A 128,461-nucleotide genomic window follows, 5' to 3' on the forward strand; every position below is an offset into this window, starting at 1 on the left:
GCAAAGGGTGTATACGGCCCGTGATATGCGCCAATAATTGATAGCCAGATTTCCAGATTGAAGCTGGCGCAAAACTTCTAGCAATGCACATGTATGAAAAGGTTCGGAGCGAGAGATACTAGCAAAGTGGGTACAAAGAGCTTGAGCAGGGTGGTTGAGAAACATAGTGTATCAAAATATTACTAAGAATTCCTGCAAATAATATTTCTGGAGGGTGAATTTGCTGCGTTGCAACTTCAAAGTGACTCTTCTACACTAGATGGGCTGGGTCCCATACATGGACACACGCACTAAAAGCGAAGCATAACAGTCCAAAGAAGGCGCGACCCACGTAAACTAGGAATTATGGTTATGATAGCATTTAAAATACACAGGCGTATTAGGAATCGGCCTATACCAGTTAAAAACCTGAGTTGTTTCGTCCTGAATCTAAGTCTTGTTCCAAAAAATCACTGGAATGTATCAATCGTAGTGATTACTCCAGGCGTAAAACATCGACTTCACAGCCTATCGTCCGAAACCTCATTAAACCATATAAACTGGTCTGGTGATCACACAATTTGGACGACACATTGCTTATTCATTGTTGAGGTTCCGTGTACTCTTGGTTCTTGTTGAGCCTGTCGCTTGAACTGAGAACTTTTACTAGAGTACGACGTAACTCATGCGTGATATTACTTGTAATAATATGAGGCTGCCCTGTTCATGCTGTGAAAAGGTACTGTGCATCCACATGCATCTTTGTGCGGGCTAATTGCTCGAATCCCCGACAGTACAATCGAAGGGCAGATGTTTAGTGCGTCGTGCTAACGCTCCACGAACTACAGCATTTAAAGTAGTCCTCAATCTTTTGAGTTCGTGATTCTCGTCCCGACGCACTTGCTTGGCAGGAGCCCTGCTCTGTTTCCGATCTTACGCTTAGGCCTCTCCCTATTCCTATATAATGCTCGATTCTCGGCAGGTCACTGCTGATACTGTTCTCATCCCTTCTGTGCCTGGTTGATTCACTGTTGATTGAGAAAAACAAAAGTTCGAACATGGCAAAGAATCCCAAGCATCCTCAGGATGACGCAGACCTCAGGTCTGACGGCGTACGGCGGCGTGCTGCACCGTCTTATTCCCTTCGTTCTACTGGTCCTGAGACCAAGGATAGACGAAAGTCACGCAAACCCGAGACGAAATCACACAGAGATTCGGTACGCCAATGCTCACCTGTTTGGATCGTACTACGCTATGGCCAGAACAGCCTCGGCGGCATCCCTTTTATTTCAATGTACTCTTTACTGACCATGCTAGACATCCTCCATTACGAAGAAGCCCAAAAGGGAAAACGACAAAGCGACGCATAGAAAGTGTCTCAGGGTGATGAGCAATATTGAGGAGGAATTTCAAGAGGTGCTTGAGGAGAGAGATGGAGAGAACCACGATCTTTCTCAGTTGCTGGACCAGCTCAAGGCTGAGAAAGCGCAGAAGAGTTCGGAATTGCAAATCGCAGTTACGGCGAGGGATACCGCATTAGCCGAGCAGCAGAAGCTCCAGCGTGAGATTTGCCAATTGCAGCAGCAGGTGGAATCCACGAACACCGCTTTGCAAGATCAGGTCCCGTGGAATGATATACAGCTAGTGTTGGATCAGGCACACGCGGAGCTGGTTTCCGCGACCACTCGATTCTGGAGTGCAATCGACGCCTTTCAGAACAGACGATTGGCATCCTATTTGCCAGGCTCCGAAATGATCCAGGCGGAATGGCCCGATCAGGACTACGCGGGTACGCTTGGCCACGATATGCTCCCCAGCATCTCCCAATCGAACAATGACAATGTCCCGCTTGGTACGCAACATGATCTACCTACCACCAACTGAGATGAGCCCTTCGTCTCACAATTGGGGTGCGTTGATCGGGCTAGATCATACTGATGCAGTCATCTAGCTTCTATGTATGGAAAGGGCCGAAACTCTTACTAGTCATGTCTTTCCTGCAAACGACTGGCTTTTTAATGTAGCTGACGCGCAGATAGTTTATGAAGAAGCATTTGGCGACATTCTTATTATACATGTACCATGCCAAACTGCGTGTATTCTCAATTCTGTTAATTGCCTGAAGGGGAGGGTTATGTGCTTTCGTCTAATAGATCCGAACACGGGCAGCTCGAGGCGGTATTCGGTGCAGGTTAGTGGTAGAGTCCACCGCAATCTCCATGGTCGATTTAATATGCCATAGATAATTGTAAGGGTAGATTGGACTCATACTTATGGCGAGAGAGCGGTAGAGTATTCGACACCACACCGCTCCAGGCCGAGACACCCGGATACGCTCTAAATGAGAGAAAAGGCCCTGCCACGCTGGCCTGTGGATTTGTTACGCACGTGGGCTCCCATGCCGTAAAGGAAACGCATTTTCAATGGTCCGATCGAAATGTTGCTAATATCTGTGCTATGGGTTTCGTGGAGAAGCCCGCGCTTCTCTTGCCCATTATGATCATTATTTCTTCTCAGCGTTCAGCCAAACCTTGCCGTAGTATCCTGGTCCAATACAATCACAAATAGCAGTTTCTCATTGAGTGAGACATCGCAAGTCAATAGATGTGGCACTAATATGGGAGTATCAAATGCCAAGGATCGTACTTCAATAGCCACAACCAATCTTTAATCATTTATTACATGTCTGAGTCTTGAGCACTACTGTAGTTTTAGCTTTCTTGAAAATTTCCTCACTTATACAGACGGAGTACAAGCATAGTGGGCCAGTCAATACAAACCAGCTGCAACGACGGAACTAATCAAATATTTAATCTACTCGGCAACATATAGTGGCTAGCGACTATAGCCCGTCGGTTCAGGAGAGCCATCTCGGCACAGTTCATATACCATACCAGTCATAGTTTTCCATCTGCACAGCTAAGGGAAGCATAGATAAAACACGAAGACCCCAATGCAACAAGAAAAGATACATCGCGCGCCATGGCATCAGCTTGGCATCGAGTCAATCGAGCTTGTCCAGTGACCGTCCAATCCGGCGTCAATGATGAGCGTGTTCATATTCTGTCGGTTGAGCTGCTGGTCACATTGCAAGACGAATACAGAGTGATATATTACTCTGATATACATGATGTGATACCCAAGTAAATCAAGCTTGAATCGCATCACTGCTGCCGACGCAAGGATGGGCCGATCTTCTGGCCCTCTGTAGCTTTGTTTGAACCCTGCCTGGTCCCATTCTGGATCTCACTTTCAACGATTGCCAATCGACCAAAAATGTCCGCCAGATCGTTGCGAATGGTTTCATTCCAGGTGGCCTGGTCATGCGACAAGCCCTCAATAGACCTGCTGAGACAGTTAGCGCTTTAAATTCTCACTCGGGATGGACAACAGCTGATGTTGGTATCACCAGCTAGGTACTGTGTACACAGTTAAGTGGACAGTGGTTATACTTCCAAAGCAAAAGTCAATTTTTGATTCGTGTAAAAAAAATAGATGATCCTTCTAGGTCAAGGCCCAGTACCCCTGAATCCATACGGCGGGAGCCGTTGCTTAGCAAGATTACGTACAACCTGTCTTTGCTTATTCTGACGGAAGTATATGTCGCGACACGGACTGTATGGTTCAGCCGTGCAGGTCAGAATATAAGCAAGATTTCAGCCAGAGCAAAATTGGGGACACAGCAATTTCGGAAAGTTTACATCACTTCTCCCCACTCTTTCCACTCCGACAAAATGTTATCCCAGAATATAAGACGTGAGGTCTTTTATGGACCATTGCCCTATCAAGCAGGATACCGAACCGGAAGAGCCACTGGGGCCACGGGAAGTAAAAAAGAAACGGCTGAGAATAACGAACGCGTGGAAGGTATTTACCACCATTCGGAACAGCGGAGGTTTATCAAGGCCTATACACCGAGTCATTTACAACGCGAAATCCTGAACATCGCCTACTCCGCCTCCGATACTGGCGTTCTTTCTCGTCCGCGCTTTCCTTTTCCTTTTGTTGTCCCTGGCATTCCTCTTGCAGCCATTTCAACACCATTGGTCGGCGCTTCTTTCGCATCTCTTCAGTTTCTGTTCACACACATTGATCGCTTTGAGATCTACATTGCGGCTGTGTTTCAACACTTAACAGCTTGCTTAAGCGCTAGGAAAACTTTGGGAGGTGAAAAGTCAGGATCGACTGTGTATGGCTGCAATTCCCAGTGCACCCCCACGCAAGATGCTAGGCACGATTTTCCTGATAGCCCAACAAGGAATTGGAATGATACGACACTTGATAAATCAGCAGGTATCTCGACTGTGGTCACACAGGGTTCCACCTATAATAAACAGGATGCTGTGCGTCATGATCCATTCCACTCCATACAACCTCCAGAATGACATTCTCTATCGTTGAGGAAGAATTCGGGTCGTTGCCCACCACACCTTGGCGAGCAGCGATCCATCTGAGTTCTCTTCAAAGCCCCTTGTTCGCCAATTGGCGAATTATGTCCAGACATCCCACCAGGTAAACCTGGCCAGAGGGAATGCGCGGTCGTCGTAGCGCCTTCAGCGCCGCTTGGCTACTGCGAATATGACCAAGCTGTGCTTTGCCCGTGTGAGACACAGCTTATTACCGTTGAGAACTAATTCCAGAGCCATCTTTATGGCCCGTAGCTCCGCAGAATACAAGTTAAACGAGTCATCATCGCCCATTTGACTTAGAGCGATGTGTTCCCCCGTCTCATCTCCTGCTGCTGCGCCTACTTGACTCCCGATACCGCTTCCGTCCGTGTACATGATCAGGGGTCTCTCTTTTGTAGCTTTCCCAAGGATCTGGTTATGACGTTGCACAGCAGCGTCTCGGTCCTCGATCGTCACATTGGTGGTGCTTGCCACGTGCCAGGCCAAATGCTTTTCGACTCTCGCAGTCTCTCGTCCACGGCCGATCATTTGTACTTGAAATATCATAGGTAAACATCAACCTTGGAAGCCGTGACTATTTAATAGGAAAAAAAAATAATCTAGGAATGTGAGTGGTTAAACCATGCACAATTCTGGAGTAGAGGGAAGGGGTTGGTTAATGTGATCTAATTTTTCAATTGTATTTCATAAAGGGCATTACTAAAAGGACCCCCATTTTGACCGTTCAGACCCTACCTACGTTCACTAAACCCGATTAGGTCTCATACAGTAATTGCATTTCCAATGCATTAAACGGTAAAAATGCATCAATTTCTTGGCAATGCTAATGCCTCCAAGAATTGGCGGTCATAGATCCGAGGTACTTCGATTTACTATGCAGCCCTTCAGTTAGTGAGTGCCTCCTACAAAGCTATCAGCTGACTCTGTAATTCTGGAAAAGGTATCTCCTAACGGCGTCTGGGCGCAGTTTCACCGATAATAATCTTCGCGTTGCGAAATACCCCTTCGATAGTAGAATGTACAGCTAATCATCTCGGATCAAAAGAGGGTTTCATGCTAGTATCTGTCACGGTTAAAATTGCCTTAAGTGAGACTATAGCATGATAAGTAATACTTTCTTTTCTCCCCTCTTATTTCTTTTTGTGGACTTAAGTGATACGCTAGTAGAAGTCCCTAGAGAGGCATGTTTCCTTTGTTTGGCACGTTTGGGTTTCATGCTGCATTTGCATCCCTTCCCTTCTTGTACGCATGCGGGTGGTAGAAACTGGAGGCCCGATTTCTGAGGCTCGGTATGTGGAGGAAACTAGATCGGGTCAAAGATATTGATTGATTGATTGACCTTTTAGTTAAGTTTTCTAGGAAACTACTAGACCAGCCCACTAGCCTTAAGATAAGACATACAATGGTATGTACGAAATAAGCAGGATAAACTTAAATAGAAATTGTCTCATTACATCTCAATGCTCTACTCACTCTCACGACATGGAAAATCTAATATAAACAAACTGAACTTAAAGGCCCCGTTCCTAAGCAGAGCTTCATTTGATATGTAACAGGTCTTATGCGTTCCTGGATGCTACAGTTAGGGCTGTAACTAAACCTTGATAAAAATAAACTTCAAATTCTCCGAGAATCCGCCAGGTTGGACTCCCTGTGAACGCTCCACCACCGCTCCACGTGGCAAACAAAATAAAAAGTGGGGATAAGGGGGTGAATCCCGAGATTTGAAACTGTTTTTCGCTTATCGCTCGATCAAGAAGTCTTAACTAACCACAGAAGTTTTGTTGGTGGCTTGAGTCAAAACCTTATTTCTCCATCTTCCCCACACACACGGCTCGGAAATCCGAGAACTCTAATTAGTCCAGTCATTTGCTTCAAGCAATGTGGTCAATAATGCCGTACTCCTACCACTTCTATCAGCACTAGGGAAAGGTCACTTTCACTAGCGAATATATTCAGTCTACCCGGAATGGTTTGGTTTTCACTTGTGTCGTGATTTCTTTGTTTGTACTAGGGATTCTCGACACTCCGAGAATCGGGAACTTTCAACCCCCCTTTCTCTGCTCATGTTAGCAAGGACACCTTAGCGTGTCCTCGTATCTTCTGCTCTTTTCATCTTTTCAAAAATTACCGAAAGTTACATTTATAATTGTTCTAAATATATATATCTTAGCCACCAAGTTGTAAAAATCCCCCAGACTTCCTAAAAAGCATATTTTAACAATTAATAATCCCGATAGGCCATGGTTGTTGAGATACGAAGCTGTAATTTATCTCATTTACTATGTGTTTTGGGGTGCGCAGCTCGCATGTGAATTACGTTACAAATGCAATACTGTATCAGCTTGCTGTGACATACTCCCTTCTTTCGGAAACTGCTGCCCTCACTACCATCACCATGAAGCTAACAACGTATCGTAAATGGTTCCTCGGGTTGGCGATGCCAGCCGTCACCAGCGCCTTGACGACAACCATCAGTTCCACGACGAATTGGGGCACCTGGGAGGGGTTCGGCGTGTCGCTTGCTTGGTGGGCCAAGGCGTTTGGCACACGGAGTGACTTGGCCGACATATTCTTCTCCGCCCAGTCGACAACCTACAATGGACATAGCATTCCCGGGCTGGGGCTCACCATTGCACGGTACAACGCCGGCGCCTGCAGCACCATCAACGGCTCCGCGATGGTGGTGTCTCCCGACATGATCCCCTCGCGACAGATGGAAAGTTACTGGGCTGACTGGTCCAGCTCTTCGCCGTCGTCATCGAGCTGGAGCTGGAGTGTCGACGCCAACCAGCGCAACATGCTGTCGATGGCCAAAGCCCGCGGCGCAAACATTTTCGAGCTCTTTTCGAACTCGCCCACGTGGTGGATGTGTCTCAACCATAACCCTTCCGGGTCCAGCGACGGCTCCAGCGACAACTTGGAATCGTGGAACTATGACCAACATGCGGTCTATCTGGCTACCATTGCGGAATACGCTGCGAGTTACTGGGGTGTGTCCTTCCAGTCTGTGGAAGCCTTCAACGAACCGTCCTCGGACTGGTGGAACGGCCAGACTGGAACTCAGGAAGGCTGCCACTTTAACGTGGACACCCAAGCGACCGTGATTGGGAACCTGCGCACTGAATTGAACAACCGAGGGCTCAGCTCGATCTTGATTGCAGCCTCGGACGAAAACTCCTACGACTTGGCGATTACCACGTGGAACAATCTCGGAAGTACGGCGACGAGCAAAGTAGGCCGCATTAATGTCCACGGATACCAATACACCGGTGGACGGCGGGACACGCTGTACAGCCTGGCCTCCAGCTCCGGGAAGCGGCTCTGGAACAGTGAGTACAGCGAGAGCGACGTGACGGGCCAGCAACTCGTCACCAACCTGCTTCTCGACTTCCGCTGGCTCCACCCGACGGCCTGGGTATACTGGCAAGCAATCGACAGTGGTGGATGGGGCCTGATCGATGGGGACAATGACAACTTGACGCTCGGCGCCGTCAGCCAGAAGTACTTTGCGCTGGCGCAATTCGCCCGCCACATCCGGCCTGGGATGCGCATCCTGGACGGCGGGAGCGATTACACTGTAGCCGCATACGACTCCACGGCACAGAAGCTGGTCATCATTGCTGCAAACTGGGGTGCGGGCCAGTATCTCAACTTTGATCTCTCCAGCTTCAGCAAGCCTGGGGTCAGTGGCGCCCTGGTCCCACGCTGGATGACTCAAGTCGGAACCGGCGACCAATACGCCAGCTACAGCGATACCTATATCAGCGGGACGAAGTTTTGGTCGTACTTCCCCACTGGAGCGGTGCAGACGTTCGAGGTGTCGAATGTGACGTTGTAAAGAGACGGACGAAGAGCATCGACCTGACTTTTTACTTTTTGAGTTTGCCTATTGTAAACCCCGTCTTATATGCAACGTATATATGTGGTGTCAGTAGAACCCGCGTGGCCTCGGGCCGCCACGGCAACTCTCGCATGCGTGCTCCGTGTAGATAGCCAGTTGACACTATTTAACCTTGTATGCAAAGGAAGTTATACCAGGACTATGAATTTTGTTGAGATAAGGGATAGGATAACATAGGCAGCTGAGGTTCTGCCGGGATCAAAGCCGTATCTAAGTTACCAAGAGACTCTCCCAAAGGGCTGTAATACCAATACATAAGTTTATAAAGGCTGTAAGGCTACAATAAACGATGGTGTGAAAAAAAGCCCTTTTTCTTACGAACCAATCATTAAATTGCAAGGTAATTTCAAAGCTATACCTAATAAAGCTATTAGATAGAGAAATTGTTAAAATAGCGGCGTATAGCGGTGAAGCTTTAACTAAGAGATAGAGGTCGAACCCGCAGATAAAGCCCCAATTATAGATAAGGTATTACGAATATCCTAAAAGTGATAGTGATTGACTGGTCAGTTTTAGCATAAATATAGAGAGAATCCCTAGCAAAAATGGATCATCATTCACATTCTCCATCTATCTTCTCTCTTATGAGTAAGGCCACTACTTTATGATGTGTCGAAGAAGTGTTAAGAAGAGAGTTACTTTTAACAGATTCAATTCTAAAATTGCGCCGATCAACAGCGACAATGAAGTCTTGTCTCTAGTAAAAAAAATAAGTATAAATAGAATAGAATGCCTCAAGTCCCCACCGACTCATTCCAACAAGAAGAGATAATTAAAACTATCTCAAGGGCAGCCGCTGGAAGGGTAGTTGCAGCTGCTGGTCTCACCTCCTCCGGTAATGGAGACATCAGTGAAGATGAAGTCAGAGCAGCTGTCCGAGCCACAAAGGATGTAGTAGTCGTAGGCATCGTCGGTCGCTGTGCCCTTCACGTTGTCGAAAGTGACGCCGCTGATGGTGACGCCATTGGTTGGCTCGCCAGTAGCGCCACCATTGAGGTAGTCTTGCTGTACGTCGATACCGTAGTCAGTGATGCCAGAGACAGTAATGTTCTGGTAGACAATGTTGCTGATCTGTTTGTCATGTTAGTGCCCTGGTTGCGGAGCAAAGTGTAAGAATGTCATGTCATCAACTTACGCTGCCAGTCGTATCGGCATTGCTCTTGATGCGACAGCCGTTCTGGCTGTTGACAACCTGCGAGTTCTTGAAAGTAATTCCATCAACAATGTTGTTGCTCTTTCCACCGACGGATCCGATGCTGAGACCGTGGCCACCGGAGCAGTACACATTGTCAACAACAATCTGAGTTCCACTGGTAACCGCAACACAGTCATCCTGGTTGTACACTTCGATATCCTCCAAGGTAATGTAGTCACTGGAGGAAACGTCGAATCCATCGCTGTTGTGGGCTGCCGCCTTGCTGCCGCTAGCAGAGTTAGGCTCATCTCCTGCCGTATTGTTCAGAACAAGACCGGAGATGACGACGTTCTGGCTTCCAGTAATATCAAAGCAGTGGACGGGCCAATTCATAATGTTCAGATTGGTGATCTTGGAGTTGTAGGTCTTCGTGACGACGAAGAAGTGGTCGGGCCTGGATATAGTTGTTAGCGATGAAATGAGATGTGTGTGACATTCGAGACTGACTTGTCCTGGCCGCCGTTGGAACCTTCTCCGTCCCAGTAGGCAGCACCATTGCCGTCGATAACGTGGCCCTCGGCACCAGTTATGGTGATACCGTGGCCAGAGACGACAATAGGATCGAAATTATCGTCGTATGTATCTCCGAAAGTCTTTGAAAGATCAGTGACATGCCCAAGTAGTATCTATAGTATTTTGACTCACAGTAGTGCCCGCAAAGGTCACAACGGCACCAGTCTGGAGACTCTGCAGATCAATGGTGCTCGAGGGAGGGGCATAAAAATCAGACAGCACGATGTTGGTGCAAGACTTGACAGCAGAAGAGAGAGAGGCGTATTCGGACACAACACAAGTAGTGCCGGATCCAGTCGAGTCCGCAGCAACGGTTGTCACGGCCTGAGTAGTCGTCGGCGCCACAGTGGTGGCCGGCACATCAACCAAAGAAGTAGTGGAGAAGGCCGGGCGGGTGGCGTTGACGAGAGTAGTCGAGCTAGTAGACGAACCGATTGAAGCAGCAGTGGTGGTAGTAACTGCGCTGGTTGCAACAGCTGTGGTCTGTGCCGATCCGGACTGGTACATGTTAGGGGTTGTAGCTGTAAGTTCGACCATAGAAAAACTTACTCCTGATACTTCAGTAGTCCAGACAGTATCGAGGCAGCTACAGGCACTCGATAGATGCTTGGTGTTGAATTCACAGGCAGAAGCAAAGCTTGGAAGGCGGGTAGTAGCGGTCACTATGCTAGCAGTGAAGGTCGCGCAGAACTCTGCGGCAGCAGAGCGGGATGCAGTATAAGCCGAAGGACAGGCATAGCTTTGTGGGTTATTACATCCCAGAGCAATTGGGACAAGAGAAAGGAAGAGCGCACAGCGCATTTTGAAAGGAATGAATGAATAAAGAATGAATAAGTGAATGACAAATAGAGAAAAGAACGATGGGAGAGAAAGAACAAAACTTTCCTAAGTCCTGATGGGGCTGAAGAAGTCTTATACTCATCTTTGTCGGCTCGGTGGTAACGAATTGGCTCGACCTGACTAAAGCTTGGTCGCTATTTTCAACACGTCAAGCCCACATCAGGGAACTAGCCCGAATATTTCTGATTATTTGGCTTAATTTGACCTGAAAATCCACCAATAAAATCTTCGGACCCCTGACGGAAAGTACATAATATCTCCGTCGAACAGACCTAATGGTGTCAATGACATGGCTTGGCCCTACAAGAACCGCGGAAAGTGCTGAGGCCCACTTAGTCCACGTGGCAAACAAAAAAAGAAGTGGGGATAAGGGGGCGAATCCCAAGGTTTGGATTTATCTTTCGCTTATCGCTTAATTAACCAGGGAAAGACACTTTTACTAGCAAAAGCTTCTATCAACACTAGGGAAAGACACTTCCACTAGCGAATATATTCAGTCTACCCCGCATCTCTTCAAATCTTTCATTAAATGATTCACGTGTAAAATAAAATATACATATAAATACGTATATAAATAAAGTATAGGACTTGGCCAGAGTTGTGAAAACTTGAGCAAATAAAGACGTACTCATGTCAGACAGCCATTCAACAAATGAGGATAATTCCGAGAACGCATTCCATATCCTTTGGTGAGGCTGGCATTGGAAGCAAATAAGATACAGTAAGGTCCGAGTACTCGAGTTGGTGCCTGTCGATCCCTGGGCGGTTTTCTGCGACACACCAAGTTTCATCCTGACGGTGACTACACATCTTCGGCAATACTCGGTCACAAATACGGAGTAGTGGTTTCATACTAAGGTTCTCACGAACCCGCTAAGGTCTAGTTGTGCATAGTGAAACACCAGAATTGAACTAGGAGCGGCCGAGACCGTCCATGGTGATTTCATACGGAGTGCTTAGTATTCGTTAAGCTCGCTTAGCAAGTGAGCGGACGCGTCGTCAGCATCATTCGGGGGGTTTAATGATAAGCAGATATCAAAAAGTTCTCCTCGTACATGGGACTGTTTCAAAGGTTCGGACACTAGTTAGTCCACAGTATCTAAAGCTTTTAGAAACAGGGTCTCCAATAGCTCACAAGCAGCAGTGGGATCAGGTCACTCTACGGTTCTGAGCTATGTGCCTGTTTTTGGTCTAATGCATTAAATAGCAGGAAAAAGATTGTAGCACCTATATGTTGAGGAAGCTGGATTGGGTCAAAGATATTGATTGATTGATTAACCTTTTAGTTAAGCTTACTAAGAAACTACTAGACCACCCGCCCACTAGCCTTAAGATAAGACATACAATGGTACGTACGAAGTAAGCAGGATAAACTTAAGTAGAAATTGTCTCATTACATCTCAATGCTCTGCTCACTCTCACGACATGGAAATTTAATATAAACAAACTGAACTTAAAGGCCCCGTTCCTAAGCAGAGCTTCATTTGATATGTAACAGGTCTTATGCGTTCCTGGATGCTACAGTTAGGGCTGTAACTAAACCTTGATAAAAATAAACTTCAAATTCTCCGAGAATCCGCCAGGTTGGACTCCCTGTGAACGCTCCACCACCGCTCCACGTGGCAAACAAAATAAAAAGTGGGGATAAGGGGGTGAATCCCGAGATTTGAAACTGTTTTTCGCTTATCGCTAGATCAAGAAGTCTTAACTAACCACAGAAGTTTTGTTGGTGGCTTGAGTCAAAACCTTATTTCTCCATCTTCCCCACACACACACGGCTCGGAAATCCGAGAACTCGAATTAGTCCAGTCATTTGCTTCAAGCAATGTGGTCAATAATGCCGTGCGGTAGGTACAGGTCCGGGTAACAGGCATATTAGGAGTTGGGGTAGCGAGGGTCCGGAAAGATTGGTGAATTTTGTAGGGGCCGGTTATCCGTTCGGCCGTGTTATTCTTTCCGTCGTGGATTTCGTTACCAAGTTGTACCATGTCCGTAAACGGCGCGGAAGCGATATGAGGTTGTAACAGGAATGGCCTCTATAGCTATGGAAATACACTGGATGCCAATCAGAGCAACTGAATCAAACAAAGGGAAACAGCAATGAGACCTGGAAAGAGTGTTGATTCCGGTGGAGATCTACTGAAGGCCGACGGGTTGAAATACCCTCGAGAATAAGGTGTCTCGAAAGTTACCTGTCCGAGGTGGCAGAAGGTCACAAAAAGGACGCGTATACCAAATGAGACGGTATTGGATGATCACGGATCTCGGCTAGTCACAGTTGTACCTAATGGAGCAATACATGCCTATCTCCATTTTCCTGACAGGTTGTAACTTTCCACCTACAGGAATTGACAAGTTATCTGCATCCTGTGTGGCGCCATATCAGAGATAAGGCTCATTTCCCGAAGTAAACAATCTTCCGATGAATTGATACAAACGAATACAGCTGGACATGTCCCCGTGCAGGTATAAAGAGTAGTATCCTCGAACAGTGCTTCTCCATACTACCGAACATTTTTACCAAGGCTACTCTCTGCTTTCAGCTCAACTCAACTGCATCCATAATGATAAGTATATTTATTCTACTGCATTTGGGTGTTCGCATCGCACATGGCTATCCTAGCACTGCACACCAGCGAAGTGCGGAAACCGTACCGTCGCTATTCCTCAAGACTCTCAGTGAAAGCAATGAAACCGTCTTTATTCCTTATAAATCCCTTGATTATGGACAGTGGAAACCTGACAGCACTGTCTATGACGGTGTTCCTATGGTTGAGAAGCATGCCGTTGTTGATGGCAAAAACTTGACATACCAGGACTTTGATATACCTGCACTCACAACAGAGCAGGTTAGGAAATATCTGATGTCGACCCCAGAGTTTTTCAATAGCCATGGGAAACTATCTTACACACTTGAAGACGTTGAGAAATACAGGTAAACGCATACCGCGCTTACATTTATGGACCTTGAACTCACTACGATTTTAATCTAGGCATTCCTTAATCTCAGGGGACCATAATATGACTATTGCTGTACCCAGTCGTTATGCCAAAAGAATTTTACCTCACACGACGGATGTTGAGTGTGAGTTTGGCAGCAGTTCATTCTGTATACCAGAATGCAGGAGAAGCTCGTCTAGAGCTGTTATTCAGTCGACAAACCCGAACGTCTATGGGGACTATCATTACGAAAGCGGCGCTTTGTGTGGCACAGGCTCTATAACAAAGAGCGTCTCCGTTACTTCCGCGTCAGGGGTCAACATTGGCGGCAGTGACAATATTCCCGGGGTCAGTTTTGTGTACTTGCTGCCTTTTAAAACTGCGTATGCCTAACTGTAGCAACAGTTGGGGAAAGGGTGGACGGGCGCACTAACAAAATTCCTAAGCACCTTCGGACTATCAACTTCTCACAATTCAGACACGTGAGTTAAATTACTAACCCAATCCCCAATATGCAGAATTTAGGGAGTACTGATAACCCGTCTTATTAGCGTTACAACCAGTATTTCCTATTCCGGCACTTGTGGGCCACATAATGTCTGCTTTCTCTGGGAGAGACCACATTTCACCGTTGAACAAGGAGTCATTACTGTGAGTAATGAGCAACTATTCTGGTCACTTCTAGCTGTGTAAGCATACTGATTAAAGTAGACTCAGGAGTTTGATATCGCTACCAATAAGGCTTGCGGCTCTCCATCTGTGACGCCATTTGAGGCCCATATAATGCATGAGGATAGCGATGCTGGAGGCGCTGGTATGTACCTCTCCATCTCATCAGTTCTTAGGTTCTGTTTCACCTGCTTTGTCTTCCCTGCTCTGCTACGTCATTGAAACAAATGAGAAAAATGAAGGCTTGCTAACTGGATAGCTGACTATGGTGCTTGCTATTCTATGACGTACCATGGGTGTCCAGGCCCGGTAGAAGCTTCATCTACTCTTCCCCGCTGTCCAGATGGCTATTGAGCACTGTACCCGACTCGGACGGATGTCTCTGTTAGATCTTTCCGTGGTAGGCATTGGTCGTCCTTGAAAGCTTCAAGGTGGCAACACATGGCTATTGTGACGATGGGGACGTGAATAGGAGGATGGGAGGACCGAGTTTGCATGATGGTTTAGTATGGGGATTTGACGATGTGAATAAACACAGCCGAATGGGGTGATAAGGGGAAGCACCGCTTACTCCGTCAGGCATTCCAGAGCAACCGAATTGCTATCTCCGGAAAGCTTAGTCTGCCCGCGTGGTTCCAAGTCCGTTTGGTGTCCAAACGCAGTCTTCCGCTGTCGTACAACTTCTTGCTCACTCTCATCGGCCGAGGTGCTATTGTCCTGGTCGACAGAGTCGTGTTCATCCTGACAGAATGAATCGTCCTCTGTGGTATCGCCTGTAGCGGATCTGGATGGACTACCAGTATCCTAAGGCTCAGAAGACGACAAAGACAATGCACGTTGCAATCGGCTTCGAAAGTTCTGTCGTCGAGGAGTGTGCGAGACTTTCCGAATTCCGCCCATACTTGGGTCTGACTTACGCTGGGGTGAGGAGTGGTCCTAGTTATGGTTTTCTGTGATATGAGGCGCTCGGGTTTTATAGCATGTTGTATCGCGGGATCAGGATTGACTGTTTGCTTGCTCGCAATTGAGGAGGGGATCGCAAGTGCGCCCATTTTTCATTCCTACTTTCTACCCGTAGATATCTATTTCTAAATCTGCACATTTTTTAACAATAACTCACTAAGAGGCGGATCAGACAACAGAATTCAACAATTGGTGAAACAATGGGGAATTGTCAATACGAACGGGCTCTTGTGGCCGCGTTCAACGTTGTTGATTCTCAACGAAGCAGAGTGCATTAAAAAGTGAGGGATTTTTGGTCTTCAGAACTTTGAACTGGTACGAGTACTGAGAGTCTGGTACTGGCTCTCTAGGCTAGGCCAAAGCTCATAACACACTATAACCTTTTAAACTCAACAACCTTACACATTCCAAATCACTTTCTGCTGTTTTGTTCACCCGTTTTCGGCTACTTTCGCAACTTGCCCGAGCATCACCATGTCCCAACGTAGCGCACATGGCTGGCCAGAATGGGAAGAGAAAAGTCTTCTCCCATGGTTGGATGCCCATCCGGAGCTGTCGTGGAAAGCCCTCTCCGACGCATATTATGAAGACTATCAGGTGCATCGAAGCGTTGAATCTTGACGAGGGAAAAAGTACCATATTCTGCGGAAGCAGAGTCGCACTGGTGCCAAATCTCCCCCAAATCCAGGCAAATCAAAACGAGCCGTTGCCGTACGACGCTCCGTGGTCGACAGCGCTTCACAGTCGAGTCTTTCAGCCAAAACCCCTGTCCAAAGGAACATCGACAAATGGTTCCAAACGATTCTAGCGGCCGACCCTAACCAGCCCGATGACAGCAAAAGGCCAACTCAGACGAATCCTATTTCAGGTACGAAACACTTAATCGTCTCATATTACATACTGACCCTTTGCCACAGACCGCTTGACGCCAGCACCGCTTCCGTGCCGGCCTAAAAGAACACGGTCGTCATCCTGGAGGTGGGACTATGTGTATCGTGTCTGTGCTGCTAGGAAGCTGAGATACCGGCGAACAGAGCGTGCACTTTAGCAGCATTCATCAGCTGGATCGCTACATAGCGATGTCCAAGGAACAGTGGCCAACTACCCCTATACACTTGTCCAAGTAAATGTTACTTCATCAAAGGCTGTGATCAGCAATGAAGCCTCAGCATGAGGAATATAAGCGTAGTTGTATATCGTTCCATGTATTCCGTAGAGGAAGTAGCAATCGCCCTTCTTAGGAATGACAACAATATAGAGGATGTCCCAAAGTCAAAGTTAAGGAATCGAGCACGACGGTGGTGCCCTTGGAACAGACCTGCCTACACATTTTCATTCTTGCCATGCAAACCAGGAGGATTTCATCGGAGTGTTATATGGCCCAGTAAGTACTGCGGACAGCGTATATGGATTCACGATACTATGAGTGGTCCCGTAGGGGGGTAGGATATGGTAGCAAGGGGGCTCTAGGAAAATGGAAATACGGCATTCTTGTCGGCTCAAGGTAATACATCGGCTTGGACTTGATTGGATTGATGGTCGAAAGCAGGGTAATCTTGGGGTGAAGCGTACGATTTGTTTTGACCTACGCCCAAGTCAGGAGGAAATTAGTTTGACAGAGACCGTGGAATCACGAGGGCAGCTGACGATCATTAGCGGAACCGCAAATCATTCGACCGCAAAGTTTGGACGACCCATGGAATCGCCTGCTCGGTGAGAAAATGCGGTGGTCATGTAGGATTCAAAGCCCGGGCTTCTGCCCCACATGCTTTCTAGGTTGCTCGTGATTCAGCCCTACAGTTCAAAAGAGAAGTCCAGAGAATTGGGGCAGAACCACCACAGTCTCGACCTGCTCATGCAGGGCTTTTGGAATATACCAGCAGTGTACTAGAAAGATCTCTCTCGCTACAGTCGTAATCAAGATGAGGAGGGTGATTGAGATAAAGTTTGGGGGCCGCAGGAGGGCCGGCCCACAACCTCAATCCATTTTCGGCAGCCAATCGGTTCCTCGGTTTTAGTGCAAAAACCGGAGATATTTTTACATAAGCTCATGTGGTGTGTCCATGATTGGCATAGTCTACTGTACAAGCTGTCTGCTAGACATACCGAACTGGTAATTGAGTTCGGCTGATGATGGGGTTGTGTCGGATTCAAAGAGAGTATAATATCTAGGAAAGCTTTATGCAGGACAGAAGTCAAAACTTCTAGAACGTTCGACAGACCTGATAGACAAGGAGCAACTTGCCACTTGACAGGAGAATTATTCTCCTGTGACAGAAACCAGGAAAGTATAACCACGGATCGGGATTTAGCCTACCATTCTGTTGCCAGAATTCCGCATGATATTCCAAATACCTCACCTGCCTGGACCGTACCTCGGCCGTACCTCCTAAGCAACAAAGTCCTTTTCCATCGGTCACTGACGGCCGTCAAGTTTGGGCTTGTGGATCGGTCTGGACCTTTGCAAATCCTTCACTTCTTCTCCGGGCCATAAATAGAACCTCCTTGAACTAGTGTCCCGTGGGTCGTCGCTGGGATCTGGATCGCAGTACCGTACCTGCGTCTGTCTAAATTCGCGCATTGTGTTTGATTGGTCCGTCGGGCGCTATTTGTATCCAGAGTCTCATCAATGTGATAGTAGCGTTGCAATCTTGCGAGGGGGTGGCGATCACGCGAACCTAGCTCGTGGGCCTGGTTGCACATTTCACATGGTTGTCCTAGGCTCAGTTTCCTATGGAAACTTTCCAATAAGCTCTGGGCTTTGTTTATGCCCTCCAAAGAAGGACAATCCTCATCCTGAGCTTGAGTATGTCAATATCTGTGCGGTAAGGGAGTAGAGATTCTAGTAAAAGCAACATTAGCTGGCTGCGAGTAGACAAGGAAGAAACAACATTCAGCGGCGCGGGGCCAAGGATGAACAGGACTGATTCGAGCGAGACCAAAGGATCCTCCAGCCAACCGCAGGCACAGTCCAGCGTTTCTGTCAGCCAGAAATTTTTCAACCTATTATTTTGGCATCTGTTGAAGCACATCAACCCTCATAAAAGAGACGGTGACCGTGGCTAAACGGGCAGATGTAGGGTGCCACCGCTTGAGCGATTTAATTGCAAACTCAACAATATGTAGGAATCACATTTTTGCGGCGTTGCTTTCTTTCAACAGTTGATGAAAGCGGTTCACCATACTTAACGCAAGATTTGAGAGAAATGGTCCCAGGTCGAAACATGAATCTGCGGGCCACAAGGTGTCCAGACACCGTTTCAACGTCGTTCGACTTGCTTCAACGCCAACCAAAGGACAGTGATCTCTCTACCCTCGGCGCAATGGTTCCATGGTAGAGACTTGACCGAAAAGTTATAAAAGGGGCCGGATTCCCAGCCCAAAAAACTCAGGACTTCGGTCCTCACACTTTGATCCTCACACTTTGATGCATCGTAGTGTCCCTCTCTTGCCTGCGGGCTTGAGAGTTTCCGTGACCACGGCTGTCGCTGCCACGAGCCCAGCGATGTAAGATGTGCTCCCTCGCTGCCATGAGCCCCGCGAGCGTAAAATGGTGCTTCGCAGGATAGGTCTGCGTGAACAACAATCCTCGCAGGGGGGTGCTGCGAAAACAAGACTACCCCGCAGGATAGGTCTGCGTCAACAATAATCCTCGCAGGGAGGTGCTGCGAAAACAAGACTACCTCGCAGGGGGCGCTGCGAAAACAAGACTACCTCGCAGGGGGGCGCTGTGATGACAAGTGAGACCCGCAGGAGACCGCTGCGTTAACAAGTTCTCTGCAGGAGACCGCTGCATTACCAAGTTCTCCGCAGGCTAGGTCCTGCGTCAACAAAGCGCCTCGCAGGGACATCTGCGACACCAAGAGTCTCCGCAGGATGGGCTCTGCGTGACCAAGTGTGCCTCGCAGGATGGGCTCTGCGTCATCAAGTGTGCTTCGCAGGATGGGCTCTGCGTCATCAAGTGTGCTTCGCAGGATGGGCTCTGCGTCAACAAGTGTGCTTCGCAGGATGGGCTCTGCGTGACCAAGTGTGCCTCGCAGGATGGGCTCTGCGAAACCAAGTACTCCAGACCTTCCGTGACCACGGCTGTCGCTGCCACGAGCCCAGCGATGTAAGATTTGCGCTCCCTCACAGCCAATGAACCCTGTGACTGTAAAAATGTGCTCCCTCACAGCCAATGAGCCCTGTGACTGTAAAAATGTGCTCCCTCACAGCCAATGAGCCCTGTGTATGTAAAAATGTGCTCCCTCGCTGCCCTGAGCCCCGCGAGTGTAAGAGTGTGCTCCCTCGCTGCCCTGAGCCCCGCGAGTGTAAGAATGTGCTCCCTCACAGCCAATGAGCCCTGTGTATGTAAAAATGTGCTCCCTCGCTGCCCTGAGCCCCGCGAGTGTAAGAGTGTGCTCCCTCGCTGCCCTGAGCCCCGCGAGTGTAAGAATGTGCTCCCTCACAGCCAATGAGCCCTGTGTATGTAAAAATGTGCTCCCTCGCTGCCCTGAGCCCCGCGAGTGTAAGAGTGTGCTCCCTCGCTGCCCTGAGCCCCGCGAGTGTAAGAATGTGCTCCCTCACAGCCAATGAGCCCTGTGTATGTAAAAATGTGCTCCCTCGCTGCCCTGAGCCCCGCGAGTGTAAGAGTGTGCTCCCTCGCTGCCCTGAGCCCCGCGAGTGTAAAAATGTGCTCCCTCGCTGCCCTGAGCCCCGCGAGTGTAAGAGTGTGCTCCCTCGCTGCCCTGAGCCCCGCGAGTGTAAAAGTGTGCTCCCTCGTTGCCCTGAGCCCCGCGAGTGTAAAAATGTGCTCCCTCGCTGCCCTGAGCCCCGCGAGTGTAAAAGTGTGCTCCCTCGTTGCCCTGAGCCCCGCGAGTGTAAAAATGTGCTCCCTCGCTGCCCTGAGCCCCGCGAGTGTAAAAGGTGCTTCGCAGGACGAGCTCTGCGTTAACAAACGTGCTTTGCAGGGGATTGCTGCGTTAACAAGCCCTCTAGCAATGTGCAGGCACCTCTTCGTGGTGTTAGAGACCAGTATTCGATATTCAACAGTATTCGAAGAAGCAAAGACCTGCCCAACCTCCTCCTCATAGTCTGTTTCTTTTTCCGAAGGATCATCATTGGATAGATAGAATGAGCCCTAGATAGATCGTCCCAAATTCAATGGCCAAAATTATACGATAATAACGAAACTGTCATTTTTATCAAAGGGGAGGTTCCCAAATGTTCTGCGCTGATAGTTTGCGGTCCGATAGTCCTTTCGTGTAGTGAAATTGACACCCTTCATTCAGGCGTAGAGCAAACATGTTGGTGAGAATTAGTGAGAGTGTTGATGTGTTGACGTGTCGATGCGTTGATGCGTTGATGTGTTGATGTGTTGATGTTGATGTCTGATGTTGATGTTTGATGTTGATGTTCGATGTTGATGTTGATGTTGATGTTTGATGTTGATGTTTGATGTTGATGTTTGATGTTGATGTGGTGAATGGTCGGGCGGTGAAGGGGGTGGCCACCGTCTCACAGAGGCAACGCGGTCTCTTGCCATGTCCCCCACATCATAGAAACTGTAATTTTTTTTTTTTTTTTTTGATCCTGCAAAGCAATTTCGATCCCTGTTGGTCACGCCTTGACTACGGCTAGGGCTGTTCCCGATATCGGTTTTTACCGATAATTCCGATACAAACCTGTACCGATATTATCGGCCGTTAATTATCGGTATAGGTTTTTAGTAGCCGATAAAAAAACCGATAACTTTGAGAAGTTGTTAGTAGTAGCCGATAATTTATCGGTTTTTTATCGGCTACTAAAAACCTGCGCCGATAATATCGGTAGACCTGTAAACTAGCCTAATTAGGCTTGTTTATAACTAGTTACTGCATGCATACATGTATATATATATTGTAAGTTAGTGGTGGAACCGGTGACAGTAGAAAGATGGACGGACTATTAGTCACGTGGCCAGTCAGATAGCATTCCTCCATGTTGGGATTCCAGCAGAGGACTGGGCTAGCATCATACAATTCACTCTTTTCGTTTCCAGCCCTTTTATTATGAAGAAGTCTCAGGGTATACGCTCCGCTGTCTACTAGTGCTGTCTAGGGAGTGTTGGTTGCTTGATCCTTCATCCATGATATCGACCTGTCTGCTATGCCGGACTGCCATTGAGCCATCCCCATTTCAATATATATATATCATCCATGCATGTATTGCCTCTCTTGAATAGTCCAACAATCTTAGATTCTTAATCCTACTCTGCTCCTAGCTACTGCAATAACCAACTGTAGCTAATCAATTAATAAATTCATTCAACGAACTAACCAAACTAAGCAATAAATTCAACTAGTTAACTAAACAATATCTTTCATCAGCATCAACATCCTCATAGTATCTGCCCCTAAACTATGCCTTCGAACTCCCAAAAGATCTCTCCCTCCACTAAATAATCTCTCAACTGATACCTCTGAAGCTGGGATCGCAAGAAATTCCCTTGCAGCCTCTGCCATTTGAGGGTATTCGCCCTTATGGGTACGCCACCAATTGCAGAGCCAGTCTGGATCCTCTGCACCTGTGATAGTAACCCGAGGACTATCAAAGTACTGATCAATATCAGAAACAAATTGATATTCCTGAGGCTGTAGCTTTTTCAGCATCCATAACCGCATTGTTTTGCGATTGAGAGAATCTTCCTGAGTCAAGTCTAAATTTGTCTGTGGAAGCGAGGATGGAATTGATTGTGGAAGTGGTGGATATCTCTTATGGAGCATCCGACGAGTCTCCCGTATAATCAATTGGGCAGCCTCTTGATCTACCATCTCATGAAGTATGAGATCACCTTTGAGCTGAGGATCAAGCATTAATGCCGTATAATAAGCTTCAGAGTTATCCATGAAGTCATAGTACTTTTGGTACTTCCTCATGCCTGCCCTTATTGCATTAGCAATATCATCATCATATCCCACTAAGGCATCATCCCGTAAAAGATCATGAAGCTTATAGTAAATTGGGACAGTGAGACTGATTTGTGGCGGCCTTGATATAGATACCAAGTGCGTCAAGTCATTAAAGGTTTTGAGAGCTTTATGAATCTGACTAAGTCGTTCCCATTCTGCATTGGTAAAGGGAGGAATTTCACCCTGTACAGCACAGAATCGATTAATCTGAGGTCGAGCTTGTATCCCATCATTAAGCATTCGAAAGGTAGAATTCCACCGTGTTTCTACATCATACTCGATGAATTTATCATCGAGCTTCATCTCATCACAGATTGACTTCCAGTCTTGCCTCCGTTGAGGACTGCGAGAAATCCAAATAGCAAGAATCCGGAGTTTAGCTAATGCTGATTGAGATGAGATTGATGGAGAGGTTGATGATGAGCTCGATTGGGAATTCCTGGATTGTAGATTATCACAGATCGAATTGGCCTCTGAAACACTTCCAGCTTTCAAGGAACGAAGAATATCTTTCACAATGAGGTTCAAGATATGAGCCAGACAGCGAACATAGCTATTAGGTCCAGAAAATCGAATTGGTTGTAAAGAATTCTGATTCTGTTCCAAAAGATACCATAACTCAGAAACCATCTCTTGAACATTTGAGGCATTATCCCCAGTAATTGTCGTCAACTTTGACGTGAGATCCAATTCCACTAAGGCCTTGTGAACCACAGTAGCAATATTCGCCCCTGTATGAGGTCCAAAGATTTCACAGAACTCTAGAGTCTCTTCACGATAGTGAAAATCCTCTGTAAGCCAGTGGCCAATGATACCAAGGATAGGATAGTGATTCTGACTTGTCCATATATCAAGAGATAATGCAATTGTTTTGCATGTAGTAGCTAAGTCCTCCTTCAACATTGATCGTTGGGTTTTGAATTGCTCTTGTAATCGCCGACTCACAGTTGATCGAGATGTGAATGGTAGAGTGATTCCTGGAATATCTTCAAACATTTGCTGAAAAGCCTGAGATTCAATGACTAGAAAAGCTTGCTTGTCTTGAATAACCCATCGAAGGATGTTGCGTTCAAGATGCTCTTGGATTGAGAGGTTCCCTTGTTTTTTGAAGACTTGGCGGATATCTTGGATTTTTTGCTTTGAATTTGAACTTTGAGGTGGAAGAACTGAGTGTTTTCTCTCAAGATGACGCTGCATATTCGAGGTTGATGACTGCCTTTGTGATTCCGAGGTTTTCCAACTACATTGTAGGCCAGTTTTTTCATCGATGACTGTACATTGGATATCCATGTCGACAGTCCTTGGTTTCCCTGTACGGAGGACTTTCCACTCACGGGATACCTCAGTTGTAGAGAAGTAATCCCAAATCCAATCGGTAGTCGGTGCTGGGCGAGGTTTCTTGATCTTCCGGGTAAAGGTTTGTGAGGCAGATTCATGAGGTGAAATCTCTGAGAAGGCTAGAGATTCTTGATCGGTAGAGGGAGAATTGAATTGCCATGGCGATTGTGAAAAAAACTGAGATATATCAGACTCAGTGATTTGGTCTGATGGTAGAAGTCCTTCAGGGGAATCAGGGCCACCATTAAGCAATTCATAGTCAACTCGTGCCTGCCTTCGTGTAGTCATTTGCAGGTCCTCATTGCCTTTGTATGCCATAATGATGAGAGTAATCAGGATGCTTGGAAGTTGGAAGTTGGAAGTAGGGGGTAGGGGGTGTGTAGTTGGAACCTAGGCAGCTGGATTTTAGAAAAATTTTCATGGTAGTACCTATTAATTATACAAGTAATATCGGTATACTACCGATAATATCGGCTGAAAACCGATATTATCGGCCGTTAATTATCGGTAGACAATTTTGTGAGCCGATACGATAACCGATAATTTTTTGAAGCTATTTGTAGTAGCCGATACGATACCCGATATGGAGAAATCCTGCCGATATCGTATCGGGAACACCCCTATGTATAAGAGTTCAAACGCTTTTTCCTTTCTCTGTAGGCTAGTCAGAACAAAATCAGTGGTTTCTCTGCTTCTTGAACGATTAACTCCGTACTTCGTACAGAGTCTAATATTATTAATCTACGTTGTAAAATCAAAAGGCCCTGCTTTCGTTGTCCTTCCTTCTGTCCTAATATAACACTGCCTATACGCGACCGCTAGCCGCCTCTTCTTTATAGCCTCCACTCCTCGTGTTCAGTCCCTTCTACGTTTCTTATATCCTCTACCGTGCTTAGATTAGATTTATGCGTCTGGCTAGACCCTTGTGTGCTGTCTAATTTCGATACAGTAGCCCGCCTCACCATACAATACTTATCCCCTCCTTAGACTAGCCTTGTACGTATTAGCTAAGATACGAGCTGAGCTAACTCTGAGCGCCCTTTTCACTAGCTCGGGTTTCTACCAACAGCTTTGGTAAATCCCGCATATATGGATGCAGCTTTTCGGCCTAAGAGGATTTTGCTCGAGATTCCACTTGTGATCAATTGACTTATAGAACAGCGCGTACTGGGCCGGGGTTATGAGAAGTGAGTGATTGGCACCATTATCAAAATGAACTCTACAGTATGCGATCGCTTCCTAAGTGTACACGCTTCTGTAGCAACATGCGTTCAATTGTCGGCAGATAACAACGGCCGTCGTATGGTTTAGTAAATCCAATCGATGGCAACTGCCCTTGTGCAAGATATCAATATCCTCGAGATTTTCCCGCAAGCTATGAAGAAGAAGAAGATAGGTCGAAAAAGATCTGATAGAGATCTATTTTGGCATTTTCCCTGATACTTTGACCGTTGACCGACTTGGGTGCCAATTTATTTACTACGCAGAAATATCGACGAGTCCGAATGTTGTTTATGATCAAAATATACTTGCTCAAGGAATGGTGCGATAGATCGACGTTTAGTGATGAAATATGGACAACTTCACGACTATCATGGGAATCAGATATGTAAAAGATCGATCGGTACTGTACCCGCAAATTTTGAGAGGTGCCAAACTGAACAGCGAGCATGGTCTTAAAAATGCGGGGACTGAGCTTGTGCCTTACTCATTCTTTGATAACTCAACTAATGCTAACACTCATTCTTTGATAACTCAACTAATGCTAACACTGCGTGCAGTATTCCGAGCCAAAAGAATTTTCATTTCACTTTTGTACAGTTTCCCGGGCTTTTCGAAGGCGCCTTGTCTTTTTATTGCTTACTGTGCGGTATTTCCCCTACTTTCTTTTTACATGGAAATCTACTTCGGCATCTACAATCGCCAGTACCTCATTGGCTAAGATAGTGAGATAAATCATAACGAGTTGTCCTTTATATTATCTTCCCCGTGAGATGCCGACATAGTCAAGGCTGCAGGCATCTATCATGATGGTGCCACTGAAGTCAAGCCTTGAGCGCCCTCTGCTCAGGCTAAGTCCAGATCATATGAACATATACCACTTCTTTTGTCAAAAGACCTTTGAAGTCATTCATCCACGATAGAATGGCACTTTGTCTTTCATCGGTTACCAAGGAATAGATGATGTCTTTTTATCATTCTGGAAGTGTTTAACCACTTACAGGAATTTTCTTTCTTGAAAGCAACCCAGTATGCAGTGGAGATATATATTTTCAATGCGCTATTCTCTACAATCTACTCTGCTACAGTCAACTCTCGCTTATACCACAGCATACTATCCAAGCCAAATTACGTGGTATAATTGAGTTGTGTTTTGGTGAGAGGATGACATAATATTTGACAAGCTAACTCTAAGCCCTAATACCTATTTAGTCTTCCATCCCATCATCTGATCCAAAGTCACCTGACGTTTCTCATCAATCTGAATCCTGCCAAAGTCGCTGATTAAGCTCTCAATTTGTCTAATATGGTCCGAGGTACCCTTTTCTTTGCTACAAACCCATAGTAGGATATCCTGGAGGCTGTCCAATATAGCAGAATTAGACAGAAGCTCAGGTGGGGGCCCATCAATGTCAATATCCTGAATTTCTGAGGTTGTTGGGGCAATATATATATCTTGCTCATTGGTCTCATCTCGCCCTTCAGTCCCATCTTCTAACATGTCTTCGTCCGAAGGGTTCAAAAACTCGTCAAATGGCACAATATCTTTATCACCAAGCTTATCAATTGCTTGATTATATAGACTTTCAATCTCATCACTCAATCCGGGCTCGGAAAATAGTGCAGACTCAGGTGCGGACTCGGGCGCGGACTCAGGCATAGGTATAGACTTTGGACTAATCAAAGTACTTTGTTTAAAGCAATTGATAATCGTTTGGTCTGATACACTTGTTCTCCAAACTTGCGTTACCCAGGTAACAGTATAATAAATGCTCATTCTTTGTTTTGGGTCTATCCCACGATCAAGAAAAGCAATCATATAGCGCATCCATTTCTTCCGATAATGGTGCTTCAAGTTTTGGATAATACCTTGGTCCAAGGGTTGATAAATTGAAGTTGCGTTTGCTGGCAAAAAAACAACCGTAATCCGGGGTGGTGGTGGCGCTCGCTGGAGTCCAATAACATGTGGTGAAGCATTGTCTAAAAGGAGCAAAGCTTTCTTATCTAAGGGAATACGCCCATAGAAAGATCGCAACCAGTCCTCCATAATGTCATGACGCATCCATGCTGCCTTGTTGTGACGCCAAACACATCCCAGAGCTCGGAAATTAACCCCCCGGAGTGCGCGAGGGGTTTTTGCTGTGCCAATCAACCATAAAGGGACTCGATCGGAACCATCCGCATTTGATGCAACAACAATAGTGATTCGTGTTTTATCAAGCTTTTTGCCAGCAATTTTTCCCTTTGAAAGACCACCATTTGGCATACGTCGCCAAAATAGGCCAGTTTCATCCATATTGTAGATTTCGGACGGTTTGAATTGATTGCAAATCGATTTGGTGCTTTTGATCTGATCATGTACCGAGGATGGGACTGAGGCAGCTTCTCCGTGGAAAGTATGATATTGAAGAGAGTGGCGTTGTTTGAAGCGAGTTAACCAACCCTCAGAGAATTGAGGTTTGGTCCGATCTTTGTATTCCGGTATTTGTCTCCAAAGCTCAGCTGCTTTAGTTTGGATCAAAGGGCCATTTATTGGTATTCCATTGCCAATATGGTTATCTGCCCAGTCATATAGCTTTTGGTCCAATAATGGCCAATGAGAGGATGAAGATCGTTTGTTTGCCCCTGCAGGGCCCGTATCAAGATAATTGTATTTGGATGAAAGGATCCTTGATATGGTTGACCGGTCAATCACTTGTTTGAATTGGTCCTCAAACCACTTAGCACATGCAGTCTGCGTGGGCTTTGGGCTAGTATTAGACCAAAATGCCCGTAGTGCCTGTTTCTGCGCGTCTGATATACCCAATTTGGTACGCTTTGGTCCCATTCTGACGCGCTTGGGTGGGGTCGGGAGGGTAGGAGAGCTTGTAGATTGAGGCATTCTGATTGGTTGATTGCGCTGACTAAGCAGATTTGAGAGGAAGAAAGTGTTACCTCAGTTACCTCAGCCGCCCCCAAAAAGGCGGTGAATTTGGCCATCCACCGCCTGCTGTTTCCAGCGATGCTGACACACCTTTTTTGGGGAACGTCTGAGCTGGGAATTTGGTGGTACCATACAAGTTTCCGGGGTTTTTGCCCGTGTTTATATGGCGAAGTTTCCAGGCGCGTCTTTCAATATTTCCAAGTTTCTCGCGCACCCACGCGAATATTAAGAATCGGGCGACGATGTCTTCTGCATCTTTCTGAGCTGAACCCATTGACACCAAAATTGTATGTATAACTGGAAAGGTGGGTGAGAAATATGTCCTTAAAATACCCGAAGGAACCCTTTCTTAAGCTGTCAAAGCCATTATATGCCCCAAGTATTCCGCCAAAACCTCCATGAAGCATATATTGACATATTTTAATGTATAGTGGCTACATCTGATCCACAATATTAACTCTATCGCGTGAGAATTGACTCCAAACCCGCCTCACGATGCCAGATCGACGCCCATCACGACGGAAGCCTCCTCGGAAATATAACGCGAAACTGAACGACCCCGGAAATGGACAGACACAGTTGGATAACTGGTTGGCCTCTGAGAATAATCGACCTTCTTCAAAGGCTGGAGAGCCTATTGAATTGGGAGTGGAGTACGAGAATGAGGGCGCAACTGTCTTGCTGGAGAAACAACAAGTTGAGAAGAATTCAGTTCTTCAAGCGCAGAAACTGATTCGCGATGCGTCTGAGAAGCGTAAGGATGAACAGGACCAAGCCATCAGACAAGCAATTCGAGAGCTGTATCCCTATTATCCACGTGCGGGTCAGTTGCAAGCATTGAGACAATTGATCTACCTGAGAAAGGACCTTATCCTGATTGCGAAGACGTCATTTGGGAAGAGTATGATATTGCAAGCAGTGTCACTCTTGCTTGATAAGTCTATCACCCTTGTTGTGCTTCCATTGAATCAAATTGGCGTTGAGCAGACCAATTACATCGAGAACATTGGAGGGCGACCTTGTTTCCTAAACAGGGAAACATTCTCATCCGAACTTCTTGACAGGGTACAAGCGGGCAAGTTCACACATGTCCTCGTGAGTCCAGAGCTTGCAATCAGTGACAAGTTCCGTTCAACTGCTATGCATCCAGGTTTCCGAGACCGGCTGGCTCTGGTTGTTGTAGACGAAGCTCATCTTGTGGCTCAATGGGGCAAAGATTTTCGAACGGACTATGCGCGATTGCATCAATTGCGAAGTCTATTCGGCAGTGGCGTCCCCTGGTTTGCATGCTCTGCTACGCTTGATATGAATACATTGCGCGTTGTTATTGAGGGACTTGGGTTTCCAAAGGATGTTGAAATCTTGCGGACATCCGTCAATCGTCCAGAGTTGCTCATTCAAACAGCTTGGATCCCACAAGGCGCGCATAAGAAGGCAACGGCCTTGCGTTTCCTGTTTGACAATGGTCCTTGTCAGCCCATTTTACGACCGTCACGAATCCCAAAGACATTGGTATTCTTTGACTCGAAGAATGATGCATATACTGCCATGGAAAATTGTCGGTATTGGCTGCAGCATAACAAGCAACCAGATGGGGCAAGTGTTCAACATTGCAACTATACCCTCAAAGAGGCAATGGATACGGTGAAGGTCTACCATAGCGACACCGCAAAGGGAGACAAGGAAGCAATGATCAAAGAGCTTCAGAAACCCGGACCGCAATCCAAGCTTCGTGTCCTCATGACCACCGAGGCACTAGCGCTCGGAGTGGACCTCCAGGATATTGATCAAGTTGTCATGTATCGGTTCCCCAAAAACCTACAACCAGCAACGCTCTGGCAACGCGGTGGTCGGGCATCTCGCCTTGGACAGGATGGAAAGATCGTTATTCTCGTTGATCAGTGGATACAGGGGCGTATCAAGAAACGTGCCGTGAAACGCAAGATTCATACAGAAAATGATGATCTAGCGGAAGACAACCCACTGGCCGATTCAGATGATGAAGTCAAAGAAGCAAACCCTGAGAGACCACAGAAAGGTGGACGCTTAAGTCATGAAGAGCGACGTGCTGTGTTGCCTGAATTTTGGTATCTCCTTGCCAATGAGCCTACAGAATGCCTCCGGAAACGGTTCCTGGACTACTTCAATGAACCTGAAGAGTTCAGATGTAATCCTCGGCGTGACCGGTGCTGCAGCAACTGCAATCCTGAGTATCAGCTCAATGATCCAACTCGTTATCTGTATACTGAGCACGGTCCGAGGTCAGGACAGATGGACGAGATAATCATCAACCAGTTAAAATATTGGTCCAAGGAGGTCCTTTCAAGCGCTTTGAACGGAGTGAAGTTCATACCTGATTGCTCAAGCATACTGGCAGAAGAACAATATGTCCATCTTGCGATATATATTGAAAATGCCACCTATTCGGAGCGGGAATATTTCCAGGCAAAGGATCTTCAGACAATATTGGGAATATGGGCTTTGTCGAATCAGCTTGCTGAGGGTCTTGTGGATGTCTTGAAGAATGCATATCAAGCAGCCTTTATGGCCACTATTCAAACCCCTGCAAAGAGGAAGCGTGTGTCGAATGACTCTAGTCAAATGAGTGAATGCAGCAACCTCACATGGTCTTCTGCAGTCACGCCAGAAAGCACCAGTCAACCAACTCCATCTCGGAATATCTCTCCGTGGGTTGATATTAACACGCCATCCCAAGCTTTTATGGACATGCCTCCTCCTTCGGCAACTCCAGTTCCCAAACGCAAGGCCCTCGGTGTGGTATCAGGAAATGGGCGTCGCGTGATGAAGGGTGGAGAAGACCTAGGTTCTAAGGTCTGGTAGAGAATGATGAACAATCCATCTGATGCATTCCATCAATGTGTGTCAGTCACCTTATAATATAGCGTGGGAGTATTATCAATGGAATGAAGAGAAGTATAGCTAAAGCTGTCCCGGCAGCAACCTGCTATTCAGTGTCATGTGTCATTCTCTTCAATCTCATCTAGAACAGCAATAGGAGTCGATGTCATCTTGCTAAAATCAACTTCTTGTGCCCACTGTCCGTTGACGACGAGGCTATTGAAGTTCTGTACGGCTTTGAAGAGCTTTTCGCCAATTGTTTCTGTGAGTATATCACATGGTTGAAAGCCTCTTGTCCGACCATTTGGTTGCTTTTGGATGCACTTCGAGATCTGATAAGCTAGATGACGAACATCCTGGCTAGCATCCTTATTTTGGTGTCGCCCATTGCTATATTCTCCAAAGGTAGCCTCCAGAAGCTCCTTTAGATCAGTACAGTAGCTGGCTGTGAGAGCAGTTCGACGGAACATGGTAGTGATGTCCAGATTTGAGGTCCGTCGAGTCGACATGAGTGTCTTCATATGAAGATTGAAGAACTCATTCAGTCGATCAATTTCGAACCAACCGTCCTCCGCACCCCGTAGATTCACAAGTCCGTTGGCAAGAATGGCAGTCTGCAGCTCGGGATCAGCTGCTTTGGTTTGAGTGAGCCATGTCATATACAAGGAGAGGAAAGAATATCGGGTTTTCTTTGTGCCAGGGAAGAGGAGACAACATTGTGCAAAGATCCGCTGGATAATTCCAATGTCACCAAGTTTGATGGCAAGCTTCAAGGACTTGTAAGTCTCCATCTGCTGAAGGAATTTCGCATGTGCTGAGAACTCATAGTCGACTGGTTCTCCTTCTCGTTCACGAACCTTAGACTGCTGCTCTTTAAAATGGAACAGAGACTGGCGTATCTGATCCACAACGTCCAGGAATTGACCCCTTCCGAGGCTTTGAATCCAATCATCCACATCTTTAGCATCCGCGAAATTGACTGTTAATGGGACAAACTGATAGAACATGGCCGTGACGCGAGCGTCAAATGAGCGAGTAGCCACCTCTTCTTTATGGTGGAATGGACTTTTGTGTCCCTGTACGCAACCGAGACAGACCTTATTATGATGGATCGTCGATTCAACGGTAGGGTGGTCTGTCCCAGCATAGAGCTCAAAGATCATATCCAAGTAGTTCATACGCCAGTGGAACAGTCCGGGGATTGGCAATATCCAGCTGAAACGATCGAAAAGACGAGAAGCCTCCGCACGTTCTTTTTTGACGGCACGAAGGAGTGACACTGTTTTCTGATCTCCATAAACCAGTTGTAAAAGCCCATCAAGGTCTGTATCATCATCATCCCCCAGTTGCTCCAGAAAGACATTCTGAATGACCTTGTATGTCCCCTCTGTCGTGCCTTCGTTGTATAACATTGGCCCAAGGCTGTAGTGAATTGTCTTCTGCGCTTGCAGTCGTTTAACTGCTGGGAATTCAGGCCAGTCAATAAGATGGGCTCGCGGTTTCATCTGGCCTGGTTTGACGCACGCTTCCGCAGTAAATAGTTTCTCTACTGCCTCCCGATGAGTATAGCGAATGGCCTCTGCAATCCAATGGCGCTGACATTGATGGAAGATCTCATCATCCTGATTGCCTGGTGCCATGTAGATATCATGAGGACTCAGTGTAACCTCTGGATGGAACATAGATCGGAGAAGCCCTCCTGCAGGGATGGACTGACCGATACAAAGCTTGCCAGTGGTGGCGGAGATATGCTCTGATGGATCACGAATAGTTTGATGTCGAACAGTCTGGCTGTAGTCAAAGTTATCCCATGCCACAATGAGATTCCTGCGAGAAGCCTGGGCATTCTGTTTCAATTGTTTCTGTACACATCTTGGGGTAAGAAGTCAGCCAGAACATGTTATTCTCCGGTAAATGCGGTTATAGTACCTGTCCTAGTTCTGCAAGTTCCTTCCGTCTGTCCATGATAGTCTGGTATGCTGAGTTTATCCCCAGGCCAGCCAGAAAGCTAATCACACGTCGCTTGACACCCATTGCATGTAAATACAAGCCGATCAACATCGGGAAGTTGTTGCTTTTCCGTGGTGCAAAAGCGCAAGCCAGAATTGAACAGACCATCACAATGCTGCCCTGGTGGATCTTGGGTGTATCGCGATGGTTTCCTGGAGGTGTCATGATGCTAACGAGCAGTCCACAGAGCTCTGGAGCTTTCCTCTGCATCTGCGTAGCCAAGCTAGAGATGTCCATATCTTTAGGGTCCACATTGGACTGGAACTCGCCGAGTATATCTCCGTTAATCAGCCCTCGAATCTCGGTCTGTATCCGAGACACGAGATCGGATGCACCAGTGGCATATATGTCTTTTGAGACACTACCTAGCCGCTCAATAATTTCAGGTTGCCCATATATAGCGTCAGACAATTTCTGTGCTCGATACGATGTCGAATATCCATTTTTTTTGACTGGTTGTGCATGCACCATGTGGTAAAGAAGATCCTTGATTGTCCACCGGTGCTTATCATTAAGCTCAGCCAGTACCATATCGACACGTTCGCGTGGCTGCAATCCTGAGATATAACGAGATCGCTGAGTAGACGCAGGTGGTTCTTGTAATGGTGAACTGGAAGAAGGCCACTCGAGGGAGGATTGTCGAGCACGCTTTCGCGATCTAGAGATCATATTGGGCAAATCCGGTGATGCCATTCTTTCTAACAATGTCAGAAATACTCTCAGAGAGCTTGAGAAAACACACCTTGACCAAATGGTGGGGTTGCTGGCGAGAACCGGAAACTTGTATGTACGGAAGGGGTTCCCGGCTCAGACCACGGGCTGATGAAGCAACCCAATCGGGTTAGCGTGGCAGAATCGGCAGAATTCTGTCTCATCATTGGCTGTGGTCTGAGGGAACTGAGGTAAAGAAAGTGTGGTAAAACAAAATGTGTTATATTCTGTCAATTTATATGGAAAAAACTGGAATGAAGGGGCCATCCAAGCAAGGGATGTGTTATTATCAAGAATGTGCAATATCCCACCGTGGTATAAGCGAGAGTTGACTGTATATGGTTTATTATAGATCTAACTTTTATAGTTTATTATTAGTTGAATATCCTATATTAATGACCAATATCAAATTGTAAAATTTCACTAATTGCTGTTTCATGAGATAGCAGAAATAGCATACATGGATGAAAATGCTTCTATTGATTCCGATCGCTATCGCTATAGTCGAGTAACATTGTAACGTGTTTAATTGTGTGCATGAGTTTCCACGGGTTCGAATCTGCGTATGATCCCATTGAGCTTTACTAAATTTACTAAATGACCTCCATTTCACTAGTCGACCCTCTGCTGGAGCTGTTATTCGGCATATACTTTTTACTATACGCATTTACACTATTTCTGACCAGGTACGGCGTGTAAGTTCTGAGTAAATATTGGGCTTTTGCTCCCTGTGACCATCTATCACAACTTGGCGATATGGTGTACCAAGATTCTTCATCGGACAACCGAAAGGGCGTGAACATGATGATCTGTTCTCGATCTCGCTGTTCTGTACCCTTGATGGTGCCTGTCGGTCCTCCCTCGAATCTACCCGCTATCAGCGTCTTCTCGGAGATGCCGACCTCTCTAAGAGAAGACGCCAGTGAGCGCCGCAGCCATCAAAACCAAGTCCAACAACAAAAATAATTCGGCTAGTAACATTGTTAATGCACCTGCAAAAAGACTCACAAATTCATTACTGGGAGTGAGCGCCGAAGCTAATGCAAAATCCTGGAGAGCAAAAATAAGCAAAACGGCAAGGAATGTCTGTTGTCTGTACTGCAGAGCATTGAGCCATAAGAAATGCTACTACCTCAGGGCTGATTTGAGGTATAAGGAATGCGCTCCAATGCGTGACCTCTGGTTCTTCAAATTTGGCACCGCAGAAGGTACGAAATCGGCGTTTGCTGAGGGTAAGGGAGATCAACATAGCGGTGCCCCAACGCCCCAGACAGTTGCGCAAAATTCCTATGCGAGAGCCAGCTTTCTCAATGGGTTTTAACGAGTTCAATGGGAGATATTTGACACTGGGGCCATTTGAATTGACATCCAACTAGACTGGAAAAGAGCCATTTCAATGGCCAAAGAAGACCAGGAACCCGCATGAGCGTAGATGTCAGAGAGGCCCCCATGGCCTTACCGCCCATCTTGTTGCAAAGAGCTCAACGCGTGGTGAGGCCACAGTTAATTAGCCTGTAGAGACCGCCCTGGGGAGTTCGCGTGGGCTTTGCGACACCCCAATGGGGCGGTCTCGACGCACTGTTTCCGATAGCAGATGTAAAGACCACTCGATGCTCCGGGCCGAGGGAATCTCGCAGGCCCCGGCCCAAGCCGCTCCAATGATGTTGTGGGGCGAGTTGGGGCCTGCCATGGACGAGGAGCGGCGGAAGGCCATATGCTTGGCAGGTGAGTTGATCATCCCCCACCCCCAACACCTGAGAAGGGCTGAACAGCCCACCGTAGGACAGCGGGGCTCTCTCGCTGAGATGGCTTCTCCTGCGGAGAATTCAGTCAGGCCAACAGACTCTTGATTCCCCACAGCGGGCATGCAATTGATACCTCACCGAGGGAGAGAATGCCGCCTGAGAAGGGGAGATGAGGAGAGAAAGAAGATGAGGAAGAAGAGGTCCATGAAATGAGGGTTTATACTCCACCAGTCAGGGCTGAGAGAGACCTCGTCCGAAGTGCGGAGAGTGAGAAAGCCAATTGAGCGCTTCAGTGCAATTAAATGAGATAAGAAAGATAAGCAAGTTGGAAAGCTGGCTATGCAATCCGCATTTCTAGTAGAATGGAGTGGATTGGCACGGGACTCAATTCAATTGACGGACCGCCGGAATGCTATGCAATGGTAGCAACTCATCAAGTTGTGAAAACATGGACCGTCAACATCCCGAGAAATTACACCTCCAGTCTTGTCGCCGATGCCGCAGCCCATAAGACTGTTCCCAAGCGCTGTGTAGGTGCTTCTGACGGCTACAGGGCTTGTAATCGCCATACCGTCGCTCCGCCTCTCTCTCCTGTGTCTGCATGATCTCAAAACCGGACGAGTCCCATGGGTGGACTGAGACGACGCCTAGGATGCGGCTGGGCCCTTTATCGAGCCTTTGGATGCCCCGGCATACGTGGCTCTCAGATACGGAGGAGCGGATCGATAGTGGGGGGGGGGGGGGGGGTGCTTCCCGAGGGCTGTAGAGATGCCACTGTTGTTGCAAATCGGGGAGAGTGAGCGGCCGGCTTTCCTCAATAGCTTGCTGAATGAAGTACATCAAGGAGGTTCTTAGTTTGAGCATCAAATGAGCAGGTCCGTTGCAAGATATCACTATCTCTCCGACGTGGAACAAGCGACTCACATAGTAGCGTAAAAAGGTGGTGCTCGTCGGCGATCTGTTTCTTTTTCGTTGTAGGAAGCAGTTCACCAAAGAGAAGCTTGCTGTACGTGAGGCAAGACTGACAGTCGGTTCACATCCCTCCGTGCCGAAAAGGAGGGATGAGGCCAGCGAGCCATTTGTGGGGATGCGCGGGCCTTGACCGCCCGAACCTAGACGCATCTTCCTGTCGAAGTGGACACCAAGCCACCGTAGAGGCTGGCTGATAGCCTGCCCTCTCTGCTGTGGTGATCGGGTGAATGGTAAGGACGTCGTGGACCACCACAGGTCCGTGGATCTCGCCCCGTCGGGTGACGTGCATCACCTCGATCGTCTCCGGGGCCCTGCAGTAGTAGTTCGGCTATATAGAGGAGGGCAGAAGCGGGGATAGGGACGATTCCTGGGTGGTACCACAAGTGACCGGGCCGTACCGTGACCCTATGGGTGCCAAGGCCACCGCGATGGTGCAGGCCTCGGCCACCATGGAGACGGTCTGACCCCATGGTAGATGTCCAGTACCTAAGAACCGTGACAGGGGTCATACTACAATCATAGGTCGCGTTATATCTACCTGGGACCGCAGAGTGGAGGGCTTCAGCTTTCTCCATGCTTCTCTCAATAGGGATTTCGTCAACAAGCAGGGGAGGAGCCAGAGACGTGGGGCGAGCTTACGCCAGGTGATAATCTTGCAAAGCTCAAGGAAATATTTCACCGCATCAATGGCCGATCTCAACGATGATTCTCCGGGACATGCGCTCGGCAGTGCGCACTTCGGTGAGGAACGACCTCCGGGCCGCCTCCGTAGAAGCCCCTCGCTTATGGCAGCGTACCTTGACGTATTCTTTGGGCGAGGTTTGGCAATGGGGCGGGGCCATCAAGGTGGTGCATTCTTTCGCTTCTGTCTGACCTTCCAGCGGCTTCAATACGCGGCGGAAAACGCTTTCGAGCTTTTCCGCGAGGCATCGATCTGCTCCCCGTCCCGCTTCAAGGCCCCAGGTGTCCGGCAGCGAGGTAATTTCGTGATGAAAGAGGGCTGAAAAATGCGGAAGGGACTCCTCGGGGACTCGGTGGTGAAACTGGTGGAGGGGGTTATCGCCTCGGTCTCCGACGCTGTCCAAATGCGAACCTTCGCGACCTAGACCGCCTGGCGAGCTGCACACCTTCGCTTATACAACCTCATTGGCTGCGTCATGCTGAGCAGTACTGGCATTTCCTGTCTAGAAACCAGCCGAAGATCTAGGGCGAATTCCTGGGGTACATCGCCCAAATTGTCTCACACGGAAAAGAGAAAAAGAAAGGAAAAGCGCATAGGTAGTAAAACAAATAAAGGGAGGAAATATCCGACCAGACGCTACTTATCCACGGGACATTAGCCCTATTTGCACAAAAGAAGTTGTACCTGAAGTACGGACCGTAGACGCGGCGATTTCATCCATATAGGTAGGTAGGGAGAGAAGCGTGGCAGAACCACCGTATTTCAAATCGGCTCCACCCCGCACCCACCTCCGAGGACACGTATAGAATACGTGCCTACCCAGAAAAAGTAGTCTCCCTAAGTTAGTTCTCGTCTAGCATCATATCGAAGAGCTTCGGGGACTCCGATGCCTATGCCACTTGACCATTCTAGAGGTGTCGAGTCGGCAGGAGAATTCCTCTTGCGTATTATCTCTGGAACCTTGTGCGTGGGAAAATTGAGACGTGGCCACTGGTTAGATCGAAGTCCGACCGGCAGAACAACCACCAAAATACCAAAATATAGCTAGGTACCTGAGTCGAACCATTGGCGGAGATAAAGCAGAGAGAGGTAGGCTTCAGGAAGTGGACCACACTACATGGAAATATATGCATGCACCATGGAGAAGCACTGCGCAGTCGCAGTTCCAATCAAGCCAGTTCATTTTGATCGCAGGCGTATTGGCTAATTTTCTAAACAATGTTATGTGCGTACGTGTCCGTGTAAGAAGCCCGTTTGGGAAACGGAGGCCACGATCGGTATCCGGTGTCACGACCTGAGATGTATTCGTCCAATTGGAGATATCATTGCAACACCCCTTTTTCCTGCTATTTAATTACATTTCCGGGTTCCGGCCCTACTGTATTTCCGATGCTTGGCGAGAAGCATCGGATCATCTATAGACCCGGTTTCATGCAGTATTCGTAAGCACAATGCTTGACATCCAGAGTTGGTCTTAGTTAAATTCGATCTTTGCCTACATCAGTTGGCGCTACCATATCTTTCTGCACATAGATACGCCTAGCACTTCAAATGCGGTCATCTCCGGTAGCTAGATACATGCAGCAGATAAAGGCGCACTTGTAGAAAGTATTCATAGCACGTGGTTGGAGCGTGAACGACAGCTCTGAGGTATTCCAAAATTGCGACCTAAGGATCTGGGGTCGCCGCTTGGACAGAAAGCGCCTATGGTAACCTGCATTGGCCCCTTCATTCCCTTTGTCCTGCTCTAGATCACAACCCCACTTTAGGACTACGCCATCACCACACTTCGCCGAACAGATAGTCATGTATTTCGCGTGGATATTTCCTTTCTATATGTCTTCAAACGGCAATTTTTTTTATGAAGTACCCGTTGGCCTTTGTTTTATCTAGAAGCACATATGTAGGCCATTGTTTCCACATAGGTCCCCTACTTCATCCTTGTTCCCCCGGTCGAAATCTGTTTTCTTTTCTTTCGAAAAGAAAAAATATAAAATGGATGTAAGTCTAGTTTTCATCGCATTTGTCTATAGATTGTGGATCTTTTATTTCATATTGAAAGACAAAAGGGGCTTCCAACATTAATGCTCTAATGGGAGGCACTCTCAGACTCTTCTCTTTTAGTCGCTGGGTTGCCGAAGAGCGCCGCTACAGTACCGAAGCCCTAAAAGAATTTGAAATACCAAATCCTTCTCCCGAATGCTACGCTTCACGCGTATGCGGTACATATTCACAGTGAAGAAGGTGCTCTTTGCAGATAAACACCGTAGAATGTCGCACAAGCTGGACTTAACTCGTAAATATATTGCCAAAGGCTCAGGAACGCGTTATTGTAATATAGGAGGTTCATGGTACCAATACCTAAGGCATCTGATTACTTCACTTGATATACGTTCCCACTATGTTGAAATTACACGATGAATGACGCTACGGAAGCATGTATGTCAAGGCCAACGAGGTGGTTTAGGTCTGATCTCTCTCTCATGAGAGAGGGATCCTATTTAATGAGAAGCATTTCTCCTGAACTATACTCTACATGGTAGGTCAATGCTGATCATGAGCTTCATGCTTGGCGAAGTAGGCATTTCATGCCTGGAGATGCCTGGAGATGCCATGAATCTCAACACACTATATATAGCTGCAAAAGTACTTCCTTCTTAGGAGTAGAGACATAAATCATCTCGTTTAGAGACCCTCTGTTTACATGTTCATTTCTCTCTCTCTCTTAAAGTAACGAGTCGACGGACTTCGGGACCGGCTTCGTCTCTATAAGCCGGGCATAGCTTCATTTTACAACCAATTTTCATCTGTCTCACAATTAGCACCCCGACAAGATGTTATGACAGACGCACCGCTCGATACCACCGACCAAAAGCCGAAGCGAGAACCGTGGGGAGAAATCCACCGCCGGGCCCTTCATCACAATCAATGTGACAAATAAAATGAGACGCTCTGAATTCACATCTGAGCATAAGGCATACCTAGCAATCAATCAGGTATAGCTTATATATACCCAGCCATCCATTTCTTCCTTCTTCGTCACCGCTCCCTTCTCTATTCCCCCACAGAGCCTCTAGCCTCACGGAGGCGACTAGGGTGCCAATATCACCGCCGTGCCTCGTTAACAGGCACCATGGTACCTCCGACTTCACCGGCAAGAAAATACACTCGGTCGAAGATCAAGCACGAGCCATTACCCTCATGTGACATTTGCATCTATGCTGTCAGGAGGAGCTACGTTTAATAGTAGAAACTACTGAATTTTTGAAGATGTTTATTCGTGGATATTTGTTAGTCTACGTGTATGCCTCCATAGACCTGTTACCACTTGAGGTAAAAAGTAAGCCTCAATTGACATAAAACAGAGTGAAAGTCGAACCCAACGTGGTAGTACTGTACAAGCACAAGGATACGCGAAGCCATCCGAAGCTCTTGCTATATATATGGCTGATGATGCAACCATGGAGAGAAATATATCCGCCAACATGCCAGCTCGTATACTCGAAGCCTGTATGTCTATGCATAGTTATGCGGTTCAACTCTAAATTCTTTCCACGGGACAGTAGAGGGAAGAGATAACTAAAGCTACGAACAACATCCAAGAATTCTTATAAAAATCTTCCTATTCGCATGTGTTTTCCAAGATCCTTTCTTCTCTTGTGTCTTCTTACTTCTTTTGAAGCTCAATTGTAGAGCTATTTATCCTTGCAATGGCCTCCCATGTCAACGCATCTGTATATCCTCGCAAGAAGCCAAGGACTGATTTCCTTGCGAATGCTCCAGGGTTAACCATTCTGGTCGTTCTGAAAAGAAGGCCTTCCAGGCCTATCACATTCCGCAGTAATCGAACCCCGTTGTGTTATTGATGTAATCCTCGTAATTCCAAGATTACAACCTCAATGTCAGTGCAAGCGCATAGTCCAGCCCATGGGAACATTTCCGAGGCCTCAATAATCCACAGGCAGACGCAAGGTGGCAGTATACAGTAGGGAATCCTTGCATCATAGATCCAAGGCTAAAGAGGGAAAGACATTCACTCCTTGGAGGATGTAGAAGCCTCAAGTGGGGAGTCCATGGAAAAATGGTCCAGGTGATGGGCTTTGTCCAAGAGGAATCTGATATCTGATATCTGTCGTGTAGTCGTGGCCGACTCATGAAGATTCCTGCCTAGTAACGAAAAATGAACAAAACAAAAAAAAGAGAAAACAAAGTAAGTCCATTCTCGGACATGTGTACGGAAGCGGCCTAAGGGAAGGATTTGCGTTCAAGGTGGTTTCTTGAACACTGATCCAAACAGGGGAAAGAAAACACCAGGGTTCCACCAGCCAATCATCCCCACCAAGTGCATGTTCCATGCCACACACGCTCACACACCTAGGGGAACTCGAAAAAAAGCCGGGTGGCTACCCTGGCCACATTTCAAACTCCCTTCATCTCCTGATCGACGAGCGAGGGACAAGATGCTAAATATTTCAACCGAGGTGATCAGTAGATTGAGAAATTGGTGCAAATTCGTGTGCGAGTCTGGTAGACGTGAACCGTCGAGTCTGGTCGTATGTCATCCAGCGAGAGAACTAGATATTAAGATATGGTTAGCGAAGAGTGCACTTTAAACAATCTCAAGCCAAGACAGACAGTTGCAATCCGCACTCCAAGCCACAAGCATCTGTGTCTCCTAGGGAGCATTGTTGATGGCTCCTCAATCAATGATCTGTCATCCTCTACAGCCGTCTCATCGAAGAATTTCGCAGGGTAATAAAGCCGGCTCCAAGTTTGTCCTCTAATCAAAAAGTCCTCCGGTAGCTGTTGGGAGGTTGTGTCGTCGATTCGGGGGAACGATTCATCTTCAATCGTTGCAATATTAGTGTCGGGCCGGAGTAAAGTGTTTAGGTAGTTTGCGAGTATCGACCATGGAACTAGCGGCTCGAGTCGTTGGATAGCTGCTGGGTGGAGTGTGAGGCACCACACGAACGCCATGGAGGCATGCACGGTTGGAAGCATGTTCGGGTCGCCGGCTTGGCCAAGGATTATTATCAAGGTGTGAAAAGCGAGAGAGCTCGCGCGGAATGCAAATTGGGATGAGAAGTCGATGTGTGGGTGGTTATTTGGGCCATTGGGCGCCGTAGTAGCCGCCCACTGCCTCGAGATAGCATAAGCATCTGCTGTGGTGTTTCCATCGTAAGTGAACTCTGTAGCAAAGGCTCCATCTTTATCGCCATACTGAAAGATCGCAGCGATATTACAGGATGTGATAAAGACGCCTTGCTGTCCCTCTCGGCCTAGCCGGCTAACCTCCTGGCGCAGATTGGAAAGGAAGAACTTCGACCGAGCAAGAAACTGCTCAACTGGCATATGCATAAAAAGAGCACCATGAGCAGCCACAAAAGAAGTGATCAGAGTGTGTCTATCAGCCGGTGCACTCAAAATAGGATTGAACAGCCGGACCATGCTCTCCCGCGCACCTGAAAATGGGCGCACATTGATCAATGCTTTCGTGCAGTAGAAGAGCTGCTGCAAAGTATCCGGACGAGACAACACGGCAAGATGGTGCTGAATTCGACCAATTTCAGGACATTGACCAGTATCCTGATTGTACCAGTACTTCGAGACCCCTGCCCAAATGTCTCGGTCCGCAACATCGGTATCTTCCACTGCCATACGATACCGCGCTAGGTCACCTAGGCACTCGATCCAGGTTCCCCTAAAATGCGGGACGCTCTCTAGAAGGAGTGTCATCATTGAATACGAGAGGTATATAAAGGCTAACATGTGATCTAGCGAGGCAGGCAGTCTTTTGCGCAACAGTTCCAAGCAGGAATGAATCCCATAGCGCCACATGCGAGTAGGCATAGCATACTTCTCAGCAAGGTGCTTCACGACCGGACTGGCTGCTGGATGCTGTGAAGTGAGAAAAAAGTCATGATGTTCGTGGAGCAGCATTCGGTGTAGCGAGATGACCGTTTTCCACTGATCCTGTGACAATTCCGTTATTGGGGCCATTTGCGAGAGATTCCTGATCACTTCGATGCACTTTTTCTCCACTATGACCAGCCCGGCGTAGATTTCTCTCACTTCATGAATGAGATGTTCCTCGGCGATGGGGTTAGTCTCCAACTGTCTAATCATTTGCTGGTTTTCTTCCTGAGGAATAGCCGCAGAGTCCACCTTGCTCATGTCGTGTTCGAGTGACCTCTGGGCCTGATACTGTGGGCTATCGTGAGCCCCTTGGAGATCAGCAGCCATTGTGTTGTAACCAGCAGTAGGACCTGAGTGGGATCTGCCCAACTCGGAACGCGGTGCATGGTTGCATGCTGACACTTTTTTCTGTCGGGTATTTTGATCAATCTTTGCTTGTTTCTGTATATCCTGAGGCACAAATTCTCCCGTCGGGGAAGCTGACCCTAACAAGCGCTGTTGCGTTTCCATAGTGCCAATTATCAGGCTACTATGGCGGGGGTCTTCCTTTGAGTGCCGTGGGTTTTGGCTAGTGAAATTCCCCGTGCCCTTGTTCTCCGGTCGGGAGGAATTTCCTGAAGTGCGGCTCTGATATTCGTTGACTCAATCTGGTGCGAATTGAACCTCCTGATAGATTTAAAGCAATGAGTTTAAGACAGTGGTAGAGAATAAGACCCCTTACCTGGTGACGTATAAACAACTTCCAATATTGTAGCCAGTCCTTTTTACTGACAATTTCAATACAACCAAGCTCAGTTTGCGGAATCAAAGTATATAATTGGCCTCCAATAGTACAATGTAAGCTGACGCTTGATTACAGACTTTTTAAATGAATAATGTGGGCTTTATAGGGGTCGGAGGCAGCCGGCCGTCTACCACCAGCCCATACACCCGGGTGCTCGAGATCACTTTAATTACAGTACCTTTTTTTTCAACTTATCCTTTGTCTCAGTCTATCTGACCCACTCTCTTTATAGGCAGCCTCATTTAACAGGGTGCCTTCGATGATTGGTGTTTCTACATCGGCCTAACAACCAACATTGACGTACACATGTCAACCACGGAAATCACCCATTATTAGCCGTAAAACTCCCGTTCACTCAAGCTACTAGAGCCAGTGGCTTTTCAGATAGCATGTATCCCATAAAAGACGCCCGTAGACATTCATTCAATTGATATTGAAGCGTACAAGCAAAGTAAGCTGAACTGGCCAAATCAAGTTAATATAAAAATTACAGCACTGCCCACATCACGCATTCACCCGGGTATTTGTTAAAAAGGGCAACTACTAGGCTGTCATGTAAGAAATGGCGGGATAGTGGGTGGAAACTCTCCCTATCACATTTCTAGGAGCGGTGAAGTAATATCAAAACCCGCAGGGCAGACCGGACAAGCGCAAACTTGATCGAGAAACTTGTCAACTCAGCCCCCTTGTATAATATTTTTGACAAAGGCTGGCTTCCACAATCCTCTAGGCACCCAGTTGTCTAGACAATATACATGAAGTGTGGAAAGCGAAGTAGGAGTTTACGTCAACCTTTGCCCGGGTGAATTTTGAATTTCTTTGTACGGCGTATGTGGGAGATCCGCCTTTCCGCCAAGAATAGCCTCAGAAATGATAATCCTACATTGATTCCACATCTACCATGCGGTAGTTGCTGTCTTTTCCTGGCCTTGGGCAGGGACGATGGGAATTGTGACTTCCAGAATTATGAGCTTCGATAGGGTGCTTTAGATGGGCCTACTTCTGCTGGTTATTTCCACACTCGTCGGATGTGCGAGAGTCGAATGAATAACTGCCGCATAAGAGCTTTCTGAAGTTCCCGTGCTCCATAACCCAAGACGCATTACACCTAGGGCTCAAGTCTCAGTACTGTTACTCTGAATTCAATTTCCATCAATGATCATTTACGTTGCTTAGTGCTTTTGCATTGTATTGATGGCTTTTTTTCAGCTAAACACTCGCACTTCAGCTAGCTCCGAGGGCTTTCATGATAGCAGTCTCCCTCAAATTATTGGTAGTGGTAGGACCCGTAAGACCATACCCCACTTTCTACTGTCTTAAATTAAGAAGAGTCCATCAAATGGGGCTTACAGTAGTCCCTATTCCGTTGGTAATCCAACATCGAAGTCGTCTGTATTTTATTACACCTGGGTATCAACCCACGTTCATATTGTAAGTAGCACCTTCGGCCCCTAGGTTTTTTGTCGTACTACTTAGCTATTCTCAATACTTAGTCTAGATGTCAATCACTCCGACATTTGTTTCCCGTGGTATTGCACCGATGGACTACCTCCGCAGGTCAAAAACGGCTTATCTCAATTGGTCGGATACAATAAAATTTTTGACACTGGACCGTAAGCTAGTGAACTAACATTAGTTAGTCCCAATTCCATGTCGGTTTATCATCCTTCTACGCCCCTCGTCCATCAGGTTATGAATGCCCTTGTACATGAAGCAAGCGAATGTTAGCTGAACACCACAATCTCGTATCTCGTCCTACAGACCCGCTAAGAACCACCGTCCTCTCTAGAACCTTTTGACCTTTTGAACTCGTTTCGAGGGTGTTCGACGCACTTTCGACATCTTTAAATTCGAAGTTTCCCCCTGGGACTAGTATCCACCATTCTGATGTCTGGCAAAGGAAACCCCCTTTTTGTCAATCTATCTGGGAGGATAATTTGCTTGATAACCTCTACCGGTCTTCGAGCTCCGGTGTGACTGTTGATGTTAGTCAGTTAATTCACACCACATTCTTCATCTTCGGGGGAGGGAGCTCACCAGTTATATGAAGGAATGCTGGACCCATCCCCAGCAAACAAATGCCGGATCATTCGATATAGATCACACCCAACAATCCTAGGCCTGTCATCTTCCTCCTCGCCTCACCGTTTGGCCAGCCTGGTCTTGACCCCGCGCCTGCGCACCACCCTCCTCATCCTTTAGGGCAGTACCTTCGCCGGAAAGAGCATCTGTGCACTCAAATCACCACACAAGTAGGGATCGAACTCCAAAACTGCGTTGTTAACGGCCTCACAATCTGCACGCGTGATGGCCAGGGGCCGGGATGAGATAGAAGTCACAAGAAACCTGAGGTGAATACATTTGCGAATCCAATCTCACTGCTGAGCTAACTCGGCGTTTTGCGTTTGACGAAGCTATAGATCAGGAAATGCTCGGTTTTCTACGCGCAGAGGTCAACAATACTGTCCGACATAGCGATTACTAGGCAAGTCGAACCCGATACCAAACACATTCCTTGAATACAATGAGAACAAGCACCATGAGCTCGAAGCTTGCAAATGACAAAATCTCGTGCCAGTGAGATGTCTGCGACGCCACTGATCCACGAAGAGCGAGAGCTCGCTATCACCTAGATACATGCGGTGCGAACCGCATCAGCGATCGAATCAATCACACCTACCAGAATGCAAGCTATATATCCGAGCAACGGCAATAACCCTGTGATGGCCAAATCCCACGCTTACGAATCTTCCAGCCCGCTTTGCATTCGTTCAAGTGGCGTCGGACACGGTACAGTCGCTATCCACAACCACCATACAACTTACCAGTCGCTCTATTGACTTGGGAATTCATAACACAGCAATTACGCTTTTTTTCGCTGCCCCTAAACGTCTAAGAATAATGATTGAAAATTCGCTGGGCGCCAAAGGACGCTCGGCAACCAAATACAATGGTTATATCAACCCCGGTGAATACCTGATACTCTACCGCTGGACCGAATCACATTACATAACATAGGTACTTGATGTGGTAGATATCGGGACAAGGCACCCAACCTGACGAATTGCAGCAATATCATGCAGCTGCAGCTAATCTACGACCGCCTGCCTTCTTTCCAACATGACGGTGTGCTCTATAGCTATACTCAATAAAACACCAATTCTAAAGCCAAAATCATTGGCTTGGACCGGATATTCATTGTCCTGTTGCCAATGTAAGCGTGATGAAGCCGTTCGATATCGCGACGAAGGTACGCCGATGGTCTACTATACTTTGCACCCTATCATTCTCCCAATATATATGACGATTCGGCTTACTTGGCGCGTATATTTATGTCGGAAGGAGATCGAGACCCAATACATTTGGTAGTCACGGGCACAGAGTAGGTTCTTTGACGTGACATGTTATATTTTTGGTACTGTGATCTAGTGTGCAATGTCCTGCAGCATAGTCAAATTTGGAGTCGTTACTATGCAATTTGCCAGAGTAGCAATGATATTGTCATACATAGTAAGGGTTATATTCTATGTCCTAGCCATTGAAATGTGGGTTTGGTATTCAGAAAGGCCACTTCCTAAGGACGTTAAAAATTCCAAACTTGTTTGAAGAATTCCGGAACACCCATGTCAGATGCAAGGCGCTCGACATTCTTCGTAAAACACTCGCCTGCTATGCCACGTCTGCCTGACTACGCCTTTCAGACAACTGCCACAGTTTCAGAATATGCCTCTTAGTTGCATCTGCCAATTTGCCTCCAACGGGACCGCGCTTTGCTTATTTGCCTCCAGGGCGAGGTTCGGAAGGGTTCAGTTGTGGTAAACAGATCGATTGATACCCGCAACGGCTCATGGTGGTTGAAGGATCAGCACGGTCCGGTAAATCGCAGCTGAAATCTGGCTCGTGTATTGACAAGGGCGTGTATGGAGTAAGGCATGTAGTGGAGTATTGAGGTCTTCGAGATCGAGCGTATCGGGGATCGGGGTGCTTTCAGCTAATTCATTGGTATCTCCTCACGAAGGCGAAGCCCCACCTCTGAGGTAAAACATCTAAGTAGGAGACTTATGCGAGATCTAAGCTGAGATTTGCTCATCGGGAGGTACTCAATCGGGTTCGAAAGGGCGTTGGTGAGCCCACGCTTGAGTAGGGGCGAGTGTAGGAGTGGTTTCGTGTCCTGCTGAGAGCTCTGCCTGGCGTAAATTGCCTCAAGCTGAGTTTGACCGGCGGGCGAATACCCCAAACACACGGACACCAATTTTCCAGACGAGAAAGCCTCGTCCACTGAAAGTGCCCCAAAAGAATGTTGTTACAATTGAAAGGAGAAGGCGTCGGCAATTTCTGCACAAGCAATTAATGTACCGTGGAAACCAAGCAATAAACAGAGATGATTATGTTATCTTGAATAATGGGAGCGCAAAGTTCCTGTATCAGTTCGCTTTTATTTTCCCTTTTCCTTTCCTATTTTCAGCGTTGATACCAATTGACAGTCTTCTGCCATCGAAGTCGAGTGGTCTCGTTGTTACTCTAGGGCTGGAGAGCACCCTGGAGAGGTTCCGAGATAAGAGATCCTTGAGATTCTTTTAAGTTATTCTTTACAGTGGAACACCTGTGGACCTAATGCCCTATAATTTGGCACTTCTCCAGCCATGATTGCAGAAGGCCCGGGGAGACTAGAAGAACTAACGGCGGATCAGGCTTGGTGCGGCTTTACTACACGGCGCATTCTTCCAAGCCACCGGTCAGCTCATTTGTATAGTAATAGAAATACGAAGCCCTACGCACAATGATGCTGTCTTTCATGATGCTGGGAAAGTCAAGGCGAGCTCCGGTAACTGTAAACAATGTACATAAGTTGGTTGGCTTGACGGATCTGTTGCCATTTCACTGAGATATGTACACATTGGTATTGCCAACAGCGTGGTAATTGGTCAAGTCTAATAGAAGCTCCTAGCAATGTATCTCTTAGTTGACTGTAGCGTCAGATTTAGGGAAAGAAAATGCAACACAGATGGAAATTCCTTGTACCTAGAAGTATAGGTTGGTATAAATAAATGGTGTAGTAGAGTGTCAGCAGGGAGAAGCGCATAGAGCTATTGGTAATATAGCTAAAAATGCAAAATAAAAGGCTAGTTAGTTATTGTATTTCGAGCATAGTATCAATAATTTCTAGGTCAAGGAGTTGGTTGTTGATGGTGATGTTCCCCACAGTTTATTCAGGTGTACACAGCAACATGGCTACAGTAGTTTCTCTTAGGTGACACTTATGATACAGAATCACAAGGAAACAACATCACATATCTCAATGAATACGTATATCAGTTCTTCACCCTCTACTCTAAAGTGGGATCCCGCAAATGCTCACGTGACCGGGCGTTTTACCACGCGTGCGCGACGCGTCCCCAATCGCCGATTGCCCTCGATAAACACAACTGCCTAGCCACACATTATCCCTTACACCCCACAACAACGCGCCTGCTGTGGCCATGACAACTGAAGTCCAACAACCTCGGCTCTTCGACCAGTATTGCCTCGGCATTTTATGCTCTAAAAATCTCTCCCGAGAATACGTGGAGCAGGTATGTGTTGGCCTATCACTCGCGCATGATGCACTCAACTAACATGACTCGTTAGCTTGCGACAACACTTGAAGAGCATGGCGGCGAGTCTTTGATTGTCCAGCCTGGGGCCGAGGTCCCTAATGTGGCTAGGTTCAGCCATTTGATCTCCAACACGATTGATTTTGAGGCCTATGATACTACTCCCCGTAGTGAAGGGACAATGGGTCAGCAACTCACTGGCAAAGAGTAAGCTGGCCAATCCTCGTCAATACAGCCCCGATCCTCGTCTCTTTATGAACGACGTGGTGGTTACCTGCGGCGACATACCTGCGAAGGATAAGGATGCGATAATCGGCGGTGTGGTGGCGAAGCGTGGACTATACAGTCCGCGAACCTCTCACATGGTCACTCACTTGGTGGATCTCACGGCCGATTCGGACAAGGCGCGCATGGCCCAGGCCAAGAAATTAAATGTGAAGATTGTTCTACCGCATTGGTGAGTGTTGCTGTTGCTGTGGCTTTCAACGAACCTTGCTAATTTGAACCTCGATAGGTTCGATGATTGTCTGAAACTTGGTCGGCGCATCGATGACTAATCCAACCATGCTGCCAACGCCATCCATCTCGGCACATACAACCGGTCAGCGGAGTGTTTTCGAGGGCAAAACCATTATGCTATCTCCGGATCTTGGAATGGTTCGCATCCACAGGAGTCTATTGAAGCTGTTCTGAAGCACGGCGGAGCTGAAGTGACATCAAAGATTGATACTGCAGATATGCTGATCTGCCGTTACCGAGAAGGCTTTGCCTACCGAACGGCGTCGCGGCTTAACATAAACGTTGGAAACCTCGCCTGGCTTTACCGGCTCGTGACATTTAACACATGAACATCACCTCTCAGGCGACTCCTGCACTACCCCGTATCTCGTACGGGTAATCCCGGATTCCAAGGACTGAAGATCAGTCTGTCCGATTATGTTGGTGAAGGAAGAATCTACCTGGAAGACTTGATTGCAGCCTAAGGTGCGGAATGTACAAAAACTTTGAAGCAGGAGAACACCCATTTGATTACTGCCTATGGAACGAGCGAGAAGTGCAACGCCGCAAAAAAACGGGGTCTTGAAGTCGTCAATCACTTGTGGCTGGAAGACAGCTATGCTAAATGGAAGCTGCAACCCGCTTCAGACGCGCGCTATAGCCACTTCCCTCTGCGAACCAATCTTGGAGAAGTTGCTGGCTAGACGCAACTTGACCGCAATGTTCTTGAGCGAATGTTTTTCTCATCCCAGGACACCACCCAAAGTCCACGGCACGCAATCCAAAGCAAGGACCAGAACATGGTTTCAGTGCAGGCTGCCCTTGAGAAAAAGCGGAAGATTATCGACGCTCAGATGCTTCACATGGCACCCCGCAGACTACTGGCAAATCACGTCGGCCCATACAGACGCCTACACGGTCTCGTATCATGTCTGAGGGCAAGGAAAAGAAGCCCCATCTTCAACTAGCAGTCGCCAGGCGAAGGACGCAGCAACTGCCCGACTACACGAGATTGCTCCAGATATCGCGCTTTACGACGCGCTTCACGGAATGGAAAAGAACTGTTTCGCCTTTCATCTATTCCAGCTATAAATGTCTGCCGCGAAGACTCTACGCCAGTTATATCTCACTCATTGAAACAATCAGAACTTGAGTCTTCAACTCCGCAAAGGCACAGTATTTTCGCAAAGGAACATGCTGCATTCTTCGATTCCGTCCACCCACTTTATGATGGAGAGCATTGACGAAGAATTCGTCCATTTCCGATATGGCCAGGGATACTTTGCGGATACGGATGCCATCCGTGAACAGTGGTATCCTCTTCTTAATGGTATGGCCTAGCATTTGATATTACTTGATTCATCTATACTGACTACCCTCTTTCAGGGGTTGCAGGAATAACTTATCTGGACCACGCCGGAACAACGCTCCGGGCCAAGTCGTTTATCGAATCATTCTTGGATGGTATACTATCCAGTCTCTTTGGAAATCCCCATTCCATGTCTGTATCATTACAGCTATGTACAGAGCGGACAGACGACGTGCGACTCCGAGTTCTCCAGTTCTTCAATGCAAGCCCGATGAGTTTGATGTGGTTTTTGTGGCAAATACGACAGCAGCTATTGGAGAATCTTTTCGAGATGACCCTAGGGGATTTTGGTATGGGTACTGCGTTGATTCCCACACTGGTGTGATTGGTGTTTGGGAACTCACGGATATGGGCTGTCAATGTTTCGATGATACCGATGTAGATGCTTGGATCTGTGAGCTAGGCACAGCTCAGCCGAAAATTCCTAAGCTGTTTGCCTTTCCAGCTCAACCTGACATGAGCGGTCGACGTCTCCCACTTCAGTGGTGCGAACAAATCCGTTCCGCTACCACAACGGAAGGAATGTATCCACCTTGCTTGATGCCGCCTCGATTCTATCAACCGCTCCTCTTGACGTAGGTGAAGCAGCCACCGCGCCGGATTGTACGGTGCTCGGTTTTTACCAAATATTTGTATTTCCTGATTTGGGGCCTTTGATTGTCCGGAAAAGCATTGCATCCGTACATGAGCGACGAAAGTACGGCACCCTTCCGTTTCACTGCATTGTTGCACTTGATGCCGCCCTAAAGACGCACAAACGGGTCATGGTCGAATATTTCTTCCCATACTGGGTTTCTTGCTCAGCGAGTCTGTGATCGAATCTCTGCATTGAGACACTTCAATGGCATGATGGTCTGTGAGAGTTACCAATCGAGCTATGGGGACCACACCCTCGAAGGTCCGATCATCGCTTTTTGATATGAGATACAGTCACGGCGAGTTGATCCCTACGTCCGAGGTAGAGAAGCTGGCAACGGTACGCAACATCCAAATACGTTCTGATTCTGTTTGCAACCCTGGAGTAACGGCAGCCTCGAGTATCCATTGTCAAAGAAGGATGCCGTCCCGCGGTAACAACAGTGTCAGGCGGAAGGAACCTGGAATACAGTCTGAGTGCGTGTTGAGGTCAAAGACGTGTTCTATAGTCTTTCAGGAGCATTCTGGTCTCTCTTTCATAGTTTCTCAGCGAATGTAGCATCTTCGTTGGGCAGAGCGGCACTGTTAAGAACTCACTATGTTATATCTTCCTAATAACTCAGGAGGACTAGAAGTGCTGAAAGACTATTATGCCTCTTTCTGCTGCCAATGCTTTAAGAAAGCAATGAGAAGAGCACACATCACAAGTGCAATAGTTTATGTAGGGCACGCCATTCAATTGCAATAATTTTATATCTCATGCTATCGACCAGTCCTGTATCAGAAACCGTGAGGCGACGAAGAAGCGGCGAGGCGGAAAAGGCAGAGGTGACTTATTCCTCGTGAAGGCGGCTTGCAGGATCTAAAGTGGTGGGCTCGTTTGCGATGATGCGATTATCACACGCATTTCGTGCAGCCGTCGTTGGGAACTAGAGGAGCACTTCTGTTAGCATTTCGAGGCTCAAGCGTGGAAATGCATGTGCGCTTACATACGTAACCCCAGTGCAGGCCGAGGAAAGGTTGTAAGTACGAGCTCTGTCAGTCACGTTGTATGTTCATGATCGCAATCATGACTCCTTGTGTCCCAAGCTGCAAGAGTTTAAGTGCAGAGCATTGTGGACCCAGTATATTCGACACGTAGTAACGGTCGACCATTGTCTACTGCCCGGACTATAGTGAGAGCTGTCTCAACGCACTTCCGAGCACAAGGGTGCTATAATTAAAGGTATGCGTTTCGATGTTTCTCTCATCAGGATTCGTGGAGCTGTTGCACTCGGAGGCATGCAGGTATAATCGCCCGATGGTTTGAGACCCTGTGCTGTACCACGGTCGCTGGCTCATTCGAGTTGCTTTAGTCGGATGGTCATCATATCCAAGCCGAGATGTCTGTTGGGGACAGCCTTGTTCATAGAAACATCTGTGATCGTGCGCAGGTAGGCTCATTTTCGTCGAATATGGTGGGATGTTGGCACTCTCGATTGACCGATGACTGAAGTGGACTGGTAGGTCGAAGCTGTCATGATGGAGATTAGCTAACTTGACACACACTTAGGACGGCATGTCAATCGTCTGTTATTGCGTTCAAGCCCCATACCTAGAAGTTGAAGTGCTGGTGGAACAACTCGTACCCTGATGGGCTCAAGTAACGCGCTGACGCCCCTCCTCTGGCTTGAAATGAAACCGTCCAGTGCAATAACGAAGAGAAATCAAAAGGCATTAAAATGTATTAGTTGTGGTGTCAGTCACAGACTTCAAAGCTAGACGAGGTAATCCGGGGAAGAGTGCGCCTAAAACTGATGGCAATAGATGAACCGAAATCTATTTCGCCTAAAGCAGCAAGCCCGCAGTACTTTCCCTCCCTTTGCCCAGACCTGCTTCCCACAACTCATTTCGTCCACGCAACTCGTGAAGTCTTCTTCTTGAGGGGCTTTCCCACCCCAGCCTCATATTTGACCATTCTTCAATGGAATCGATAGGCAAACCAAAACCCTGAATTTCGATTCACCCTGCTTCTGTTGATCGACCAGAATTCTTCCGAGTTACCCTACCCAGGAGAGGCCTAATTAGGGGCACTCGTATGAGCAGGACCTGAGCAGAGCTCAAAGCAAAGTCTCTAGGTAAAAAGATGTCAGTAATCACTCGGGAGTGAGCTCATGTTTCCTTTCCAACCGTTTTCCTTTCACCCAGCCTTCTTTCTTCCTTTGATCCGCAGTAAATTTCGTATGCATTGAACAGCGAGCTGATTAATTCCAGAGTCAGTCGGGACACAGTATACTTTCGGACAGTCCAGTCACATTCGGAAACAAACCACTCTAGTGTCCCTCCCTTAAGGCGCCCCGATGAGAGTTCAAGAATGCCCGTGAGGGCTTCCCCGTTCCTTTACAGTTATTTTTGTCAGTGATCCCAATCTAGCATTTTATTCTAGAGCTAATAACTCCATGTCATCCGCAGTTCCTTGTCTCAACGAGTCGAATCCAAGCACCGTCAGAAATCTCCTAGACAGAATGCCCGTGCATACGCGCTCAAGAATTGTCCTCTAGACCATCGGGTCTCCTTTTCGCATACAGCAAAATACAATACAAACTGGGGCTTCCCAGCGCCAAAGGCGGGGTTTCAAGTTTCCTAGTTTCTACCAAGAGATCGCCTGGCTATAATTCAGCGGAAAGGTCTCTGATAGAACGTCATGCTTGTTTCGGAGCTAGGAAAGCGGGTGCGTTCAGTCGTTGTGTTGCAAAGGTGGAAACCCACACAACAATGGATGGATCTGCCCCTCGGAAATACTCTACGTGATGCTCTGTGATTATAATGTTAATCGAAGGCTCAATCAGAAATTCATGGGCAGTGTGTTGAGATATGCCACACTGCCTGTCTGTCTCAGTTACAACTTGCTGCTGTAACCCAGCTGATGGGATGTTACTCGAGACCTTTTATGTACAGCTCTGCCACACTACCATGTTTGCTGTCTCACAGACTGAGACTCTGACTCCAGGTGCTTCATGACGGCCTTGATCAATTAGCATAAAAGCCTTCTCGTGAGCCTCGCTGAGAACGACTCTCTCACATGTCTCTCATGCCTAGTAGTTTTGTGTTTAAGAGTAATCGCACTGGTTGCGAAACTATTGGGGACAGCAGCCGAAAATTAGGCTGGGCCATTATAGGGGGAGCTTGTGCTTCATAGATCTAAGAGATGTGGCGTTGCTAGACTTGGAAAATAAATAAGGTTCCTGTTTAGTCCGTGTACATGTAAGAAAGGTGAGCTAAGAGTTGCCACCCACGGCCTTAGCGTATGGATTGGTCTTCCAAGTCTCCCAACGGTACCTCATTTGCAGCAGTCAAAGCGCGTCAGGATCACCACTTGCTGCTGGTAGCGGTGCTGTCTGGCGCGTAGGCAGTAACCCAATCACACCCGCATAACCCAGCCCTCATTCCGGCCCCACCACAACCAAGTTCGCAATGCCAGAACATGGAGGGGTGACCGCTCTTTGCATACACACGGTAATACTAGCGGTAAGATAAAGACGGATATACACTATGTCTCAAGGTGGCTTCAAACTTGTATTCATTCCCATTCCTCGATAAAACGATAGTTGTGTTTCCCGAGTTGATCCAGTATGGTGCTTCCCAGTCATGCTCCTACTTTGATGGAAGCATCTCCCGATATCTTCCTGTCAAAGTTGGAGATCCCTCAATTCTCTGTGCGGGATCGATGGTGGGAAGAAGATGCAATCGTCACGCTGCGGGCTTATGCCCTCAAGCCCATCCTTCAGGGATTCCGCTTCGGTTTCTTTCGCGATATGAAATCTGTGAAGTACATACTGGAGAGTCGCCCTCCGAGTGTACTCAATTCTTTCATCACTGCTTTATCAAACCCGCATGAGCCCTACCTTTCTGAACAGTCGAATTGCGAGAAAGTGAGAGAAATCCTACGTCGATTGATACTGCCCCTCCTCAGTTGACTTCGTGGAGCTGGTTTCCCTCTGCACAAGGAGATTTATCAAGCGCTCAAAGAATCGCCCTGGAAATCGAAGCGGAAAGTCACTTCCAATTTAGACAGATAGCTTTCGAAGACATTGTTCGCGCCGCCCTTGGGTATGAAGCACCATCAGTAGAATGGTTTCTTCAGCAACACAGGGCACTTGGGGCTCTTTTCCTGAAGCATATGCGGGCCTACCCGAAGGAAATCACCGTTTATTCAATGGTAGAGGAGGTTAGTGATCCAAGGTCCTCAGGACAATATACCTGCATATTCCCAGGCCAGCTGACTAAGTCTTAACAGCATCTTCGGACACTAAGTCCATTTGCTCATCAAACCCTTGCCCAATGTCTCATGGTCTTTCAACCTGACGGGGAAAACAACATGCCCCTGCCTGATACGCCCGGCTTTTCATTCATAGCAGGCCCCATTCAACAACTGTTCAAAGAGAACTCATGCAGCCTGAGAGAGATGTTCAAACTTCTGAGTGTTCTTGCTGCACGTTTCCAGCAAACATATACGCACTCCTCCACGATGAGCTGGACACAAGACTTTGACGTTTCCCTTCCGCATATATCTACCGAGGAATGAAAGCCTCTCTTGAAAGAAAAGCACCGCGTCGATGTATGTTCTTCTAGTTTTTTGACCGGAACTGGCCTCTATTAAACAATAATCGACTCTGTTCAAGTTACTACTTTCCATCTGGTATAGCGAATTTGATATTCGTTAAACGTTCTGTAGTTACTTGCTGGGCAAGCTAAGGCCATTCAAGTTCAGATTTCAGTCATAAAGTTATTCGAGCATATTTTGAAGAAGTATTCTAATATCAATGATAGAAACGGTACCCAGGGGCCCAGGCAGGAATTTACGGGCTATCCCATTTCATGGATGACTGTAGCCAAATCCAGTGTCCGAGTGGCTAGTCGAGGGAGAGCGGGTCGGATTCCACGCTTTTCCTCACTCCAGTCTCCCCTACTCGCCCACGCTTCATTTCGAGCTGAGCTTCGTCTGACTTTCAATCCAAGTCCTAGTACATTGAAAGAGCTTCTGGTGTGTTAAATCTACCCACCTTCCAAAGTCGTCCTACTTGCGACTATTGTGCTTTGATGTATCGCCCAAGAGGCGGGAATGAGGCCATGGCAACTCCAAAGCTAGCACCCTGTGGCCAAAATTACAACTGATAAACGCGGTCTCTCATTGTTCTCTACCAACTCCGAATTATCCTCCCCAAAACGACTATCACTAACCACCTCTCGACCAGCAGATCCCCGAAACGCCAACCGATATCCGAGGTCGCCCCACAGGGAATACATCGCACAGCGCAGCACTATGATTAAGTCCCGAATAGATGCTTGTATATAACCCTACCACCACTGCAGGTCGTGCAAAGCCTACGATAACAAGTTCTATATATAACAATGTCGCCATCGCTGAAGATAATAGTCATGGACCGAGAGTTCTGTACGGGCATGTGTGAGAATCGAGTATGCTTTGTGCTCAATGGATATATTACGAAATAGAGTCAATCTGTCATTATATCTTATGGGGTACTGTTATTTCTGAGGCTTCAGGTTGCGCGGACGAGGAGTTGAAATGTTCGTTTAAGTCAAGAGCAGCGCTATTGATCTGGAAAAGAAACCTGAGCAAGGCTTACATCTATGAAAAGAACAGCCACCGCAAATGATACTCTAAAACAAAGTGGTAGGAAGCGTACCGTCGACACCATGGGAAACCTCACCCAAGGGTTGAGCATGCCAGTTATTCCTCAAGCCGAACAACCTGTGGTCGTTTTCGAGACGTTCCATAACTATGCTGATGCTAACACGTTCCTGGGGAGACACTTGCCCGGTCGTTTCGCAATAGTCCATTACGAGCTTCATGGCATGTCGTGCCTGTTCAGCCGAAGGAGGTTCACGGACACTGATTGGAGAAACATCGTCCATGTTTTTGATTGCAATATTCCAGTTGATGCATTGCTGCTGGATCCGCATCGCTTCGCCAGTCTTTGTGCAAGGTTGATCTTGGGCAAATAGCATCTTGTTTTCCCGCTTAAATATCTCCAGCCAGTCCTTGTCCAATACTCCGCTGCCTTCAGTAAGACTGCAGGCGTCATAAAATGCACGCGCCTTATTCATGAGTATCTCGTCATTTATTGGAGTTTTGCTTCTTCGGTATTCCTTTACCAAGTTCGAAAGCGCCGTTTTAAGGTCAGGAACACGGCGCTTAGTTCGGTTTTCTGGAGACGGGCCCCGGTTGCTGATGGCGAGATATATCCCTTTCCGGCGCAATATCTTTGTAACAGTGCTAAAGCTTCATGTCAGAGTACGTTGGGGTACAAAAGGGTTGGACAAATATTCTTAGCTTACCTTCTTTCCACTCCGAATAAGGCTATCCAATTATCCGTGTCAACATGTTGCAATAACGCAAGTATAACATACTTACCTCCAATTTCAGCATGTGTTGCTGCATTGTTTTGTTCATGGTATAAACATATCCTTTGTCGGTATTCGTCGGTAAGCAGCCTATGAGGTGTTGATTTGGCAGCAGGGCTCTTGCGAGAGCAAGACGCCTGTGCCAGCGATGAGGGTAGGCTCGAGACCGGTGCTCGATTCGGGGAATGACACGATTCGTAGGTGCTAGACGAACTTATTGTGATGGGGGGCTGCAGTTGTGGTGGTACCAAGTAATTCATCGGGCGGGGCATCGTTCCATATGGCGGCGGTAATTGCATACCGTACATATAATCCGCTTCCGTAGGCATCCAGGTGTCGAGGTTCGGTGGTTTCATTGCAACAACCCATGAATGCTCAAAAATGTCGTCCGGAGACCGAAATGTTTCCGAGTCCATGGTTTCTGAGTTTTCCAGGGATGGCACCAGTCAGAACGATGTCTCCTTGAGAGGGAACGCAGCGCGTCGTTGGGATTGTTAATCGAATGAAGAATTATAACGAACAGACGAGTAATGGCGTACAGAGTGAGGTGAGAGACGAAGCCGCCAAAGCATGTGGGACACTCCCGCGAGATGCGTAAAAGACCTTTCTTCCTGGGCAAAGCTAGTGAGAGAAGCTGTCTATGGAGGACAGGCACACATTTAAGGTACAGATCACAGTGGACCCGGCGGGAGACACCGTAGTCTGCTCTTGCCCAGATAGATAACCGGAATTGCAGAGACAGAATCCAAATTCTTGGTACAAACCTTCTGTTTGTCCAAGTAGCAGATCAAATGATGCGATCCACCAGCGAGTTGGTCCCTATTGGCCACGCCAGCATACTAGGGCCTTTGTCGTGGCTGAAGCCGCCCCAGTGCCAAGGAAAGGTCAGTTACCTGGAGTAACTCGAGGCTTGGTTTCACAAGAAGAATGGGAATGTTACCCTGTACGAAGACTGTGTGTGGTAAACAGAGAGGGCCGCTCTGTCCTCGAACCGGTTCTACCCCCTGCCTGATAGCACGACACTAGTGGGGGTAATCCATGCGGTAATTGTTAGTACTATTCCCACTCAGAATATAGATGGGCCCCCAAAGACTGCTTTCAACCAAGGGGTCCGAGGTAGCCGACAAAGTCCGTGGTCTGAACCTTCCCTTCGCATATACTGTTGGGTCCACCGGCCGAGACATTTCACTGGTCACTTCGGGCATTAACTACGCAGCCATTTCCAGCTATTAAATAAAACTTGCAGGAATTTTACGGCATACCTCGTATTTACCAGGGGCTAGAGTCCGCCATATAGCAGGAAGTTCTCCGTCCACTCCCAGTTTCTGCACCAACTCACAGAACAAGACAAAGCCCGGTCTACTTTTATCCGCTGCCAGTTTGATTCCCCAGTGTGATCAGAAGAAACCCGCAAACACCTGGTGACGACGGTCGTACACCGTCCGCCACATCCTATCAGGAAACAGCTGGGATGGTGCTCTTTGCGGAGCATACAGTATGTTCCTTCCTTATCTAATTACTGAATTCTAACTTACTTTGTGGTTTTCAATCAGCATTCATCGCCAAGCATTGATCGGAACAACGTCGAACAGCCAGTAAATTGAGGTACCACCAGCATTCGCGCTACCTTCTGATTTAGCTACGCACTTGCCTCATATGGCAGCTAACCAATGTGCAGCCACAGACGGCTCTAGCAAGCCCATACAAATCGACGCTAGCTCGCAGGTATTTAACGGTGACGTTACCAATAGCAACGGAACTTGCGAAGACTGAACGCATAGGATCCAGGGTGGTTCCGTGAGAAAGAACACCAAGCTTTTCAACGGTAATATGGATCCAGAAAGTTTCATTGCGTTCTTCTGTAGGGACCGCTGATATGAATCGAACCACCTGGGTTTTCATTGGAGTGTTCAGAAGGCAATATTTAGGGTTAGAAATGTTCTATTCTACGAACATTTTTGTATTTGAGAATCGGGATGGGTGACAAGAATAAATCAATTCTTACGCTGAAAGCAAGGTTAATTTGCCAATCTGGAGCACTTTGCTAGATTTAGCCCCGTGATAAATCCCGATCTTCTCTCGCATTCCAATCTCCCTACGCCGCGAAAAATTGAACCAGAATTGTTGCTTTGGATACAATCGGAAAGCTAGAAATAGAAAAACCCTATTCCAAACAATAGCTTCGAGTGGGTGGCCTCAGGCCTCCCACCAGGCGTCAAGCAAAGCTCAGGGATGGTACAAATGTATTTACATTGGGTACACCGATAGGTCTTCTGCGCCCCTTAGTGCCTATGTGTCAAAAATGCGGTTCTCGAGCAGTGGACCCTCTGGAACAACAAGACGCAGGAATTCGCTCAATCTGCACAAACAAGAGCTATCGTTTGATGGCAGCCTTTGTTACGACGAAAGACTCCCAGATAGATGAAGCTGTAAACGGCTTTGCGCTACTACTCATGAGCTAGGGCCAAACGCTGACAAAAAATCTTCCATTGCTGTTGGTTGATATTATAGATTAGGAATATGCGAGATGAATTCTGCTAGGTGCCAATGACATTCACGCGCAGGTTAAGAGGATAGCACACCTTTCAGCTTGCGCAGATGGAAAGCCCCAAGCTTTCTTAGCCACAAACAAAGGCCGGGTCTCCATTTATCTATTGGTAACATCTCCAGGTCTGCTAAACCTCCTTGAAGCTGTTCAGTGCAGCCGCTCTGGAATGACACCAAGAGGGTATGCCTTTGTTCTTCTGTAATTAGTGACTTGAGAAACAATTGAATGTGGCTGGCCAACATACCATAATCCTGTGGTATAGCTGGAGCTGTGTACCTCGATGCTCTGAAGTCACTTGTGCATGCCTGGTCACTCAGAGTCGCAAATACTGTTTCGTATAGAAAAGGCCCATGCAAGCTATACCGCTTGCTCGAAGACAACGAAGCTCTCTATGACAAATGGACGGTCATTCCCAGAAATCTGCTCAATCTATGACCAGTCCAGGGTATGGCTTGGTCGGACAATATCATCGCCTTCGTAAGTCGGAACTAAGGTTGCCTTGTGAATGGATATGCTTTGTGGACACTCCCGCCACCAAAGTGAACAGTCGCAGAGTTATTTGGCGTGTCTGTTTTGGCCGTCGACGGAGACGCGTTCGAATGAGATGCAACCACCGGTTGAGGCCCTGAAGTTGAATAGTCATTTTTGATCGCAATTGGAATCCATTTTGAAAAATTGGCTTCAATCTTGACTGGTGCTTTAATGTCACGCCACGTTGGTACACGTATTGTTGATACCAGTGTTGTTGCTGCTCGTATTGAAAATGCCCTTTACTTTATTAAAACCGCACAAGAAGTGTGTATAATGCTTACCTACACGCAGCAATGAGCAGCAGAACTGGCAGTTGCGCAGTTAGTAAATGACCTCCGAGGCTGTAGGTTGGGGACATACCTTTCTTGAATGACTGCCCTTGGTTGCCCAAGAGCTGGGTTCTTTTTCAGGCTGTCTGCCACGCAGGGTTGCCATAGCCATGGATGCATCGCTCTTTCAGTCTCAACAAATATACCATTTGTCAGCCTCACACGATGAGTAAATATGTCGCTCCTACTCTTCATTAACGAGGTTTCAATTTGGAAAAAGCAAGGCTACTTACTGTGGTAACCCCTGCAAAGACCACAATTGCCATTCTATGCAGAATGGATCTTTGAAGTCAGCCACGGATTGTTCCTGTGTCAACTCCGGCTCAACTGAGATGACACGATAAGACGGCTTAGCATCAGCCTGAGAATCGCGATTTCGGGCGCTATCTAGAACAATTTTGTCAACCTGATCTTGGGGCTGGAGAATACCCTTGCCTAATGGCTTGAGCAGCCCGGTTGCCAGGGTGAGCCCATCCTGGTGTGACCTGAGGGTGTGACAGTTCAGTGCATCTTTTCTAAAAAACCTTGCTCCACAGAAGCAGATAAATGGCTTTTCCCTTGTGTCTGGTAACGATTCAGTATGAATAGCTAGATTTCAGGATGATTGGCAGTTGCTTACGGGTGCGAATATGACGCTTCAAATCGCCAGTTCTCTTGAATTTCCTGCTACAGTACTCACAGGTATTTGATCTTGCTACACGAGCTCCAGTTGGAAGGGTCGATAGCGACGGCTTAGAAGATTGCACGGAGGCAGGCTGCGGGGTCGTTGATTTCGGAGTCGCGCCAGGGCTTGAAGTCCATGAAAACCGGTTCTGAGAAGCAGGTGACATTTTATTTTTGAAGCCAGTATAAAGCGTCGAGTTCCGCTGCTCATAATGCCGAATACGTTGTCCATTTATCAGTGTGCTCTGAAGAGGCAGGCCAATTGGACAGTATTGATGCGGGTTGGCAAGATTGAGAGTTAAGCCAAGATTTTTATCTGGCGGCGGTGGATGGAAGTAAAATGGATAGTGTACTGGCGGATACATAAGTCGTGAGACGTTCGAACTGGGTATGGTTGACGGATTCACTTGATCTTTTGCGAGCATCAGTCTCTGTAAACGTCTCTTGGTTCCGGAATCTCAATGGGGGATTGCGGAGGAAATCCCTACCGGGGTTGATGAAAGCAGCGCTTTGGTATGGATGATGAGCCTCAATCCAATTCCCATTTGCATTGGATACCAACCAGTTGCCATTGGCATGGAGACCTGGTATATTACTTCCTGGCAGTAGTTGGGCAAATTTTGAAGGAAAATCCATAGTCAATCGGATATGAATCTATGACGTTGTTCCAGACACAAAAGTGACCGTAACTCAACCGATTGTGAACTGGTTGGAAGGGGCAGTTTATAGAGGTTGCTCCATATAAAAGAAAAATGAGTGCACGGGATAATATACAAATATATATTAGAGATCATGTAAACGATCAATGCGCAGACTCCGTTAGTTAAAGCGCACAAGACTAGATGGAAATAGATGTGTGATGTGCGTTGCGGCTGCATGAACTCATCCTGGAAATGATGGACTTGATCTAGCCCTCAGCGGGCGGCAGGGGCGTGTGAAAGGAAGGGAGGAGGTGGTTTGGTGGTGGGTCATCATTTCATACCAGTGTTCCAGGCGACACAAGCGCGGCATCAGGATCCCTCTGCCTGGTTGTCCTCCCACCGTTTCCCTCAGGATTTAATTCGATGAATTATGATGTATTGAAAGTTTTCGTAATTACGGAGCTGATACCAAGAGTCCCGAGAGCCGCTATGTGGAGCCCTTGCTCGGCATGGTTAGTCGGATGCACTAATCGAAGTATTGAGCCCCACACAGGTAGGTTTGCGGCAACGTGATCGTCTTAGCCCAGCGTTTTGCATACACTGATCCAGACTTGTAATCGCTAGCCTTTTACAAAGCTGACAGGGGTGGCTAGCCTGTCATGGGCCCTTCGATTCCCCCAATCTTGCCAAATGATTGGGTTCCACCTAATTGTAATCAGGGAGTATGAATTTACAGGGATCTATGCATATAACACGCAATTAGTCGTGTAAATACTCAATGTATATTGATATAAGTTAGTACCATCTCAGTGTATTTCCCATTGGAATGTCCCATCTCGTTGACCACCTGTCCTCAATAATCTTATGGAATCGATCTTGTCTACTTGCGCCTTATCTTGGTCTACGTTCCAACCACGATGGATGTCAGTCAAGCCTCTTTCATTTGCTCCTCTCTCTTATGAAGCTGACTGGTCCCTTATTTACAGCAACCACACGCATTTGACAAGCTCGCAGCTATCTCTGCAGCTACCTATTGCGTAGCTTCTCGATTGAAGTTCGTGATTTTGGATAGTAATGTGTCGCTCAGAAACCATGTCAGCCATGAAATTCCTTCCGAAATTCCAACCCCACCAGAGAGACTGGAAAAATTCGTCTCAGGCCTTGCCCAGTGGCAGATAATACTATTGTCTCGGCTGAGATGGAACTATGATTCAACTCTCTCTTTCGGAGTCTCGCGGCGTCTCCTCCCTTTTTTTGCGGAGCACAAGCTCAAGCAGCTGGAGATTTGCCAAACGATTTGGGAAAAGTATATTCGTCGGCCTATGGAACCTTCGGAACTCGCAAAATTTCCCTCCGAACTTACGAATCTTTGGGCCTGTCTCAATTCCGCTGGATTGAAATCGGAAGCAAACCGCACCTAAATGGCACTACATCGCGTAGCTGCTGTTTCAGAGGGTGCCAATTGATTGTGTGTTTAAATAGTCTTCTTGAATTAACTTGTTTACTTTCCTTCACCGAGATCCATCGCCCGCTAAAACAAATACTGCTCCGTGTAAAGGGAAACTTTGGACCGGTACAGATAATGATGGTATTGTAATGGCGCATTTCTTTACCCTAGCAAGTTGCAACACATCCAAGGCCAAAGTGTGGGAAGAGTAGGGAAGGGAAGGACTTGTTCCCGAAATTGTTGGCTCAGCGAACTTCGTTTAGTGCGTATGCTACGACAAAATTCATTCTTATACGGGTATACTTTATCGTCTCACAATTCAACCCCTTCCCCAGTATGCGAAGAAACATAGATTTGAGCCCATGCCAAGCAGGGGTCGACCACTCCATGGATTTTACCCGTTCGACTTACATTGCCCCGGAGCTGATTTATGCTGTAGTTCTGAATAGAGCCTCCATCGTTACTGATATGCCATGGTTCTGAGGAGTGCACTTTGAGGATATGATTGCTGTGGGCCTCTAAACCGGAAGAGATGGGTTGTTGGTGGCGCAACGACTTTTTAACCAGTGTCCCAGTCCTTTAAAGCGGCAACCAGAAACCTATCCCGGTGTCTACTCCTACTCAGTTACCTCTGGGAGAACGAAAGGTCATCTTACGTATACATTTGCCATTACAGGGCTTCATTACTGACAGGTTCCTAGGAACCAGGTTACGAAGCTATGCTGATCCTCGCGTCAATGCTCGGCAGGGTTAGTCGACACATACTGAGCCCCACAAAACTAGCTTTACAGCTATGTGATCGTTTTGGTGCTGTGTTTTGCTTACGATCTAGACTTGTTACTACTGGCGCTAGTGCAGAGCTGACAGGGATGTCTGTCTTCTCACGGGCCATTGTGGGCTCTCCAATTTGGCCAAAGCGTTGAGTTCCACCGTATTGGTATAAAGCCCTAGTACAAGTCTTTTGCTGCTATACAAATAGCCCAGAAAGGCTCATACATCCTCTTCCCTCAGTGATTGCCAACCCAAAGGGTTTTCTTCTCTACACCAAATTCTCCCTACCATGGCGGTAGAGCAGTCCTCCGAGGTAAGGTTCCGACCCATGTTCGTGACTAGTCGCTTAAACTCCGAAGCATACGTCGCTGAATTTTGCGGATATACACATGGCGCAAACCCCGTTGAAAGCCCTTCATGGATTGTTTTTGAGCGACATAAAGCTGGGAAACAAATCAACGTTGCTTCATTTGGAGCCTGAGACATCTAGTCTCATCAATGTATGCCAAGCCCTCACAAAGAGCCCTGGCAAGAGGACGCTCCAGGCTTTGGCCCGAAACCGAATACTGGAAATCTACACACAAGAACTTGTTGTACAGTTTACAGACAGAGCTCAAGCAATGCTGTCGCTCCTCGCTTGGCACTTTGACCCGGAAGGTGCATCAATTTCCAGTGAGCTTCTCCAGTTTTTGGCTAAGCCCTTGGAGCAACTGCATCCAGTTTGCACACAAGTCTACCCGCGTTACAACTCTATTTACCGCGCTGAAACACTTGAACACTTCAAGGAGAAGTTTTGCCGCCTTTTAGCGCGACTACCACTCCTTGTACTTAATGGCCTTGAAAATTTTCTATTGGGGGGTGTGGCATTCTCATTTGGCTGTGGATTCTCTTTGGACATGCACTGTATTCGTCAACAAAGCTTCCAAATTCAGTTCAGCCCCTTCGACCACATGGAAGCCGTGAAAGATAATACTAGATCTAGGAGAGATGGTTATACATGATGTGGTCTCTCCCAGAGTACTTTCTTCTTCGCTTGTTTCCGGTGCTGATCGTTCTGATTTTACCTTTCCCTCTTTGCCCTGATGCACAGGAGCACTAAATTTAATTGTTGTTTCGGATCTTCGAATGCATTTCTCAATAATATATATTTTTCCAAAGAACCCAGCTAATCGCTCGTACCAACGTCCCCAGAGATGTTTTGTTCAGGTGTTATGCCAAAGCTAAGAGTCATGTTAGATCAGATCATTTTGGCAAAGATATCAATGCTCTTACGCTTTTTCTTGAAAGACATAACCAATGCTTAGATACTGGTGGAACGACGGTGGCCCACGTCGGGGGCGTCCAGACAGCGGGTCCTTGACTTTCTTACGTTTCATGGCTCCCAAGTAATACGGGAAAAACGTCCCCTCATCAGTTGACATCAGGCCCCCGTGTGTTTTGTTACACATTTGTCGACAGTGATCTCGGAAATCAGTCATGGTGTTGAAATATCCAAAGTCTTCATCAACGCATTGAGGGCAGACAAACTTCATTCCCGATGCCGCTGCAATTTCCAAAAGTGATTGCATCCTCGAGACAACGGGATGCGGAATCTTCAACACTCTGTGCTGAACAAAAAAGCTTATTTTAAATGCAGCTGCTCGATCAGAGGGCAAAACAAATTTCCCGTCCCTATCTTCCCGCCCAACTAGCCTTCTATAGCTGTGGTCGAAACTTGACTGTTCCTCAGACGTAAGCCCTGCATGGATTTCGTCCGTCTTCCTCTTGAGATGGTTCTTCAATAGGTTGAAATCGGCGTAACTTCTGAGACAACCAGGGCAGACGTAATGCTTGTTTGCCTCTTTGAAAATGCGGTTGATAACAGCAATCTTTTCTTCGTCTTCCGCCATTGTAATAGCAGAATTGGTGGTTCTCAGATATTTCTTTCTGAATGAATCCAGCTCGAATGTGATGAGGCGCCGATGAGGCTAAGGGAAAGAGCGAAGGACAGGATAGACCTCAGAGGAGGCGGTACCACTGGCTTTAGTTGGCGTAAAGTTCATCTCGCACGCTCATATTCGGGGATAGTGCAGGCATTAAATACTAGATAGGATAGTCAGTACATATGCTAGCTGTCGCCGCAGATCGCCCTAAAGCTCCATTCTGCAGCCGCAGGGAGGGCGTGTATTTTTAGTATTCTAATTGGAACACGAAGCGATGCAGTTGCACAATCCCTGCAAAATCTTGAACTACGTTTCTGACATGGCTTGTTGCGAAACTAGCACACCTCGATTCGATGTTATGGTTCTATTCCCATTGCAGAAAGGCACGGGTGATCAGCTGGTCTTTGCCTATCGAACGTGTCTCATACAGGCATCTTATTTGTTATTTGCCTAAATTCCTACTTTTATTTTCTTTTATTGAAAGCCTATCCCCACAGGGCTTGCTGTTACAAGCCCCGCTTCGTTCAAAGCGGAAACGAGAGGTATTACTTTGGTCTCAACGCAGAGTGGTAGCAATTCAGTGTCAATCCACACCAAGACGAAAGATTAGCATTGCCTTGGCGAGTAGGCGAGCTTGGAGGTTCGCTTGCCATTGGATATGTAAATTAGGATGATGGGTCTATGTAGAAAATGAAGCGGATGGGGGCAAGTAGAGTGAAGCGTGGTATAACTCTTGGACAGTTTCAGAGTTCTTGTTTTCCAGACCACAATTTACCAGCAGTCTGTATCCAGTGTATGATCTAATTATCTCTGGTTGTAGGATCTTGTAGCGTCTGAACGACAAGTTCATGATATCGTGAACTTCGTCTGGGGTCTTCGTCACCTGTCTGACTTCGCATTGAACCACGTAATATGCCTTTGTGCCTTGGTCACCTCGCGGTGTAACACGATCTATTATTCTCATATTGCGCAGCTCAGACTATGTTTTTTATTGATTGATTAGTTCTTAGATCCATAGACAGAAACATAACAAAATGCAACAGCTCCGGGAGACTCACTGCAAGCTTGTCCAGACTTCCGGCAGAAATATATTTAACGTGAGGGCCAAGCGCCGAATTCGGATACTCTGCTTCTAGCTCGAGAGTCATTGAATTGTCGTTCAAGTTACCAAAAGGGATCCCAACCTTGAGGGCCTTCCTGTGACTGCTCCCTTGCACGGCAGCATCCGAAGAGCCCCAAGAAGCGAGACCAGAGAGTTCTCGATATACTCGTATTTGACATAATAATGTAGGCGCTCGTAGAGTAAACCGTGGGAGAACATAGACAACTTCGCAGAAACAGTTTCAAAGCAGCGTAGCGCTCATCTGAAGTATTCGCGATCTAGAGGTTAATATAAAAAAGCGGTATTATACACCCCTGAACTTTACTAAAGTCCCGTAACTTGATACCATCCTCGCCATTGGTAATTTTGTCCAAGTCTAGGGCCGGATAGACCGTCCTGGAGCTGAGTTGATCAGAATGCCCGCTTAGATCAAAGCGAAGTTTTGGACCAAGTTATTCGGCAGGCATACAAAAGCCAGATGATCGAAGGAGCGATATTATTGTTACTCCAAGCGAGCCGCACACGGGCTGTGTAGACGCCCTTGTCATCCTCGATGGCGAAGGGAGAAACGACGGATTACGTGATCATTAGGAGTGGCAGGAGCAGCAGGAGTGGCAGGAGCAGCAGGAGTGGCAGGAGCAGCAGGAGTGGCAGGAGCAGCAGGAGTGGCAGGAGCGGCAGGAGTGACAGGAGCGGCAGGAGCGGCAGGAGTTGAAGGAGCGGCAGGAGTGACAGGAGCGGCAGGAGCGGCAGGAGTTGAAGGAGGTGTAGCAGTCGTAGGAGTGGCAGGAGTGGCAGGAGTGGCAGGAGTGACAGGAGCGGCAGGAGTGACAGGAGCGGCAGGAGCGGCAGGAGTGACAGGAATGACAGGAGTAGTGACAGGAGTAGTGACAGGAATCGTCTTTAAAATGAGGTTTAGCAAAGTTTATGTTTGTTTTGTGCGGAGCTGGTTCACTGGACTGTCGTCCATGATCCTGAAGCACATCTGTCCATTTTCGCTCCACTTCAACAGGCGCCGAGCATATCGTTTCAACCATAGTTATGTATGCTCGTTTTTGATAAGATGGTACTGCTGATCGCCTGTGTGTGCCTCTCATTTTCCACGATGCCTTCCCTACCGTGACTGAGGTTTTTCATGACTTCTCTTCTCCGATGAGTGGCCCCTTGCTGAGTGACGACCGCCTAGATACTCGGAACTGATAGTAGTCTGTGTTGGCGTTGTTATCTTCACATGATTTATCACGTGATTATGAGTACCCCACTCCACGTGCCGATGTGACCACCTGAGGATAGCGGGGTTGGGCAAAATTTCACCTTTACGCCTGACCTCGCAGTTTCCGCTGCCTATCGGCCACCAGATATATCCATGTCTAAGAGCGCTACAAGTTCAAGTAAATCTTCCCTCTTATGTCAGTGCTAGCAAAGCTGACGTCTCAGGGCGAACTTCCAATATCCGAAGCTATCTTGTCGTTTGTTCCGAAACCTTGCGATTAAAACGAGATGGAAGACGCAGATGTGGAAAAATTGGAAGACGCAGATTTGAAAATCCTCCTAGTACGTCAGGCCCCCAGAAACGCCCTTTACGATTTTCGTGACATATGATCTGATTGATACCTTGCAGAGTCAACGTTGGGACAAGCTCACCAAGGACAAAACATTCTTCGAAAAGGACAACTGCAAACGTCAGCCGATCGGTTACGTTTACGCTGCAAAGCATGAAAGGCGACTTTATTGTTACAACTGTCAGAATATTGACTTTCAAAATGAAAATGGGACTAGCATCTTGACAAAAAGCGGAGACGGGGAAATGGAACGTCTTCCGCCACATGTCGGGGTTTATATTGTCTGGGGAACATGGAAAACCGAGGAACATGAGCCCTCAACCTAGACGATTGCATTTCCCTCAGCATATAACATTAGGGCAATGTTCATTCCCAACTCGAACCCAATGCGCAAGCTAATTATCGCGTGCTGGGGATCGTTGCGTCGCATTTCAATTTTAATACAATTTGTCCTCTTCAGAATCAAGTGGCTTTTCTCCCAAAGCCGCAGTTGGCTACTTTCGATCGCGTCATAGACAGATTGACTGAAAATCGAAGTGATAGCGGCGGTTGATGCCCCTTGTAGGGTGAAGTACGCACAATCGCCTAAATGGTACTCATGAGCAGGGTCCACGTCGGAAGTCACATCGAAGTAGAACAATATCAATCTTACCGGTATTTGGTAGACCAACTTCTGCCCGTGGACAGGCTGTTGAGAGTTTGTCTGGTGGTTCCCCAAATGGAGTATCGGAGACAGAAGATATAAGGTTGGGGTATGTTCTCGGAAACAAGACAGCGGCAAACTCGCTTGCTTTTCCAACATCCAGAATGACTAGAGCATCTTGAAAGTTTTGTCGAGGGAATTGTGTTTTGACACATTCTGTTGTTTCGATGTTGTGGCGCTTGTGGACTGGGGAGCTTTCAACACCTTCCGATATTCGTACCCCGAGTATATCTCGGATTGATGTAAGGTTTGTGGCATGATATGTCCAGGGATCTTGACTTTCAGCTCCAGTTACGGGAGCCAACGCGTTATACAGGACTTCACAGTCGTTACGTAAGAAACAAAGCGCCGTAAGCTAGAATGGTGCATACCTTGGGTGAAATGGAACTTGATCAACTCTGCATATCGAGGACTGTTATAGATACCAAGAGTGCCAGATATATTATCAAGAAAGTCCCTTGCTTCATCATCCAAGTATATTGAGAGTCTCTCATTGTGTTGTTGACGGAAGGCTGTTATATCGAACTTGGTGGAAGCTGTTGGGGAGACCTCGAGCATGAAAGGAATTATAATATATGGATCAATTTGGAATATCTTCAGGTAAACCTGGTGGGCCTTCTTTAACCGTCCATATGCTTTGAGTTCCTTGTTCGAGCGCGGTGGTTTGGTAAGTGGTTGACGGGGGTATGATTTGCAAAATATGGGTAAACGTTCTTCCAATACCGATTGGGAAGCAGGAGGGATGGTTTTGCTTTCGATCAACTTGTCCCTTGCCTCATAAATTTCCTGCAATTTCATTTCTAGTGGAGTAGTCGAATGATGAGATTGTGATAGAGGATGCTTTCTCACTAGTGTGCTCGACGGACTGGCAGGCAGGCAGGAGGGAGTGACAGAAGCGGCAGGAGTGGTAGGAGGTGTAGGAGGTGTAGCACTCGTAAGGGTGATAGGAGTGACAGGAGTTCGTAGGTGTAGCACTCGTAGGGGTCACAGGAGTGACAGGAGTGGCAGGCGTGGCAGGAGTGGCAGGAGTGACAGAAGTGGCAGAAGCGGCAGGATATGTAGGAGCGGCAGGAGCGGCAGGAGTTGAAGGAGGTGTAGCAGTCGTAGGAGTGACAGGAGTGGCAGGAGTGACAGGAGTGACAAGGGTGACAGGAGCGGCAGGAGTGGCAGGAGTTGTAGGTGTAGCACTCGTAGGGGTGACAGGAGTGACAGGAGTGACAGGAGTGGCAGGCGTGGCAGGAGTGGCCGGAGTGACAGACGCGGCAGGAGTGACAGGAGTGGCAGGAGTGACAGGGGTGACAGGAGCGGCAGGAGTGGCTTGGCGTCGCAGCTCGGATCAAGTGAGGCGAGACGGCGATTATTAATCGAAATGTGCGTGTTACTCTGACGCGCTTATGCGTGTGATAAGTGGATGGCAAGTGGATGGTAGTGGATGGTAGTGGATGGTAAATGGTTGGCAAAGAGACTGGCAAAGGTAATGAAGATGGTCGCGCGAATGCTGCAGTGGTTGATGAACAATACCAAAGCTACTGGCTCGCTTACATAATGTAGCATTGTATGTATTGAGTCGTACCTGTTTGGTTGGCTACGAACGACTCGGAATTGCTGCAGCGAAATGTTCAGACCCATGTGATCTCCAATCCCCTCATTCTTTCTCGGTAGATAGGTCTTCGTTGATATTAACCTATAGCGATTTATCGAGTAATGGACGACAACCGTGCGCGCGTTCAACTTGGAAATTCTAGTAGTATATATATCCTTATAGATCCCTCATTCAAATGTTGTATCAGAAGTTCTACAGGCACTTTGCACAACGAGATACTTTGAAATCTTCCTAGCCCTCGTCAATAAGGCAAACATCTTTCACTTAAACGTATTTCAATTTTCGATCATCTATGAGTTGTCATTCATGCTAACTTTTCGATTAGATGTGTTGGTTACGGTATAGAACATTCGACGGTCCCAATGGCTGCGGCTGCACCTTCTTCATTGCGGTCCTGCGCTGTGCTATGTCTGAGCAGCGTCACGATCAAGCCTACTGCGAACCCCAAAGCGGCAAAATTCGAGATCTTCCTCGATTATACCCTGATGCAGACAAAGGGCACCCTGGTAAATGCCCAGTATGCCTTGGCATTACTCCCAGCAGCTCCGAATTTTCAGAATTTGGAGAATGACAGGGACGAGGAAGTTACATCAGTGTTCTGCGTATGATTGTGGAAAGTCTCATCTGCCAGTTATTTTCTATTCTGCAACTACCTGATTCTGGACCCTAAAGTTGGTGGCATGATGTAACTTGTGTGCTCGTTTGTCGTCGTCCAAAATCTGTACTCGTTTCGATTACTTGGATATATATTCCATTAAAGACTTACAGAAGCCAGTGTTCAGATGTTTAATGTATGAACAACCTCATGGAACGTAGCAACTCGGAAAACGTACGAGTCCTTAATTTTAAACACGACCATAGAACCAAATGGATTGTTCATGCGTTGACCGCCTCAACTTCGTAGATAAACACAGCATGAATGGCCATTACAGAAGCACTTTCAATATTTTACCACATAGTCGGGAAAGCGTTGATAGTGGATACCAACACCTTTTGTCTTGGTCCGTCAGGTTCGACTTCCCCATGCAATAGTCTCCCCTTCTTGGCAGTTCAAGTACGCCCATAGTCAAGCTCGTATACCATCACGATCGTCGAAGTGGTACGAATGGCAGATATGGAAGCTATTTCAAACCCGGCGCAGCTGGCTAGGACGGCCATGAGCGCCTTCTGAGATTTCAACCTTGCAAAAAATCAGACATCCCAGTCGGTGACAGTTAAAAGGACACTCACTACTAGATCAAGCTAAGGCGGGGGATATCACTATATGTCGTATTTTATAGTTTGTTGATATGGCTTTTGCGTTTAACCTAATCTAGTAAAGGTGCGCCTTCACTGGTTGCTATCTCAGTCCCGAAAATGCCATCCTTTTCGTAGCGGTGAGGTCACCTGATTTAAAACAACAATTGATGCAAGGGGTTGATGATCAGGTCAGCGGTCAGGTCAGCTGAGCGTTGCGACGGTTATAAATGGGAGTGGAACCCCAATCATAACAGTCTTTCATGTTGGCTTGCAAACTAAACTTTCCAATGTGCTCTAAGAGAGTGATACTGCGACTTCGGGAAGATGACTTTCCAGACATATCATACACAGAGATTGTTGCATGCGTGAGGGCATATTTAGTCTTCACTGAACGCCCTGCTGAGGAGGCACTCGAAGGGAAGCATTTTTGGCACTTCCAACCTTCGAATGGTAAAGCAGACTCAAGGTTTCATATCGTTATCGACATCGATAGAGTCGGTCATTCGGGCGCTATCCAGCAGACTTTTCCTCATGAGATCTATCGTGTCATGAAAATACAAAATGAGATGTGAGATAACGTGCTGTCCGACGAACTGTGAGGAGCAAAAACTGATCACTTGCATTAGACGCATAGTTCCTTATTCCCAGAAAATGGTGCGGGACAGCCTTTTATGCAAGATTCGCCCATTTTCTGATGCTTTCTATCCATGGGGGCAGGATCAGGTGGTCGACGTTGACCCTAATCCATAGGGGTAATTGGATCAGACATCACTACCCAAGAGAGTGACTAGGGTATTAACTACCCAAGTTGATAGGGTCTTTACGGTTGTTTCTATATATGCGGGAAATGTAAGGATGGACTAAGAAAAGGACTTCGAAATGGCTTCAGATGAGGGGATGCATGGGACACAACGGGCCACTTTTGGACCACATGTATCTGAATGAGGATTCCTCATAGATTTTCTCTTCTCTTTTCCGCTCTCCACACACGATGTTTCTTCGAAAATAACACAAAAACCTCCTGTGTTTCGGTAATCTCCCTTGTCTTGTTACAAAACATTGGCTTTATCGCATCCATCAAGTCATTAGTTATAATCTATCACACTTAAAATGTACGTTCAGCAGCCTGCTGTTCGCCGTGCCAGTGAATACGGCATATACCAATCTAAATGTCACGATTTGTCCTGTATCCACCCAATTGGAGATGTAAATGACGCTGTATTTCCATTACCCCTATTTCTCACTATTTATGGGTCCATTCTAGTTACATAAGCTATACTGACGGATCATCTATAGACCCGGTTTCATGCAGTATTCGTAAGGTAATCGCGACTCTAAACGTTAATCACGTGATCATACGTGTATTTTCTTATCAGGCTGAAGTTGGGGCTCGATATCCCACTTCATGAGCACAAACCTGGGCTCAAACCCCTCGCGACACGATTCTTATCCTGGATCGTCAACTGCAAAAGTAAATATAAATCCAGGCTCGTCTGCTCGGAGCAGGTAGACATCAAAGGTTGAGCTTGAACCGTCGGATCATATATGCAAGCGACGTTGTGGGTTGCGAAGCGCGATGTGCTTTTCATTACTATGATGATGATGATGATGATGTATTCATTTGCCCGATGTAGCTCGCTCTATATATATGCTGCTATGCGGGAGTGCTGTCAGGCCTGCCGACAGCTGGAAGGTGGTCGCCAGCCCACTGGGCGACCGTCAGGGAACTCGCCTTGCGAATTTCTGATCAATCGCCCTCGAATCGAAAGACGTAAACTAAACAAAAGAAATGCACGGATGCAAACATGATAAACACAAAGCCAAAATGAACGTCATTTACCCCTGGTCGCGGGTAGGACCAGGGCCCCGCTTCAACACACCATTCCCACGCCCTCTTCTCTCCAACTGTCCAGTCTTGTCGGCTGCCGCTTGCGCGCTCGCTTGGATCAAGGGAGTACAGTGGACCTGGCACTGCACTCCTAATGGGCGCCATCCTTCTTCTTCCGTCACACTGTCTAAGGGATCATTGTCTCCGCTCCTTTGTCGTCCCCTTCCTCGCCCAGAGCCGTAGGGTCGACTGTCTGAAATTGGCCTAGGAGGCCGGTCTTGACCATGAATTCGGCCACAACTGTGCGGGCCTCCGGTCGTGTGAGGAGTTCGTCCCGGTGGAGAGCGACTCCCTGGTATGAGAGAGCGCTTCTCATCCAGTCTCGCTCGTCCTGGTGCAAGGGGCATTCCAGTAGGACGTGTGTTACTGTTTGGCTGCCAAGATCGCAATCACACCGCGCTGTCTCGCGTCGGTTGATACGATTCAGGTAAGCCCCTAGGCCAATTCGCCCAGTTCTAAGCTGCATCAGAATCGATGTCGTCGCTTTGCGCAAGCCCGTCCAGTATTCCAGCGTCTTCTTTGTTGGTGCTTCAATCAAGCGTTTCGTCGGACGACTGGTCGCTTCCTTGGCCCACGTTCTGTCCCACTCCAGCTTCGCTTCTCTGCGAATTCGTCGTCTCGCTGCGGCTGCGAGACATATGTCTCGGTTGAGGGGGTTATGCAGCCCGTCCTGTTCCTGCGCCGCTTCTTTTGCGTGTTGGTCCACGATCTCGTTGCCAATGACTCCTTGGTGCGCAGGAATCCATCTGAGTTCTGTCCGAATGCTTCTGCCCGCAAGTTGTCGGATCAGGTTGAGGCATCCTGCTAGATAGACCTGTCCTGACGGCATCCGCGGTCGTCTCAGCGCCTTCAGCGCTGCTTGGCTGTCTACAAAGATGACTACCCCGTTTTTCGCCTGCTTAGCCCATGGCTCTGTGCTTTCCAGAACCATTTCAAGTGCCATCTCAATGGCTCGAAGCTCTGCCGCATATACGGTGGACGTATTATCATCTCCCATCTGGCTATGAGCATGTTGATCCTCAAGGTCCACGACCGCTGCCGCTCCGATCCTTCCATCAATTCCGCTCCCGTCGGTGTACAGAATCAAGGGTCTTTCTCTTGGGTCTTTCATCAGGATCTGGTTGTGATTGTTCACCGCAGCTTCTCTGTCCTCGATGATTACCTCTGGTGGCGCTTGCCATGGTGCCAGGACGAATGCCTTTCGACTCTCCCATTTCCTCGTCAAAGTATCCGGGGGAGCCATAAGACATCCGCCCGCCTTCCAAGCTTGCGCCTCCATCGGTGACCATCCAGCCCAGTCTCTCTCATCTGCCGGTCGTCGACGTAACATCGTTGGCGGGACAGCGAACTTTGGTCCTGTCCGTAGTCGAAGGGCCGTTTCTTTCACCAGTCGATTCATGTGAACAGAAATAGGCGGTAGGTGAAGCTCTGCATTCAGTGCCTCTGCTGCCGTAGTTCTGAAAGCTCCACTGATGAGACATGCTGCCTGCTTCTGGATTGCCACGAAAGGCCGACTGATTATGCGTGCCTTGGAATGACTGATGAGCATAGGTTGATACCACGCGGAAACCCCAAAGAGCATCTGCGGGATTATCACCGCTTGGTAGATCTTTCGCATTGCATAGAGTGAGGCTCCCCACGTTGATCCTGCCAGGCTTCGTAGTGCGTGGAGAGAGACACCGGCCTTGGCCACCGCTTTCTCGCGGTGATGGTGGAATTCCAGACCCGGATCCAGCCAATAGCCTAGGTACCGCTCAGCCGTCCTCGTCGCTGTCACCGTGTGTCCTCGTAGAGAAAGCGATGTGTATTGTGGGTCGACTTCCCTGGTGTTTACAAAATGCACGAGTGCATACTTCTTCGGGTCAAAAACTGATGCATGTTTCTCGGCCCATTGGTCGGCTTTGCGGCATGCCGCTCTGAGTTTCTTGATGGTTTCGCGTTCGCTGTCTCCCTTTGTCATGAAGCAAACATCGTCGACCCACCCGTTGCTAGTCACACCGTTACCGCAGTTCTCAACGAGGTCTGCGTTGTAGATGAGATATAGAATGGGTGAGATCGGTGATCCTTGAGGGATGCCTGTAGGTGTCGGGATTCGATCAGATGTGCCCTCGGGCATGCGGATCCGTGTGCTTCGGTTGGTCAAGAAGGCCCTCACCCAGGGAACGAAGTGTCCCAGACGTCGTTTCTTGGCGTTGTGTAGTAGACGTTCATGGGAGACATTGTCGTACGCTCCGGACACGTCCAGCATCAGCAGAGATACCACTGGCTTGCCCTTTCCCCATGCAGTTTTGATTCGGTCGATGATAATGTGGATAGCATGATCGGTGGATATACCCTTTCGTCCGCCTAGATGGGTTCGTGGGAGTAAACCGTTGGTTTCTGCTGCGTAGCTGATCCGTCGCGCGACAACTGCCTCCAGAAACTTTCCGAGCGTGTTCAGCAACGCCACGGGTCTGTAGGATTTTGCGAGCTGGTAGTCACTTTTGCCTTGCTTCCGGAGCACCACCGTGATTGAGCGCTGGAAATGTGACGGGTTGTACCCCGTGTTTATGCATGCGTTGAATAACTGGACCACTGTTTCTAGGATCACCGGTATCTCGATAAGCTTGTGCCAGAGAGAGTTTGGTATACCGTCTTCTCCGGGTGCTTTCCCTGCTTTCGCTCCTCGCACCGCCTCCTGTATCTCTTGAGCGGTGACTGCTGGAAACTCAATTTGCTGTGGGTACAGGAATGAATCTGTGTCGGATAGATCGGCTGGTGGTGGTTTTGGGAAGAAGGCAGTGCGGAATGCCTCTGCCTTTTGCTCAACTGTTTCCGCGAGAGTCCCAGGTATTTGGGGATCTTGTATTTTCAGCGAAGGGGTGATACCCTTCTCATATGCTCCGTCTCGGTTTCTTGCCCATTTAGCCAATCGCCACATACCCTGTGGGCCATCTTCAACGACCTGCTGGACTCGGCGCCGGTGCGCCCTTGACAAGGTTTTCTTGACGAGTCGTGTTTTTCTGTTGCGTGCTTCAGAGTAGCACATCCAGTCGTAGGGGTCTTGAGTTCTCGTATGTTTGCGACGGAGGCGACGAACCTCTTTGACCGCAACTTTACACTCGTCGTCAAAGTCGGGGTTCGACCACGCGGATGGTTTTGCCCATGGGGTTGATTCCTCGATTGCTGTTTGGATCGCTCCCATCAGCTCCTGGCATTTGGCTTCTATCCTTTGCGGATTTGCCCGGTATAGGCCTCCTGTCCGTAGACCTCCTTCGATCTTCTGGATGAGTTTCTGATCATCGGTTGCGTTCCAGTTTCTTCTCTTCTGTTGTACTGCAATGGGTGTAATAATATCAAGCACAGTCCTGATCGGGAAATGGTCGGATGCGTGTTCGATGTCATCCGCCCTCTCGCAATTGATAAGCCTGTTGACAAGGTTGGATGTGATGAAGGTGAGGTCAATCACCGACGACTGATCGTTTCGAGACCAGGTAGGTCTGCCTTGTTGGGTCGTCAACTCGAGTCCCCATTCATTAGCGATTTCTAGGAGTTGCTCGGCCTCCTGATCGAGCCTGGTCCCTGTTCCTCCCCATCTCGGGTGATGCGCGTTCATATCTCCAAGGATGATGTGTTCTCCATGAGGTCGTTTTGACAGCTCATTTCTCAGATGTCTAAGAGTATTGCTGCCCGGCCTATTGTATATGTTGTGTATGAAGAGATCTGTCCAGTCTCTGCCCTGATGAGCCTTTCTAAGTTTCAGTAACTGGTAGTCCTGTGAGACGAGTTGACACGACCAAGTGCTCGGGTCAAGCCTTTTAGACACAAACAGGCATACGCCCGGTTGGGAGAGATCCGAGGCTTGGACTTGATTGTCCTGGCCTTGGGTTGTTCCGTCGGCAGCTGCTTTTGGTGGGTAAATTAGCTGGAATGTTGCCGTCGCTGGTTGGTGTGTTGTGTGTTGCATTTCGTTCTTCCATGGCTCCTGCACCGCGACGACGTCCGCCGCGAGGACATTTCTGTCTCTGAGGAACGTTGCCATCACTGGCCACGATTTGTGTACGTTGTATTGAAGAATCTCAAACGATTTCATTGATGAGTTTGTTCGTCATCGCTTCGTTCGCTGGCCTCGTGCCATACTTCATCATTTGGGTCTTCGATTGTTGGTGCATCCGTCGTAAAAATCGGCGGAGAAGATCCGATTGGTATCGCTTGTCGCTGCTTGTATTTCAGAACCACCAATTTGCGGTATTCGGGGCTCTCCGGGTCCAGTTCGTCCTCGTCATCAGGCTCGGACGTGTTACCGGCCATGTTGACAGAGGTGAACTCGTTAATGAATTGGGTAAGTCGGTGTTCCCGGCTATCCTGCGGAGTGTCAGGTTGAGGGAGATCGGCCGGAGTGGGTTGAATGCTGAGCCATTCATTGTCGTCTGGTTGCTCGTCCATGGTGTCGTCCGGCTCGCCTGTGCGGCGCCTTTTCGAGGCCGCTTGGAGCCTTGTTGACCCTTGGCATGCTAGTGGTATCATTGCTGGTTTCGGATTCTTTGGCCTCGTTCTTGAGCCTTTTGGGCGACCAGGACCTCTTTTGAGCTGAGTAGGCTGAATAGGCTCAGTGTTTTCCTCTGGTGATGTTTCTACTTCTATTGCTGCAGCCTCCACGTCGATTACAGCATCCTGGGGGTTCCGCCGGGGCTCTTCCCCCCGTTGCTCCTCTGGAGCGTGTATCGACGCTTCGAGTCCATTCGTGGCCATGGGGTCTGCCCTGGTCGAAGTTGCTTCTTTGCCAGTGCTTGCCGTCACTCGGAGGTGCAGAGGAACGCGGTGATATGCAGGGCAGTTGGCCAGCGCTTGCTTGGCTTCGTTCATCGCTGCAACCTTCACCGGACATTCCCGACTTGTAGGGCGATGCCCTTCACCACAGTTGGCGCACTTGACTGGTATCGCTTGCCCCTTCGTCGACGGACACTCCCAGGTCGGGTGTCCGTTGGCGCAGTGACCGCATTTGAATAAGTTGGAACAGTGTGACTGGATATGCCCCGGCTTTTGGCATTTTCTGCATAGCTTTATCCGCCCCTCACGACAGAATCGTGATGCATTGTGAATTTGCTTCCCCCACACGACTCCCGAGATGATCGCGCGATTAGCCACGACTGGGCTGGTGAACTCGATCAGGATGGAGCCCTCCGCCCTCTCACCCGGACGGGTCATCCATCCTAGATACTGAATCTTGGCGCCTTCGCCCCAGTTGTTCTGCCTGAGCAGCTCAGCCGCAACGTCAGCCATCGTCTCCGGAGTAACCTTCATGGACCTCACGGGAATATGGTACGCCACCACTCCCCATGACGGTTCTTGGACCACCGAGCCTGGTCCAAAGGCTCTCAGCCACGCAGCATGTTTGCGGAGGACCTCTGCCCCTGCCGCACTGTTGGCGATCATTGCCACATCCCCCGACGGCAATTTTCGAGCAGCGACAAAGAAAGCCTGTCCGGCCAGTACCCCTGAATTCTTCTGACGGGCATTTGATACCCTCTGTCGTTCAGCCCTCTCGACCAAATCTTTTGGTGTCAATCCACGGATTTGCTCGCGGTTCATTCCGACCTTGACGATGACCTCTCGGTCCTCGCGAAGTTCCATTTCCGGTACTCCTGGTGACGATGTGCCGCCGCTCCGGGTGATAGGAGCCGCAGCCGTAGCCAAGTCGCGCTGCCATTCTTTGGCCCGGAAGTTGCGCCACGCTGCCGCAGAGTTCGCCGCGGGGGTAGATAGTGCCGTCGATAATGTGCTCGTTGTCTTTTCAATGGTATCCATTCGCTGGTTCAGACGTTCGGTGTCGATGTTGATTTTGGTCAACGCCTCGAGCACCTTGGCCATCCCCTGGCCGTCTCCCCGTTGGGCGTTGAGTGCGTACTGGCGGACGGCGCGAATATACCCAGTGACATATCGGTCCTCCGTGCCATTGTTTTCGATGTGGTTGAGCACCCTGCGGGCCCCTTCCGCGATGTCGTCCATGGATCGGGGCGGATCCGCGAGGGCCGTGGTTTTTGGTGTTCCTCTCCTGTCAGGGGGCAAAATCTGTGCGTTCGCACCCGTCCCAACCATCGCTGCCATCTCCCCTATGAAAAGGGTATCAGGCCGTAGCGCTTGAGGTTACGATTACGATGAACTAATTCACGAGGCCTTGGGACCTCTGATTGGTTAGATATTTCAAGAAAACGTTTTTGCCAAGAAAGTGTTGTTCCGCTTTTCATTACTACCATTCTTCCGCGTCCATGTTTACTTGCTCTGGGAAATTGCTGTCGCCAGAAATTGTTCAGATCCATGGTACGTAGACCTATACGTAGAACCAAGGAATTTCCAATAACTTAATCTTTCCGTTGTAGCCGTGTCACGGGACGACCCCCAACCCTCCGGGTAGGGGGTGTCCCACAGCCATAATGCAATTAACAGCCATAATGCAAATTTTCAATTTCTTCAACTTCTAGCTCACTTTTTAGACGTATAAGGTCCAGAATCCATGAAATAAAGCCCATCAATAGCCTCATTAGCCAATAATGTATCAACCTCCTCATTTTCAAGTGTTTCCTCCAATTCCTTAGCCGCCAAATCGGCCGCCATTTTCTCTGCGTCTTTCCGCCAAGCACGAAGCTTCGACTCATCTTCTTTCTCACACCTTCGCTGTACTAGCCTATTGCCTGAAATCGATGAAAGGGGACTCTTTGTAGCACCCTTCACCCATCGCTTGCTTTTTGTAGGTTTTTTCCCAGGCGTTTTATGGCTAAGGGCGCGCGCAAGACTCATCTCAGCAAGTTCCGCATTGTATAGAGACGATTTTCCGGCATCAATTGCGCGCCGTAGATGCTTCCGAATTTTATGTAAATCAGGATTCGGGTTATCAAGTAGCGGGAAAACTGTCTTCTCCAATTTTTCAATACGCGCATAAGAATTGGGCGGAGAATTGGTCGCTGAACTTGGGAATTCGCGGGTGGGTGACGGCTCGTCGTACATACGTAAGGTCTCTTCGTCCGAATACTGCCCTAAATTACCCAAAACTTGTGTCGGATCTAGTGGCCAGATACCAGTAGATTTAAACGAGGTTTGGATAGTTTTGGACTTTAAGGCGTGGCGTCGGACGGCGTCAATATTGCGGAAAAAATCGCGTTTTTCGTTGCTTCCACCCCACGCCACAACCTCAGTATTCGCCATTTTAAACTCATGTTTTAGGCTTAAAAAAGCCTCAGCATCAAGGGGCTGACATATATGAGTCGTGTGAGGTACAAAATACCAAGGAATAATCAGGTTTTCCTTACAAAAATCGAGAAATTCGATAGTTGTATGAGACGTATGATTATCCATTAGCAAAAGCCTCGGTCGCCCACGTCGTACGCGGTTTTTTGTGGCTTCATGAAATGAGCATAGCCATCGGTAAGCAGTCTCACTATCCGTCCAGCCACTAGACGTTAAGTGGATAATTTTGTACGCCGAAGAAGAGGTTGACATATTACTATACTAGTCTTCTATGTAGACGCTACCTTTGACTAGAAACCACGGAAACATCACCCAGCCATCAGCGGCAATACATTCAATGCTAGTAATAGTTTCACCTCGATCTCTAGTAGCAATACTAGCAGTTTGGCGCGTAGAGACGACGTGTTGGTTAAGTCCTTCGCTATTTTGGAAGCCGGTTTCATCCCAATTATAGATCTCATGAGGTTCAAAACCATGCTCACGGTAGAGACACTCAAGCCTATCATACCAATGGCTAATAACTCCAGGGTCCTCAGCTTGAATTCGTAAAGACTCCTTTGATTTTTGGGTAATAAGCTTGATGTGTGGAGGTAGACGCCGTATAAGCCGATAGCTATACATTGAACTAACAACTCTCTCCGAACCCGCTATTTTCAACAGGCGATTTGCGGCAATTTCAATATATTTTGCAGTTGGAGGTGTATAGCAAGAATTTAGCACTTCGATCCAGCTAATTAATGCATTTTCCTGATTCGAATTCAATGCATTATTGGTGGTAGGGCGATCGGAGAGAGATGTCTGTCCGTTTTTGCGACCGCGAAGCTTCGAATAAGACACGCGATAATGGTCCGCAGCCTTACGTAGAGATGAAAATTTTCGCGTAGTATAAGCATATAATGCCTTAGCTAGCAGATCCTCTTCATCACGAGCTTTTTTAGGCATTTTTGGTGGGTAGAAATACGCGTAAAAGTTGAAAAGGTAGGAAATTTGCATTATGGAGGTTAATTGCATTATGGCTGTGGGACACCCCCTACCCGCGAGGGTGGGGGGCGGTCCTGTGACACGGCTATATATTGCCTCACTTCATTTCTGTGAAATAATAATCAAGCATTCTTCTGAACTACAACGAAGGCTACTATTTAATTTCTGGGACCCTATTAGGATATCTTTCTGCTAGCTTTACATCTCTAGATTTTACGTAATGTGAGTGAAATTCGAATTTTACAAGACTGAAAGTACGTCTTCAACCGAATTGCCAAGCTAATGTTATTTTGTAGACGATTACTGAGCGGTATTACCTTAATTTTTGAGACCTCCATAGTCTTGGTTCGTGTGTCTCCAAGACCCTGGCCTTAGGCCCGATTACGAAAGGGGAAATAAACCTCCTTTAGAACGGCGCTACAGTTTTGTGGAAGTCTGTCTACGAGGATGGATTCCAAAGTCGCACCCACTTGGACCGTGCCTCAATTTGAAATATGGTCCGTGCATATGTCAGCGCCCCACAGGTCAGTTCCTCAAGATGATAAGCAGTGGAGACAACTGCACAACCCGGCGCATGACGCCAAGGCCTCATAGGCCACGCCCCTGTAGCATGTGACGGAGATACACTAGCGCTTCTATCTTGGACCATCACAGACCATCACAACGCCACCGACATATTGAAAGATGTGATCTGGAACGAAAACTTGGCCAGCTGCCCCCTATTTATCAAGCTCATCTCCTCACCAATTTGCGCCTAATTTATACTAGCGATAAATGAAAGCATCAAAAAACATCAGACCTTACAATTCAACTATCATTCTAAGGTACGTTTCTCTGTTAAATGAAGCCAAACAACCGCGGACCATTTTACTGATTAAAAACAGAATCTCAGACCAAAGTTCCAAAAACAGAACAGTAAGAACAATACAGCAAAAGACATAGGGCAATGCTAAACTTATTAGATGTGTGATAATATACGAGGAATCTTTGGATTGTGTGGCCATGAGGCAACAGTTTATATCGCAAGATGTCGGCCCGCCATTCAGAACCAAGTGACCTGTCCTCCTCATCAGCGTGAAGACGTCCACGACTGGCAAGAGGATAAAGACAACGAAGACTGCCCTGCATGCAAGGGTGTAACGCCACCAGAGACCCCCTAAAGATGACGAGTGTGGTGCCAGGCATTTTTACATATATTTATTCCTTGTCATTATTGACCTTCTCCTTCCGTATACCGTCAACAATCCTTTGCTCCTCTTTACCTCCCCAAGTGTATGAAACAGCTCTGTCCTTTGCTTTTTCAGCCCATTGATTGCGTAGAATGAAAGCTCTGTTTAATTAGACTGTGTTCCCAATACCAAAAGAAAATAAATTGGGCGCCTCACAATTTGCCATTCTGTTTACTTGCAAAATATACCTGATGGGGAAGTTGCAGCACATCTGCCTGATCGAGTGGTTGAACCACATCCAAATCGACAATAAACCATCGTTTAAGAGGCTTTTGTGAGTCGAAATCCGCGGGAATATGGACGTGGTCGTAGCCCGCTGGGTGAAGAGTAGGATTGAATGCACGATTTAACATAGATGCACAGAAATCTTCCCCAATTTTGACATGGCGCCTTTGAGGGTAACCATCTATATCGGTTACGCACGCATAGATAATGATTCTGGTAGGATGAGGGTCCATATTGGCAAAGAATAATGACAAGATGAGTAATCAGATTGCGCGTTGTGAAGTGACGGTTGCGCACTCTTTAAATGATTTGGCCAGGAAGTTAAGCGGTCAAGAATCTCGGCGACGGATTAATGAAAGGCCGGGTCTTCCAACTGTACAACCTTAATACCGACAAGGGATATGGCTTCCTGCGTGCGTGAGTTCCATCAGCTTCCACTTACCTTTTATGGGTAACCTGGATCGTTGTGGATGCATGTAGCTGTTACCATATTGCTTTGGTTTTCAGCATTGGTGGCTAATCACATTAATGGTACTGCTTCTTCCTTATTCGACCCAGCGAACAACAAAAGTCGCCTGAGTATAGCAAGGAAACGAAGGATATTACAATATAGAAGGCGCGGGACCGTATTGGTTTCTAATCAGAGGTCGGTTTACCAAGTGTTGAAATGTTGAAATTGCGTCTAGGCTTGCGATAGAAATGTCATCAGCAACTCGTCATAGAGAGCTCAGCACAATCTCGAGCTCAGCACAATCTCGACCCTAGTACTTGTCGTGTTGTCAACATTATCCCAAGAAGGAAAAAAGACTGCATTGGATAATGCACATTTATGTAGTCACATAGGAAGATTATGATGAGGCCAGATGGGAATAGATGTGCGATATGCGGTTACATGACCTCGTCATCGAAATAATATACTTGACCGAGCCCTCAGCGGGGGAAGCGTGTGAGAGGACGAGAGGTGGCTTAGTGACGGGTCCTCTTATTTTGGCAGTGTTCCAGGCCTCACAAGCGGTGTCTCCTCTGCCAAAGGGTGTTCTCCCACGGTTTCCTTCAAGATTTAATTCAGTGAATTATGCTGTATTGAAATTTTTGTAATTACAGGGGCTTATACCAAGAGTCCGGGGAACCGCATTACGGAGCCTGCTCAGCATGGCTAGTCGGATAAACTAATCAAAGTATTGAGCCCACACAGGTAGGTTTGCGGTAATGTGATCGTCTTAGCGAGCCGACAGGAGCGTCCGGTCTTGTCATGGGCCCTTTGGGACATCCCATTCTAACCCAAAGATTGGTTTGGGTTCCACATAATTGTAAATAGTGATTATGGAATTACAGGGATTGAATCCTAACACAGACATCGCCGTGAAGATCGGTGAAGATCAGGAGGAACCATCTCTTTTTTACCAGCTTACCTCCAAGCTTTCTACCGATTTTGTCTTTGTAGCATCACAAGACAAGGTGCTACGCACACGAGGAACAATTTCCAAACGATTTGTCTGCACTACAGCCAATCCTGGTGCCTTGCCCCTACCGTTTGGCAAACAGAAAGGCTTGCGAAACCTCCTGGGGTATGTGGTAGTCGATCGATCACAGAGGCTCCGCACCGGCGGAAACCTGGAACATGGCCTACGAGTCCGGGCGTTGGCTCCACAAATGCAGGCCTGGAACTGGAACAGAAGTCTAGAGGCGCCGTGCATACTCTAGTGCGCTATGGCAGGTATTTGCTCTCAGCCTCTGGATAGTAGGCCTATCCCGCCCCCTCTTCGAGCCTTGTATACTAGTAACAACAGCATGGCTTCAGCCCAGGCTAAGTATATAATTTGCACCTCCATACTTCGACGCTCATCCAAAACCCTTTCCCCCATCATATACGGAGGCAACATTGCAATAGGTATTATCTTTCATATCTATTGTCACCTTTTGCTAGGACATATCAGAATCACCACTTTGCTAACCACTCAGTCCAATCTATAATAGTTCCTTTGTTGCCCGCCATTAAGCCCATCCTCATCGTTGCTTATCCGAATATCTGCTACAAATGGCCCAAGAAAATCGCCGGGGATCTCTTTATTCTCATGTTCTTGAACGAACTGCGATTGTGAATCCTCAAACGCTGCTGGAGTATCTCCTTGCATGCTACCCGATCTTGCTCATGCTGCTGTTCGTCGTGGTCTGTGTGAGCAGGTTTATCGCCAATAGCAAGGCCGAGCAAAAAGATCACAGAACAAAGATGGTCAGCTTCCCAGGCGGACCTGGAACCCGATGGCTTCTGGTCAGACTAAGCCTTTTTCTGGCACCGTCAAACACTACTTCATCTGGCTTTCTGCTGGTGTGCTTGTGACGTTCCTTGTTGATGCCACGGTCCATATCACCCATGTGTTAATGGCCTGTTCCGAGTATCGGTGGCGCGGACAGTCAGTAATAGTGCGTCTCTGTATTCTTTGAACCTTGCTATGATATAGTATATCTAATACCCGCAGATTTATATCGTCGGCTCTATTTTTGCCTACGCAGTTATTCTTGTCAGCATAGTCGACACCACACCTTCCCCAACGGCCACTCAGCTCACATGTTGGTCCTTCGCCGTTCTCGTCGAGCTCATCATTTTTACCACGACCCTGTCGCTTTACACCTCCGTCTATCATGAGCCAGCAGTCGGTAACCCCAGCGGAGGCCCGATACACCAAGGGATCACCTTTTGGGGGTGCATGGAACTGGTCCCCAACGGTGTCCGTATCTTGATTCTGATCACTCTCGTTCTACTCTACTCCATCAAGTCCGGTGCTCCTATAGGTCATGATGAAAACTTAGAGGAGGAGCCAGGTCATGCTGTTGAGGCAACTGGATTGCTGAAGTCTCCGCGTACAAAGGGCTGTCGTGGTAATGGTCCGGGCTATGGCTCAACAGGTGGAGCTGCGAGACCCGCAGAGCCCAAACCACCAAGATCTTGGGTCCGACCAGAAGAGTTGCCATCCATTAGCTTCTTCGATTATTTAGGTGGTTTCTCACGGTTCTTCCCTTACATGTGGCCATCCAAGTCCCCACGCTTGCAGGTTGTTGCTGTGGCTTGCTTCGTTCTTGTCATACTTCAGCGAATTGTCAACGTGATGACACCCGTTCAGATTGGGGCGATAACTACGGTTCTGGCGGACCAGCAGGCGGGAAAGACATTCTACACCCCATGGTTCGAGGTATGTATGTATGTTTTCTGCCTGTGGCTACAGGAAGTTCTGGGCTCTCTACGCACTGGTCTTTGGATTCCGATGGGCCAGTATTCCTATCTGGAGCTTTCTGCTGCCGTTTTCGAACATGTTCACAGCCTCAGTTTGGACTTTCACCTAGAAAAACAGACGGGTGAACTCCTATCAGCTCTGAACAAAGGCAAATCGGTCAATTCATTCCTAGAACAAGTCACCTTCCAATTCCTTCCTACATTAGCTGACCTGCTCATCGCGATCGGGTACTTTCTGGTTGCATTTGATGTCTACTATGCTCTTGCGGTTGGGATCTCGGCATTTGTGTATCTTTTTGTCACCATTCGCATGGCCCAGTGGAGTGCGAAGACCAGAAGACAGATGGTCAATGCTTCGAGACATGAAGATGCCGTGAAGTAAGTTGAAATGGTTATCTGCAATCTGAATTGCAACGATGCTCACATGCACACACAGAAACGATTCAATGATGTCATATGAAACGGTGAAATATTTCAATGCGGAGCAACACGAGTTTGAGCGCTACCGCCGTGCTGTGTGCGATTTCCAAACTACTGAGTACTATTCATTCCTCTGCGGAGCCATGATGAGCACCAGTCAAAAAACTGTCTTGATGACCTCTTTGTTGTTCACATGCTTCATCGCTGTATACCAGGTCTCAACACTCCAGCAGCCTGTGGGTCGATTTGTGACATTGTTGATGTACATGAACCAGCTCCAAGGCCCATTGAGCTACTTCGGTGCGTTCTATGTTTCTATACAGTCTGCTTTGATCAATGCAGAGCGCATGTTGGAGCTTTTCAGAGAGCAGCCGACAGTCACTGATAGCCCTTGTGCTACCCCACTGGCCACTTGTCAGGGAATGATCGAGTTTCAGGATGTTGGCTTCTCATATGATGAACGGATGCCTGTATTGAATGGCCTTTCGTTTAGTTGTCAACCTGGGTCCACTACGGCCCTGGTTGGAGAGTCTGGTGGGGGCAAATCCACGGTTCTCCGTCTCCTCTTCCGATATTACAACTCTAAGAATGGCAAAATTTTCGTCGACGGACATGACGTGAAGGATATTACTATCGATTCTCTTCGAAGACATATCGGTGTTGTTCCGCAAGATACGATGCTTTTCAACGAAACTTTGATGTACAACCTCAAGTACGCGAAACCCGATGCCTGTGATGAAGATGTCCACCGGGCCTGTCGCATGGCCGATATTCATACCAAGATCGAGAGCTTCCCGGATGGCTACAATACCAAGGTTGGAGAGCGTGGACTACGCCTCAGCGGCGGTGAGAGACAGCGTCTGGCAATAGCTCGTACCATTCTCAAAAATCCTCAAATCATACTGCTGGATGAAGCTACTTCCGCGCTCGACACTCAAACGGAAGAACATGTTCAGCAATCCTTATCAGCTCTCTCCAATGGCCGAACTACGCTCGTCATTGCCCATCGACTAAGTACCATCAAGTCAGCAGATCGCATCTTGTTTTTAGATAACGGTCAGGTGGCAGAGAGTGGCACCCATGAGCAGCTGGTGAATATGAAAGGCCGTTATGCCCGCATGTGGCGGAGGCAAAATGGCGAGAACAAATCTTAAGTCCAAGGCAGGGTGGACTGCATCCAAACGGTTCAGCTGTAGGGAAATCCAAGTCATAATGGTCGTTCTAGCCACTGAAACAGCTTCAAAAATGAGAGGTATGCAGTTCTTGATATGTTTGCCAAGATTCGAGGACCGTGATCCATGGCTCTGACTACCATAGGTTTGTGAGGAGTTGTCGATAAGTGATGACCGATAGCACTGTACAGCTGTACCCCTTAGACAACGATCCTCATTTTCTATACATTAGCTTAAGCGTCATTATAAACCAATCTCAAAAATACAAGTAAGTCCACGTAAGTAGGCTTTACAACTGGCATCTCTTTGGAGTACAGTCCAAATACAGAAAATAACCAGATGAAGTTCCCAATACTGGTACGGACCAAGCTGGTGCTAGTGCCGAACTATCAGTCGCAATTTGAAACTGATCTGCACCAATATGACATGTGCCTGACCACTAATGCAATGACCAAGGATCTAGGTTCTGGCCAGGCGGGGTTAGCCGGATTTCCCCTAGAAAAGCTCCACTTGAGTGTATGACCGGGGCTATATTCCTAGGAGTAACCCTAATACCAATGTAAAGTGCGCTTATAGCAATCATTCGCTAAAATTCTAGTATTTCACGTTGCATAGCCTATAATTAGCACCCCTGAAAGGGTTAAAAACTTGGGCACAACAAACCCTGATTTAATCCGGTTTAATAGGATCTTCCCTTTTCACCAACCCATTGGACGAATGCCTACCACATTTTTTTTTCCATTCGGTCGGTTGCATTTAGGAAACCCTTTTTTCCTCAATCTAATAACCGCTCCGGGGCAAAATTTGAATCTTAGGTACGGCGTCTTGTTTTACTACATGATTTGAATAGTGGGCAGTCAGCTAAATGTCTTTAGAACAAATATTCACTTCAAATATCGAGAACGGCTACAGCCAGATTCGTCCCATGTGTGCCTCCTGGAATTCTATCGAAAACCAGATCTTGGGCCAAATGGGTTCACGCTCGCTGTCAACCGAATTTCGAGGTGAGTCTGACCGCTAAGGATTTGGATCAAACAAAGCTCATCCTTACCATCGAAGAACAATACGCAAGGCTTGTAGAACGTGAGAGTAAGTGCCAGTGGTTCGAGCAAAATCAAGCACCATCCACAGTACACCTGCCTAGCGACCGATGGCAAAGCCTTATCTCCTTACACTTGAATTTGCTTCGCGAGCATGAACAATTTTTCGTTATGTGCCTTCATCTATCAGCCAGCCCAAGTATCAGAAATATTCCTAAAAAATACGCCATGTCTGATCGGATGTGGCGGTATGGGATACATTTGTTATTGAAGATCCTACAACAGAACCTCCCGGAGACTTTGAAGCACATGCTCTGCTTCATCGAAATGGTCTCATCAATTCTAAGGCGGTTAATTCTGTCAAATTCAGCACTTGGGGACTCGTTGTTCGAACAACTGGGTGATGTGGCACGATATGGTATATTTGCGGAAAAGTTGAATAGCAGACATTGGAAAGTTATATCGCAGTATTGGTACCAAAAAGCTGTGGACCGAAATCCCGGTAGCGGAAAATTGCAACATCATCTTGCGGTTTTGTCGCAATCTGATCCCCTTCGGACACTCTTTTATCTTACCAAAGCATTGATCAGCGTGCAGCCATTTCCACACACCCGGGCGACATTTAGCCGTTTCTTCGAAGACTGGGCTAATTCGGCACCTCGGAAAAATACCATGATCACTTCCTTCATCGCTGCACATTGCGTGCTACTTGCTGGTGAATCCATTGAGCGGTTTATGACTCTGACAAATGGCTTCTTGTCTCTCTTACCATTGGACATGCGACACCATGGTCACCAAGGACAACACACGGTGTATATCATGTCCTGCAATTTGGCGTCTGTATTTAATTACGGCGACCCTGCATTCATGGCTATGGTATCTTCCCAAAGCCAGAGTGGGCATACTCCCCAGACAAATCAACTGGGTCTAGCCAACCAGAAGCAAGCATGTGTAAGCAATTGTCTGATCAACCAACCTGCATATCCAACTAAACAAGACATCCAGGGAGTCCATTTAACTTTTCAAACACTCTCGGTTCTTCTTCAGTATGGCAACAGCCACGACTCCGTCCCAGCAATCCGTATCTCTCTGGCTTTCCTCTGGTGCATCACCTTTTATCGCCCTTTCATGGAAAGTTTGGAAGTGAGAGTTCCTTGGAAAGCAATCACTAGATTCCTCAATAGTCTGATCACACCCAATGCTGCTTTTCCGAAGATTGAAGCCGCGTCTTTCCCAGCTGCGGACGACGGAGCAGCTCCACAGCCTCCAGAAGATTTCCTGATATGTGGCCAAACTTGGAGTCAATCATATTATCCAAACGATTTCTTCAAAGATGGGTCAGAGCACAGCAGTTCGATCTACGAAGTGGACACTGAGGTGAAGATAAGAAGACACAGGTGCCTCTGGCTAGGTGTGCGGATAGCAATGGTAGGTTTTCTTGGCTTGGACCGTATCTAATTTGGGGCTACGGACGTAAAAGAATGCTAATGAATTATACAGTGCGGTCGTTGGATGTCTTACATTCCAATGAAGGGGTTCAATTGCACTTGCTAGGAAATATGTTTGCAGGCAGTTATGGCCATCGCAGCTCATCTTTGAGCTGAGATATCTGGTGCGAGCCAATGAGGGTGAACCCGTGTTGGCTTTCATTCCGACATTGAAGGACATTCAGGAGGAAGCCATACATAGCATATGCTTTTGAAGCCAGAGTGAGCTTTTCTCTTTTTTACGTCCTACTGTGACGGACAACAGCTTTGGGAGAGGGGAGGAGGAGGGGGGAGACAGTGTAGTATATAGCGTCGTTCTGCTAGGATAACGTTTGCTGAGCAGGGATTAAAAAGGCTGGTGAGAGTAAACCGATGATGATGACAGACAGGTCACAGAACGCTGATTCCTCAGGCTTTCTCTTAATCTGTCACCTCGCTGCTGTTTAGACTATACAGACAAGTAAATATTGAGATACTTGTTGGATAAGGCTTCTCAAGAGCAGAAAGGTGTTGTTTCTAAGGCATCAAAATTGAATATCCCCTTGGAAACTTTCGCTCCATTTCTTGGGGTGTAAACTCTCTCCTCTAAATTAAGGTATTTCTATCGGAAAACCAACAACGATTCAACAGGTAATCTGCTAACTGCAAATGGCACCGCCTTTACGTCTCCTCCTGGCCAGCTATTTTGACCCGGTGATTGTAAGCCCCACTGCCAGGGATCAGCGATCATTGAGCCGGCCTAGGTCGTTGGGCCTACTGCCCATGATCCTTCTACCACCGCCGATCTCGGTGGTTCGTATCCGGGAACTGTATATATTGCTTTGACGCAAAAATGACTTGTCTATACCGCCTGGCTGCGAGTCAAGTTTACATATCACATGGTCCATGCCTCACCAACAGGGTCAAGACCAATTCCAAGCGCTTTGAAGTATCCGAGATAAATACCGACAGCAGTGCATCAACTTGAATTGGGCTGGGGACTAACAAGTTGACAAGAAGCAGGTCAAGTGGTTGGTGTACGAAACAGCTCAGAGTCGGTATACTTGTGATTGCACTTATGAAAAAGACTTCTCTATCCGCAAATCCTACTGTAGTTTGTGTCTCCAGAGAGTGGGCCAGTGTCTGTTACGTTCAACCGAAATGTATGTTGCAACTGTCGCCATCTCGTCAACCTAGCGTTGGGAAGTTCCGGGGTACGAAACATGTGGCCGAATGAAATATCGCAATTCGTGCGTTTCTGGGTCCGCTGTATTAATTATACTCTCAAGGATTAGCAACTGCAACTATTTGCTGCACGCCTCCCTCAAGGTGTTGGCGTGTCACTTACAAGCAGGCCTTGGACAACTTCTCACTTGAAATTGCTATCATCAAGGATTCGCAAAAATAAATAGAATTCCAGTTGCCACATGCATCCAGAAACATGCCAAAGCACAGGCACCTTCAGGCGCGTGTAGTAATTTGACTGGTCAGAATAACATTCTGGGTGCGAGTGAAGAGTCTATGCACCACCCGTTTGTCGGACAAAATGGTGGAAGAAAGAATAAAATTTCGAAGTGTAAGAGCAACAAACTGTTAATAATGGCCATTAGCAATTGACTGGGCGGTGGGATCAAAATAAAAATCATCCAGTTACACACTGCTGTGTTGACCAATATTGTTTTTGCCCATCATCATTCGATCAGGAATCAAATATTTTTTCCTCGTGGTAGCCCCCACAATTGCAAAGATAACATAGCCAGCGGTTGTTGTTGTTGGTATTACAAATTCATCTGTTCCATTCTACACGTGGGAAAAAAGACGCTTACTAAAGAATCTTACTGTCCATGCTGGTTTTCAATGAGCTCGTTCATTCCTATAGATAGTGCAAAATTAATTATGATGCGGCTCGGGTCCTAGTCTGCACGAGCCTCAAATCACAACATTCTAAACCTGTCATATGTAATCCAACAGCATCGACTTGGTAAACTCAGACAATATAATAAGATAAATAAAAACTGTAATCCAGATCTGCAATATGAAGCTGAAACGCCGAGGGCATAAGGTAGAATACGGCCTTTTGGTTGTCAAGTCTGTACAGGTTGAAATTGCCACAGAATTTCGGTGTCGATTTTTGTTGGTCATTATCAGGTGCGCTTCATGGCAGCGAAAGCGGAGACCCAATGGTGCGCATTGCCTTGAAGAGGTTGAGGAGCATTTTGTAGGCATAAGAATTGAGTGTAGAAAGCTATTCAGTTGATGTTGGCTTTCCAGGATGCATTCGAGTCCTACAGCCGGAAGAAGCATGGTCGAACAAGTAAGGGCCAGAGGCAAAAGGATGCCTATAAGTCAGAGTGGAATGATACAGACTGAAGACTGGCAAGTGAGGCTGATTATTGTTGCATGGCCGATAGTCGTTCTCCGCACTCTTGTTGTCCAATTTGAGCGGCCCTTTATTCCAAACAAGTATCCAGTAGCCAATGCACCGCTCGGTTGGCTTCCTTGTCGCCTTCGCGGATCGGGGACAGGCCCATTGAGGGCCAGTAAGAATTCTGATCGCAGTTTCTTCGATGGTTCGTTGTAGTCGCAGTTTCATCGGTGTGAGAAAGAGTTCAAATGTCCAGGGCCGCAGTGGGAATGCTCTTAAAGGCACCACTGATCAATATCGCCGCACGGTTTTGTAGCTTTACGAATTTATTAACCAGCCTCGCCATTTCCCATGCTGGCAATGCACGCGCTGCCGGGCGGTACCAAGCCGATATACCCCATAGAGCTTGCGGTATCACGACAGCTTGATAGATCTTACGCCTGGACATCAGTGATACGCCCCACGGCCTACTGGTCAGCTCTTCCGAGAGCTATTTCAATAAGCCAGACGTTTTCTTCATAGCTGTCTCAAAATACAGACATCGTCCACCCATCCAAAAGCTTCGGCCTGGCGGTAGCCCGGAAGCAGTGAGCAGTTCTTGACTAATGGTGCATTTAATAGCAAGAAAGGGATAGATGAAATCGGAGAAACCTGCGGAATCCCAGTTGGAGTGGGAATGCATCACGTATACTCGTACTACGGCCATAGAAAGACCCGAGTCCATGGAGCCAGTTCACCCAGCCTCATTTGCCGCATATTATTGAGGAGACGCTCACGAGAGACATTGTCGTAAGCGCCAGCTACGTCGAGAAATAGCATGCTTACTTTTGACCCTGCCCTCATGCGGTGTGTACGCGATCGTGCATCGGTTGGTTTGCATGGTCCACGGAGACGCCCTTCCTGCGACTGAGGTGAGTATCAGGCAGTAGTCCTCAACAGCCCAGGCAATCCAAGTAGCAATGATTGCTTCCAGGATCTTCCCGAGCGTATTAAGCAGCGCAACCGGTCTGTACGCCTTTGGCAAGCGGTAGTCTCGTGGTCCAGTTTTCCTCAACGTTATCGTTATTGAGGTTTGAAATGGCGGGAGTTGTGGTCGATTCGTAGACATGCGTTGAATATGAGTATCGTGGAAATGAAGACCCGCTGGGATGTTGATTCAACCGCAAGCAACCTCCACACCATATTTGGGAATGCCGTCCGGCCCAGGAGCCATATTCGGAGGTACGTGTCTTATTGCATCGGCCAATCCTGCTCGGTAATAGGCGGGAATAGGATCTGGTTCTCACGCTGAATCCCAGTGGTATCTGTGAGATCAGCTGTTGGCGGTGCTAGGAAGAAGACATTTCGCAATGCTTCCACTTCTTTTCGGTCGAGTCAGCAATGCCCTTTCCCGTATTCAACGGCGGCATGGCACTGCCTGGTTCTCGACCTCGATTACTCGCCCATTTAGCCATACGCCAGAGACCCTGAGGTCCCTAGCTGATAGCTTCCTTGGCGAATTCACGGAAGCCGGTCCGTAGCGCTTTCTTGATCACTCGACCGTTCTGGTTCCTGGTAGACTTGTATTCCTCCCAGTCATCCTCGTCGTGGGTGGTTGTGTATCTCCGAAACAGGCGTCTTGTTGTTTTGATAGCCTGTTTGCACTCGTCCGTGAATGAGGAATTGGCCCTTTCGCTTAGCTTGACCCACGGCGTGGATTCTTGGACGGCTCAATTGATGATTTCTGTGAAATGTTCCACGGCTTCATCGATCTGTCGGGGAGTTGAGGGCTGCCAGGTCTTGCCTCGGACGTTGCTGGCCACGAACTTGTCGAATTTGTCGGTTTCCATGGCCTTCCAGTTGCGCCGTTTGGGTTGGTCGGTGGTGGTAGTGGTTCAAATGTCGAGTATCATACGAATCGGTAGGTGGTATGAGTGGGCAAGGCATTCGTGGGCTATCTCCGGTGCGAGGAAGGAGAGCAACATCAGCAGCAAGCCACCTTACAACAACCAGAAGGATATTCTCAAGATGAACAAATAGAAGTAGAAGATTTTGTTTCCGATGTGGTTTTCACCTCGTCAAACTCTGAGCAGCATACGTTATCTTCCGCGGCAGCCAACTTCTCTTCGCTACAGTGAGTACAATGCCAATGGAGATATCAAAGCCGTGGATTGCTAAAGTATGTTTCTTTAATATGCTCCTAACACTATTCTGGTGGTCTAAAAGTACGCACATGAAGTCACATACACGTCCCTTCAAGTGTTCTATGAACGCATGCACCATGGGGTTTGCAACCCTAAGAGACCTCGTGTGACACAATCAATCCGTACATAAGGCCAGAGGCCACGTCATGGTCTATTATTCTTAATTCTAGTTGCAAATATTCTGCAAACGGAAGGAAACACAGCAGAACTACCATCGACTATATCTGTTCGGCTAAATATCACATATCACTTTTCATAAGAGCTGGCCCAAATTCAGTGCAGATCTCACGAAAGAAAAGCTACTCGTGTCTGGACAGGCGTTACTCTAGTATCTGGAAATGGCATCTCATGAAATTGACGAAATTCTAGCCAACTGGGATATACCCCCATAGGATATTCGTTTTGCCTGCGGGGAATTATCATGTGCCATCCCACCTGGCAATTCCTCGGTAGCGATTCCACCGGGTGTTCCGAGCGCTCATGCTCCTCCGGTGCTCCTTATCGATTCTGTATCTGAAGTACTAACGCACCGCTTGTCTCAGAAATTCCTAATCTCGCCTTGACTTTGCTTGCCGTTTGTTCCATCCCGCTGAGAGAATCATTTTCTGCCACTGGGCCACTTTCCAATCCGTGATAAAGAGCAGCAAGCGAAGAATTCCCCCAGAGATTCGTCTTATTGAAGTGAATCGTTGAAAGCAGAAGAACAATCCCGAGAATAATCAGAAGAGCTGGAAGCGTCAGCCATTGCCAGTGTACAGTGACAAAAGACTGATTTATAGCCATGATTCCAGTCACGGTTTCGTTGCCGATAGTGCGACCGAATTTCGTGATGGACGCCGCTAAATTCTCCGTCACCTTCTCCAAGCCCAACGTTATAATCTTCTGCATATTTGGAGAAGAGGGTTGGTCTAGACGCCGAAAAAGCCACCCAGGGTCGGAATTTCGCCATTCTAAGGTATATGCTGATGTACCATGTAGCTGAAGGTCATAGTCAAGAAGTATAAGTGCCGGACAGAACGCAAACTCGGTCTCGTTCTTAAAGGACCCCTGGAACTGGTTGTCTTTGACTGGCGGACCCATGCCATGCGGTTTCCAACATATGTCATTGAGATTGAAGGGATCAGATATGGAAAACATTCCGTAATCTGGTGTTGAGAAGCCAATGTTGGGATTTCCACCGGATACTGATACGTTGTATGTTCGTGCGCAAAGCGAGAGCGCACACTGGGTGACTTTGCTGATCTTGAGCCCACTCTCGGGATGAGATCCTAGATTGGAATTTTGTCGTTGCTGGGTAGTGTCAATGTAGCGTGCGCAACCACATGAAGTGGGTTCAAGATACCACTATAGGTTTTGTTGGGTAGATAGCGGCTGTCCGGGAATAACCTGTCGACTGTCCAAACAATATCTTTGGGAGGAAACATGACAAATGCCAAATCGGATTCTTCGAGAGAGGGATCGTTTCCGTAAAGGGGTAAGATCCCGAACGGAACCGATGCCCAGCGTCCCTGAGGTACGCTGACACTGCACACCACTGATTGGTTTGCATTGAGGCTTGTGTTGAAAGGAACGTCCTCACAACCCACGAGCTCTGCGCTCAAAGTGATGTCTTCACAGTTTCTGCATAGATCAACGGACAGAAACGGCGGCCAAGTGCAATTGCCAGACGGACAGGTTGGGTTTGACGAAAAGTTATCAGTCCAGAACGCAATATTAATCGCGTCTGTGAAGTCCACGTTGTTATCTCCAGGCATAAGATTCCGTGATCTTTCAGTCATCACGGAATCAGACTGAATCATTGTCTCTCTGACAGGATATGTCAGGACCTGCTGCACAAACGGATCAAACACCAGGGCCAAAATAGTGATCAGAGCGCCGATAGTCACAAGCGAGCGGCCTTTGTCCTTGAAGAGGATCATCAAGGAGCCCCATGGCCCCCGGCTTGCACTATCGTAGGCCTGCATGTAGGAAAGCGGGTTTGAAGCTGTATGGAAGAAGATCCATTTTAATTGACCAATGGATTCTCCCACGACATATATCAAAGACGACTTGGAGGCAGTTGCAAGCACTGAGATCACAGTATTCAAAGTGAGGCCGTTGGAAAGCTTCGGGGTAGGTTTCTGGTCGTAAACTCGCAAAACACACAGTATGGCAACGAAACACAAAGTACTAAAACAAAGAGCACAGATCTCATAGAACCATGTGTCAAGCATTTTTGCATCCCAACGGGATGACCGACCGTCGTCTAGAAGCCGTTCAGCGACATTCTCACTTGTGTGCTCGCTAGACACTGAAAATATCCGGACAGAAAACCTTTTCCAAAGATTTTCGGCGCCATGCACTGAAGAGCTGTGAGTCTCATTTTTCTTGGACTCGTTTTTCCGATCTGTACCTTGGATATTGGTAGGAGACTTTTGCTGTGGTGCGAAATATCTCATCTTAAAGACGTAGTATTGAGAAGTACCGAGAGATCTAAGAAAAGGGTGTAATTGACGAAACGCGTGTGATAGGTTTCTTCGAGTGCCATTCGATTTCAGGGGCAAATCAGCCGCATCAAGTTTCAATCTGTAAACAGAACGTCTGACTCTGTGCATATGCCAAGAGACCGCCCGTTTTAGGTTGAATGCTGTGGCCCAATGATATTCCTTTCTCTGCAGTTCATTTCGGGTGTCAATGCGGCTACCACGGCTGTTCCACATTCCTTTACTATCAGTGGGTCGGAGGCGCGTGCTTTAACATGTCTACTGATTCGTTATTAATGCAGTATCCTCGGCGATTCGGGCTGCCGACACCGCATGAAGCTAAAGTTGGCACAGAAACGCATTATTTCCTCCGATTCTGCCTAAGATATAGTCGTTTAGTTATGAGACGGTACGTATTCCAGGCCCTTATGCTCTTACGGTCGAAAAAGTTAAGGGGTACAAACCCATAGTCCACTGAAACGGCCCCACCAGATAGCGCCTTGGCAGTGGGCCGATAATCAACCTATGAGCGTGCAGCGGTGAAGTTGCTTTTGCACTCTTCGGTATCGTTGCACTGGTAGCGGCAGTGTAAGTGGTTAGCACTCCGAGGCAACCTACAGGTTGACCAATTGGTCACTCTTCAATCTGCAGGTATTGGCACAACAATAACCACCATCGCGTCTCTACACAACAACCCGGGGTAGTGGAGCACCCCAGCGTTTCACAGGTTAAAGTGGAAACAATCACAGGCCTTATCAAGTGAGGCTCAAAATTCACCGTTCAGGAAGCCTGGGACACTGACGGCCTGACGAAGCTGCTCTCTCGGCAGCAGCATCCCAGGTCGTCAAGCTATTGAGGATGGTAGGCATTGAGCACCCGGTCATGAAGGGATGACCGACCCAAATTGGAGCATATTCGTTGGTAAAAGCCACTATCAGCGGCCCAGGATGGGATACTAAGACCGCTAAGAGGGTGTGTCAGCATTACCTTACGAATACTGCATGAAACCGGGTCTGTAGATGATCCGAATGGCTTCGGGTATGTGATATATCCGAGGACCCATACGTTATTAGAAATTGCCCAATAAATAGCAGGAAATAAGGGGTAATGAATACGGAGTCATTGATATATCCAATTGGCCGGATACAGTACGGGTCGTGACAGACTAGATTTAAATTCGAGCGTCAACACCTTGCCCATTGCGGGAGTACTAGCAAAACTTCCATATCATAACTCTCCAGAGGCTCCGAAATAAGAATATCGCTTCGACTGGAATTCCTTCTGAATACAAGACCGACTCACAAATTTTGGCTACATGAAACCACCAGAACCGCCGATTTGTAACCCAGGAAATTAGTATAGCATTTCCTTCAGTTCCAATTCCAACGCCGCCTACATAGATAGGTCTCTTGCTGATCGTATATCCAAATGGCAACTTTGCGAGTGATACGATCCACCACAACTGCCACTGTTCTTGAATGACAATCGATTCGATTGTCCCTGTCGGGATTGAATATCGCAAGGAACGGGATGAATTGCGGAAATGGGCCAATGAGCTCCGCAAAGAAAGATGCTTTTTACCAGAGCCTATGGATTGTGTACGCGTCTGATTTGTTGCCATCAAACTACCCGGCTCTCCCAGCAAGCTAACATTGATCTTCCATGAATTATGAATCCTTATAAAGATAAGCCAACATCACGTCGACTATATATCTTACTTCATAACGCACGTCGGAGAACGCTCCAACCCCTACTGATGTGGCAGCCTCCGCCACGCTATCTATCTACTTGGCGCGGACAGTGTGACGGCCTTTCTAGGTAGCTTGATCGAAAAGTTTGCTTGCCACCTAGGAAGCTGCCTTTACAAATTAGGTCGACTGGGACGTTGAATGATCTGTTTGCTTCCCCTGGTCGTAGTAGAGATGACTCATCTGATCAGCCTGTATTGTGCCTGTATTGTGCTGCCCCTTGGCTATTGACATTCCGCGTTCTCAGCCTCATAGGGGGTGGTTTCGTGTCGAATATTACCAAGTTCAAGTACAACAGCAATTCATCCTGAATTCCTCATTTCTCTTGCGGGATATATGTCGCTTTTCCGTGATAGCAATCGACCACCCTTGTTTGACGGGAGATTTTGGCGGGAGATCGCGTCCAAAAACGCGTAAAATGCGGCGCTTACACATCGCAAGGCGGACATTCTCCTCACACCATAAGCAGCCATTCGCCCTCCCACCCCCAAAGCTCATTTCAACCTCCCACCTGCTTGATGAGGAACGCGTGCCATGGTACGAGGAGAACCGATTCTACCCCGCAAAACCTGGTGAGGTTCTCGCCGAGCGCTTCCAGATCCTGGTCAAAATTGGCTACGGTAGCTCCTCAACAACATGGCTTGCCCGTGATATGCGGAAGATGTATGTAACTGTCACAATCTTATCGCTGGCTTGTGTGCTAAAGATCACCAGCGACTTCAGCGATGGCGAGTTCGTGGCAGCATTGAAAATCAACAACTGCGAGGGTGCTGTATCTGAGCGCGAGCTCGAAATAGAAAAGCATATCGCAAAGTCTGGCTCGTCGCATGGTGGGCGTGCACTTCTACGAACACACTTGGAGTATTTCGAAGTGGAAGGGCCAAGGGGTAAACATCTCTGTTTGGCTTATCCACCTATGAGGGAGCCTCTCTGGCGCTTTCAGAGACGGTTTGAAGACTCGGTTATTCCATTTCCGCTTCTTAAAGTATATCTTCTTGTCCTGCTGAAAGCCTTGGACTGTCTCCACACCGCTTGTGGTGTTGTTCATTCAGGGAAGTACTTTATTTTCGAATTGAATGATTTTGTCTTTGCTTTCCGGCTAACAATGTGCAGATCTAAAACTCGAGCACATCATGATGCCCTTCGAAGATGGCGAGGTGCTGTCTGGATTTCTGAATCAGCGTTTAGAGAAGCCAGCTGAATACAAAATCGATGCTGTTGGTCGACACGTCTTTCGCCATGACAGTGATTTTGGGGATCTAAGACCCTCGTGGATGAGTATGACCCCGCATATTGTTGATTTCGGGTCGTCTTTGCAGCTCCATGGTGAGACTGGACGGGGGCTTTTTCCGATTCAACCGAATCATTACCGTGCACCAGAGGTCACGCTTGGGTTTCCTTGGAACAGGAGTGCAGATATTTGGAGTCTTGGAACTTTGGTGCGTTCACTACCTTTGAGTTTAGCACATAAAATTTGCAAACGTCTAACCCAGGCTAGATTTGGGATATGGCTCAGGATACAGAGCTTTTTCAGCAAGCTCAAGATTCGAATGGAAATTACGATTCGAAAGCCCATCTTGCAGAAATGATCGCCTTGCTAGGTCCGCCTCCTCCAGGGTTTATTGAAGCATCCCACTCCACACTCTTGTTAAAGTGGCCGCAGAAGATAAAAATCTACGGGGGCGAGCTATGTGAAAATGCAATGGAGATGTTCGGAGGTCCATTTTTCGACGATGATGGTACTTGAAATCCTTGTTTCAACACTGCCCTGGCTGGCGTTTACTGATTCGTATTCCCGATAGGCAAATTTCTCCATGAACATCTAATACCCGACCGAAAGATCGAAGATACGCTACCCCTACTGGAAGAAAAAGACAGAACTGAACTCTTATCGTTCGCAAAGAAGATGCTTACCTGGGATCCAGAGGCAAGAGCAACTGCTCGCGAACTGCTAGAGCATCCATTCTTGAAGCTTGAATAACGGCGAAGTGAATAGTTGCCTAAATCTCAACTCTTTGTATGATATTGTGGTGCATATTATCCAGTAATCTCAACTCAGTGTATCATATTTCAATTTGAGCATCTCATTTCAGGATCAATGTCCGTGCTGATCCGGACCGGATCGCACCAGAGACAGCCCTTTGTTGGCTCTCATCAAACTTCACTGGAAGTGGGATTCGACCTCCGAAGACTCGTATGCCGACAGTCTATCTACGCTTGGAGGCAAACCGCCAAATTTCGATGTAACAACATATATTACCGAAAGGAGCAGATAAATGTGGGTCTATATCAATAATCTTATATGGAGGTGGGATGATTAGTAGGGTGCTGGACACGATTCTATCCGATATATTTGTATTAATATATGACCAAGTAAATCACTAGGTAACTTAACGGGAAAAATTACATGTATGTCCTGCCGCTTCCAGTACCCATCTGGACAAATGGTCAGTATTTTCCATCACGGAATGTTTTGAGAAGGCTCATAAGTATATAGGGATAATGTTCTCTTTCATTCTCAAATCCAGCATCTCAAGTTGATAGCTTCGATGTTGCAAAAGGTCCATCCTGACAAATGAATTCATCAAGTTCGGATCGGGATCAACCGTAGAAAGAAAGTAAGCTGAGTCGTGTCTCACAAATAAATAGATCAAAACCCACCTCTTTCAAGATGCGAACCTGGCCTTTTAGATTAACAAACGCTTCTGAAGGGGCGCGGCGGAGGTACGCGATGCATACGAGGTCTCATCAGCTTCCGTCTGATTGCACAACGCTTCTTGCCCATCAACAAGAACTTGAAACGTGTTCCCCTATGCATTTGCCTTGAAGGAACTATTCTAATTGGCAAAAGGACATTCATCTGACCGTAGGCTTGCAGGAAATTGCAGTCGATTGCAATTCACATGCCGTGCTTCCAAATTTGTCGGATGTCGTAAAATAATTCCTAGAACAACCTTTCCCTACGTTATATTTACTCTGCAGTGTTGTTTAAAACTACACTAGCCAGAAAATGGCTTGTAGTAATAGGTAAGTTCGGCTTGTGCGTAGCGCAGCTTGGCCCTGTATTGCCAAGTCAGGACCAATTGTACTGTTGTGGATGTGTTGTAGGCCTGTAGGACAAGTCTACTAGACATAGACTTTGAATATGCCATAGTCACGGCTAGGGACATTCAGTTTCAGGATCTCTTCCTATGCGGTTCGAACATGAACTTCTCTTGGGGCAAGCGCATAGCACCTCACATTCGAGCCTTATTGGCATGCAGTGCCTAGCAGGGAGGCCCACGGCCACAGAAGCTGCATCAATCGTCGAAATTTTGCCCATCGGCTTCATGGCATTCCTTCGCCTATAGCTAGTTACCTTGCCCTTGAGATGGCTTTCATCGCCGTGTTTGTATCGTCTCTCCTCGTCTTCATCATCGTCATTAGGCTTCGTGGGTGTCTTAATCATCCTTGCGGCCATTGTCACACCATCATTTCCACAGCGGATGTCGCGGCCACGGCTGGCGGGCCTTCTTGTCGGTTTGAGCACTCGAGAAAACGATAAAACCTAGTCGGCGAGCTTGGAGTTCGAGAGGACCTTGCTAAAATGGTCGTGCTGCTCGTGAGTGATCTTACCGGGGGTCGGCTCGTCTCGTTTACCGTCATTTAATCCGACCTCCGAAATGTCCTGACAGAGCTGATCGATCGTTGTAATAACGCGAGCTAAAGAAGGATGACGCGATACTGTGCTTCCGTAGTATAATGTATTAATCCCGATAGGCGAGCACACTGAAATACGGCGTTTTAGTCCCGGGAAGCGCCGGTCTCACACGAGGCACAAATCCCAAGACACCACGTTGTACCTGGGCCGTCGGGTTCTCGGGTTGGGTGGGTATCACGACGGACGGGTTCAGGGTTCCACAGGTGCGAAACAAGGTAGTGACCTGCATTGAAACCTGTCATCCCATTTCGACTGCATAAGCTTCTTATACTAGAGAACGACGTTCTCGGCTCGATTGCTCCGAAGTACGGTGGACATTATTCCCTGGAGAAGGCTCCAGTTGACTGAGGAGTAGTGAATACCGTTATCAACGCTAGCCCACAGAGAGGTACCGACCGAGATAAACAAAGGTCCGTTTTTCGTAGCTCGGGTCGTCTGCGGCTGGTCGAGGGAGATCGCTCCTGGTCTCTCAGTCGATGAGGTCAAAGGCATAGTTTGACCGCTTCGTTCCCGGCTGGTCGGCAAAGCGATCGCTCGGCCGTTTGGGAGGTTTACCGGGAAGCCTGGACCCGAAGGGCCTGGGTTTGTTGCAGAAGATCCAGAGGATTCAGAGCGCCCCTGCGCATGGTCAATGTATGGCTTGCCACCTTCGTCGGCCTACGACTAAAGGGTAGTGGTTGCGAAGGGCAAGCCATCATTGACCGATCCTCCGCCGGCGAGTGGATCCCACATCACCTTTCCCGTCTGATCGTCTTGGCCACTTCCACCCCCGGCATGGGCATCGAGTCCGCTCCTTGGGTGGGGATACGGGCGCACGATTGTAGCCCGCTCTTCGATCAAAGGTCCTCTGTGAGGTTCGAAGCTCTCTGCGGAGGAGAAGAAGAAGAAGAAGAAGAAGAAGCTGAGAACTGGATATATAGTGGCAGGACCTCAGTAGTGAGCTCAACGCTCATCTCCTCATTCTGCATCGCAAACAGTTTAGGAGAATCAGCTGAAGTGTCAAATTCAGCGTCGGACTAGGCTTCATAACCATTTGGAGTTCAACATCAAGTTATCTTCGCGATGAGAAGTGCCTTGATTCTCATGACTGCCATGCTCAGTTTGGACGTCATTTGATATATGAGAAAGCAGATATCGATGATCGAGGAGATCACCATTGTTACACAGATCCCCATCGGATCCTTCTTCACGACGGCATCTGGTATAAAATGCAGACTTCTGCCGGCGAGGTTGGCGCCATAGGAACGTGCTGGGAAGAGCTTGTGGATCGTAGTGAGTTCGTAAGGCGGATTGGCGGTCCATTAGTGAGATGTCTTCCATGCTATATGGTCCAGTTTCTGCCCTCATAGCCCATAAGAAAGCAGCAAGGTTCGAGTGTGCGACGAGGTATCACATTCTTCCGACGACGATGCGAATCAGCTTTTCAACTTTCCCGTGCTGCTCGTGAGCCAATAGTGTCAAACGATGCTCCGATCGGTGCAGATCCGGTGATATTGTTGAGATGAACTCGCCGCCGATAGGGAAGTGGATGGCAGAGATCCCGCTAGCTCATTCGACTGATACTAGCTATTGTATTCAAACCATGTGGTCCTTTTTATATCGGGCAAGATACTTTTGGACAGTGGCTTTGGGCTCATCTTTGGTGCGACAAAATTCCCATGTCGGCCCAGCTGTCAATCTTATCGGCCATGAGGAGCCAATACCTGGCCTCGGAGGTCAGTTCTGGTTTGATGTTGTCACCTCCACCGATGTCTATATAGACGAAGTCTGCAGCCTTGGAGAGCGGCTTAGGGCCGGCGTCCGTCGGACTGTACTGGTACCATTTTGCTACAGGCGGAGTGTGTGCGGAACCCTGCGTTCCTATCACCTCCCTTGGGATATCGGGATGCACCACGTTTGGGGTCGCCGGCGGGCACCTTTGTCTGCGAGTTTGTCCGGCACGTCGTTGTTCTCGGTTTCGGTGTGGCGAGGGACCGCTGGACGAGCACGTCACGCTACAGTAGAACAGCGTGACATGCGAGGATGTACACCGCGAGGTAGAAAATGCCTTTCCTCTCGGGTACCAGATCACCCAGCTGCTGTCAAGGGAGATGGTATACCTCAGCCCGCACCAGGCGCTCACCGTCTCGGCATTGAAAACATGGGAACGGGTGTTGATTGCGTCTTCCCGCAGGCGATATAGCGCACGCTTTCGTATACGGCGTAACAATATCTCACATACCGAACGCCGTCCTCTCGTTACCCTGAGCCGTCGGAGAAGACTGTGTCCGCGAAAGGGCGGCCCACCAGGCAGTGAAGACCTCCGCCGTTGGTTCTTTATCGATGCCTGAGATCGGTCGGTCCTAAGTGACCCTCCGATTTCACGAGCCCTGTAACCGATCTCAGTCCCTTACAAAAGTGAGAGGATGATATGTCGCAGTAATGACTGCCTCTTTTGGGGTTGGGGGGTTTTGGATGGGGGAAAAGCTAGCAACCAGTCCCCCGTCCTAACGACGCCCCTAATGTGTTTGGAAACAGCGTAGGCTCGGCCGCGCGGGCTTAAACGTAGCATCGCAATTTGCTTTCTTGCCCAACGTGTACTCCGAGCCACCGGAGCGCGTGTTGTTTGTCCGTCTTCGCTGTGGTGATCGGATGGACCGCGAGTTCGGCATCGTGAGTGAAGGCCGCCACCGCGTACGTCGTGGAAGGTACCTATGTACCTCCCTGTTAAGGGCTGACCTCGTGCCTTGAAGTGACGACTGGGGTAATGTAGTCAATGAACCTCGGAAGTCGTTGTTGCCTGTAGGCGATAATGATGCGGTAGCCGTTTGCTGTGATCTCTGCTTGAGGACTGGGCCCGTTAGGCGCGGAGGCCCGCTCCTTTTCGGTCTGGGTCATTGTCCTGGGCCGGTTCCGCTTCCCTGGCTTCTAGGTATGGGTTATGCAGTCCTTGACCGGAGCGAAGCAGTCGTAAGCAGGATATTTCAGGTATTTATGCCTTACAAGGTAAAGAGCTCTTGCATGTAATCGGCTGTTATGCAATAGGCGTTGGTTGAATTTCACGATTGACGAAGCATCAACAGCTTCGCGTAGTGTTATTTTCAAGCTGCTACAGACTCGGAAGTTGTTCCTTTATAGACAAGAAAAAGTCGACTATAGCTAGCCAGTTGAGTGATGTCTTTAAGTTATCCTACAATGATTGCGCCCATTTTATTAACGATTCTTCTCCTTCCTTATTAAGAGGGAACATTTTGTTGAACCTCTAGTAGTTAGGAGACTGCCTTCCGAGACCCCTCGAAGCAGCTCAACTGCGGAGTCGCAGTAGGACCCCGCTTTGAAGTCGTCCACTCGGCCAGATTTCTATAAATCTTACGTTGCTTGACGCAGCTTTCCAATCGAGTTAAAAGAACATGTCCCTGTTCGATCTCATAGTCCCTGTCTTAGCACCCTAGCAAGCAAGGGCTTACGTTTACTACCAGTTTGGCTATTGACTTCTACCAACGATGGAAACAGACATCACATTGGCAAAGACGCCCTCTGTCACAGAGGCTTCACATACGGACAGTGGGAGCGAACCTAACAGGCCAGATGCTCATCGCCCCGCGAGTCATAGGTTCTGGAGCCGCGAAACGTAAGTAAATAGGTCCCAGCGGGCCAATAAACCTGACGAATAACGTTTTCTACGGTTATTGGGGTTCCGTACTCTTCAATCTAGGCGCCTTTATTCTACCAGCGTTGTATAGTACTCTCAGCAAGTTATGGGTAGCCCAGATCGATTCCAACCAAGTGGTGACGACCGATGTATACACCTACATTGGAGTAATCGTCGAGGTTTTGAATGAAGGATTCCCTCGCTCTGCCTGGTTGCTGATTGGGGATAATGCAACTCGGACCATGCGCTCGCGCTTGAACCTTGCGTGCACGATGATTACAGCTACGGTCGCGCAGGGCTTCGTCGTGATGGTCATATTTCTCTCTTATCCGCAGAGCCTGGCATCCGCATTCGTTCCAGCAAAGGTTCGGCAAGCCTCCATCACATACGTGCGACTGTCTTCCGTTCAATTCCTGACCTCGGCGGTGGAGGCTGCCCTATCATCATCCACACGAGCACTGGACAACCCTGATGTACCGCTGATCATAAGCTCGAGCAAATTTGTTATCAACATATTACTGGACCTGCTTATAATCTCCAGGTTCCACGTCGGACACACCAGGCCAACTGTTGTTCAACAGGCAATTATTAGGCTTGTTTGTGATTGCTTTTCTGCTCTCGCAGGGATAATATATTTCGCCTATGTTGTCAAGTATCGCATGAGTGAGGCCGCCGAGCGACACGGTTTTGAAGTGACCATCGCGGCACTTAAGACGTTGGTTCGACCAAGCATCTACACATTTACGGAATCCGCTATCAGGAACGCCATCTATCTCTGGATGGTGCATGAGATTGTACAACTCGGTGAAACTTATGCTACTGCCTGGGGTATCTTTAATACAATCCGCTGGGGTCTCGTAATGGTCCCTGTACAAGCACTCGAAGCATCTACACTCGCGTTTGTTGGTCACAACTGGGGTCGTTTTCGAGCCTTCAAAGATGCCGAATACCCCAAAGCATCCTATCGGGAAGTTCTACGTATGGGATCGTGAAATGCCGTCTCGGAACTGGTACTAACAGACATTCAGGGATCCTGCGACCCGCTCTGTTGTCTGGTTCGATTGCACTCTTCTTTGAGACGGTGCTCTTCGCCTCGCTTTCTGCACGGGGGATCAGTGCGTTTGCGTTCTATCTATCTCGTTCCGCAGACGTAGCGAGAACTGCGCAGACAATGTGGAAGGTAGGTTTTCTACCACGAGCGCTTGCCAAAGGGTACCAATCATTTATGCATACAGGTCGTGGACTGGACCTATATCTTTTATGGGCTTGGCTATCAACTGGCAGCCGCCCTACTTGCTGCATCACCGCGATGGTATCTCTACCGAGCCGTGGCCTCCAATTTTCTGTGGATGCTACCGTGGGCAATCGTGGTTACCAAATGTTCATTTCCGGACTCTTCGTCATGGAGGTATTATGCCATCATCTTTGGTGGTGCAAACGTTTTCGATTTTCTGATTGTCGGCGTAACGCTCCTCCTATGGCTCTACAGGCTAGGGCAGGGAAAAGTCAAAGCCGCACCAGCAAGCCCTGACTAGCAGTAGCGCATAACATTCACAAGAGCAAGGCGGACCTCGCGCACTCTGCACAGTGAACCAAGGCCATAGTAAACCAGATTGGAATATGCGTAGTTGATCCGTCACTGACCACTGATCGAGATCAGTGCGAGCAACTTGTACATCCTAGCTTGGAAGATCTGCTGCGACCGTGGAAGCCCAACCTGACACACAATCCTCATTTCGTAATCAACCCGCTGTCCTTGTAGATTGGCATCTGAAATGTACCGAAAGGTTAAGCCGATATCACTTATCGCATCCGGTGGCGGACCCCCTGGACCACCCTACCCCTCCAGGAAGTCTTCTTCACACCCACACCCACACTCAGCCCTTCTTCTGCACGATCACGCTCAATTGAGTAACCCGATGACCCTGGATTGTGGCCGCGACACCTCACAACGATGATGACCACTCGTGGAGGCGGTCGTCTCTCGCGCCCGCGCACCGTCCAAAAGCATCGCCTTATCTAGACGTGTCTCTCGAGCAACACCACCGCGTCTGCCATAATATAAATTACAATCTCTCTCCGCTCCACGCTCAGCCGACCTCTCGTTCGCTTCATCTCCCCTTTCCTGCCCACCGACAGCATGGCTGAAGTCGAAGTCTACCTTATGAACAGCCTGCGTAGCTTGGCAGCCATGGTAGAGAATCAACGACGCGGTCAGGCTCACAAGCTGAAAGACGATATCGAGGTATGCATCCTTGCCCTGCCCTACGAAGGACACCGGTTCCGCGACCCTGGGATGCTGACCGACCTGATAGTTTACGGACGCGGCGGCGGAGTGCGGTCACCTGTGGAACATGGCGCTCCGTGGAGGCGTGCAAGCCCCTTTCGACCTAAGCTGTGACGAATTGAGCTGTGACGAAGTATCTGTGATCAGAGAGGTGATCAAACGAAATAAACGTTCGAGCCGTAACAATAGACGTGGGCTGGTGATCAAACCAAAACCAAACCAAAACCAAACCGTCTTTACGAGAACCTGTGCGAGAAGAAATGGGCCCCCTTCGAGCTCTGCCAAGAAGCGGAGGAAACAGTCTGGAAATGGGCCGACAACCCGGACTCCTTCTTCGATTACACGACCGAATCTACGGCCGGATCTACGCCGTCGATGTTGGACTCGGTCTGCCGCCTGTTGAACCATATCGAGGTACAGGATCAAATCAATACCATTCGCCGGCGATTACTCCTGTGCTTCCTCGCCGAGTTTGTTAACGAACGGATCCAGTGCGCCGGCACTATGGGCAACATGATCGCACTCTTGGTCGAGGCGAATCTGGTCTCTCCCGGATCGATGCAGGACAAACAAGTAAGGGACTGGAGAACGGCTGGGGGCAAATACCTGGCCCTGGGCAAGGAACTTGGAGGCTTGGGATCTATTCTCTGCATTCCTCCCTGCGCTCCATCGGATTATGAGACACACTATCATCCGCGTAGTAAGGGGCACGAGCGTGAGGAGATCATTCAACTGCTGCAAGAACAGGTGCTGCCAGCCGCCAGACGGAAGCGCCAGGATGGCCGGAACGCTTATGAGGTTGTCGATGTCCTTCGCAAGCACTGGCGCAAAAAATGCCCGAAGATCATGTTCGGCCGCAATCTAAACGGGCGCCAGGAAACTTCAACGACTAAACACTGTCGCATCCGGCAGTCGCGAACTTCTCCGCAGACATCACGCCCGGGGACGCCACCCCCGGAAACGCGACCTCCGATGGATGAGATGGTCTTGCAGTGGCGATTCCCTCCGTCGGCAAGTCAATCGCCTGGAGATAGTAGCTATCTAGCATCAGGTGGCGTATCTCCGACGCAGCTCTCTTTCCTCACTTCCAGCCTCGCTACCTATGACGATGTCGCTACCTATGACGATAATTGTCGGGTGCTCCCTTCAACGCCGATGGTCATCTAGACGAGGCCCCTAGATGGCTGCCTGCTGTTGGTTGTGATCGTGTGCAGGCTTTTCAATCATCGAGGACTACGTTGTCCCTGGTGCAGCATATGCACCTGCTGATTCACATCTACTTTCTCTTAGAGTGCGAAAATAGAGGTGGGACACAAGGAGGACACTGTTTCTGTCTTTTGTTGTTGGCGGCGCGCGTCTATAATCTTTTTGGCGAAAAGACATAGGCCACCTCGCGATGGATATGATTCTCTGGCGTGACTGTGACAGTCATAATAGCCGTCAAAACGAGGCGTACAGCGATACTGGATGGTTTCCGACAGCTTTGCGTATATTTTCTACAGTCTAGACTATCTGAAGGCGCAGCAATCTATCTATTCACGTCATAACACACTAGAGCGGCTTATCAACCCCTATGCCACTAGTTTCTAAAGTTGGTAAACAGTATCTCAGTAGGACCACGGTTTACTGATCATGCCTGAAGAGAAGATAAATCGGCCACAGGTCTGCAAGGCGGTGGCTAAGTGACAGACTTCTACCCTTCAAAGTTATGTTAACTAGTTAGAGCCTAGCTAGACCGGTAATGTGTATCGGTGATTGATCAGCTGTGTGCAAAGGATCAGGCCTCCAGGCGCGGTAGCACTAGACCTTGGAGAAAAGGGATCCCTTTGGACTACCGTCAATGGCTTCCGCATCCTTATCGCCTACCGACAACCTAACACCCCCAAAGTGTTGAACACATCACCGACTTAGACCCCGGGGCTCGTCGGTGGAGACTCCAACACCTAGCACAACAATTTTGAACCTGGAATCCAGAGCACCCGTAATGCATTGGATACAAAGAATGCGTGGAATACACCATCCATCTCTTCATGTCCTCTCCTTACAACTCATCAAACTCTCCTCGATCAAGACTCCACTCAATTGTTGCTGTGGCAAGATCAGACCCCGTTTCCAAGATCTGCTTCATCCTCGCCCCACGTGTTGAAACTGAGCAAGAAGACCGGTCTCGTGCATGACTTTGGCAACGTAGCGGGTTGCCAGCGAATTGTGACGTTTGTGTGAGCCGAAGGGCCCGTATGTGGTCGTAATCAGTCCGATTCCGTACTGGCCCGATGGCCTTTGTGGGTGTTGGACTGCTTCAATAGCGGATGGCTGTCTGAGAAAATGGTCACTTCTCGAGCCGTGGTCCGCTTCGCGCCGATCATTGATGGATTTTCCTTGTTGTCTTCCCTGGCGCTCGCCAGTGCAATTGCAATGCCGGTGAGCTCGGCAGCATAAAACGTGGACTGATCCTCAGTCCCGAGATGCATTCTCTCACTCCGACCGTCATGGAAATCGAGGCAGCCGCACAAATGAGTCCTGAAATCCGCTGCCGTCAGTGTACGTGTACACCATAGAGGTGAGACCTATGGCATTGCCATTGCTATTCCTCTGGGGTCCTCTGATACAGCATTGTGAGTCGCCAATGCTGCCTCCGTGGGTTCCACAAAGCACTGAGCTCCCATGGAGCCAGCACGAATGCAATTCTTGTCTCCCATTTTCCCCCACTTTTCTTGTCCAATTTGATCGGACCCTTCTTCCATACCAGCGCTTCCAACGGGGTCCATCCTCCAGGACGCCGCTCGGTCGGCTTTCTTGCCAACCCCTCCTTCGCCGACTGAGGGCAGGCCCAATGTGGGCCAGTAAGGATGCGAATAGCTGTTTCCTCGATGATTTGCTGTAGCCGTAATTTTATTGGTGTCAAGAATAGCTCAATGTAGAGCGCAGTAGTGAAGATGCTTTTGAAAGTCTACTGATCAGAATCGCCGCACCCTTTTGGGAGCGTATCTCGTGAGAGACGTTGTAAGCGCCGGCCATGTCGAGTAAAAGCATGCTTGCTTTTTGACCATTCCCCAAGCAGTATGGACCCGATCGAGATTCGGCTGATAGCATGGTCCACAGACCCCTTTCCTGCCACCTAGGTGAGTTCAGATATCAGCCAGTATTCCTCGACGGCCCAGGCAATCCTAGTGGCAATAATTGCTTCAAGGATCTTCCTGAGCGTGTCGAGCAATGCGACTGGCCTGTACGCCTTCAGCAAGCAGTAGTCTCGCAGCCAAGCCTTTCTTAGCGTCACTGTGATCGAGGCCTGAAACCGCGAGGGTTGTGGCTGATTCGCCTGCCAGCAATCTCCACACCATATTGGGAATGCCATCAGCCCCAGGGGCCTTGTTTGGAGGTGCTCGGCGGATTTCCGCGGCCATTTGTTGCTCAGTAATAGGTGGGAAAGTGATCTGATTCTCACACTCTGATGTCTGAGAGATCAGCGATTGCAGTGCTGGGAAGAAAGCCTGCGTGTAGTCTTGATCGCTTGTCAGCACTGGTCAGTAAATTAGGGATTGGCCCATGGTGTGGATTCCTCGACAGCTCGGTTGATCACCTCCACTAAGTGGTCCACCGCGTCGTCAATTTGTTGTGGCGTAGCGAGGTGGCGCATCAGAGGCATGCGGAGGCTGCTTGCGACGACTTTCTCGAATTGGCGGTTTCTGTGGCCTTCCAGTTACGCCGCTATGGCTGGCTGTCGCAGTGCTGGGTGTATCGATGTCGAGCTCGTATAGTACGTATTGGGAGACGATCAGAGTAGGCATGCCATTCGTGGCAACCTAGCTAGCCAGGAAGCCCTCCGATGGATCGTGAGAGCCAAAAACTAGGTCGATAGCAGTCTGATGGCTCGATTCATCGCGGGTAATGGTGCCAGGTGCTAAACAGAGGTCCAGGTCGGCCGAATTGGTCAGCTCAATCAGAGCATCGGCTTTGGCATCCTGGACTGCGTCGTCTCCACCCCAGGCTGGGTGATGGATATTGAAATCTCCCAGTATAATGCTGCTGGGCCCTGCTTGCCGTGGATGCCCTCAAGCTTCACGATCATGTCGATATAGCCGATAGGGTTATATATATTGATGATCCTGAGCTCGCCTTGCTCACCTAGCTTGCGCTCAATTCTTACTTCCTGGGCGTCTCCCCATGCGCGATACGACCATTGGCTGATTATTTTTGATATGAGCATGCAAACCCGCGTCCTTTCGCCGGCGCATTCATTGGCGGTGGAAAAACGAGCTCATGTGTCGGTTTCGCTGGGCGATGGGTGGTGTCGGTGTACGGGATGTTCCATCGCTCCTGAATAGCGATAATATTGCTTCTTCTAAAACCCTGGGAATCTGAAGAAAGTTTGCCATGACGACGTCCTTCGAGCAGTGCACATTATATTGAATAATTGCGAAGCTCTTATTCATTCCAATCGGCGTTGGTAGCGGGTTCGTTGGCGTTGGCAGTCTCGCTGCCGTCGGCGATGCTTCTTAGACTGCTCGCTCAGATAATTGGTGTCAATCTCGAAGCTTTCACCATGCTTTCTCTTGTTGTTGCGGGTGGTATGACCGGGCATTCAAAAATAGGCCAGCTCTCCTTGCCTAAAGCTGATTTTGTCGCTTTTCTCGCGACCCATCCGTTGCTACTCTTCTCGGCTAGAGCTGATGATAACGGCGGGTTCCTTGAGAGTTCGTCCTTGTGGTTGGGACCGGTGCGGATGAAGTCGACGATGCTTGGGATGACGCTGCGACTTGCTTCTTGTTTTCACCGGCTCCGATCGAGATGCCCGGAAGATGATTGGTGCGTGTATCGACTGGTGAATACCAGCCGGGTGAGGTCGTACTGGACGGCTGAGATCCTCGCTGATATCCATCAGGAAGTCGTCGGCAATTTCCAGTGTTTGCGTGTTGTCCGGGGTCCTGACTGAAGTCTCGGTCGGCTGGCTGCCATCGCTTCTGGTAGCAATGCTCGTGGCATTACCCGGGGTTGCGACACTTGCCGGCTTACTTGCTGGCTTGCTCAACTTGTTAGCCTGGCTGACTGCCGGCTTCGCTGCTTTGCCATTTGCAGAGCTGGTTCGCTGACTGGAAGCTTGCTTGCTTCGAGTGTTCATGTTGGTAGTTTTCGCCGCCCCATGGCCGCTACCCATAGAGACAGCTTCCCTCACTGTTGGATCCGAGCTCACTAGCCGTGAGCCTGAGCCTGAGCTACTGGACCCTGCCATCCTCGGAGCAGAATCCGAGACAGAGAGGTAAGCCGGGATACAATGGTACCGCTCGATTTTCAGTGCAAACTATTGCACCCTCTCCGGCTCCACCACAAAATCCTTGCACCTCTTAGGCCATGCAGCGTGTTGGGCCCCCGCAATTAGCGCACTTTGCGTTCAATAAAGGTGGCGTCTTGCTTGCCCCGCAATCAGTGGAGAGGTGGTCGCCGGCCCCTAGACGCATTTAGGTTGACCAGAGCAGGTCCGTCATATGTAGCCATACTTTTGACATGTGTGGCTGGCATTGACGGAGGGAGCAGCCCGATCATATAAGACCGTGGTGACGACCGATGAGTTTCAAATTGTGTTGGCTTCAATGGCTCGATTCGCGAGACGTGGCAAGGCGACTTCGACGACCATGAAGCCCGACTTTTTGGTCTCAGGAAGCACCAGCCATGTCGCCCTTTTTAATGCTACTACTTAGGAAAGCACTCTTCTTATTCGGGCTTCATTGGTTGCAGTGGTCGAGATTCGCATCGTGTGAAGGTCTTGCTTACTATCACAGTTTTCTGGATGAATGTTCGAAGCGGCGTCCCAGTCTGAGCAGGTCCTAGGTGAGCCCCTTGATACCTTTGAGGTATTGGAGTATCTCATTTGGGATCTTGATCAATCCATCGCTGCTGATGAAGTTCAGCAGCTGCCGCACGTCTTGATTTGCGTTAAGGATGCGCCTGGCTTTGGATGTGGTCGTGCAGACTTTTCGTGCGGCCCCCCTGAAAGGGTTGGCCAGGCGCCATACTATCGGAACCAGTATGAAACCCGTATTAGATGTAGAACCTGAAATTACAAATAACTTGCGCTTATTTTGCAAGCCGTAGCTTCTCGCGTTGTGGTGCAATTTCAATAATTAAATTCGCGGAGGTAGAATTATTTTTATTAAACCCCCCTTTGTATAACTTGTTTCTTATATAGTTTTTCCCTTATGAAATTACCTTTATATCTCTATTATATGTCGTCATCGAGTATCGTAATCATTTCTTAGTGAAGTATATTACGTTTTTACTCTATATCTCCCTTATAATAGTTACATCCCCTTCCATATGTCCCTTCCCACCACTTTTTCGGGTCCCCATGCAAAATATGTTGTAATTTACAATGGTCTGAGAAGCACTATGCATGAGCAATGGGCAGTAAAACGAGATGATTTAAGTCTACCTCCCGAAGGAGGCTTCTCTATAGCTATTTATAATGGTCAAATGCATACGATATGCCTTTCATGAAACTATTGCGTGATCAGCTCACTAGCTTTTATGAAAAGGCCACGTTGCTTGATGCATTCAACCAAGTGCTCTGAAGCTCTCTATAGCGCTGCTCAGCCAAGCATTAGCAGTGCTTGGCGAGCTTCAGATCACAACAAAATATATATATATCATTTTCACAGTATATAGCACCACCACTGTATGCTTTATAATATTATAATTAAATCCGAGGATTTCTTAATAATAGCACAATGAGAAGTTCGCTTAATATTTTGCATAATCCTCCTTAGCCTTCCGTACTGCTTTTAAATGTCTAGTTATGCTTAATAGTAGCGCATATATTTTTGACAGATCTAGTATGTTCTATGCTTCTACCAGGCATTTTTCACAATAAAGGTAGTTAGTCTTCAATCTCCCCATGCTAATATGCTCCGGAAATAATGCAAAAAGCTTCACTTTTAACCAGCGGTATACCGGTTCAATTAGGTTTAAATCGGGTGAGTGCGCGGGCTAGCCCTCGACGTGTACTCTGAGATTTAAACCACTTTTTCGTGTCCTTCGTTAGGTGAATCTTCGCGTTCTATGTTTAATAATTCTGTTCGACCTCCTAGCTAGGTTCCAGCCTAAACCATTTATGAAGCGGCATTAACGTAAGCCTAAGTATTCATATATCTTTTCGAAGGACCTCCAAGGTTGTACGGAAGCACTATTATGGCCTAAAATTCGAGGTTCGCTATACCGAACACTCGTCCGAGAAGATGTAACGGGCCAGGGCCCGTAGACATCACGTGCTGACCACGTGACCATATCTGTTTACACCGCCGCATGGCCGTGTAGAACGTCCTTTCCTTAAGCTTTTGATAGACAGCATGACGGCTTAGCTAGTTTGAATCAAGACTTGCTTCGACCCTTCACATATCAAAAGCTTCTCTCCACCCAACGAGACCGACGAACGAACGAGCGTGTGTCACTGAGAACCGCTATCAACGAACGAAAAAGAGCGTGTGCTACTGAGTCCGCTAAAGCGATCAACGAGCGAAACCATAGCGTAACAGCAACGAGACGTAGACGAAACGATGGCGGGAGGCAGCGAATCATCAAGCCCCCGAATTGGGCCCAGTCCCTAATGCAACAAATTGCCCAAAACCATGCAAGGCAAGAAAATGTGATTCAAGCACAAGAAAACGCGATTCAAGCACAAGACGAACGAATTGATAGACTGGAGGCCTTGCTACGGAGCACGATAAAGCCTAGCGAACCTACCCCTACTCTCCAGCGAATCACGAGTGAAACGATAGAACCTACGAAAAGGTCCGATCAACAAACTAGACTTGGAGGTTACCTTCCGAGGGCTCGCCTCCCCGACCCCGCACTGTTTGCTGGTATCACTACTGAATGGTCTGCCTGGCGAATTACAATGGAGAATAAGCTAAGCGTGGACGGTCTTGCTATCGGTAACGATCAGGACCAATTCGCGTATGTTTTCTCTCGCTTAGAGAAACTCGCGTGGAAGAACACCGGAACGTACGTGAAACTACGGCGAAACGACGGCACTGCGAAAGAGCTCTTAGACCACTTAGAGCAGATATACGGAGACCCGAACTCGCAAGCTAGAGCAGCGAGGCGCCTTCACCAGATACGGCAACGTGAAGACCAACCGTTCTCTAAGTTCCTTCCTCAATTAGAAAAGGAATTCGCAGACGCTGGCGCGCTCGAATGGCACGATGAAGCGAAGCGACAAATCCTGCTAGGATCCTTGAATCGAACCATGACCGATTCACTAATGAATCGCGGTATACCCGCCACTTTTATAGGACTGATCTCCCGCCTACACGAGATCAGTACCGATAGGGACGCCCTCGATATCAACCGACCCCAGAGAGGTAGATATAGTAGCGCAACGACATACGATCCTATGGATTGGACGCCCACTCGGACTACTACCGTGAGTAACGTCTATCAGCGGGCGAATCAACCACGAAACGCTAGCGAAGACCAACAACTAGCGGGAAAACGAGCAAAATGGGTCCCTCCGGACGAACTTGAATGCCGGCGGAGAGAAGGTCGATGTTTCCGTTGCGGAAGGGACGGATGTAGTATCCGTCAATGCCCCCTATTACCTGCGAAGCCACCACAACAAGCACTTCAACGCCCTCGTATCACCACAGCGGCGGTAGAGGAAAGCAACCAAAACGCTAGTGTTTCGACACTAAAGAAGAAAACAAGTTGGAGAAGCGAAAGACAACGAGCGGTCACTCTATCACACGACGAAGAGAGTTCGGAAAACGAGTAGCTCCTGTTGTTAGTCGCAAACAGGAGCGAAACGGAGTGAAAAAGCTATTTAAACAAGAGAAGCCTTTCAAAGTTGATGTACAATTAAACGGAATCCAATCAACGCAAGCACTGGTTGATAGTGGCTGTCTTTGCTACGCCACTATTAGTGATTCTCTCGTTAAAAGCTTCGACCTCCCGCGCATTCGTATACCTACTCGAACGTTAGACGGTGTAGTAGGGAACCAGGGACAAATCGAGTACGTGACGTACTTTGACGCCGACATCCATGGTCATAGACAAGGACGAGTCTATGCGTATGTCATCTACGGACAACTCGACGCAATGATTCTCGGGAACCCATGGCTAGTCGAGGTAAAGGGTGTCTACTCGCCAGCGAAAGGCTATCTCGACATTCGAGACAAGGAGGACAAAACGACCCGATGCTGGAATCGAGCGAACCCCTCGATCGCACCTCCGGGAATGAAACCTCTTCGAGTGACGAATATCTCAGCATCCCAGCTCTACCAGGTTATCGACAACGAAACGCAACCGGAACGCTTACGAATCGGCAAAGTAACACTAGCTGATATCGAGAAAGCCTTACGAACGAAAGACCTAGTCGACCCGAAGACGCGACTCCCTAAGCAGTACTGGCCTTGGTTAGACGTGTTTAGTCAACAGTTAGCGGACCAACTTCCTCCTCACCGAGTAGGAATCGACCATCGTATACCACTACGAAAAGACGCGTTAGGCAACGAAGTTCCCCCGCCCTATGGTCCCCTTTACGGCATGAATCGAGAAGAGTTACTAGTGTTACGAAAGACCTTAACAGAGCTACTCGATAAGAACTTTATTCGAGTTAGCAAGTCGCCTGCCGCTTCGCCAGTGTTACTCGTCCGAAAACCTAGTGGAGGAATACGTTTTTGTGTAGACTACCGAGGTCTTAACGAACTCACGATTAAAGACCGATACCCACTACCCTTGATCAAGGAGACCTTACGGAATATGGCTAGTGCTCGCTGGTTTACGAAACTTGATATTATCGCCGCATTCCATAAAATTCGTGTACAATCAGGCGAAGAATGGAAAACAGCGTTCCGAACACGATACGGCCTCTACGAGTGGAACGTAACACCCTTCGGTCTTACTGGCGCTCCCGCAACCTTCCAACGGTATATCAATCAAGTGCTACAAGAACATCTGGACGATTTCGTGTCCGCATACGTAGATGATATCATTATCTACTCTAGCGATTCGCTAGCGGACCACCAACGAAAAGTTAGCGAAGTGCTAGGAAAACTGCGGGATGCCGGACTTCAATGCGATATTACGAAGTCCGAATTCGAACGCGACTCTGTGAAATACCTTGGTTTCATTATCCGCGCTGGGCAGGGTGTCTGTGTTGATCCAAAGAAGGTTGACGCAATTCGATCATGGGAAGTGCCGAAATCAGTAAAAGACGTACGGAGTTTCATTGGATTCGCCAACTTTTACCGCTCGTTTATACCGCGTTTCGCAGACTATGCGAAACCTTTAATCGAGTTAACGCGAAAAGAAGCTTTATTCACGTGGAACGACGCTTGTCAACGGGCATTCATAGAATTGAAAGAAAAGTTTATCGATGCACCGATACTAGCTCATTTCGAAGAAGGTCGAGAAACAATTGTGGAAGCAGACGCGTCCGGCTGGGCTACTGGAGCAGTCCTATCCCAAGTCTCCGATGATAGCTCTTTACGACCTATCGCTTACCTATCTCAAAAGCTGAATCCGGCGGAATCGAACTACGAGATACACGATAAGGAACTACTAGCGATTATACGCGCACTTCGTGAATGGCGACCTGAACTTAAAATGGTCCCGAAATTCAAGATTCTCACAGATCATAAGAATCTTCGATATTTCGCAAAAGCGAGGCAACTAAATGAACGGCAAATGCGTTGGTCAGACCTACTCTCAGAGTTCGATTTCGACCTACAGTACCGTCCTGGGAAGCTAGCTTCCAGACCGGACGCCCTATCAAGACGGACCCAGGATGCTCCCCAGGGAAACGCCGACGAAAGGATATCGAATCGCTTCCGATGCATGTTCGAGAAGGTAAATGTGGATACGGGGCGGACCGTGGATACTCCCCAAGGGAACGCCGACGAAACGACGTCGAACCACCCGCGATCCATGCTCGAAAAGGTGAACGTGAATACTGAACGGGTCCAAGCAGACGACACCCCCTTGGACTTCGAGACCCCGGTCCCTCTATTCGAGGAGCCTACACTACAATCCCTATGGGAAACGAGCCGAAAGTCTGACCAAGTGTACCGCACGATCTCTCAAGCGCTAAAGGACGGAGGACGACGAATCGCACCCGAAATAGACGTTAAAATAAGCCTCGCCGAATGCCAGTTAAACGAACAAGGACTTCTTTGTTTCCGTGACCGTATCTGGATCCCAGAGAACGAACCCTTACGGACTGGAGTGATACAACGAGTCCATGACTCTCATATCACGGGACACCCAGGGCGAGACGCCACCTATTCGATACTGTCTCGCCGGTTTTTCTGGCCCGGTGCGGCGAAAGACGTACGAAGATTCCTCCGAAACTGTACAGTGTGTGGAAGAAGCACGATTTGGCGCGACACTAAGCAGGGTCTGCTTAAGCCACTACCGATACCTGATCGAATATGGGCCGAGATTTCAATGGACTTTATTACCGACCTACCACCCTCGGGACACGAAGAAGCTACAAATTGCCTAGTAGTCACGGATAGACTCACAAAGAGTGTTATCACAGTGGCTATGAAGTCGATCACGGCGGACGCCCTAGCGGACGTATTCCTAATGCATTTTTACATGCATCATGGACTACCGGTAGCTATCACGAGTGATCGAGGCTCACAATTCGTGAGCGGGTTTTGGCAACGCGTATGCGAAACGCTAGGGATTCAACGCCGATTATCCACAGCCTTTCACCCTCAATCAGACGGTTCTACAGAGCGAGCGAATCAAGAAGTCGAACGAATCCTACGAATATTCGCGTCTTACGCTCAAACAGACTGGAAAAGTCTTTTACCTATTGTCACGGGAGCGATAAACAACCGCGAAGCAGCGTCAACAGGACTATCACCCTTCTTCTTTACACACGGCTACCATATTGAACCGATCGGGTTGCTCAACCAAGGAAACGTACAAGAGGCAGCGAGTGGACCGGAAAACGCCGGCGAAAAGTTCGTAAATCGCCTACGGGACGCTACCGAATGGGCACAGGCGGCAATCGCAAACGCGCAAGAAAAACAACAGAATCAGTCGAACCGGACAAGGCAAGCCGCGCCAGTCTACCGTACGGGCGACAAAGTATGGTTAAACCTTCGGAACGTCCGTTCGCAGAGACTATCGAAGAAGCTCGACTGGTTACACGCGCGCTATACAGTGCTGGAAGCCCCTACACCACACACAGTAAAGCTCGACGTCCCGTCCGGTATACACCCAGTCTTCCATGTCGAACTCGTCAGGCCAGCCGCAACGGACCCCCTAAGCTCCCAATTGGTAGACGATTCCCAACCGCCACCTATACAAGTCGGTGACGAACTCGAATACCAGGTGGAAGAGGTTATAGCAGCACGGACAAAGAAGATCGGTAGAGGACGACGCCGTGAAGTTTTAGTGAAGTGGCTCGGATACGCAGAACTGACATGGGAACCCGTGGCTAACTTGCGAGACTGCTCCGCACTAGAAGCGTTTCAAGAGCGCTTCGGTGACGTCTCGACACATAACAGACCCGTTTTCGAGTCAACACGTGTTACCTCTCTCTTCGTAGACGACGGAGGGGACGAGGGGGGTACTGTAACGGGCCAGGGCCCGTAGACATCACGTGCTGACCACGTGACCATATCTGTTTACACCGCCGCATGGCCGTGTAGAACGTCCTTTCCTTAAGCTTTTGATAGACAGCATGACGGCTTAGCTAGTTTGAATCAAGACTTGCTTCGACCCTTCACAGAAGATACACGATTGGAAGTTTTCGCATCGCTATTTTTGCGCAAATATTAACCTCTCTCTTGTAAGGGGAGGCTTAATTAGAATCTTTTGTTTCGATAGACGTTTTCCGAGTCCAAATCGCTCTAAAAATCGACGTATAGTAGAGTGAGGGATACTAAGCTATAGTAGCACTTAGCTGTTCATAAGTTACGTCTAAAACGGATGCCGACGTGCCTGTAAATTAAGATGTTGGGAAGCACGCTCACTTGGAATTGCGGGCCGGCAACTTTTTTTCCGCAATTTTCTAGCTTTCCGCCTTCTAAATAGCGCTTAAGTGTATTGTAGATTGTACGCCGAGAGCAGCCAAAGTTATTAGCTAATTGCACCTACGTAGTCGTGAGAATAGCTAATGCCTGAACCTTCGAGCGTAGATAGCTGCGCCGTTTTGCTATTTTCTGGTATTATTTTCATTATAATCGGAACAATAGGGGAGGGGTATAGGAAGAAAAATAAAATGGTGGGTTGGTAGTTGGGCCAATATATCGTGGCGGAGTAGGAAGGAATATTTTGACTAACGTTAGTATCTATCTGTATTATGATATTTCTTACTTATGAAGTCCAAAGAAAAGGGTAGGCTAACGAAGGAATCTTCCAGCTACCACTTCTATATATATATTAATCCTATACCTCATACGTCTAAATTACTTTCCTCTTATAGCGGCGGCGCTTACGCGCCGTCCAAAATATTTGTATTCTGTATAAAATGTAATTTATGATGATCTTTAATATTATGTTATTATGAAAGACTGATAATACTAAGATGAGGATATAATGACAGGAAATATAAAAATTATAATAAACTACTAAAAACCTCGCCTTATAAAAAAAATCTAAAGTGCAAATTTCCTAATTATATTATATCAAAAATAGCTCGTCTCATCTTTCCTTGGGATGTCTACAATTTAAAATATCGTAATTCTAATAGCTTACTGTCATTATTTATAACGCTTAGGCACTTAACATCTTAATACTTACAATATCTTTTCAAAAAAGCGCCAATATCACATCTTATCAATAAATTAAACATTTTTATACTTAGTATTACTAAACATTATATATTATTTGGGCTAGTAACGTAGCAAAGGTATTAGATAGTTGTCCCTTGCCTTGTATGTATTAGCTTGCTTGTACTAATCATTCTTCTAAAGGGGTCTTAAAGAGGTACAAAAACATTATAATTTGGAGGTCCTTTATTATAGAGTATTTTATACGTATTCAAGTTAATTACTTGATTATTAGAAAAACCTACCTTTATAGTTTTTATGATATTAATACCAGTATAACATTCTGTTTACTAATGCTTATTGCTGTCTAGGCTAATTTACGTACGTAGTTAGATGTATTTTTATATATCTGGTATTTTAGTTAACTAATTCAATTTTATTATTTTACCTCGAACACAGTAAGAGTATACTTAAAAGTATTTAAGAGATCCAAAAAGACAAGATGTATTTTGGGGTGCCCCCTTTTTACAATCGGAAAGTTAATTTAGAACTAGTATCTTTAGGGAGGTCAACAATTTATAATAATAATAATTATAATAATTATATATCAGTTATTTAAAGTAGCCTCTGGATTTATAGATAATAAAGTAAAATTATAGATATTATAAATTAGATAGCTATCAATTAAGTTATAATCTACCCTGAAAAGGCAAGCGGTAAAGGATATCCTAGTTAAAAATATTCCTAGAATATATTCTAATTCTTTAAAGGGTCTATTGCTTAAAATTAGACCCCTCTGTGCCTACCTAATCACAACTAGGCCAAGAGTGTTATTAATTTTCGTAATATTTTACCTAATATCCGCGGTATAGGCATGAAGTGCCTTAGAAATTCAGTTAGTCTAAGGGTTATGGGGAAGTAAAATGTAAACCAAGGGGGTCGGTCTATAGGAGGGTAGCTAGAAGGGAGATATTTCTCTGAGTACGCGCGGGCTAAGTCGAAAGGGCGCTTTATACTCCGCTAGGCTTTATTAGGGTTAGGTAAGTAGGGAGGGATCTTAATAATAGGAATTAGAGCGCCCTTTAAAATAGCCCTATATATTTTAATAACCATAGGACTGCGTATTAATTTAAGGATACTATAATATTATAGTTCAACAAGAAGGATATACCATTTAAATGTCTAAATAATAAAAGGAAATTTCGTAATTATTTAAAAGACCAATAAGACGGAGTTATGAAAATGTACTTTATTATCATCAGGGAGTTATATAATAAATATCTAAGTACCTTTAATATTATCTTATTCTTTTTACAATAGCGAGATATGGAATTAGAAAGGAGGTAGATAATATTCAAGCGGAAAAGTAAATTTAAGCTAATGGGGTTGATATTTAATAAATACTATAGAGCGAATATCTATATAGCATCTTCACGGCTGTATTGGACATTGGGCCTTTCTTACTTCCGGTGAAGCCGCACCTACAACAGTCCATCGAAGAATACGCATTCGCCTCCTCACTGGACCTCGATAGGTCTGTCTCCGATCGGCAAAGGCGGCCAAGGAACCGGAGGAACTGGAGGATGGACACTCTTGAAAGCGTTGGTGTGGAAGAAGGGACCAGTCAAACTGAACAAAACGGACTGTGCAGAGAGCTATGTACGTCGGTCACCCGGACTAGTACCACAAGAAGCCTTTAAGGAATCCCACAGGAATGACCGGATGGTCATAGTGCTTTAAAGCGACCGAGTAACTAATTGTTGAATTTGAGTTCATTCGCAATGTAGGGCGCCTCCTGAACTTGGATCTTACTTTATTTTTTGGTTTGTACCAAACTGTCACACCAATGTAGCTACTAGCTAAGTCAGCCTTATAAAGATTATAATTAGATAGAGTACCAATCATATTTAACTACTACTCTTTAATATACAAATAAAACTTTGATACTTTCTTAAATATTTATTTTAGAAGTTATAATCTTCCATACCTATGTATATATCATTGGAGCAAATTATTAGTTATATCTAAATAGCTAACCTTTTGCTCTATTAGAAAATAACGGTAATTATTATGCTACACTTAATTTGAAACGTAATTACTTCGATAAATAGCTATAGTTTTGTTATATTTATAAAAGGCACATTAAGAATATATTATTAATTATAAGGATATAATAAAGCGTTAAAGCTAATACGATTATGAGAACTAATATATCCCAAAGATAGCTTTTAGATCCTCTTGTTTAGAAGTTTGCTATGAGAAATATACTTCATAAATTAGATAAATTAAAATATTTTGATAGGATTTCCTTTACTTCTGTGTTATAACTCTTATAGCTACTTATATGAATATTACTTATATCTATAAAGTACTATATTCAATACTAAATTAATAATCAACATTATATCTAGACTTAAATTACAAACAGGTATCATAGTTAACTAAAAGTTTAACTAGATACTCTCTTCCTTCTATATATTATGACTAGTAATCAAAGGAGTATAGTATGTATGTAACAGCTGATAGTGTTTAATCTAGGATTATATAATTAAGTTTAGCTTTTAAGAAATTCAAGGACCCAAATAGAATTGGATACTATTTTAACTGGCATAGACATACAATACTAGCTATTCCGATATTAATATTAGTTTAAATAGATATCCAGGTTAAAACAATGGAGTAGATAATCGAATATTCAAAGTATTAGTAAGTTAGTAGTTGTAGTTTTATATTTCCTAGTTTCTTAACAACTCAGTTAAAAGTAGAGTAATAGATTAACGACTCTGATACAGAATTTGAGAAAATAGGGATAACTCAGTACTGAAATAGAACAAACAGTCCCATTATTATATGGTTAAAAAAGATCTAATATAATTAATTATATAATATTAAAGCTTGAAAAACCAAGTCAAACTACATTATTACAAATAATAATAATAATAACAATACAAACAATGATAATAATTAATAAAGATGTTGGGCATTAAAAAAGGATTATTGTTAGCTATACTCACCTTTTAGTCGTTCGTCCTTATTTTAATTTATCTAAAGATAAATATACGCTAAAATAAGTTTCGCTCAAACACAATTAATATAAGTTGTCTTTGAAATTTACCCAATATATTACTAATATTTTATAATATTGGAGGACTCACAGTTATAAAGCATTAGCGTAACTTTTTCTATGATCCAAGACCTTTCCTTAATGCATCTTGTGATCATATGCCACGCTTATAGTACACTTATAATGATATAAATATTAATCATTATAATTTAATAGATAAAAAATAATTCACCTATACAACTTATAAGTCAACTTAAAGGAAATTTCCATATTAATAGTTTCTTAGCTTTAAGTTTAACTATAACTTTATTCTCATTTGCTGGTATTCCACCTTTAATGGTATCCTTTGCTAGACAGATGGTATTCTCAGCTGCTTTACAAGAAAGTTTTATATCCTTAACTCTTATTGATGTTTTAACCAGTGCTATAAGTGCTGTATATTATTTATTTATAGTAAAAACTATGTTCTTTGATGGACATTCATATTCTTACTTTAATAGTTTAAAAGATATAAGAATAGCTCTTATTTTACAAAAAATAAAGTAGTTAATAAAATATATTTTAATTCTAAGTTTGCTTTATCTAGTTCTTTATCTATAACTATTTCTATATTAACTTTAATTATACTTTTATTTATGTTTATGCCTAATGAATGATTACATATGTCTAATGTATTAGCTATTATATTATTTGTACCAGCTGGTATATAATAATTAAATTTTATTTAATTATTTTATAACTTATAAACCAAAAGTTTTTTTTTAGATATATGTATCTATTTAACATATTTATATATATTTACCTTTGATTATGATTATTATCTCTTTAGATATAAATAAACATAGACCGTAAATATATAAAACAAACAAAAAAATAAAAAAATGAGAATAATTAAGTCACCCTTTATTAAGATTGGTTAATGAATATTTAATAGATGCACCAACACCAGCTAATATTAGTTATCTATGAAATTTTGGATCATTATTAGCTATATGTTTAATAATACAAATTGTAACAGGAGTTACATTAGCTATGCATTATACACCTAGTGTATTAGAAACATTATTTACACGCTAACACAGCTTCAGCATTCTTCTTTTTAGTTTACTTACACATAGGTAGAGGTTTTTATTACGGATCATATAAATCACCTACAACTTTAACATGAGTTATACGTACAGTAAGTAATACTTATGGTAATGATGGCTACAGCTTTCTTAGGTTACGTTTTACCATATTGTCAAATGAGTTTATGAGGAGCTACAGTTATTACTAATTTAATGAGTGCTATACCTTGAATAGGTCTAGATATAGTTGAATTTATATGAGGAGGTTTTTCTGTTAATAATGCTACTTTAAAT

The 128,461-nt window shown here is 47.3% G+C and overlaps 30 protein-coding genes across 30 annotated transcripts; 17 read left to right on the forward strand and 13 right to left on the reverse strand.

Moving 5' to 3' along the window:
* Positions 1 to 6,786: 6,786 nt before the first annotated feature.
* N7446_011945 (uncharacterized protein) lies at positions 6,787 to 8,229 on the forward strand (the record flags this gene model as incomplete). The annotated part of the gene is made up of 1 exon (XM_058520687.1): positions 6,787 to 8,229. One exon carries the CDS (start codon positions 6,787 to 6,789, stop codon positions 8,227 to 8,229), a length of 1,443 nt encoding a protein of 480 aa, XP_058366973.1.
* Positions 8,230 to 9,075: 846 nt separating this feature from the next.
* N7446_011946 (glycoside hydrolase family 28 protein) lies at positions 9,076 to 10,801 on the reverse strand (the record flags this gene model as incomplete). Its single annotated transcript, XM_058520688.1, has 5 exons — positions 9,076 to 9,363; positions 9,428 to 9,881; positions 9,935 to 10,080; positions 10,133 to 10,498; positions 10,550 to 10,801. The coding sequence occupies 5 exons, from the start codon at positions 10,799 to 10,801 to the stop codon at positions 9,076 to 9,078; spliced, it is 1,506 nt and encodes a 501-aa protein (XP_058366974.1).
* A 2,603-nt stretch (positions 10,802 to 13,404) lies between these two features.
* Positions 13,405 to 14,671, forward strand: N7446_011947 (uncharacterized protein; the record flags this gene model as incomplete). Its single annotated transcript, XM_058520689.1, has 6 exons — positions 13,405 to 13,775; positions 13,834 to 13,925; positions 14,055 to 14,128; positions 14,186 to 14,262; positions 14,332 to 14,431; positions 14,492 to 14,671. 6 exons carry the CDS (start codon positions 13,405 to 13,407, stop codon positions 14,669 to 14,671), a joined length of 894 nt encoding a protein of 297 aa, XP_058366975.1.
* A 20,291-nt stretch (positions 14,672 to 34,962) lies between these two features.
* Positions 34,963 to 35,253, forward strand: N7446_011948 (uncharacterized protein; the record flags this gene model as incomplete). The annotated part of the gene is made up of 1 exon (XM_058520690.1): positions 34,963 to 35,253. One exon carries the CDS (start codon positions 34,963 to 34,965, stop codon positions 35,251 to 35,253), a length of 291 nt encoding a protein of 96 aa, XP_058366976.1.
* Positions 35,254 to 36,260: 1,007 nt separating this feature from the next.
* N7446_011949 (uncharacterized protein) lies at positions 36,261 to 36,590 on the reverse strand (the record flags this gene model as incomplete). The annotated part of the gene is made up of 1 exon (XM_058520691.1): positions 36,261 to 36,590. One exon carries the CDS (start codon positions 36,588 to 36,590, stop codon positions 36,261 to 36,263), a length of 330 nt encoding a protein of 109 aa, XP_058366977.1.
* A 216-nt stretch (positions 36,591 to 36,806) lies between these two features.
* N7446_011950 (uncharacterized protein) lies at positions 36,807 to 37,124 on the forward strand (the record flags this gene model as incomplete). Its single annotated transcript, XM_058520692.1, has 1 exon — positions 36,807 to 37,124. One exon carries the CDS (start codon positions 36,807 to 36,809, stop codon positions 37,122 to 37,124), a length of 318 nt encoding a protein of 105 aa, XP_058366978.1.
* A 4,093-nt stretch (positions 37,125 to 41,217) lies between these two features.
* On the reverse strand, positions 41,218 to 43,228 carry N7446_011951 (DNA/RNA-binding domain; the record flags this gene model as incomplete). Its single annotated transcript, XM_058520693.1, has 2 exons — positions 41,218 to 41,376; positions 41,438 to 43,228. 2 exons carry the CDS (start codon positions 43,226 to 43,228, stop codon positions 41,275 to 41,277), a joined length of 1,893 nt encoding a protein of 630 aa, XP_058366979.1. The 3' UTR covers positions 41,218 to 41,274.
* Positions 43,229 to 48,982: 5,754 nt separating this feature from the next.
* On the forward strand, positions 48,983 to 49,653 carry N7446_011952 (uncharacterized protein; the record flags this gene model as incomplete). Its single annotated transcript, XM_058520694.1, has 4 exons — positions 48,983 to 49,075; positions 49,131 to 49,303; positions 49,332 to 49,553; positions 49,611 to 49,653. The coding sequence occupies 4 exons, from the start codon at positions 48,983 to 48,985 to the stop codon at positions 49,651 to 49,653; spliced, it is 531 nt and encodes a 176-aa protein (XP_058366980.1).
* Positions 49,654 to 49,660: 7 nt separating this feature from the next.
* Positions 49,661 to 50,298, forward strand: N7446_011953 (uncharacterized protein; the record flags this gene model as incomplete). Its single annotated transcript, XM_058520695.1, is given in 3 exon segments — positions 49,661 to 49,753; positions 49,768 to 49,926; positions 50,110 to 50,298. The coding sequence occupies 3 exon segments, from the start codon at positions 49,661 to 49,663 to the stop codon at positions 50,296 to 50,298; spliced, it is 441 nt and encodes a 146-aa protein (XP_058366981.1).
* A 523-nt stretch (positions 50,299 to 50,821) lies between these two features.
* Positions 50,822 to 51,288, forward strand: N7446_011954 (uncharacterized protein; the record flags this gene model as incomplete). Its single annotated transcript, XM_058520696.1, has 3 exons — positions 50,822 to 50,924; positions 50,981 to 51,058; positions 51,122 to 51,288. The coding sequence occupies 3 exons, from the start codon at positions 50,822 to 50,824 to the stop codon at positions 51,286 to 51,288; spliced, it is 348 nt and encodes a 115-aa protein (XP_058366982.1).
* A 3,922-nt stretch (positions 51,289 to 55,210) lies between these two features.
* Positions 55,211 to 56,163, forward strand: N7446_011955 (uncharacterized protein; the record flags this gene model as incomplete). Its single annotated transcript, XM_058520697.1, has 3 exons — positions 55,211 to 55,510; positions 55,552 to 55,806; positions 55,876 to 56,163. 3 exons carry the CDS (start codon positions 55,211 to 55,213, stop codon positions 56,161 to 56,163), a joined length of 843 nt encoding a protein of 280 aa, XP_058366983.1.
* A 1,097-nt stretch (positions 56,164 to 57,260) lies between these two features.
* On the reverse strand, positions 57,261 to 58,420 carry N7446_011956 (uncharacterized protein; the record flags this gene model as incomplete). Its single annotated transcript, XM_058520698.1, has 3 exons — positions 57,261 to 57,876; positions 57,939 to 57,960; positions 58,015 to 58,420. 3 exons carry the CDS (start codon positions 58,418 to 58,420, stop codon positions 57,261 to 57,263), a joined length of 1,044 nt encoding a protein of 347 aa, XP_058366984.1.
* A 7,679-nt stretch (positions 58,421 to 66,099) lies between these two features.
* N7446_011957 (uncharacterized protein) lies at positions 66,100 to 66,823 on the reverse strand (the record flags this gene model as incomplete). Its single annotated transcript, XM_058520699.1, has 2 exons — positions 66,100 to 66,154; positions 66,207 to 66,823. 2 exons carry the CDS (start codon positions 66,821 to 66,823, stop codon positions 66,100 to 66,102), a joined length of 672 nt encoding a protein of 223 aa, XP_058366985.1.
* A 1,679-nt stretch (positions 66,824 to 68,502) lies between these two features.
* N7446_011958 (uncharacterized protein) lies at positions 68,503 to 68,928 on the reverse strand (the record flags this gene model as incomplete). Its single annotated transcript, XM_058520700.1, has 2 exons — positions 68,503 to 68,859; positions 68,914 to 68,928. 2 exons carry the CDS (start codon positions 68,926 to 68,928, stop codon positions 68,503 to 68,505), a joined length of 372 nt encoding a protein of 123 aa, XP_058366986.1.
* Positions 68,929 to 69,458: 530 nt separating this feature from the next.
* Positions 69,459 to 69,846, forward strand: N7446_011959 (uncharacterized protein; the record flags this gene model as incomplete). Its single annotated transcript, XM_058520701.1, has 2 exons — positions 69,459 to 69,512; positions 69,580 to 69,846. 2 exons carry the CDS (start codon positions 69,459 to 69,461, stop codon positions 69,844 to 69,846), a joined length of 321 nt encoding a protein of 106 aa, XP_058366987.1.
* On the reverse strand, positions 69,843 to 71,777 carry N7446_011960 (uncharacterized protein; the record flags this gene model as incomplete). The annotated part of the gene is made up of 5 exons (XM_058520702.1): positions 69,843 to 70,105; positions 70,173 to 70,541; positions 70,595 to 71,023; positions 71,073 to 71,553; positions 71,766 to 71,777. The coding sequence occupies 5 exons, from the start codon at positions 71,775 to 71,777 to the stop codon at positions 69,843 to 69,845; spliced, it is 1,554 nt and encodes a 517-aa protein (XP_058366988.1).
* Positions 71,778 to 72,188: 411 nt separating this feature from the next.
* Positions 72,189 to 72,434, forward strand: N7446_011961 (uncharacterized protein; the record flags this gene model as incomplete). The annotated part of the gene is made up of 1 exon (XM_058520703.1): positions 72,189 to 72,434. One exon carries the CDS (start codon positions 72,189 to 72,191, stop codon positions 72,432 to 72,434), a length of 246 nt encoding a protein of 81 aa, XP_058366989.1.
* Positions 72,435 to 85,935: 13,501 nt separating this feature from the next.
* On the forward strand, positions 85,936 to 86,316 carry N7446_011962 (uncharacterized protein; the record flags this gene model as incomplete). Its single annotated transcript, XM_058520704.1, has 1 exon — positions 85,936 to 86,316. One exon carries the CDS (start codon positions 85,936 to 85,938, stop codon positions 86,314 to 86,316), a length of 381 nt encoding a protein of 126 aa, XP_058366990.1.
* Positions 86,317 to 86,874: 558 nt separating this feature from the next.
* On the forward strand, positions 86,875 to 89,418 carry N7446_011963 (uncharacterized protein; the record flags this gene model as incomplete). The annotated part of the gene is made up of 3 exons (XM_058520705.1): positions 86,875 to 87,036; positions 87,093 to 88,222; positions 88,281 to 89,418. The coding sequence occupies 3 exons, from the start codon at positions 86,875 to 86,877 to the stop codon at positions 89,416 to 89,418; spliced, it is 2,430 nt and encodes an 809-aa protein (XP_058366991.1).
* A 6,716-nt stretch (positions 89,419 to 96,134) lies between these two features.
* N7446_011964 (uncharacterized protein) lies at positions 96,135 to 96,326 on the forward strand (the record flags this gene model as incomplete). Its single annotated transcript, XM_058520706.1, has 1 exon — positions 96,135 to 96,326. The coding sequence occupies one exon, from the start codon at positions 96,135 to 96,137 to the stop codon at positions 96,324 to 96,326; it is 192 nt and encodes a 63-aa protein (XP_058366992.1).
* A 662-nt stretch (positions 96,327 to 96,988) lies between these two features.
* N7446_011965 (DUF3176 domain-containing protein) lies at positions 96,989 to 98,928 on the reverse strand (the record flags this gene model as incomplete). Its single annotated transcript, XM_058520707.1, has 2 exons — positions 96,989 to 97,758; positions 97,833 to 98,928. The coding sequence occupies 2 exons, from the start codon at positions 98,926 to 98,928 to the stop codon at positions 96,989 to 96,991; spliced, it is 1,866 nt and encodes a 621-aa protein (XP_058366993.1).
* A 2,190-nt stretch (positions 98,929 to 101,118) lies between these two features.
* Positions 101,119 to 102,681, forward strand: N7446_011966 (protein kinase; the record flags this gene model as incomplete). Its single annotated transcript, XM_058520708.1, has 4 exons — positions 101,119 to 101,784; positions 101,828 to 102,139; positions 102,199 to 102,439; positions 102,503 to 102,681. 4 exons carry the CDS (start codon positions 101,119 to 101,121, stop codon positions 102,679 to 102,681), a joined length of 1,398 nt encoding a protein of 465 aa, XP_058366994.1.
* A 1,989-nt stretch (positions 102,682 to 104,670) lies between these two features.
* Positions 104,671 to 105,433, reverse strand: N7446_011967 (uncharacterized protein; the record flags this gene model as incomplete). The annotated part of the gene is made up of 3 exons (XM_058520709.1): positions 104,671 to 105,057; positions 105,103 to 105,308; positions 105,376 to 105,433. The coding sequence occupies 3 exons, from the start codon at positions 105,431 to 105,433 to the stop codon at positions 104,671 to 104,673; spliced, it is 651 nt and encodes a 216-aa protein (XP_058366995.1).
* Positions 105,434 to 107,882: 2,449 nt separating this feature from the next.
* Positions 107,883 to 109,566, forward strand: N7446_011968 (uncharacterized protein; the record flags this gene model as incomplete). The annotated part of the gene is given in 4 exon segments (XM_058520710.1): positions 107,883 to 108,010; positions 108,030 to 109,009; positions 109,060 to 109,211; positions 109,267 to 109,566. The coding sequence occupies 4 exon segments, from the start codon at positions 107,883 to 107,885 to the stop codon at positions 109,564 to 109,566; spliced, it is 1,560 nt and encodes a 519-aa protein (XP_058366996.1).
* Positions 109,567 to 110,171: 605 nt separating this feature from the next.
* Positions 110,172 to 111,485, forward strand: N7446_011969 (uncharacterized protein; the record flags this gene model as incomplete). The annotated part of the gene is made up of 3 exons (XM_058520711.1): positions 110,172 to 110,276; positions 110,347 to 110,451; positions 110,508 to 111,485. The coding sequence occupies 3 exons, from the start codon at positions 110,172 to 110,174 to the stop codon at positions 111,483 to 111,485; spliced, it is 1,188 nt and encodes a 395-aa protein (XP_058366997.1).
* Positions 111,486 to 112,885: 1,400 nt separating this feature from the next.
* On the reverse strand, positions 112,886 to 113,336 carry N7446_011970 (uncharacterized protein; the record flags this gene model as incomplete). Its single annotated transcript, XM_058520712.1, has 2 exons — positions 112,886 to 113,196; positions 113,291 to 113,336. The coding sequence occupies 2 exons, from the start codon at positions 113,334 to 113,336 to the stop codon at positions 112,886 to 112,888; spliced, it is 357 nt and encodes a 118-aa protein (XP_058366998.1).
* A 167-nt stretch (positions 113,337 to 113,503) lies between these two features.
* N7446_011971 (uncharacterized protein) lies at positions 113,504 to 113,964 on the reverse strand (the record flags this gene model as incomplete). Its single annotated transcript, XM_058520713.1, has 2 exons — positions 113,504 to 113,809; positions 113,899 to 113,964. The coding sequence occupies 2 exons, from the start codon at positions 113,962 to 113,964 to the stop codon at positions 113,504 to 113,506; spliced, it is 372 nt and encodes a 123-aa protein (XP_058366999.1).
* Positions 113,965 to 114,121: 157 nt separating this feature from the next.
* N7446_011972 (uncharacterized protein) lies at positions 114,122 to 114,525 on the reverse strand (the record flags this gene model as incomplete). The annotated part of the gene is made up of 2 exons (XM_058520714.1): positions 114,122 to 114,280; positions 114,301 to 114,525. The coding sequence occupies 2 exons, from the start codon at positions 114,523 to 114,525 to the stop codon at positions 114,122 to 114,124; spliced, it is 384 nt and encodes a 127-aa protein (XP_058367000.1).
* Positions 114,526 to 114,966: 441 nt separating this feature from the next.
* Positions 114,967 to 115,548, reverse strand: N7446_011973 (uncharacterized protein; the record flags this gene model as incomplete). Its single annotated transcript, XM_058520715.1, has 1 exon — positions 114,967 to 115,548. One exon carries the CDS (start codon positions 115,546 to 115,548, stop codon positions 114,967 to 114,969), a length of 582 nt encoding a protein of 193 aa, XP_058367001.1.
* A 2,367-nt stretch (positions 115,549 to 117,915) lies between these two features.
* Positions 117,916 to 118,966, forward strand: N7446_011974 (retrotransposon gag protein; the record flags this gene model as incomplete). Its single annotated transcript, XM_058520716.1, has 2 exons — positions 117,916 to 118,734; positions 118,796 to 118,966. 2 exons carry the CDS (start codon positions 117,916 to 117,918, stop codon positions 118,964 to 118,966), a joined length of 990 nt encoding a protein of 329 aa, XP_058367002.1.
* Between the last annotated feature and the right edge of the window lie 9,495 nt (positions 118,967 to 128,461).

This window comes from Penicillium canescens (genome assembly GCF_028828765.1).
Source record: "Penicillium canescens strain IBT 15451 chromosome Unknown utg000009l_segment0_segment0, whole genome shotgun sequence".
NCBI lineage: Eukaryota > Fungi > Ascomycota > Eurotiomycetes > Eurotiales > Aspergillaceae > Penicillium > Penicillium canescens.